The 144,179-nt window shown below is 41.3% G+C and overlaps 5 protein-coding genes across 11 annotated transcripts; 4 read left to right on the top strand and 1 right to left on the bottom strand.

The window, feature by feature from the left end:
* Positions 1–799: 799 nt before the first annotated feature.
* Positions 800–20,910, top strand: LOC123728053 (uncharacterized). Of its 3 annotated transcripts, none has more exons than XM_082964397.1 (4): positions 800–943; positions 1,753–1,991; positions 16,936–17,184; positions 17,807–20,910. In XM_082964397.1, the coding sequence occupies exons 2-4, from the start codon at positions 1,889–1,891 to the stop codon at positions 19,321–19,323; spliced, it is 1,869 nt and encodes a 622-aa protein (XP_082820523.1). In that variant the 5' UTR covers positions 800–943; positions 1,753–1,888; the 3' UTR covers positions 19,324–20,910. The 3 variants fall into 3 exon arrangements, 1 of the variants encoding a protein (XP_082820523.1); XR_014381277.1 differs by lacking the exons at positions 16,936–17,184; positions 17,807–20,910 and adding exons at positions 9,954–11,955; positions 12,790–13,624 and having other exon boundaries at positions 816–943; XR_006759927.2 differs by lacking the exons at positions 16,936–17,184; positions 17,807–20,910 and adding an exon at positions 9,954–13,624 and having other exon boundaries at positions 815–943.
* Positions 20,911–24,042: 3,132 nt separating this feature from the next.
* Positions 24,043–43,995, bottom strand: LOC106574985 (uncharacterized). 5 transcript variants are annotated; one of them, XM_082964407.1, is made up of 6 exons: positions 43,494–43,995; positions 37,404–37,650; positions 36,874–37,002; positions 32,634–36,758; positions 27,601–27,839; positions 24,043–26,903 (listed from the first exon to the last, which is right to left on the bottom strand). In XM_082964407.1, the coding sequence occupies exons 2-4, from the start codon at positions 37,504–37,506 to the stop codon at positions 35,428–35,430; spliced, it is 1,563 nt and encodes a 520-aa protein (XP_082820533.1). In that variant the 5' UTR covers positions 37,507–37,650; positions 43,494–43,995; the 3' UTR covers positions 24,043–26,903; positions 27,601–27,839; positions 32,634–35,427. The 5 variants fall into 5 exon arrangements, with proteins under 5 accessions (XP_082820533.1, XP_045554503.2, XP_082820535.1 ...); XM_045698547.2 differs by having other exon boundaries at positions 36,874–36,933; XM_082964409.1 differs by lacking the exon at positions 43,494–43,995 and adding an exon at positions 38,648–38,835.
* Positions 43,996–57,008: 13,013 nt separating this feature from the next.
* On the top strand, positions 57,009–74,402 carry LOC106575856 (uncharacterized). The gene is made up of 2 exons (XM_082963311.1): positions 57,009–57,123; positions 70,265–74,402. The coding sequence occupies exons 1-2, from the start codon at positions 57,009–57,011 to the stop codon at positions 71,506–71,508; spliced, it is 1,359 nt and encodes a 452-aa protein (XP_082819437.1). The 3' UTR covers positions 71,509–74,402.
* Positions 74,403–82,144: 7,742 nt separating this feature from the next.
* Positions 82,145–95,144, top strand: LOC106575958 (uncharacterized). The gene is made up of 3 exons (XM_082964386.1): positions 82,145–83,417; positions 90,858–91,106; positions 91,829–95,144. The coding sequence occupies exons 1-3, from the start codon at positions 82,919–82,921 to the stop codon at positions 93,313–93,315; spliced, it is 2,235 nt and encodes a 744-aa protein (XP_082820512.1). The 5' UTR covers positions 82,145–82,918; the 3' UTR covers positions 93,316–95,144.
* A 14,449-nt stretch (positions 95,145–109,593) lies between these two features.
* LOC145850178 (uncharacterized) lies at positions 109,594–127,809 on the top strand. Its single transcript, XM_045698554.2, has 3 exons — positions 109,594–109,949; positions 120,850–121,098; positions 125,241–127,809. The coding sequence occupies exons 2-3, from the start codon at positions 120,996–120,998 to the stop codon at positions 126,437–126,439; spliced, it is 1,302 nt and encodes a 433-aa protein (XP_045554510.2). The 5' UTR covers positions 109,594–109,949; positions 120,850–120,995; the 3' UTR covers positions 126,440–127,809.
* The last annotated feature ends 16,370 nt before the right edge of the window (positions 127,810–144,179 follow it).

Genomic DNA, 144,179 nt, shown 5'->3' with positions numbered 1-144,179 from the left:
ACTACTGCATCAATAAGTTTTGACCATGACAGTTTACAATCTAGGGTTACTCCAAGCAGTTTAGTCATCTCAACTTGCTCAATTTCCACATTATTTATTACAAGATTTAGTTGAGGTTTAGTGAGTGTTTTGTTCCAAATACAATGCTTTTAGTTTTAGAAATATTTAGGGCTAACTTATTCCTTGCCACTCACTCTGAAACTAACGGCGGCTCTTTGTTGAGTGTTGCAGTCATTTTAGTCGATTTAGTTGAATATCATGGGACAGACACATGCATTTGTGTCAAGAATTGGGACAGAAATATAATGGTGGCAAGAGGCCAAGGGGTGTTAATCATCTACATAGAGGGGAGTGACCATGTGTGTTATCTGAAAGTGGAAACCTATAAAGTCTGAGGTCTGTGGAAAGAGAATTTGGTTCTTCCATGGAAGTGCACAGCTTTGCTACTTTGTAATAAAGTCTAATTTGAATTCACAAGTTCCAGTAAAGGTGTAATATTTCTGAGTCAATATTCCACAAAACTATCAACCACACAATTTTTCTATTCCTCATCAATACAAGGGGATTTAACAGTTTTTACAGTCATTTCCTTAATAGGTGCGTGCTTATTAGTAACTGGAATAATCAATTTCATAAATGTGTCAAGTGCAGCGTCTGGTTGCTCCTCATTACACACCACAGACCAGAAAATGTTCTAGAAATAGCATTACACAATCAACATCTTGATCAACTCTATGCAAAGGAGATGTGTCCTGCAGGAGGCTACGACCCCCTTCTCATGTAATGGGGTTGGGCCATCCCAAGGATCCGGAATGCACGGACGGTGTTAGTGGGGGAACAGGAAGTTCCGGGCAGGCGCCCACCATTCTTCAGTATAGAGAAATCGCCAGAACGATGTGGTCTAGAAGATAATCTTCGTGTCCGTTTCTATTTATTACTACAGGTATGCAATAGCACGTTTAAACTTTCTAAATAATATATTTACTTGAGATTTCTGAATCCGTTTAGCAAGTTATTGGTTTTGTGTAAAATTCACGAGCTGGTAAAATGGCGGCACCGCTCGGTCTGCGTCAACGGATTTCTTAATTTTTTTATTGCAACAATAATAACAATATTACAGGTCAATGCAGGGACATTTATGTGAATACAATGGAACAAATTTAAAGTGCAGGCAGTGAGGGTGCAGCAGAGAGAGAGAGGGTCACACTACTGTTTTGAAGCTGAATGTAATGATTATCAGTTTTCTACATGTGTACTAACATTCAGACCAATTAAGTCGTTTCTATCTTTATCTATAAATGTTACTATGGTGTGAACAGACATACTATTGGTTTTGATTGAAATAATACAGTGAAGACAATGTTTTTTAGGAAAATAGTACATAGTGCTGCCTAAAACACTGTACTAAATGTTTTTTGTCATTTTTGCATTTGTGAATTCAGGAAATCGACTATAGATTAAGTGCACTTAAGTTGTGTAGCCTAATTTTAATGTGTATACTTTGTCTAATGTGAATCAGATCTATTGAAATGAGATCAGTGTTTGACTTGGACAGGAGCTCACCGGAGCTGAGAACCGGCACCTCAAATATCTACTGTTTGAGCTCATGTTCCTCTTATAGAATATTAGCTCAACAGTATTGTGGAACTCCTGCACCTAAATATAAACAGTATTTTTAGAAAATAAAGTGCCAGAACTGTCGAGACAATAACTTTTGTGTCCGTTTCTCTTTGTAACTACTGGCCGACTCAGATTAAGTCTGAGGCCGGTAACATCAACAGTGAGGACAAACCCAGCCTGCCTCTCTCCTTCCACACTGAGTCCAAACCTACAGTCACTGGGTACTGATTGTGACAGTGGAACCCAGTTTGCACTGCAGGATACAGAGATGGCATCAGTGAAGCTGGAAGACTGCAGTCAAACACTGGAGCTGAATGCCAACATTAAAGATGAAGAAGAGGAGGAGAAGATTGGGACATCTGTTTCTCCTGGTAAGAGCAGGTTCTATCTATCTAAGTTTGTTGTTTGTTCCAACTTCCCACGGTGCATGAAAAGTTACAGTAGAACTGTTTCATGATGATCTGTTTCAGTGAAAATGTAGCTGTTATTTCATGCTCTTGAAACTTGCATGGTTTGACACCAGTATTGCCAGCATTTGCTTTATTCACTGGGCTATCTGGAGTGATCACTAAATAAGTGAAGTAGACAAACTGCCAGTGTTTTAAAGATCTAGGAAACTAATCTGTGTAGTTACTAACCCTTGTGATAGTGAGTAGAGGATGACACGCCCTATCTTACCCACTTTTAGAACAGTTTTATTCCCACAGCCTTCCTAAATGAATACATACAGTGCATTCAGAAAGTATTCAGGCCCCTTGACCTTTTCCACATTTTGTTACATTACAGCCTTATTCTAAAATTGATTAAATAAAAAAATTATCGATGTTCCTCACAATACCTCATAATGACAAAGGAAACAAAGGTTTTTAGAAATGTTTGTACATGTATTAAAAATTCATAACAAAAATACCTTAATTACATAAGTATACAGGCCCTTTGCTATGAGACTTGACATTGAGCTCAGGTGTATCCTGTTTCCATTGATCATCCTTGAGATGTTTCTACAACTTGATTGAGAGTCCACCTGTGGTAAATTACATTTATTGGACTTGATTTAGAAAGGCACACACCTGTCTACAGTTGAAGTCTGAAGTTTACATACACTTAGGTTGGAGTCATTAAAACTCATTTTTCAACCACTCCACTAATTTCTTTTTAACAAACTATAGTTTTGGCAAGTCAGTTAGGACATCTACTTTGTGCATGACACAAGTCATTTTTCCAACAATTGTTTACAGACAGATTATTTCACTTCTAATTCACTGTATCACAATTCCATTGGGTCGGAAGTTTACATACACCTTAACCAGTCAACTTAGTCTATGTAAACTTCCGACTTTTATATAAGGTCCCACATTTGTCAGTGCATGTCAGAGTAAAAACCAAGCCACGAGGTCGACGGAATTGTCCGTAGAGCTCCATGAAATGATTATGTCGAGGCACAGATCTGGGGAAGGGTACCAAAACATGTCCAGTTAAAAAGTATAATATGCAGTCGCAGATAATGCAGATTACACTTCGACTATAGCCAATTATCACAGATTTTTTTTTAGAATATACAGATTTACAGTTCCAATGCTTCTACAATATCACCGGTTTGCAAAAACTCACCAAACAGATCCCAAATATTATGAAACTCTGGGGCTTTCTTTTTCACTATATAAGTATATTTCTCAAGAACCAGGTTTGGTGTTAATTAGTTTAACCAATGACCAAGTGAGGGGCAACTGACATACTTCCTGTGGAGAGCAATTGAACATCTAGCTTGTATTAGACAGAGGTCAAACATTTTATTTTCTCTCTTATGTAAAGAGATTCTCTGGGTAAAGATTTAGGAGGCATAGTTTAGGGATTTGTGGTATTGGGGCAGAGGTCATCTCAGAGATATAGCACAGTACTGAGCTCCAAAACGTTTGTATCTCAACACATTCCTCCAGGCAATGATACAAGGTGCCTAAATGCATGTTACATTTAACACACAGGTCTGGGGTATTAGGGTCAAATTTGTGGGGCTTAACAAGGGTGATATATGTACTCATTATCCAATTGTATTGCAACAACCTCAGGTGGGTGTTTATTGTCTGTATCTGAGCTCTTGAGTATATCATACCCCAGTCCTCTGCTGAAATATATATGATATATATATACCCCAATACACTGTACATATCCAAAAGTGGACCTAGAAGTTTGTCCTTAAATATCTTCTAAATATCTATTGGGAGCCCATCTGGACCTGCCTCTTTACCTCCCTTCATATTGAAAATAGCATCAGATATTTCAACACCATCCAATTCCTTTTCCAGATCCAATTTAGTGTCTTCTGAAATAGAGGGAAAATCAAGACCTCATTAGTTAAGTTCTCAGGAGATTCAAAGTTGTAAAACTTATAATTTGCCCCATAATACATGCTTTGAAAGCCTCCCATCTGGTACTCGCTGATGTTTGGTTAGTGTTCAATGTAAAATAAACATGTATATGCACTCCAACGTAATGTAAGAAGTCTGGGTCCTGTAACCATCTGGGATGCAAATGCCATCTAGAGGATCCTTTTACTAGTTTTGTCATTAACGTAGTATACCATGATACGTTTATAAACCAAAAAAAGTATCAAAGATCAGAAATGAACAGCCTACGTGAGAAAGGGATACCATTACCCAAAGGCGCTTTGCACATGGTGTTGCATGTGAGTGTCAATCCTTTTAGTCCAAGGATATGATCGAAAATCCTTCATCAAGAGCCTTGGTCAGGGAGGTGACCAAGAACCCAATGGTCACTCTGACAGAGTTCCTCTGTGGCGATGGGAGAACCTTCCAGATGTACAACAATCTCTGCAGCACTCTACCAATCAGGCCTATATGGTAGAGTGGCCAGATGGAAGCCACTCCTCAGTAAAAAGCATATGACAGCCGGCTTGGAGTTTTCCAAAAGGCACCTAAAGGACTCTCGGGCAATGAGAAACCAGATTGTTTTGGTTAGATGGAATGAAGATTTAACTCTCTGGCCTGAATGCCAAGTGTCACGTCTGGAGGAAACCTGGCACCATCACTACTGTGAAGCATGGTGATGGCAGCATCATGCTGTGGGGATTTTCTTCCACATTAGGGACTGGGAGACTAGTCAGGATCGAGGCAAATATGAACGTGGTTCAACAGAGCAAAGTATAGAGAGATCCGTGATGAAAACCTGCTCCAGTGTGCTCAGGACCTCATACTGGGGCGAAGGTTCACCTTCCAACAGGACAACGACCCTAAGCACACAGCCAAGACAATGCAGGAGTGGCTTCGGGACAAGTCTCTGAATGTCCTTGAGTGGCCCAGCCAGAGCTCAGACTTGAACCCGATCAAACATCTCTGGAGAGACCTGTAAATAGCTGTGTAGCGACACTCCCCATATAACCTGACAGAGCTTGAGAGGATCTGCAGAGAAGAATGGGAGAAACTCCCCAAATACAGGTATGCCAAGCTTGTAGCGTCACACCCAATAAGACTCGAGGCTATAATCACTGCCAAAGGTGCAGTTTATTTTTTATTTTAGAAAAATTGTCTCAACCTATATATGGTTCCAATCATTTTTCCGTTTAATTTATTTTTCCCATAGAGGATTTTTAGAAACACTGAAAATATGGGCTGTGGTTCATGTAGGTTTACCCTGTCATAATGTTATGATAACCATGTACAGATGAAGTGGGAAGTTTACATACACCTTAGCCAAATACATTTAAACGCAGTTTTTCACAATTCCTGACATTTAATCCTAGTAAAAATTCCCTGTCAGTTAGAATCACCACTTTATTTTAAGAATGTGAAGTGTCATAATAGTAGAGTGATTTATTTCAGCTTTTATTTCTGGGTCAGAGGTTTACATGCACTCAATTCGTATTTGGTAGCATTGCCTTTAAATTGTTTAACTTGGGTCAAATGTTTCGGGTAGCCTTCCACAAGCTTCCAACAATAAGTTGGGTGAAATTTGGCCCATTCCTCCTGACAGAGCTGGGGTAACTGAGTCAGGTTTGTAGGCCTCCTAGCTCACACACGCTTTTTCAGTTCTGCCCACAATTTTTCTATAGGTTTGAGGTCAGGGCTTTGTGATAGCCACTCCAATACCTTGACTTTGTTGTCCTTAAGCCATTTTGCCACAACTTTGTAAGTATGCTTGGGGTCATTGTCCATTTGGAAGACCCATTTGCGACCAAGCTTTAACTTCCTGACTGATGTCTTGAGATGTTGCTTCAATATATCCACATAATTTTCCTCCCTCATGATGGCATCTATTTTGTGAAGTGCAAAAGTCCCTCCTGCAGCAAAGCACCCACACAATAGGATGTTGCCACCCCCGTGCTTCACAGTTGGGATGTTTTTCTTCGGCTTGCAAGCCTCCCCCTTTTTCCTCCAAACATAACAATGGTCATTATGGCCAAACGGTTATATTTTTGTTTCATCAGACCAGAGGACATTTCTCCAAAAAGTACGATCTTTGTCCCCATGTGCAGTTGCAAAACGTAGTCTGACTTTTTTATTGCGGTTTTGGAGCAGTGGCTGCTTCCTTGCTGAGTGGCCTTTCAGGTTATGTTGATATAGGACTCGTTTTACTGTGGATATAGATACTTTTGTTCCTGTTTCCTCCAGCATCTTCACAAGGTCCTTTTCTGTTGTTCTGGGATTGATTTGCACTTTTCGCACCAGAGTACGTTCATCTCTAGGAAACAGAACGCATCTCATTCCTGAGCAGTGTGACAGCTGCGTGGTCCCATGGTGTTTACTTGCGTACTATTGTTTGTACAGATGAACGTGGTACTTTCAGGCATTTGTAAATTGCTCCCAAGGATGAACCAGACTTGTGGAGGTCTACAATTTCTTTTTCTGAGGTCTTGGCTGATTTCTTCAGATTTTTTTTCCATGATGTCAAGCAAAGAGGCACTGAGTTTGAAGGTATGCCTTGAAATACATCCACAGGTACACCTCCAATTGACTCAGATTATGTCAATTAGCCTATCAGAAGCTTCTAAAGCCATGACATAATTTTCTGGAATTTTCCAGGCTGTTTAAAGGCACAGTCAACTTAGTGTATGTAAACTTCTGACCCACTGGAATTGTGATACAGTGAATTTTAAGTGAAATAATCTGTCTGTAAACAATTGTTGTAAAAATTGCTTGTATCATGCACAAAGTAGATGTCCTAACCGACTTGCCAAAACTATAGTTTGTTAACAAGAAATGTGTGGAGTGGTTGAAAAATGAGTTTTAATGACTCCAACCTAAGTGTATGTAAACTTCCGACTTCAACTGTAAATCCCTCTCGGACAAGGTGACTTTTATCAATATTTGGCTCTATTTCCTCTCAGATTATATAATGCTAATCAGCATCAAAGTAGACATCATGCAAAACTTATCATTGCAAGCTCTTGCACGTAATCTCTAGCTGACACCTTTGCTAACAGGTATTGTGTCAATAAAATTTATGCACAAGACAGTTCACATAATTGTCTATTTAAATAAATGTAGCCTATTTATTCATTACTAAATTTAGCTAACATAGTTAACCCAGAGATCATAACCGTTGCCTCTATTCGGCAGTCTTGTCCAGATCATCATGGCATTTGTAGGTCTTTATGATAGCCACATTAGCAGCTAATTAAAATGTCATTTTTGTGGTTGGTAAATACAGGTGAATATATTGATAAGTCACCCTGTCCTAGAGAGATTTACACGGTTATCAAAACGTCACGCCAGGGTAAGCCTACACGAAACACAGCCCTAGTTTTAAGTGTTTCTAAAATTCTCTGGGAAAAATGAATGGTGGAAGAATGATTGGAACCAGTTCCCTGTTTGACTGCTAGGTTTTATGGGTATTATGATTTATACTGTGGTACTCTATTGGTATGCAGCTACCCGAAGCTAGTGGGGTGTGGATGAGCTGAGACACGTGGTAAGATGGCGGACCAGAAAAAAAAGTGGAATGGGGGATTGCACAAGCCTTCTGGAAGATCTGATGAAGGAGAAGATGGTGGACGAGAAAAAAAGGAGAGAAGTGGAATATGTTTTGAGTGAATATGGAATGGAGGATCACACAGAACTTTTAGAAGAGCTACAGGAGGAAAGTGAAGTGACGAGGATAAAATTAACTGCGATGGACAGTGCTATGATGACCCCTGAGAAGGAGCTGAGTGTAGAGGGAAGTTGAGTTGGTGAAGGTAACTCGGAGTGGACTCTCAATGATTTATTGTTTCTCCTCAATCCAGAGGAAGTGGGCGCTCCGGATTTCGCGATTGGGGACAAGAATTGTGACTCGAATTGCTCTCCGGAACAGGGTGGCATTGAAAGGAGTGATAATGGGGTTAGGTTTAAGTGTTAAGGAGGAGCAGTTGAAATGGAAGAGTCGTTTGGTGAGTCTTAGATCCGGTGTAGAGCGTGGGGAAACTGAAGACATCTGTCATGCTGAGTTTTGATGCAGAGTCTGCCAGAAAAGGTCAAGGAATGAAGTGTCAGTTATCCGTGAGCGCGTTTGTTCAGTAAATACTACAGTGTTTTAGGTGTCATTTATGGGCCTATTGCATCAGTGTGTAGGCGTGAGATGCTTAGAAGTGTGCAAAGGGCCGGAAGCTTTCCGGTAAATTTCCATGGGAAATTGAGCCATGGAATTTTGGAAATTTTGCTTAAATTCCAAAAAAAAAAAGTTAGCTTATAACAGTGAATTTTTTTCTGGGATGCACATAAGGCAATTCTAGGTCTTGTGGCATATTTTGGATCTTGCACACTAATGAGATGCTATTGAGCCCACACTACTACACTGTCTGAGCCAAGGACTACATGCTTTCTGGTAAGTTTTGATTACAATACTGGGTGAATATATTTTATGACATAATTTTTTGTTAACTAGTAAATAGTAGCCTACAGCAAAGTGTGTTTGCAAGTTAGTTTGCAAGCAAGTTAGTTGCAAGTGCCCATTTTAAACGGCCTCCTACTCAAACTCAGAAGCTAGGATATGCATATAATTAATACTTGTGGATAGAAAACACCCTAAAGTTTCTAAAACTGTTTGAATGGTGTCTGTGAGTATAACAGAACTCATATGGCAGTCAAAACCCCGAGACCGATCGTAACAGGAAGTGGAATTCTGAATTGCGGACTCAACTTCATCAGTTTGCCTGTAAATCACAGTGAGCAATGGTTCATTGAGCACTTCGTATTGCTTCCACTAGATGTCCCCAGTCTTTACAAAGTGATTTGAGCCTTCTACTGTGAAAACTGAATGAATGAGACGCAGTGGAACGTGGTCACACGGAGAGGGCCATCACCATTATGACGCCGGCGCCCCTGACTACCCTCCCCTTTCGAAACGTTTTGAAACACAATGCAATCGTCCCCCTTGAATCTTATTGGAGCTCTGGTTGAAAAAGGCCCTAAAGATTTATGTTATACAACGTTTGACATGTTTGAACGAACCTAAATAAAATTTTACAAAATGCATTTTTTCGAAAGTGGAGTCCCGCGCACGACGGAACTTTTGGTGCAGCCTTCAGAACGCGCTAACAAGAACAAGCTATTGGAACATAAAGGATTAACTTTTTCGAACGAAAATACATTTGTTGTGGACCTGGGATGCCTAGAAGTGCTTTCTGATGAAGATAATCAAAGGTAAGGGATTATTGACAATAGTATACAAGACTAGATTTGATATGCGATTGTTCCAAGATGGCGCTGACCTGTAACGGTAGCCTATTTTCTGAGTACCGCATCCCCTTTTATCGCAAAGTGTGATTACCCAGTAAAGTTATTTTAAATCTGGCATTACAGGTGCTTTCAAGAGATACTCATCTATAAATCTGAGAATGACAATATTACATTTTAAAAATGTTTTCGAATAGTAATTTAGTAAATTGTAGCGCTGTTTCACCGGATGCATTTGAGGGAAAATAGTTAGTCAACGTTACGCGCCGATGTAAAATGCTGTTTTTATATATAAATATGAACTTTATCGAACAAAAGAATGCATGTATTGTGTAACATGATGTCCTAGGGGTGTCATCTGATGAAGATTGTCAAAGGTTAGTGCTGCATTTAGCTGTTTTTTTGGTTATTTGTGATGCATGTGGTTGGTCGGAAAATGGCTATGTGGCTACTTTTACGATATACTCCTCTAACATAATCTAATGTTTTGCTTTTGCTGTAAAGCCTTTTTGAAATCGGACAACGTGGTTCGATTCAGGAGAGGTGTATCGATATAACATAGTCCTATATTTGAAAAAAGGGGTTAATCTAACTGCTTAACTATTTATCTGTACATGGAATTGTATTTGTTTTGTTTTTTACTCCTTTTTTTCCTAATCTTTACAGGAAAATGCCACGGGCACTATCTGATGTGTGGAGACATTTCACTGCAGCTAATGTAGAAGGAAAAGCTGTGTACATGTGCAAATACTGTGCCAAATCATATGTGAAGAATGCAGCAAAGATGCAGAATTATCTGGCCAAGTGCATAAAGTTCCCTCAGCGCTCACACAAGCAACCTCTGACAAAAGTCCCTCTACTTCTATTCGTGGTGAAAATTAGGAATCAGTCACCTTATCGATAGCAACAGCTCATGGTCCTCCTGGAATCAGATGTTTTTGTTGACTCATTGGAGGAACGTAGTCAGAGAAATGCTGATGAATGTCTTGCTCGAGCTGTGAATGCAACTGGTTCACCTCTGATGCTCACAGGCAATGTGTATTAGAATAGATTTCTGAATGTTCTTCACCCAGCATACACCCCTCCAACCAGACATGCTTTATCTACTAATTTGCTGAATACAGAGTTCAAGTGAAGGTCCAGCAAATCATATATTGCAATCATCTCTAATGGGTGGTCGAATGTTTGTGGGCAAGGAATAATTAACTACATCATCTCCATCCCTCAACCAGTATTCTACAAGAGCACAGACACAAGGGACAACAGACACACCAGTCTCTACATTGCAGATGAGCTGAAGGCAGTCATCAATGACCTTGGACCACAGAAGGTATTTCCACTGGTGACAGACAATGCTTCGAGCATAAAGGCTGCTTGATCTACCCTCACATCACACCCATTGGCTGTGCTGTTCATGCATTGAATCTGCACCTCAAGGACATCATGGCACTGAAAACAATGGATACACTCTACAAGAGAGCGAAGGAAATGGTTAGGTATGTGAAGGGTCATCAAGTTATTGCAGCAATCTACCTCACCAAGCAAAGTGAGAAGAAAAGCACCACATTGAAGCTGCCCAGCAACAACCTGTTGGGGTGGTGTTGTCATGTTTGACAGTCTCCTGGAGGGGAAGGAGTCTCTCCAAGAAATGGCCATATCACAGTCTGGCGGTATGGACAACGCCATCAAGAGGATCCTCCTGGATGATGTATTTTGGGAGAGAGTGTTAAGCAGCCTGAAACCTATAGCAGTAGCGATTGCACGGATTGAAGGAGACAATACCATCCTGTCTGATGTTCAGACTCTGTTTGCAGATGTAGGAGAAGAAATTTCTACTGCCCTGCCCACTTCACTGTTGCTCCAAGCAGAGGAAACTGCAGTTCTGAAATACATTAAAAAAAAAACATGAAGACTTTTGCCTGAAGCCCATATACGCCGCAGCGTACATGTTGTACCCCAAGTATGCTGGCAAGAGCATCCTATCTGGTGCAGAGATCAAGGCCTATGGTGTCATCACTACTGTGTCTCGCCACCTTGGCCTGGATGAGGGCAAGGTTCTTGGCAGTCTGGCGAAGTACACTTCCAAGCAAGGACTTTGGGATGGAAATGCAATATGGCAGTCGCGCCAACATATCTCATCAGCCTCCTGGTGGAATGGACTTTGTGGATCTGAGGCTCTTTCCCCATGTTGCCTCCAAATCCCACCAACATCAGCCTGCCTCAGAGCGCAACTGGTCCTTGTTTGAGAACACACACACCAAAGCACGCAACAGGCTGACCAATACAAGGGTTGAAAAATTGGTGGCCGTCCGGACAAATTTGAGGCTTTTTGAGCCTGACATCGAGCCATCCTCAACGAGGTTGGAAAGTGACAGTGAAGATGAGGCCTCAGAGTCCTATGTTCAAGAGGTGGACATTGAGGAGATCCAGGAAGAAGACATGGAAGCCTGAGAGGAAGACAACCAAAGCTTTAGTTTCTAGACTATCAGTTTACAGATGTATGTTGAAAACGTTTTTTGGGAGATGCGATGGATCATTCAATATTCCTTTTCTTTTGTTTTTCAGTGAAATCATCCCATGTGAAGAGTCAGTCAACTCATTTAATTTAAAGTTTTAAAAATTTCTATTGGAAGGATTTAATCATCTGCAATTGTCTACTTATGACAAGGTAAAATGTTTGTTTCTGTCTCCATATGATATCGTAAATATATCCAATGCAAAAAACAACTACATTTAAATGGTATTAATTTGCATCTATTCCCATATATTCCTGTTAATTCCCACAAAGTTTCCACCTCTGAATATTCCCCAAAATGTGCAACCCTAGGTGTGCAGGAGGGCAAAGATGAAGGAATGTGTGGTATCAGTGGAGATAGTTGTGTGGGTGCCAATGGGGCTAGAGATCTGAGGTGTTAGGTGAGAGAAAGGCAGATTGAGGTTGCCAGGATTACAGTACTACAGAAAGTGTAGTATGCCGAATTAGTGAAGAGAGTGGTAGAGGAAGATGGGTACAGGGTGAGGGATCTTGAGAGGATTCCTGTGAGAGTGGTGGCAATGTGCAAGGTGGGCTTTTTAGCATTTATAGCTATGGTTGTCAGTTGTACTGCAGAAATGGATAGAAGGTCACAGAAAATAGAGGTTGTGGTGGCAGCGGCAGAGAAGTACTTGGGATATTGAGGATTTACTGCAGAACAGCTGCAGGGGGTGTTGAGTGTAGTGGTCTAGCGTAGGACAAGATAGGGTGGAATGGGCTGGTGGGTTTTTATTGTGGAAAATCACCACAAAGGGACTCAGTCAAACTTAAATGAATCATTCTTTATTATCAGCAAGCTGGAGAGGTTCCAACAAACCTAAAGCACCAGAGTACACGTCGATCGGGAGCTCTGCTGGGGCAGACCTGTTAGTTCTCCTATATACTGCTTAGACATACAAGTTATATTTGCATGATTAAGCTTATTAATTTTTCATCATTAACGTTTGGTTCCTGCATGTGACCGACCAGTACTTCATGAGGCTTCTTCTCTCCAAGCTGAGACCTTGAAACTGAGCGATCCCTTTTGGTTCCCAACCAAATCCCAAAGAAGGACCCAAATTCACATCGCTTGAACCGTATGGAGAATGTGAAAAAGGAGCAAAGTTACTCTTCATTTAACATCAATAATAGAGATTATCTACCACCCTATGTAAAGCTGGGATATATGAGAGTTGTGTAAAACCCGATGCAACGCAAGAAATGTTAAAGGTTTGGCCACGTCAAGTGTTTGCAGACGGAAGGAATATGTTATTGAAGGGTATGTGAATGTAAAATGTTGCAACTGTGGTAGGGGTCATATTCCTAGAGTGCCCTGTTAGGGTGAAAGAGGTTGAGGTGTCAAGGATCAGGGCTGTACAGCAAATCTCTTATGTGGAGGTGGTGAAGAATTAAAGGGGCTAGAGGCCACAACCAGTTGCAAAAGTTGTACCTCAATCAAGTGATCTGGATACAAATATTGTGAAGGTGGATATTTTATTATTTATAACCACAGTTATTAATTGAATGCACAAGAAGTCCAAGAAGCTGGACAACATATCTGCAGCTGATAAGTTTTTGGGACTACAAGGACTACTGTCACCAGATAATGTTCCGCTCTTACAGTATCCTTCTCAGTCTGTGTAGGGAGCTGATTAGAACAGAAAGCAGGCTGATTTAGTTTATTTTACATTTCATTATTGATAGTTTGTGATTAAAAAAATAAATACTGTATACACTGAACAAACATATAAACAACATGTAAAGTGTTGGTCCCATGTTTCATGAGGTGAAATAAAAGATCCCAGAAATGTTCCAGACACACAAACTTATTTCTCTCAAAGTTTGTGCACACATTTGTTTACATCCCTGTTAGTGAGCATTTCTCCTGTGCCAACATAATCCATCCACCTCACAGGTGTGGCATATTAATAAGCTGATTAAATAGCATGATCATCATTACACAGGTGCACCTTGTGCTGGGGACAAGTGTAGGTGCTTGGCAGCAGCTAATGGTGATCCCTAATAAATACAAAATTGACACTCTAAAATGTTCTGTTTTGTCACACAACACAATGCCACAGATGTCTGAAGTTTTGAGGGAGCATGCAATTGGCAAGCTGACTGCAGGAATTTCCACCAGAACTGTTGCAAGATAATTCAATGTGAATTTCTCTACCTTAAGCCGCCTCCAACGTTGTTTTAGAGAATTTGGCAGTATGCCCAACCAGCCTCAACTGCAGACCACCGTGTATGGCGTTGTGTGGGCGTGTGGTTTGCTGATGTCAATGTTGTGAACAGAGTTCCCCATGGTGGGGTTATGGTATGGGCAGGCATAAGCTACAGACTACCAACACAATTGCATTTAACGATGGCAATTTGAATGCACAGAGATACCATGACAAGATCCTGAGGGCCATTGTCCTGCCATTCATCCGCCGCCATCACCTCATGTTTCAGCATGACAATGCACAGCCCCATGTGGCAATGATCTGTACTCAATTGAAAATGCTGAACATGTCCCAATTCTCCCGTGGCCTGCATACTCACCAGACATGTCACCCTTTGAGCATGTTTGGTATGGTCTGGATCGACGTGTATGACAGCTTGTTCCAATATCCAGGAATTTCACACAGCCTTTGAAGAGTGGGATAACATTCCAGATGCCACAATCAACAGCCTGATGAACTCTATGTAAAGAAGATGTGTCCTGGAGGAGGCAGCAGCAGCTACCCACTTCTCCAATGCTTACTGTGTAAATTGGGAGGTGCTGGAACCAAAAGTGAGCCTGAGAGGGTTGACCTGGGGGTCTCTGAGGTACCAGAACATATTAAATGAAATACCTTTATAATAAAGCATTGCATGCATTATCATGGCTTTAGTGTACTGGCATAGAGCAGTGGTGTGGAGCCGCATACAGAAGTTACACCATTTATTGTAGCCTGTAGTCCAGGAAAAATATGGCCTTTTATAAACAGATTTCATGCAATTCTTAATAATTTTAAATGACTGGAGACTTTTGAATAATCTTTTTTTAATACCTCACAAATGACCAAAATGACAGGCTACTTTGACACTGAGAATCTGAGGTCAATAAAAATGACCTTGTCTCTAATCCATCAATAGCATAGGCCAGGTGTGAGGAGAAACACATTGTACAATATGAGGAGGAAGTTATAGTCCTAAACAAGCTTTCCAGTTTCACTGACTCACTCATTGGCCAAAAGCTTCTCTGTTGCTTTACGTTGTGAAACATGCTGTTGCTCAATAGGCTTAGATGGTAGTTGATAACTTGGTAACATACAGACAGATTAGTATTTTATTTTCAGCAGGATCCATTTGCTTTACAACCTGTGATTTCCAGTGACTGTATTAGAAATATTGCTAAAGGCTTGTTTTGGCTGCATTCTGTTCACTGACAGATTTGCCACACGTTCCTGACTGTAGACATGCCTTGTGATTTGGCTACACACAATCCACAGCTAGGCTATTTTATTTAAATTAGCTATTGATCCTCTGTAGCTAAATACTCCTGGTGTAGTTTTGGGAATTATTTCATTTCTTTCTGAACAGACTGTAGAGTGCTGCAGAACCTCAACACACTTCCCGCAGCTATTATTCTATTAGGAAATAAATGAAGAGGTGCAATGCTGGAGAGATGAGTTGCTGGCTCATGTCTATAACAGCACAGAGAGGGAGAGAGATCATAGAAAGTGAATCTCATTTTAGTTCTGTGAGAGATACAGGCGTGCTTCTCTCTCACCATAGCAATGGCCACGCCTTGGTCTAAATAGGCTACAATGTTGCACAAACCATAAACCTGGGACGGCCCAACATGAATCAATTCTTAGAATATCAGGCACGTTTTCACATTACGTTTTTTTAGGGGGCATGACAATTACAGAGGAATCCAAATGTAATTACTCTGATTGCTTTTATGAGGACTTTTACATTGCAAACAGTGGAAATTATTTTTCATGCTACCTGATCCTGGCAAATGGGTTCCGGAACGAAAGACTACAAAACTGAGAGGTGCTGGAGGATTCGGCTCAATTAAGCACCTCCCTTCTCATATAATGGGGTAGGTCCATCCCAAGGATCCCTGAATCCACGGACAGTTGCACCAAATATTTTTTATAAGTAAACAAAGATAGACCACAACCGGTCGTTTCCAATAGGAACAGATGAGTCATAGTGGGCAGAGCCAAGCACGAGCTAACAAGATCCTATTGGCGCGTTCTAGCACACATATTTATGTTAGGGAACTACTCTGAAGTGCTCGTGTGCAACAACTCAATTCGCCTTTGCTTTCCTTCTAAACAATGCTATAAAAAAAGAAAAACTTTTGCGAAGAGTAAAATCTACAAAACGTAGTCCACTCTGTTCATAACAGATTTTAGTTTTGGGAACAGAAAACTGCATCAGATGTTTCATCGATTAGAACATTTGCAGAATGTCGGCCAAAATCCATATCGTTCCATCTTTGGTTTTGTGTAAAATTCACGAGCTGGTAAAATGGCGTTGCGTCAACCGACTTCAGTGCGCGTGCAGAGAGACAATTTCAGTGTTCTAATATTCAGACACATTCAGTTGTTTCTATCTTTATAAATGTTACTATCATGTAAACGGGAAATATTATTGGTTTTTGATGTGAAATAATACAGTGAAGACAATGTTATTCAGGAAAATATTACATACTGCTGCCTAAAACAAACTGTAACCTTGAACTAAATGTTTTTGTCATTTCTGCATTTATGTGAATTTGGGAAATCTACTTTTGATTAGTTCACTTACATTGTGTAGATTCATTTTAAAGCGTGTACTTGTCTAATTTGAATGATTTCAATGCTTAGATACCTGATCTGTTGAAATGACTTGGACAGGAGCTCACCGGAGCTGAGTACCGGCACCTCAAATGTCTACTGCTGAAGCTCATGTTCCTCTTATAGAATATTAGCTCAACAGTATTGTGGAGCTCCTGCATCCTAAATATAAACAGTACCGGTACCTATTTCAGTCCAAGTCAAGCACTGAATTAGATAATTGAACAAGAAGAAATATAATATATTTTTAGAGAATAAAGAAAGTGCCAGAACTGTCAAGACTCACTTTTGTGTCTGTTTGTCATTGTTACTACAGGACGACTAGAATTAAGTCCGAGTCCGGTAACATCAACAGTGAGGACAAACCCAGCCTGCCTCTCTCCTTCCACACTGAGTCCAAACCTACAGTCACTGGGTCCTGATTGTGACAGTGGAGCCCAGTTTGCACTGCAGGATCCAGAGATGGCATCAGTGCAGCTGGAAGACTGCAGTCAAACACTGGAGCTGAATGTCAATATTAAAGATGAAGAAGAGGAGGAGAAGATTGGGAAATCTGTTTCTCCTGGTAAGATCAGGTTGCGTTTTTCATTCCAACATCCCACTGTGCATGAAAAGTTGCAGTAGAACTGTTTCAATGAAAAGGTAGCTGTTATTTCATGCTACTGACACAGGTTTGACACCAGTATTGCCAGCATTTGTTTTATTCACTGGGCTATCTGGAGTGCTCAGAGAGTAGACTAAAGTGGTGAAGTAGACAAACTGCCAGCGTTTGTAAAGATCTATGAAATGAGTCTGTGTAGTTACTAACCTTTGTGATAGTGAGTAGAGGATGACACACCCCTTTTTAGCTTTCAACTCTTATCCACTTTTAGAATAGTTTTATTCCCTTTTGTGTTGTATAGCCTACTGATATGAATACATATGTCACCCGGTACAGCCAGAAGAGGACTGGCCACCCCTTTGAGCCTGGTTCCTCTCTACATTTCTTCCAAGGTTGCTGCTTTTTATGGAGTTTTTCCTGGCCACTGTGCTTCTACATCTGCATTGCTTGCTCTTTCGGGATTTTAGGCTGGCTTTCTGTAGAACACTTTGTGACAACTGCTGATGTAAAAAGGGCTTCATAATATACATTTGATTGACATGTGTATCACACCAACTGATTGGTTCTTCTGATGTTGTTCATACAGGAGACCGTGTTGAGACATTCTCTACATCCAGAGAGCAACAGCAGGAAGATCACAGAGCTAAGAGGTCTCACCACTGCCCACATTGTGAGGAGATTTTCCCAATTCTATCAAAGCTAAAAATACACCTACAAATACACACAGGAGAGAATCCGTATTCCTGTACTGACTGTGGGAAGAGATTCACAACATCAGGGAATCTGACAGTTCATCAGAGAGTGCACACTGGAGAGAAGCCTTACTCCTGCTCTGACTGTGGGGCGAGTTTCTCTCGACTGGGCCACTTAAAAACACATGAACGTATACATACAGGAGTGAAGCCTTACTCCTGCTCTGACTGTGTAAAATGCTTCACAACATCAGCTGAGCTAACAGTTCATCAGAGAACACACACAGGAGAGAAGCCTTTCTTCTGCTCTGACTGTGGAAATAGTTTCTCTCAACTTTCCCACTTAAAAACACATGAACGTATACATACAGGATTGAAGCCTTACTCCTGCTCTGACTGTGTAAAATGCTTCACAACATCAGCTGAGCTAAAAGTTCATCAGAGAACACACACAGGAGAGAAGCCTTTCTTCTGCTCTGACTGTGGAAAGAGTTACTCTGTGCTGTGCAACTTAAAAACACATGAACGTATACATACAGGAGTGAAGCCTTACTCCTGCTCTGACTGTGGAAAGAGTTTCTCTCGACTGGCCATCTTAAAAACACATGAACTTATACATACAGGAGTGAAGCCTTACTCCTGCTCTGACTGTGTAAAATGCTTCACAACAACAGCTGAGCTAAAAGTTCATCAGAGAACACACACAGGAGAGAAGCCTTACTCCTGCTCTGACTGTGGAAAGAGTTTCCCTCTACTGAGAACCTTAAAAACACATGAACGTATACATACAGTAGTGAAGCCTTATTCCTGCTCTAACTGTGGAAAGAGTTTTTCTCAACTGGGCCACTTAAAAACACATGAACGTATACATACAGGAGAGAAGCCTTACTCCTGCTGTGACTGTGTAAAATGCTTCAAAACATCAGCTGAGCTAAAAGTTCATCAGAGAACACACACATCAGAGAAGCCTTGCTCCTGCTCTGACTGTGGGAAGAGTTTTTCTCGACTGGACCTCTTAAAAACACATGAACGTAGACATACAGGAGTGAAGCCTTACTTCTGCTCTGACTGTGTCAAATGTTTCACAACATCAGCTGAGCTAAAAGTTCACCAGAGAACACACACAGGAGAGAAGCCTTACTCCTGCTCTGACTGTGGAAAGATTTTCTCTCAACTGGGCCACTTAAAAACACATGAACGTATACATACAGGCGTGAAGCCTTACTCCTGCTCTGACTGTGTAAAATGCTTCACAACATCAGCTGAGCTAAAAGTTCATCATAGAACACACACTGGAGAGAAGCCATACTCCTGCTCTGACTGTGGAAAGAGTTTCTCTCGACTGGACTACTTAAAAACACATGAACGTGTACACACAGGAGAGAAGCCTTACTCCTGCTCTGACTGTTGAAAGAGTTTCTCTTGAATGTGTCAGTTAAAAAGACACCAAGGTACACATAAAGGAGAGAAGTCTTACCACTGATCTGACTGTAGATTTTATTTTTAAAACAACAGCTGAGCTAAAAGGTCATCAGTGAACAGACACAGGAGAGAAGCCTTATTTCTGCTCTTAATGTGGCCAGAGTAACTCAAGTAAAAGTCACCAAGTAAATACTACTTGAGTTAAAGTCTAAGTATTTGGTTGTAAATAGACTTAAGTATCAAAAGTAAAAGTATGAATAATTTCACATTCCTTAAATTATCCTCTACTGCAGGGGTGGGCAATTCCAGTCCTCAAGGGCCTGATTGGTGTCACAGTTTTGCCCCAGCCCCAGCTAACACACCTGACTCCAATTATCACCTAATCACGATCTTCAGTTTAGAATGCAATTTGATTTATCTGTTGTGTTTGCTAGGGATGGAGAAAAAGTATGACACCAATCAGGCCCGAGGACTGGAGTTGCCCACCCCTGCTCAATGGGATGGGTGTCCCTAAACCGGGACGGTTTGTTGCTAACATGCGCTAATTTGACTAGAATGACGTTGTATACAACAGACAACTTTCTGGGACATAGACATGTCTTTATATCGGCAGAAAGCTAAAATTCTTGTTAATCTAACTGCAGTGTTCAATTAGCAGTAGCTATGACAGTGAAAAAATATAATTCTATTGTTTGAGGAGAGTGCACAACAACAAAAAATATCTAAACATCATTGCCAATCAGATGCATCCCTTCATGGCAGCACTGTATCCATCTGCAAATAGATTTTTCAGCAGGATTATGCCTTGTGCCACAAGGCTTGTCCAGGAATGGTTCCAAGAACATTACAGTGAATTCAGCTTACTTAATTCACTGTAATTGTGCATCTGTGGGAGGAGATGGAACAAGCTATGTGGGAGGAGATGGAACGAGCAATTCGGAGTAGATCCACTCCCAGCCAACTTGACACATTTGTAGGAAGCATTGGAGTCAACATCGGCCATCATCCCTCTGAAACGCACACAACACCTTGGACAATCCATGCCCCAATGATATTAAGGCTGTTCTGAGGACAAAGGGTGGTGCAACTCAATATTAGGAAGGTGTTCGTAATGTTTTATACTCAGTGTATATCAGATAAAGATGGTGTGATGATCAGTTTTTAGCATTAGTTTGGGTGGATTATTTTATATTACTAAACAACTTTTGTTTAATGATAAACAGGCTATGAATCGACTACTTGTGTTTATTAACTAAATCTAGATTCATTATTTTAGTCATTGATGATGAATGTATTTGAATAACTGTGTTGAAATTGATTGATTTGGCGGCAGGTAGCCTAGCGGTTAAGAGTGTTGGGCCAGTAACTGAAAGGTTGCTGGTTTGAATCCCAAGCTGACTAGGTGAAAAATCTTTCATTGTGCCCTTAAGCAAGGCAATTAACCCTTATTTGTCCTGTAAGTCGCTCTGGATAAGAGCATCTGCTAAATGACAATAATGTTATGAAAAATAATGATTGTACATACATTTTTTTTCTCTTGTGTATAATTAAATGAAATAAACTGTTTGAAGTGAAATACTGTATATACAATACACAACATTAAAACACTCTCCTGCAACCCGCCTCACCAATAAAAAAAAAAAAGAAGTATTATTTACCTCAAATCTGAAATCCACAACAGAAGCTGGCCAGAAGTTAGCTTGTTCACTAGCTAACGTTAGAATTCAGCTAACCACGGTTGGCGGTCATCAGCTATCCTTTAGCTCGAAAAGCTATCGGCAGTTTTGTACAACGCGATTCAGACCAGAGCATACCGGACCTATTTTCTCTCCAAATCCCCGGATTTCTACCGCAAGCTCTGGACATTTACACCTGGATCTTGCAGCTAGCTAGCTGCTATCCGAGTGACTTTTGGCTAACGTCGGTCCCGGAGCTAACATCAATTATTCCGGAGTTATCCAGCTGAAGAGTTCCATCAGCCACTCCTGGGCTACAATCACCTATCCGGACCCGTTTTACTGCCGATGCGGAGCCCCACCGGGCTTTCATGACTGGACTACCGACGTTATCTGCCCGAGGGAGTTATCCAACTGGCCCCTCCGTCGCGACGTAACCTGAACGCCCATCTGCGGCCAGCTAATCGTTAGCTGTCTTATCGGCTGCTATCTGAATAGGTCTATCGGGCAATTTTCTTGGGCCACTATAACTATAACTATTTTTGTCAATTGGATTGGTCCCCTCTACCACACGGAACCCCACTAATCTACCGACGGAAACGCACGAGGTGGCTAAAAACAGACCATCTTCTGCCAACTTGCTACCCATGGCCCGGCTAGCTGTCTGAACCGCCGTGACCGCAACCAACCTTAACACTCACTGGACATTTTTGATCACTTGGCTAAGCATGCCTCTCCTTAATGTAAATATGCCTTGTCCATTGCTGTTCTGTTTAGTGTTTATTGGCTTATTTCACTGTAGAGCCTCTAGCCCTGCTCATTATACCTTATCCAACCTCTCAGTTCCACCACCCACACATGTGATGACATCACCTGGTTTCAATTATGTTTCTGGAGACAATATCTCTCTCATCATCAATCAATGCCTAGGTTTACCTCCACTGTATTCACATCCTACCATACCTTTGTCTGTACATTATACCTTGAAGCTATTTTATCGCCCCCAGAAACCTACTCCTTTTACTCTCTGTTCCGGACGTCCTAGACGACCAATTCTCATAGCTTTTAGCTGTACCCTTATCCTACCCCTCTGTACCTCTGGCGATGTAGAGGTGAATCCAGGCCCTGCAGTTCCTAGCTCCACTCCTATTCCCCAGGCGCTCTCTTTTGATGACTTCTGTAACCGTAATAGCCTTGGTTTCATGCATGTTAACATTAGAAGCCTCCTCCCTAAGTTTGTTTTATTCACTGCTTTAGCACACTCTGCCAACTCGGATGTCCTAGCCGTGTCTGAATCCTGGCTTAGGAAGACCACCAAAAACTCTGAAATCTCCATCCCTAACTACAACATTTTCAGACAAGATAGAACGGCCAAAGGGGGCGGTGTTGCAATCTACTGCAGAGATAGGCTGCAGAGTTCTGTCCTACTATCCAGGTCTGTACCCAAACAATTAGAACTTTTACTTTAAAAATCCACCTCTCTAAAAACAAGTCTCTCACTGTTGCCGCCTGCTATAGACCACCCTCTGCCCCCAGCTGTGGTCTGGACACCATATGTGAACTGATTGCCCCCCATCTATCTTCAGAGCTCGTGCTACTAGGTGACCTAAACTGGGACATGCTTAAACTTCTTCTGGCTGGAATCCCGTTAGCGGGATCGATATGACAACAGCCAGTGAAAGTGCAGGGCGCCAAATTCAAAACAACAAATGAATATTTATTGCACATGCTTAGAGCAAATGCATCTCTAACTAAATGTAACTCCAAAGGAACTCTAATTAAAGGGATAGTTCAATCAAATTACAAATGTCCACCTTGGTTTCTTCACCCTGTATACAATCCCAATAATGTGCACGTCAGCAGGGAAGTTCTCAAGATGGAGGACTTTCAGTACAGCAGTGTTCCCCAACCGTGGTCCCAAAGGGATGCACATGTTTGTTTTTGCCCTAGCTCTCACATACCTTATTCAAATCAAATGTATTTATATAGCCCTTCTTACATCAGCTGATATCTCAAAGTGCTGTACATTCAATTCAAAGGCTTGAGTTGCTTAGTTGAATCTAGTGTGTGAGTGTTAGGGCAAAAACATAAAAAGCTCACCTCTTTGGATCCCCAGGACCAGGAATGGAAAACAATGAAGTGCATAACAAAAGGTGTGATGATGCAAATGATATGCAATTATCAAATTGCTCATTTGCATATAATTTGCATCATAACAAAAGGTGTGGTGATGCAAATGATATGCAATTATCATTTTGCTCATTTGCATATGATTTGCATAAGCAGACCACTTTTATCTCCATACTGAAAGTGCTCTATCTTGAAAACTTGATCGCTAACATGCAACCTTTTTGGCATTGTATTAACAGTGGACTAATGAACAAAATATGACAAGAATGTTTTTTTTGTAAAAACGTCCCTTTCATAGCATCTACCACTCCATTAAAGGAGTAGTTCACTATTTTGCTACTTGAAGTCCTGTATGTAAGATTACTTGGTTTGTATTCAGGGGACTAGGTGTGTATTCAAGATTTGTGGTGTGTACTCAGGAGATGAATCTCTGATCTTAGCAGTGACATTCTTACACCTTCACAGCCTTGCACTGTGGTTCTTCAATGTTTTCCTGCCCCTGTTCGAACAGATAAAACATTTGTGGATCTTTAGAAAATGTCTCCTGTTTCTGCTGTTTACATCACGTTGCAATGATTGTTTTCATATCAATGACTCACCCTCAAATGGACCATCAATACCAGAGTTCTACAAGACTATTTACATAATCAACTGTGCATTTCAACAGTCTGACCCTCAATATAGTCCTGGGTATATATTGAACTCTAACTAAGGGCCATGGAAAAGGTCTGTTGAAATGAATACTGTAGTGGTGTGAGAAAGGTAACACAAGCTTCCTCTCTGGATCCATTCCCCAATAGTAACTGGGTCATTATTGGATTGTGGTGGTAATGCTGTCCCTGGACTTTGGCACCATAAAAAAAGACTAATAATACATTACAATACTATGCTGACACATGGAATGATTTAAAGAATTGATTGTTTAGATAATTTATTTAGTATTTTAGGACTACATTAGGTATAAACAATATATTTAAAAATGATTTGATAAAATACTGAATTTGGCCTTTACTACTATATCCCATAGAAACACATTGAATGACACCGTCATTAAAATACTAATGGTGAAAACTGATCAACACGTCATCAATATATGATACATTTAGTACAATTTAGTATTTTATTAGGATGCACTGCGGCTACTCTTCCTGGGGTAAAACAGGAAACACGAAAAATGCATGATATACATACAAGCTCTACATTTATTATTAAACAAAAGTTGTTTAGTAATATAAAATAATCCACCCAAACTAATGCTAAAAACGGATCATCACACCATCTTTATCTGATATACACTGAGTGCACAAAACATTAGGAACACCTTCCTAATATTGAGTTGCACCCTCCTTTGTCCTCAGACCAGCCTCAAATCGTCACGGCTTGGACTGTCCAAGGCGTTGAGAGCGTTCCACAGGGATGCTGGTCCATGTTGACTCCAATGCTTCCTACAATTGTGTCAAGTTGGCTGGGAGTGGATCTACTCTGAATAGCTTGTTCCATCTCCTCCCACAGATGAACAATTGGATTGAGATCTGGTGACTCGGCAGGCCACTGCAGTAAGCTGAATTCACTGTCATGTTCTTGGAACACTTCCTGGACAAGCATTGTGGCAGATGGATACACTGCTGCCATGAAGGGATGCACCTGATTGGCAATGATTCTTTAGATATCCTGTAGCATTCAAACATTGTTCATCTTTTATCAAGGGGCCCAATGTGTGCCCTGAAAACACACCCCACGCCTTCACACCACCAGCCTGCAATGCTGACACACGCATGGATGCATACAGTGGTGTAAAGTACTGAAGTAAAAATTATTTAAACTACTTCAGTAGTTTTTGGGGGTATCTGTACTTTACTATTTATATTGTTGACAACTTTTACTTTTATTTCACAAATGATGTACTTTTTACTCCATACATTTTCCCTGACACCCAAAATACTAGTTACATTTTTTATGATTAGCAGGACAGAAAATGGTCCAATTCACACACTTATCAAGATGTCATCCCTACTGCCTCTGATCTGGCAGACTCACTAAACACAAATGCTTTGTTTGTAAATGGTGTTGGAGTGTGCCCCTGGCTCTACGTAATATAAAAAAACAACACAATTGTGCCGTCTGAAGCAAGGATATGTATATTCTTGATACCATTTGAAAGGAAACAATTTGAAGTTTGTGGAAATGTGAAATTAATGTCAGAGAATAACACATGAGATCTTGTAAAAGATGATACAAACAAAAAACTTTTTTTTCATCATCTTTGAAATGCAAGAGAAAGCCATACTTTCTGATTGGAGTCTAGGTGTAATTTAGATTTTGGCCACCAGATGGCAGCAGTGTGTTTGCAAAGTTTGACTGATCCAGTGAGGAATTACATTCCTGCACTGTATCAAGTCTGCCAGGAGTTTGCCCAAATGTGCCAAATTGGTCAATTGATACATTAAAGTACATAACTATAGAGAACATACAAAAATGCTATGGTAATAAAAAAATAAAGTTTACACACTCCCAGGAATGTCATATATGATGGACCATTAGCTTATACACTAACTTTCACACATCTAGATTGCCGGGTGGGTTTGGTTTGGAGCCAGAGACAGCAGGGGTTAAAAATGTAGAAAACAGTTCCTACATTTGAACATGAAAATGGATTTTATCAAACAAAACTACGCTACATTTTATCTCTGGGACCCTAAGGATGACAAATCAGAGCAAGATTACTGAATGTAAGTACATTATTTACCTTCAGAGGTGAATGTATCAAACCAGTTGCCGTGATAGAAATTGTTGTTGTGCACTCTCCTCAAACAATAGCATGGTATTTTTTTCACTGTAATAGCTATTGTTAATTGGACACGGCAGTTAGATTAACAAGAATTTAAGCTTTCTGCCCATATAAGACATGTCTATATCCCAGAAAGTTGGCTGTCGTATACAATGTCCTTCTAGTCACATTAGTGCACGTTAGCAACAACCGTCCCGGTTTAGGGACACCCATCCCGTAAAGGTTAATTTAAAGAATTTGAAATGATTCCTACTTTTACTTTTGATACTTAAGTACATTTACAACCAAATACTTTTACTCAAGTAGTATTTTAATGGGTGACTTTCACTTGAGTTACTCTTGCAACATTAAGAGCAGAAGTAAGGTTCACTCCTGTGTGTGTTCTCTACAGTCAGATCAGTAGCAAGGCTTCTCTCCTTTGTTTACCTTGGTGGCTTTTTAACTGGCCCATTTGAGAGAAACTCTTTCCACAGTCAGAGCAGGAGTAAGGCTTCTCTCCCGTGTGTGTTCTCTGATGAAATTTTAGCTCAGCTGATGTTGTGATGCATTTTATACAGTCAGAGCAGGAGTAAGGCTTCACACCTGTATGTATACGTTCATGTGTTTTTAAGTGGCCCAGTAGAGAGAAACTTGTCCCACAGTCAGAGCAGGAGTAAGGCTTCTCTCCTGTATGCATTCTCTGATGAACTTCTAGATGAGCTGATGTTGTGAAGCATTTTACACAGTCAGAGCAGGAGTAAGGTTTCCCTCCAGTGTGCACTCTCTGATGAACTGCCAAAGCTCCTGGTGTTGTGAATCTCTTCCCACAGTCAGTACAGGAATACGGATTCTCTCCAGTGTGTATTTTTAGGTGTGTTTTTAGCTTTGATAGAAATGGGAAAATCTCCTCACAATGTGAGCAGTGGTGAGACCTCTTAGCTCTGTGATCTTCCTGCTGTTGCTCTCTGGATGTAGAGAATGTCTCAACATGGTCTCCTGTGTGAACAACATCAGAAGAAACAGTCAGTTGGTGTGATATACATGTCAATCAAATGTATATTATGAAGCCCTTTTTATATCAGCAGTTGTCTGCTCTACAAGAAACCCAGCCAAAAATCCCCAAAGAGCAAGCAATGCAAATGTAGAACAACAGTGGCCAGGAACAACTCCCTAGAAAGCAGGAACCTAGGAAGAAACGTAGAGAGGAACCAGGCCCAAAGGGGTGGCCAGTCCTCTTCTGGCTGTACCGGGTAACATACGTATTCATATCAGTAATGCACAATACAAAAGGGGAATTAAAAGGGGTTTTAAAGTATTCTAAAAGTGGGTAAGCGTTGAAAGCTAAAAAGGGGCGTGTCATCCTCTACTCACTATCACAAGGGTTAGAAACTACAGACTCATTTCATATCATCCTCCACTCACTATCACAAGGGTTAGTAACTACAGACTCATTTCACTGGCAGTTTGTCATCTTCACTTCTTTAGTCTACCCTCTGATCACTCCAGATAACCCAGTGAATAAAACAAATGCTGGCAATACTGGTGTCAAAACATGCAAGTGTCAGCAGCATGAAAAAACATCTACCTTCTCATTGAAACAGTTCATCATGAAACAGTTATACTGCAACATTTCATGCACAGTGGGAAGTTGGAATGAATAACACAAACTTAGTTAGATAGAACCTGCTCTTACCATGAGAAACAGATGTCCCAATCTTCTCCTCCTCTTCTTCATCTTTAATGTTGACATTCAGCTCCAGTGTTTGACTGCAGTCTTCCAGCTTCACTGATGCCATCTCTGGATCCTGCAGTACAAACTGGGCTCCACTGTCACAATCAGGACCCAGTGACTGTAGGTTTGGACTCAGTGTGGAAGGAGAGAGGCAGGCTGGGTTTGTCCTCACTGTTGATGTTACCAGCCTCAGACTTAATCTGAGTCAGTCAGTAGTAATAAAGAGAAACGGACACAAAAGTTAGTGCCAGAACTGTCAAGACTTTCTTTATTCTCTAAAAATATGGTTTATATTTAGGTGCAGGAGCTCCACAATACTGTTGAGCTAATATTCTATATGACGAACATGAGCTCAAACAGTAGAAATTTGAGGTGACGGTTCTCAGCTCCGGTGAGCTCCTGTCCAAGTCAAGCACTGATCTCATTTCAATAAATCTGGTAGCTAAGCATTGACAACAAAACATTAATTAATTCACATTAGACAAAGTATACACATTAAATTAGGCTACAGAACTTAAATTCACTTAATCTAAAGTAGATTTCCTGAATTCACATAAATGCATAAATTACTCAAAAACCATTTAGTACAAGGTTGCTGTATGTTTTAGGCAGCACTATGTACTATTTTCCTGAATAACCTTGTCTTCACTGTATTATTCCAATCAAAAACCAATAGTATTTACGTTCACACCACAGTAACATTTATAGATGGACAGAAACAACTGAATGTCTGAATAGTAGTACACATGTAGAAAACTGATAATCATTACATTTAGCTCCAAAACAGTAGCGCAGCTGTAAAATTGTCTCTCTGCTGCACCCTCACTGCCTGCACTGAAGTACGTTGATGCAGACCGAGGGGGAACCGCCATTTTACCAGCTCATGAATTTTACACAAAACTAAAAACGACATGTAAAACGAACCCAGAAATCTCAGATAAATGTATCCTTTATGAAATTACCTTGACGAAATGATATACATCTGTCGTATGATCTAAAATAAGGAGCGGCGACAACGAGGTTCTAGCTCCAGCCTGTTTATTAACCTAACCCTCGCATGTCATACATACATAGGTACGGACACCCCCAAGGGACATCCTACTACATCTTCCCGTCTCCCATGAACAACAACTCAACATGCATAACCACTGAAGCATAACTGAAATGCAATTTGGAAACCAGTATTATTCTCTAACATGCTACTTCACATCCTGAAACAGTATGAAAGCATTAAAATCACACAGTATGAACATTAACTTTGGTACAGTCTCTTTTTGCTGGGTATGGTCCCCAACAGTATGTTTTCTCTTCACGTAACATAGTCTTTCAGCCTAGAGGCTTCACATCCCTTTTTGGGCGTACTTGTGGCTCTGTGAGCATTCTCTCTCCTTCACCCTTTTTTTGTGCATTTTCTGTGGCCTCAGTCTGTGTGGCTGGTAGAACTGGAAGAGCTCTGAGGTGCGTTTTGTTCCTTCGTACCTCTTCTGAGCCTGTGTCCACCACATAGGAGCGTGGGGCATCCGCTTTCCTCAGCACTATATCTGCTGTCTTTGAGTTTGTAATCCACACACGTTGACCTTCGGTCAGCTCTGGCCTCTCCTTAGCAAGGTGTCTCCGATTAAAGTCTCCAGTTTGCGTTTGTTTCAGCCGTTTGTCCCTCTCAGCGAAGGCCTTCCTGTTAGGCCATCGGGGTTTAAGCTGAGCCGGTGAGATAGGCAATGGGGAACACAGCCTCCTGCCCATCAGGAGCTCGGCAGGCGATGGCCCATGGATGCAGTGGTGTAACTCTGTAAGCTAACAGAGCCCTGTATGGATCCTTGTTCTTTTTCAGCAGTCCCTTGACTGTTTTCACAGCTCTCTCTGCCTCACCATTACTCTGTGCGTGGTAGGGGATACTGGTCACGTGTGAAGTCATATTCTGCGGCAAAAGCAGAAAAGGAGCTTGCAGTGAACTGGGGAGCGTTATCTGTAACCAGGACCTCAGCGACCCCTTGCCTGGAAAAAAAATTGACTTAAATCCATTGATAACACCAGCTGATGTGGTTATGGGTGTCTTTGCCATTCCAATGCATCTTGAGTAGTAATCTACCACTAGCAGATAAGTGTCATTTTTCCAATAGAACATATCTGCCCCTACTTTTTGCCATGGCCGTTTTGGCAGCTCCGTTACCATCATTGGCTCCGGATGACAAGGTTGACATTTTGTACAGACCTCACACTGGGCCACCAGCTTGGCAATCTGAGTACTCAGACCAAGCCACCACACTGACTGTTGAGCCCTCAGTCTGCATTTGGTTATCCGCATGTGTCCATCATGCACTCTGTCTAGCATTTCTGGTTGTAGAGTCTCTGGGATAACTATCCGTTGTCCTTTCATGAGGAGGTCTCCATTACAGTGGAAGTCACTTTGGTGTACCCAATAGGGCTTCAGCAAATGAGGCAGTTCCTCCTGCCTGGGCCATCCCCTTTTGCACTATCTGTCGGCAGATGTGGTCTCGTTGTTGCTCCTCTGCAATCTGCTGCAGTTTGGTCTGAGATGCAGGTAGGCTGTCTCTTACTGCATTAATGGACACCTGTACCTCACCCTCTAGACATTGCTCCTCCTCTGATAATGGACGTTTAATTGGGGCCCTGGAGAGTGCATCTGCTGTGATCAGTGCCTTCCCTGGCACATACACCATCTTGTAGGTGAACCTCAGTAATCTGAGGTGGAAGCGTAGAACTCTGGGAGGCAAGTCGTCCAGTGCTTTTGTCCCTAACAGAGCCAACAGCGGTTTGTGGTCAGTCTCTGCTGTAAACTGCAGGCCAATAAGGTATTGGCTGAGCCTTTCACATGCCCATGTGATAGCCAACGCCTCCTTCTCCACTTGAGCATACCTTTGCTCTGTGTCGGATAAGCTTTGGGAGATGTATGCTATTGGACGCCACTCCATGTTGTCCTGCATCTGTGTGAGGACCGCCCCTAGCCCGATGCATCTGCTGATACCTTTGTCTTAGTGTGGGGACGGTACTGGGCCAGCACTCTCTGAGGCCAGGTCTCCTTCGATTTTGTCAAACACTACCTGTTGCATGTGACCCCATGACCAGTCATTCTCTTTGGCTAGTACGTCTCTCAGAGGTTTGGTTGTATCTGAGAACTGTGGGAGGAACTTACCCACATATGTGGCCATGCCTACGAAGGTCCTGACTTCAGCCACATTCTGGGGTCTGGGCATATCTGTGATGGCGCTGATCTTCTCCTGGTCCGGCTCTATTCCAGCTGCACTGATTTTGTGTCCCAAGAACAAGACCTCTGACTGTGCAAAAGTGCATTTTTCATTGAGTGTCAGGCCAGTCTCCTGGAGTCGGGTCAGAACTGCTGTGAGCCTTACATCATGTTCTGCTCTGTCCCTTCCGCACACGAGCACTTATTACTGGGCACGTACAGTTTTTTGTTTGTAGAGAGCAAAGGGCCATCTCTGCTATAGCTATACAGCCTAGTTGGGATAGCTGTCACTGCTGCCCCAGTGTCTAGTTTAAATGACACAACCTCCCCATTGAGTTTAATGTCAGAATGCCAGCCAGCATTGTTTTCCTTTACTTCTCCCAGAAAGATGCTGTCCTGCTGTACCTCCTCTGAGACCTCATGCATTTGCTTTAAATCGACAGACAGCTGAAAAGTGTCCTCTCCTGTGACATCTCCTGCATTCCGCATCCTTTGCTGGGCAATCTTTCCATCTGAGGGAAGGGTATTTCCCACATTTACAACAAACACTTGAACTAGCTACTGGTGCTGTCTGTGATCTGTCTGTTCTGTGTTCCCCTCCGTTTTTTTTAGCTCGGTATGAAAATACATGCATTTCCTCACTCTCTTCGCTCTGCAAGGAGCTGCTGTCGCGCAGTATCGTCTGCTGTCTTTTTACTGTCTCACTCTGCCTAACCTGGTTTACAACTTTGGACAAGGTAAGCTGGGAATCCAACTGTAACTTTTCATAAAGTGATATATTTCTTATTCCCACTACAATCCGATCGCGGATCAGCTCTTCCCTGAGCGCGCCAAACTGACAATGTTCTGCTAGTTTGTCAACAGCTGTGATAAAACTGTTGGTGGTTTCACCCTGCTCCTGTTTGCGCATATTAAACCTAGCTCTCTCAAATATAATGTTGTGTCTCCCTACAAAATGCGTTTCAAAACAGTCTTTAACGGCACTGTAGTTAAATCTCTTCCTCAACGTTGAAGCATTTAATATATCCTCGGCTTCATCACCCATAGAGTAGATCAGTGTATTAACTTGAAATGCCTCATTTTTCACATTTAACCCTGATGCTACCCTGTACCTTTCAAAGCGCCTGATCCATTTCGTCCAGTTTTGAATGTCCATACAAACAACATTCTCCGGGGGACTAATGCGAAATCCGTCAGCACTAGCCACTGGCCTGTCCGTGTTTGCGCCAGAGCCCGTTGAACTTGGAGTCGCAAACCCTGAAATCCCGCCAGCTTCTTCCTCTTGCAACATGTTGCTTAGCAGTAACTTAGTCCTTGCTCGTTAGCTAGCAAAATAATGATATGCGCTGTTTTATCTCCAACACTGCCCTCCCTGCTTTGAAACAGCCTGAATGTATGATTTACTTGGTACGTCCTTCACGTTTATGTGAATTTTAAAACCTCTTCTGACACCATGTAGTATGATCTAAAATAAGGAGCGGCGACACCATGTAGCATGATCTAAAATAAGGACGCACGACGAGGTTCTAGCTCCAGCATGTTTACTAACCTAACCCACGCATGTCATACATAGGTACGGATACCGCCAAGGGACATCCTACTACAACATCCACTCAGACTAACCCACAGTCTAACTATGTGACTTGTAAAAAAGTGATCACGTTCACTCATGCGGTTTGACATAAAAATAACACATAAAACCTTTACCAAACGTGATAATACCTTGACGTATTTGTTACCTAGTATGTTATGACATGTTCTTTCGATATTAGAACGTGCTATTACATACCAGTAGTAATACATTTGAAACGGTCACAGAAGTTGTCGTCTCGACTGCACAATTCTGACGTATCCTTTATTCTGAAGAATGATGCGCGCATGCGCGGAACTTCCTGTTCTCCCCATTACCAGTTTCTAAACCCAGAGACGTAACAACGCGAGACTTCAGAGAACGCCTGTGAAGCAGACCGAGCCGTGGTTTGAGAAGTCAATGAGAGAAGTGAACAATTCTGATACTTTTGCAGCGGCTAATGGGGATCCTAATAAATACCTAAAAGATTCCGTCGTCACACACTTGAAACATGGACATTATTTTATCAATGTCATAACTGCAGTGGTTTATTCACAATACCTCACACTGCGTATCGTACATATCGCAGATTCACATGAGTAGCCAGACACTCTTCACTCTTCCAACGAAACTCCAGATATAACACATTTTATCAGTGCCCTGCTCCGAAAAACACAACGCTCTCTCCTTCTGCTCTTCTGAGACTGAGTGAAATCAAAGCAAAACCAATACTGGTCACTCTGACTGACTACCTTTCCTAATGCCTCCTTTACCATCTTCCTGACCTCAAATTATCTGCCAAAATACACAATTGTTGATGAATCGCGCTCCAAAAGAAACCAATGTTTGTTTACAACTTTTGGTCGGTTTGCTCCATTTTTCGTTGTCTCCGTCTTCCATTCATTCTTACCAACTTTACTCAACTGGGAGCCATAAGACTCGAACAGCACTTCCGCTTCGCCATATTTCCCATATTTCCCTTTACTCCTGAGGTTCTGACCCGTTGCACCCTCGACAACCACTGTGATTATTTGACCCTGCTGGTCATCCATGAACATTTGAACATCTTGGCCATGTTCTGTTATAATCTCCACCCAGCACAGCCAGTCCTCACCCCTCATAGCCTGGTTCCTCTCTAGGTTTCTTCCTACGTTCTGGCCTTTCTAGGGAGTTTTTCCTAGCGACCGTGCTTCTACACCTGCATTGCTTGCTGTTTGGGGTTTTAAGCTGGGTTTCTGTACAACACTTTGAGATATCAGCTGATGTAAGAAGGGCTTTATAAATAACTGGCCCAACACTCTTAACCGCTAGGCTACGTGCCACCAGATCAATTAACTTCAATACAGTTATTCAAATGCATTCATCATCAATGACTAAAATAATGAATCTAGTATTAAAATACAATTTAATAAACACAAGTAGCCTGTTTATCATTAAACAAAAGTTGTTTAGTAATATAAAATAATCCACCCAAACTAATGCTGAAAACTAATCATCACACCATCTTTATCTGATATAAAGTCAGTATACAAAACATTAGGAACACCTTCCTAATATTGAGTTGCAGCCCCCCCCCCCCCCCCCCTTGTCCTCAGAACAGCCTCAATTCATCGTGGATGGACTCTCCAAGGTGTTGAGAGCATTCCACAGGGATGCTGGTCCATGTTGACTCCAATGCTTCCCACAATTGTGTCAAGTTGGCTGGGAGTGGATCTCTACTACGAAAAGGTTGTTCCATCTCCTCCCACAGATGCAGATTGAGATCTGGTGACTCGGCAGGCCACTGCAGTAAGATGAATTCACTGTCATGTTCTTGGAACCATTCCTGGACAAGCCTTGTGGCATAATCCTGCCAAAAAAATCTATTTGCAGATGGATACACTGCTGCCATGAAGGGAGGCACCTGATTGGCAATGATGTTTACAAATCCTGTGGCATTCAAACGTTGCTCCACTTTTAACAAGGAACCCAATGTGTGGCATGAAAACACACTCCACACCATCACACCACCACCACCACCAGCCTGCAATGTTGTACTCGTGGTTTCCTCCATACCCTAGTCCTCCTATCAGTGTGAAACAGCAGGAACAGGGATTCATCAGACCAGGCAATATGTTCCCAATTTTCCAGTGTTTTCATTCCTTAGCCCACTGCAACTGCAGTCTCTTGTTTTCTGCTGAAAGCTAATGGGGATCCATAATAAATACACAACAACTACACTATTAAGGATCATAGCTTTTCACCTGGGTTCAGCTGGTCAGTCTACGTCATGGAAAGAAAGAGCAGGTCTCTATAATGTTTTGTACACTCAGAGTATGTTGTGTCGACCAGCTCATTCCCACAGAAAACTGCAGAGGGAATCAGTGCCACCCAGTCACCCATCAGACTCCATTGTGAGACGCCTCACAGAGGATATTCAACCGTAAGGTAATCTCAATGTCTTTACAGTAGAAACTAACAAAACACACCAATACTGATCAGTGTGCACCTTGTCAGTTAAGTAAAGCGAGGCTAACATTCTATAATGCTCCCTTTCGTCTGCACAGTTCTCTCAGTGAGAAACTATAGGATTACAATGGAGTGTTCTACGCTTACTTCTTTTGATCCAATTCAACGTTGCCAATTATTTAATGACATGAGAATGAAGTGGAGTGTCTAATCTTAGCTGGTCTGAGAGAACTGAAGAGGCTTCTCTCCTTTATGTATACATTGGTGTCTTTTTAAATGGCCCAATCTGTAGAATCTCTTCTCACAGTCAGTGCAGTGATAAGGCTTCTCTCAAGTCTGTATCCGTTGGTGTGTTTTTACTTTGCCCAATTGGGAAAAACTCTTGCCACATTGAGAGCAGAAGTAAGGCTTCTCTCCTGTGTCTTTTCTCTGATAAAAGAACAGCTGAGCTAAAAGGTTAACATATTCTATAGTCAGATCAGTGACAAGGCTCCTCTCTTATGTTTACCTTGGTGTCTTTTAAAATGGCACATTCGAGAGAAACACTTCCCAAGTCAGAGAAGGATTAAGGCTTCTCTCCTGTGTGTGTTCTCTGATGAACTGTTAGCTCAGTTGATGTTTTGAAGCATTTTACACAGTCAGACCAGTAGTAATGCTTGACTTCTGAATGTATACGTTCATGTGTTTTTAAGTGACCCAGTTGAGAGAAACTCTTTCCACAGTCAGAGCAGGGGTAAGGCTTCTCTCCTGTGTGTATATGTTCATGTTGTTTTAAGGTGTCCAGACAAGAGAAACTCGCCCCACAGTCAGAGCAGGAGTAAGGCTTCTCTCCTGTGTGTACACGTTCATGTTTTTTTAAGGTTCCCAGTCGAGAGAATATCGCCCCACAGTCAGAGCAGGAGTAAGGCTTCTCTCCTTTGTGTATACGTTCATGTTGTTTTAAGGTGCCCAGTTGAGAGAAACTCTTTCCACAGTCATAGCAGGAGTAAGGCTTCTCTCCTGTGTGTGTTCTCTGATGATCTTTCAGCTCAGTTGATGTTTTGAAACATTTTACACAGTCAGAGCAGTAGAAAGGCTTCACTTCTGAATGTATACGTTCATGTGTTTTTAAGTGGCCCAGTTGAGAGAAACTCTTTCCACAATCAGAGCAGGAGTAAGGCTTCTCTCCTGTGTGTATATGTTCATGTCGTTTTAAGGTGTCCGGACGAGAGAAACTCGCCCCACAGTCAGAGCAGGAGTAAGGCTTCTCTCCTGTGTGTATACGTTCATGTTTTTTTAAGGTGCCCAGTAGAGAGAAACTCGCCCCACAGTCAGAGCAGGAGTAAGGCTTCTCTCCTGTGTGTATACGTTCATGGATTTTTAAGGTGCCCAGTTGAGAGAAACTCTTTCCACAGTCAGAGCAGGAGTAAGGTTTCTCTCCTGTGTGTGTTCCATGATGAACTTTTAGCGCAGTTGACGTTTTGAAGCATTTTACACAGTCAGAGCAGTAGAAAGGCTTCACTTCTGAATGTATACGTTCATGTGTTTTTAAGTGGCCCAGTTGAGAGAAACTATTTCCACAGTCAGAGCAGGAGTAAGGTTTCTCTCTTGTGTGTATATGTTCATGTTGTTTTAAGGTGTCCGAACGAGAGAAACTCACCCCACAGTCAGAGCAGGAGTAAGGCTTCTCTCCTTTGTGTGTTCTCTGATGAACTTTTAGCTTAGTTGATGTTTTGAAGCATTTCCCACAGTCAGAGCAGGAGTAAGGCTTTTCTCCTGTGTGTATTTTTAGGTGTATTTTTAGCTTTGATAGAAATGGGAAAATCTCCTCACAATGTGGCCAGTGGTGAGACCTCTTCGCTCTGTGATCTTCCTGCTGATGCTCTCTGGATGTAGAGAAAGTCTCAACATGGTCTCCTGTGTGAACAACATCAGAAGAATCAGTCAGTTGGTGTGATATACATGTCAATCAAATGTATTTTATGAAGCCCTTTTTTTATAAGTTGTAACAAAGTGCTTTACAGAAACCCACCTGAAATCCCCAAAGAGCAAGCAATGCAGATGTAGAAGCACAGTGGCCATGAAAAACTCCCTAGAAAACAGAAACCTTGGTAGAAACAGAGAGTAACCAGGCTCAAGGGGATGGCCAGTCCTCTTCTGGCTGTACCGGGTGACATATGTACTCATATCAGTAGGCTGTACAACACCAAAGGGGAATAAAACGAGTCTAAAAGTGGGTAAGCGATTAAAGCTAAAAATAAGCAAAAGTCATAAATTATGAGCCATATCATCCTCCACTCACTATCACAAGGGTTAGTAACTACACAGACTCATTTCATAGAACTTTAAAACACTGTAAGATTGTTTACTTCACTTCTTTAGTCTACTCTCTGAGCACTCCAGATAACCCAGTGAATAAAACAAATGCTGGCAATACTGGTGTCAAACCATGCAAGTGTCAGTAGCATGAAATAACATCTACCTTCTCATTGTAACAACTTTTCATGCACAGTGGGAAGTTGGAATGAATAACAAACTTAGTTAGATAGAACCTGCTCTTACCATGAGAAACAGATGTCCCAATCTTCTCCTCCTCTTCTTCATCTTTAATGTTGACATTCAGCACCAGTGTTTGACTGCAGTCTTCCAGCTTCACTGATGCCATCTCTGGATCCTGCAGTACAAACTGGGCTCCACTGTCACAATCAGGACCCAGTGACTGTAGGTTTGGACTCAGTGTGGAAGGAGAGAGGCAGGCTGGGTTTGTCCTCACTGTTGATGTTACCGGCCTCAGACAATTCTAGTCATCCTGTAGTAACAATGAGAAACAGACACAAAAGTTATTGTCTTGACAGTTCTGGCACTTTCTTTATTCTCTAAAAATATTGTTTATATTTAGGTGCAGCAGCTCCACAATACTGTTGAGCTAATATTCTATAAGAGGAACATGAGCTCAAACAGTAGACATTTGAGGTGCCGGTTCTCAGCTCCAGTGAGCTCCTGTCCAAGTCAAGCACTGATCTCATTTCAATAAATCTGGTAGCTAAGCATTGACAACAAAACATTAATTCCTTCATATTAGACAAAGTACCTGCTTTAAATTAGTCTACACAACATAAGTGCACTTAAACTATAGTAGATTTCCCAAATTCACATAAATGCATAAATGGGAAAAAACATTTAGTACAAGTTTTGTTTGAACCTTGTCTTCACTGTATTATTTCAATCAAAAACCAATTGCATTTCCAGTTCATATGGTGTTGATTGACGGAGATCAAACTGGTTTCATACAAAATAGGCTGACACAGGACAATATAAGGAGAACACTACATGTCATGGACCACATTACTCAGAATAAGACAAGTACAATATTAATCAGTCTAGATGCAGAAAAAGCATTTGATTCAGTGGGATGGGATTACCTACTCCAAGTTATGGAAAGATTTGGTTTCAACAAAGAAGTGATACAGGGCATCAAAACACTGTATTCATGTCCAACCGCTAGAATAAAGATAAATGTACATTTGTCACAAACAATAAAATTAGGGCGAGGAGCAAGACAAGGCTGTAATCTTTCACCCACGCTCTTCTCCCCCTACCTCGACCCATTAGCACAGGACCCAACTTCAGAGGGAATAACAATAAGAGGCAGTGAACATAAGATATGCATGTATGCTGATGACGTTCTGTTATTCCTTAAAGACCCAGGCTGCACCTAGATTGATGGATGTTTTACAAACATTTGGAACATATTCAGGGTATGTGCTTAACGTACACAAGACCCAAGCTCTAGTATATAATTATACCCCAGAGGAAGAGCTGAAGAGTAGGTATAACTTCCACTGGACCTCTTCATCCATTAAATATATTGGATTATATCTACCAAAAGATACTGTTGAGGAAAATATTGAATCAAATACTTCTCAGATACCGGAGCTTCTGAGTTCAAATAGACTTTATTACAGAGAGTAGCAAAGCCGAGCAATTCCATGGAAGAACTGACTCTGCATTCTTAGTGCTTGGCTTTTATACAGTTTTACCCTTACATAACATTGTCACTCCACTTTATGAATCTTGTTGTCTTACTTAGTTTCCATTCTCTTATTGGCTCAGACATTGGGGCATAGATTCTATTTGTGGCGTGACATGCATACTCCTACTGGTGCCTATCACTGATTAGCTAATGTTCCTGTTCAAAGGTCTTCACAAGTTCAGGCTGATGTTGTCTATGTATGATTAACCCATATGCATGTCCAGTAGCCTTCACAAGATCAGATATGGCCCAGACCAGTCACGTCTGTGTTGATCTACCTTGCCTCATCCACACGGATTATGCTTATGTTCTGTTTTTTATATGTCTAATGGTTAACTCGATGTTGATCAGGCTCTGTACATTCACATGGGCTCAGCCTTCATTCTGCTTACACATGTCTAATATTTAACCTTATATCGATTATTCTTTCTGCTTCAAAGAGAACAGTATAGGTACTGAAAAAAAATCACCAGATGACTGGAAAACTGTCCCACAATACACCCAAACTTTATTGCATGAATTATGATCACATCAACAAGAAAATATATGATGACCTAGACAGGTGGAATTCACTTCCCTTAGATCTTAGAAGTAGAATTGAAACAATCAAAATGAACACCCTGCCGAGGTTACGGTATTTGTTCCAATCACTGCCCATAGAAATCCCACCTAAACAGTTTAGGGATAAACGGATATCAAGGTTTATCTGGAACAGTAGGAGACCAACAATTATATATACAACATTACAATTACCAAACAACTGTGGGGGTGTGGCCTTACCAAACCTAAAATATTATTTTGTGTCAGCCCAATTGAACCCTCTGGTGTGTTGGTGCAATTCAGAATCCGAATCCAAATGGAAAGACATTGAGGCTACTTTGACAGAGAGGACAAAATAAGGACATGGTAATAGAAATATACAATAGACAAAATCAGTGGAATGATTTCTCTCTGAAGACATGGTTTAGGGTAGTTAAGCAAAATAATTTAGACAGAGATCAAACTGCTGAGTTGGCCCGCATACGACCCCAGCTTCATCCCTGCAACTCAGGACAGCAGATTTAAACAATGGATGCAGAAAGGCATCACATCATTCAGTACAATTATAAGGAATGGGGACCTAGATAACTTCCAGGACCTAAGTAAAAAAACATGGCTTGGATAAACACGATTTTTACAGATACCTACAAGTTCGACACTATTTCTGAAGGGAGATAAGTGATTGACCCTCGAGCACCTCAAAAATTAATCCAAGTATTCACTAACGCATACAACTTGGGGAGTAACAAGAAAACTATTTCAAATCTCTACTTGGGTATTCACCCTCAAAGAAACATTCTACAAACTATATTAAAAATAAATGGAACTTAACATTGAAATAACTGATGAAACATGGTTGAACATATTAGAGACTCAACAAAACTCCATCTCAAGGTCATGGAGAAAATTCTGTTGGAAGAATGTTATACGTTTCTTCATAATACCTAAACTGAAATCAAAACAGACTGGCTCCCTACAACCTTGTTGGAGAGAATGCTGTCTTGAGGGTGGATCACTCTCATATCTTTTGAACCTGCACCGCAATCGAAACCTACTGGGGAGAAATAAGATCTAAAATTGGGAAAATAATGGGATTTGACATAGAACAAACATTAATTTCTTTGTACTTGGGTGAAATAATACCTGATAACTTACACAATAGAGAAAAGTACCTCTTGAAGGTCCTTCTGGCAGCCAGTAAAAAGGCTATCATTAGGAAATGGCTACAAAAAGACCCTCCCACAGTGACACAATGGATAGTCATTGTAAAATCAGTACACCACATGGAGCGTATGACCTTTGCATTAAGAACACAACAGGAGAGAGGTCAGGAATACTGGGGAAAAATAGGTTTTGTACTTGGAAAAGCTCTAATTCAAAGATGTCAATGTAACTAATATGATGAAGGTATGATGTGCACTGTAACTGCCAGATCTTTTTGTCGTTGTTTTATTTTACTGCATTGGTACTTTCTTTGTGTTCCTCAATAAAAACAAAGTATAAAAAAAAGCTCAGTATGAAGAACTTTCCACCTCAAAGGCTGCAAACAGCTTAACTAGGCTGAAACAGTCCAATGATCAAGGTGGAAAACCTGGTAAATTGCTGGCCTGGCGCATTAAGAAGTTCAATTCAGACTGAGCCATTAATGCAATTCATAATTAACAAGGACAATTATTAATGGATCCTGTAGAAATAAACCAAACATTTGCTTCCTACTACAACACATTTTACAACTCTGAATCTCCTGAGAACTAATCAGGTCTTGATGTTCCCTCTAGTTCAGAAGACACTAAATTGCATCTGGAAAAGGAATTGGATGGTGTTGAAATATCTGATGCTATTTTCAATATGAAGGGAGATAAAGAGGCAGGTCCAGATGGGCTCCCAATAGATATTTAAGGACAAACTTCTAGGTCCACTTCTGGATATGTACAGTGTATTGGGGTATATATATATCAAAAATATTTCAGCAGAGGACTGGGGTATGATATGCTGTAGAGCACAGATACAGACAATAAACACCCTCCTGAGATTGTTGCAATACAATTGGATAATGAGTACATATATCACCCTTGTTAAGCTCCACAAATGTGACCCCAATACCCCAGACCTGTGTGTTAAATGTAACATGCATTTAGGCACCTTGTATCATTGCCTGGAGGAATTTGTTGAGATACAAACGTTTTGGAGCTCAGTACTGTGCTATATCTCTGAGATGACCTCTGCCCCAATACCACTAATCCCTAAACTAGCGGCGCACAATTGGCCCAGTGTAGTCCGGGTTAAGCCGTCATTGTAAACAATTATTTGTTCTTAACCAATTTGCCTAGTTAAATAAAGGTTAAATAAAAAATAAAATAAACACTGCATTAATGTTTTGCCACCCTCCCCCAGATCTGTGCCTTGACATAATCCTTTCATGGAGCTCTACAGAGAATGGTGTCTGAATGTTATTACACATGTAGAAAACTGATAACCGATAAACAGTACTGCAACCATAAAAATTCTCTCTCTCTCTGCTGCACTGAAGTCGTTGACACAGACTGAGTGTGCACCGCCATTTTACCAGTTTGTGAATTAGTCCTTTCATGGAGATCTACGGACAATTCCGTCGACTTCATGGCTTCGTTTTTGCTCTGACATACACTGTCAAACATGGGACCTTATATAGACAGGTGTGTGCCTTTCCAAATCATGTCCAATCAATTGAATTTACCCCAGGTTGACAACAATCAAGTAGTAGAAATATCTCAAGGATGTTCAATGGAAACAGGATGCACCTGAGTCTCATAGCAAAGGGTCTGATTTACATAAGTATTAAGGTTTTTGTTAAAAAAAAATAATAATTTAAATGTGAAAACTTTTCTAAAAACTGCTGTTTGCTTTGACATTATGGGGTATGTGTGTAGATTGATGAGGAACATTTTTTTAATTTAATCCATTTTAGAATAAGGCTGTAATGTAACAAAACGTGGAAAAAGTCAAGTGGTCTAAATCATTTCCGAATGGGAAAGGGGGATACCTTGTCAGTTGTACAACAATGCATTCAACTGAAATGTGTCTTCCACATTTAACCCAACCTATGAATCAGCGAGGTGGGGGGGGGGAGGGGGGGGCTGCCATAATAGACATTCACGTCTTCGGCGCCCCGGGAACAGTGGGTTAACTGCCTTGCTCAGGGGCAGAATTACATATTTTTACCTTGTCAGCTCGGGGATTCAATCCAACAACCTTTCGGTTACTGGCCCAACACTAATGCAAAAGGGGAATAAAACTATTCTAAAAGTATCTCATAAGTCATGAAAATTATGACCTATATCATCCTCCACTCACTATCACAAGGGTTAGAAACTACACAGACTCATATCATATCATCCTCCACTCACTATCACAAGAGTTAGTAACTATACAGACTCATTTCATATCATCCTCCTCTCACTATCACAAGGGTTAGTAACTACACAGACTCATTTCATATCATCCTCCTCTCACTATCACAAGGGTTAGTAACTACACAGACTCATTTCATAGAACTTCAAAACACTGGCAGTTTGTCTACTTCACTTCTTCAGTCTACTCTCTGATCACTCCAGATAACCCAGTGAATAAAACAAATGCTGGCAATGCTGGTGTCAAACCATGCAAGTGTCAGTAGCAGTGATGCACCGATATGACATTTTTTGCCAATACTGATATCCGATATTTTCCTTGACAAAAAAAAAACAGATACCGATACAGAAAAATTTTGCGGCCTTTTATGCATTCTAGTACAGTTAAATAGTTAACACACACACACACACACACCTGTCTAAGGCACAGCATCTCAGTGCAAGAGGCGTCACTACAGTCCCTGGTTCGAATCCAGGCTGTATCACATCAGGCCGTGATTGGGCGGCGCACAACTGGCCCAGCGTCGTCCGGGTTTGCCCGGGTAGGCCATCATTGTAAATAAGAATTTGTTATTAACCGACTTGCCTAGTTAAATAAAGGTTACACACACGCACCAAAAGGTTACTGTTGCCATTTACGTATGTCCCCATTACCAGTGAAACATAATCAAAACATATTTCTTCACTTACTTGCTGTGCTGTTTCCTTGTTCAGTCGTTTCATTCTCAACAAGGATTTCTATGGAACGGCGTTTATGGAAGGCCGTTTGGGTCTTTGCTTGTCAAAAAAGATACAGTAGCACTGTCAATGTTGTACAAAAAGTATGCAAACAAGCAAACACTGGCCACGAACTATGTGTTTACAATACCGCGTTGGTAATAAAGCGTCATTTGTTCTACCGCAACTTCTTGGGTAGCTAGCTTTAGCTTGGTACCTAGCTGGCACCAATACAACCAGCCTGAAAACAATGACCAGTAGAAACTGCAGTCATTTTCATTATTCTTAGCAGTCCTTGTGAGTAAGTATTAGCTAGGTTGCCACTTGTTGTTCGCCTATTGAAATTGCACTTCAGTTCATGAACATAAACAGCTAGCCAGCTACTTAACTCTGTTGCCCAAAGCTTCCATTATAAGCAGCCAGCTAGCTTCATCTGGCTAGTGAGGCTCGACAGGACCGGGTTATGTGTTGTGAAGCTAGCCACAATAAGGATTAGGCACAAAAGTGGAATTTGCGGTTTGTTTTCAAAATAAAAGTTTGCCATTGATAGTGATGCAAATGAATACAAATAGTAGAATTATGCCCTACTTTTACTTTTTTTAATTTCACCTTTATTTAACCAGGTAGACAAGTTGAGAACAAGTTCTCATTTACAATTGCGACCTGGCCGAGATAAAGCAAAGCAGTGTGACACAGACAACAACACAGAGTTACACATGGAGTAAACAATAAACAAGCCAATAACACAATAAACAAGTCAATGATACAGTAGAAAAAAGAAAGTCTATATACAGTGTGTGCAAAAGGCATGAGGAGGTAGGCAATAAATAGGCCATAGGAGCGAATAACTACAATTTAGCAGATTAACACTGGAGTGATAAGTGAGCAGATGATGATGTGCATGTAGAGATACTGGTGTGCAAAAGAGCAGAAAAGTAAATAAAATAAAAACAGTAAGGGGATGAGGTAGGTAGATGGGGTGGGCAATGTACAGATGGGCTATGTACAGCTGCAGCGATCGGTTAGCTGCTCAGATAGCTGATGTTTAAAGTTGGTGAGGGAAATAAAAGTCTCTAACTTCAGCGATTTTTGCAATACGTTCCAGTCACTGGCAGCAGAGAACTGGAAGGAAAGGCGGCCAAATGGGGTGTTGGCTTTGGGGATGACCAGTGAGATATACCTGCTGGAACGTGTGCTACGGGTGAGTGTTGTTATCGTGACCAGTGAACTGAGATAAGGTGGAGCTTTACCAAGCATAGACTTATAGATGACCTGGAGCCAGTGGGTCTGGCGACGAATATGTAGCGAGGGCCAGCCGACTAGAGCATACAGGTCGCAGTGGTGGGTGGTATAAGGTGATTTGGTAACAAAACGGATGGCACTGTGATAGACTGCATCCAGTTTGCTGAGTAGAGTATTGGAAGCTATTTTGTAGATGACATCGCCGAAATCGAGGATTTGAAGGCTAACCGCAAATTCCACTGTTGTGGCTAATCCTTATTGTGGCTAGTATCACATAGATGGGTCCCGACCACCATTAATCAAATAAGAACTGTCTTATAAATTAGGGTTACTTTAGATGACACCTAGTGTAGGTGAAAATTCATGACAATGGTTGATTTTCCAGTATCTAGACTGTTCTCCCAGCAGTATTGAGACAGAAAACATAGGGTTAATTAATAGACATGTGTAAGCAAAATAAAGGCTGAGCTCAGGAGAATGTACAGACTGGGTCAGCATGGAGTTAATCACTACACATGCAAAAACAAGAACGTAAGCGGAAAATGTATGCCGTGCTGTTGTTATAGGCATGAGGAAGTAATTACCTGGTTCTATGACTTGCGTTGAGACATGTGATTGCATATGTATGTCTGTGCCATTATAGGCGTGGGGAGAGCCATTGTGTAGTCCCATGAGTATCATGAGTATCATGGGACAGACACATGCATTTGTGTATGAATCGGTAAACAAGCCAGAATTGAGACAGAAAGATAATGGTGGCAAGAGGTCAAGTGGTGTTAATCATCTACATAGAGGGGAGAGACCATGTGTGTTATCTGAAAGTGTGAACATATAAAGCCTGAGGTTTGTGGCAAGAGAAGTTGGTTCTTCCATGGAATTGCTCGGCTTTGTTACTTTTGTTATAAAGTCTAATTGAATTTACAAGTTCCAGTATCTGTGAAATATTTGATTCAATATTCCACAACACTAGCTATATAGCTAGCTAGCTAACTATATAGCTACCGAAACAAATTATGTCGGTTTGCGATGTTTTTGGGGAAGAACATTGTTTGCATCCATGAGTTAGCTAGCTTTTTTTTATGACCAGCACCATAGGTGCGCGAGACAACTTTACTAGCATCATAGCATACGTATTGATGAATCATTGTGACATACAGTAAGGGAAAAAAGTATTTGATCCCCTGCTGATTTTGTACGTTTGCCCACTGACAAAGAAATGATCAGTCTATAATTTTAATGGTAGGTTTATTTGAACAGTGAGAGACAGAATAACAACAACAAAAATCCAGAAAAACGCATGTCAAAAATGTTATAAATTGATTTGCATTTTAATGAGGGAAATAAGTATTTGACCCCTCTGCAAAACATGACTTAGTACTTGGTGGCAAAACCCTTGTTGGCAATCACAGAGGTCAGACGTTTCTTGTAGTTGGCCACCAGGTTTGCACACATCTCAGGAGGAATTTTGTCCCACTCCTCTTTGCAGATCTTCTCCAAGTCATTAAGGTTTCGAGGCTGACGTTTGACAACTCAAACCTTCAGCTCCCTCCACAGATTTTCTATGGGATTAAGGTCTGGAGACTGGCTAGATTGACAGTTCTTTTGTGTTTCTTCCATTTGCGAATAATCGCACCAACTGTTGTCACCTTCTCACCAAGCTGCTTGGCGATGGTCTTGTAGCCCATTCCAGCCTTGTGTAGGTCTACAATCTTGTCCATGACATCCTTGGAGGGCTCTTTGGTCTTGGCCATGGTGGAGAGTTTGGAATCTGATTGATTGATTGCTTCTGTGGACAGGTGTCTTTTATACAGGTAACAAACTGAGATTAGGAGCACTCCCTTTAAGAGTGTGCTCCTAATCTCAGCTCGTTACCTGTATAAAAGACACCTGGGAGCCAGAAATCTTTCTGATTGAGAGGGGGTCAAATACTTATTTCCCTCATTAAAATGCAAATCAATTTATAACATTTTTGACATGCGTTTTTCTGGATTTTTTTTGTTATTCTGTCTCTCACTGTTCAAATAAACCTACCATTAAAATTATAGACTGATCATTTCTTTGTCAGTGGGCAAACGTACAAAATCAGCAGGGGATCAAATACTTTTTTCTCTCACTGTATGTTAGTGTTTTCTAAGTGGCCATGTTGAGAGAAACTCTTCCAACAGTCAGAGCAGGAGTCAAGCTTCTCTCCTGTGTGTATACGTTGGAATGTTCTTAAATTGCTCTGCTGTGAGAAAATATTCCCACAGTCCGAACAGGAGTAGGGCTTCTCTCCAGTGATGAATTATGAACTGTCAGATCCCTTGATATTTTGCAGCTCTTCCCACAGTCAGAGCAGGGATACAGATTCCCTCCTGTGTGTATTTTTGGCTTTGATAGAATTGGGAAAATCTCCTCAATGCAGGCAGTGGTGAGACCTCTTAGCTCTGGGATCTTCCTGTTGTTGCTCTCTGGATGTAGAGAATGTCTCAGTATGGTCTCCTGTGTGAGCAACATCAGAAGAACAAGTCAGTTGGTGTGATACACATGTCAATCAAATGTATTTTATAAAGCCCTTTTTACATCTGCAGTTGTCACAAAGTGTTCTACAGATACCCTAACTTAACGTATCAGGCGTAGAAGAAACACCACAAGCTTACGGTTTTCAGGCTTTGGCTTCCTCTCTGCCTTTTCCCTGAAAAACGGATGTTTCCAGTGTTCGTTGACTCCGCTGAAGGTGCAGGTACCGAGACTAAAACCCCAAAGAGCAAGCAATGCAGAAGCACAGTGGCTAGTAAAAACTCCCTAGAAGGAAGGAACTTAGGAAGAAACCTTGACAGGAACCAGGCTCCGAGCAGTGGCCGGGCTCTGGCTGGGCCACTCAAGGACATTACGAGATTTGTCCAGAAGCCACTCCTGCGCTGTCTTGGCTGTGTGTTTAGGGTCGTTGTCCTGTTGGAAGGTGAACCTTCACCCCAGTCTGAAGTCCTGAGTGCGCTCTGGAGCAGGTTTTCATCAAGAATCTCTCTTGACATCTACTGTGGGTGCTGGTACTGTTTATATTTAGGTGCAGGAGCTCCACAATACTTTTGAGCTAATACTTAACCTGTAGTAGATAAATGCATAAATGACTCAAAAACCATTTAGTACAAGGTTCCAGTTAGTTTTAGGCAGCACCATGTGCTATTTTCCTTAATGACCTTCCTTGTATTCACTGTATTACTTCAAAAACACAACACAGTAATGCAACCGTAAAATTGTCTCCCTCTGAGGATGAAGTTTTTGATGCAGACCGAGTGGCGCCGCCATTTTACCAGCTTGTGAACATTTCCTTTCATGACGTTCTACGGACAATTCCTTTGACCTCATGGCTTGGTTTTTCCTTTGACATGCACTGTCAAATGTGGGACCTTATATAGACAGGTGTGTGCCTTTCCAAATCATGTCCAATCAATTGAATTTTCCACAGGTGGACTCCAATCAAGTTGTAGAAACATCTCAAGGATAATCAATGGAAACAAGATGCACCTGAGCTCAATTTCGAGTCTCATAGCAAAGGGTCTGAATACTTATGTAAATAAGGTATTTCTGTTTAAATTTGTGTTTTTTTACAAACATTTCTAAAAGCCTGTTTTCTTTGGTATTATGGAGTATTGTGTGTAGATTGCTGAGGAAAACGTTTTATTTAATACATTTTAGAATAAGGCTATAAAGTAACAAAATGTGGAAAAAGTCAAAGGGGTCTAAATATTTTCCAAAGCACTGTAGCTAATTAAGAAAAACGGGATTGTCTTTTTGTCCTCCTTTTTAATGTTACAAATAACAATGAAAATCAACAACTCTGTCTCTGTTGTCATATGTTTCTTTCTAGTAAGCCTTTTCCCATCCTGGAGTCTGAGACCTTGTGGAAATTTGTGGTAGAGAAGAATGTATGGCAATTTAGACACTACATTACCCTACAGTAGTTATCCTGTTGTCCATATTTTATTGTTAGCTGAATTTTATAGCCAGTGATGAGAAACAGATCCTTCCACTGTAAACTAGCTGATAAACTGTATGATTCAGTAACAACAATTTTCAAAGACAAAACCGTTACCTTGTAAAGGTTCATACCCTGCTTGCAATGCAGTGGAAAAGGAAGTTCCTTCAAACTGTGTAATCTGGTTGAAAGGAGTAGCTAGGGAAATTGGCTAATAAAATTAGCATATTAAAGAACGCATTAATTTAGCGTGTGTAAGTGTATATTTAGCAGCTGTAGGCGTTAATTCGACGTGTGCAGGACCGCTTGCAGCTGTTTATTTAGCACATTTGCACATGCTTATTTGACGTGTGAAGGCGTTCATTTGACGTGTGCAGGACCGCTTGCAGCTGTTTATTTAGCACATTTGCACGCGCTTATTTGACGTGTGTAGGCGTTAATTTAGCGGGTGAAGACGTTAATTTAGCGTCTGCACCTGCTTACTTTACACACGCAGCATTAACAATATCGCGTTTTGACCACGTGCTTTAAGACCCAAACGGCGTTCCATACGCAGCAGTCGCAGTGCAAACTGCATTGCTACAGATGCTAGTTCGATGCCAGTGCCGGCCGTGACCAGGAGACCCATGAGGCGACGCACGATTGGCTCAGCGTCGTCTGAGTTAGGGGAGGGTTTAGCCGGCCAGGATGTCCTTGTACCATACAGCGTTTCCTCTGACGTAATTTTTTTGGGGGGTGGATGGGTATAATTTGTATGCATAATAGTAATTTTGGGGTGGATGGGTATAATTTCTATGCATAATGTATAATAGTAATATTTAAAATTACTGTCGGGTAATTTTGTATACATTTATTTAAATTTGCATCGGGCCGCTTCTGGGGGGGATTCTGGTAAGAATCCAGCAGAGCTGGCTCAATTCCGGTAGATAGGAACAGCCTGATGTACTTGGGCCGATACTTGAAAGTCATTAATTTTGATTACGGGCCGAGTCCGACACCCGATTCCGGGCCGATTCAATCAGTTCCGGCCCCCCGGAAGAGGGCCGCTTCTGGGCCTATTCCTCATTGCGAAGTTGCTATATATTGTCAGGAACTGGAACAAGCTGTGTTACACGTCGATCCAGACCACCCCAATGCTGCTCTGGACTCAGGCAGGGCCATGACAATGCCAATTAGAAGAACAGACTTAGGTCCTCTTAGCAATAGAGACTAGTTGGAAGGTGTAAATATGTAATTGTGTGACTTGTATGTTATATTTTCAGCTGACGTATCCAGTAGGTTGAATACATCTGGTGTGTGCTTTTACTAGTTGTCCATCTGAGTTTCTACTCTGTTCGTTCATAACTTAACAATCATTTCATTAAAACCACACTTGGCGCACTTGATATTGCGGACCCAGCAGAGAGTCAGGGACGAGGGGCATCATGAGATATAATAAGCAACTCATTCTCAAACTCTGAGCAGTATGACATTTGATTGATTACGAATTACATGACCCCACCCTGAACTATATTTAAAAAAAATACTAAACCCTCCCCTTGACTGAAATATAAAAAGCATGACCCTCCCTCATTTTCCTCCGGGTAACAATTGTGTAAATTTCACCTCTCCCTAAGCAACTTTTGTTTAATGATATACATACTTTGAAACTACTACATATGTCTTTCACATTGTCTTTTAAAACTAGATGTATTATTTTCGTCCTTGATGATGAAGAATGTATTTGGATAACTGCATGGAACTTGATTGAAAATATTCTACATTCTACTGCTCAGCCTATGGGTTATCTATACAGAAAATGTGTTTGTTTAATTGATAGCATGCTAAATAATTTAAATGTCTATGTATCTACTCAATACATGTCACTACACCTCTACATGCCAATTAGCTAGCCCCCAGTATGTTCTACAATGCATACAAATAGATGTTTTGCAGTATAAAGGACATGTTTTCAAATTTAAATAAATGGGAAATAAAATAAATGTAATAATTTTAAAGTGTTTTCTATGGTGCCAAAGTCCAGGGACAAAATTACTACCACATTTCAAGTATGACCCACTTACTATTGGGGAATGGAACCAGAGAGGAAGCTTGCGTTACCCTTTCCATGCCCCATTGTTCAGAGTGGAAGAGCTGTGAACTCACCTGTGATGGTCCACATCTACTACAACCTTTCCTATTGTGTTAGTAACCAACACAGCATTTTAGGAAGCCATTGTTCAAAATGTTTTCATACGTAAGATTACAATGGGAGGGGGTGTGGCATGCACAGGGGAAGAAGTTGATCTCAGACTTCTATTTAGAACTGGGATCCTATTCAGAGTTGACAGATTAACAGTGAGGACAAACCCAGCCTGCCTCTCTCCTTCCACACTGAGTAGAAACCTACAGTCACTGGGTCCTGATTGTGACAGTGGAGCCCAGTTTGCACTGCAGGATCTAGAGATGGCATCAGTGAAACTGGAAGACTGCAGTCAAACACTGGAGCTGAATGTCAACATTAAAGATGAGGAAGAGGAGAAGATTAGGAACTCTGTTAATCATGGTAAGAGCAGGTTATATCTATAAATTATTTAAAAATGTAGACCTCCATAAATTATGACCCAGTCTATTGTTAGGTTGAATTCTGTAATTCTGACATCCAATTATCTTCAAAGCTTTTGATTGAGGAAAATGTGGAATTGGAATTTGGGTTACCTTGTGAATTGACTGGAATTGAAATGGAATTGACCCTGACAGTTGCTAACCCTTTTGATAGTGAGCGGGGGATGAGGGAAGTTGGTTTTGAAGTTTCTGTCCTATATCTGAGAGATTAAGAAAGATCAGTAAAACATATATATATTTACCCGTATTTAACCCATTTTTTCAATATATACTTCTCAAAAAAAATGTTTTTTACTTGTACCTGCTACCTTCAGACACTTGTGGGCGTCCTAAAGCAAAATGTACTTGTTCGTGAGTCTCACCTTGTAGACTACAGACAGAAGTTGGTGTCTCCTGGTCTGACAAACAACACCACAGCTCTGCCACCTTCCACTGCAGATGCAAAGGCTGACATCAGCGGATGTGGTGGATTGAGACACAGCACATGCAAAAATACATCTCTAGCTTAAACATTAGGCTTTTGATGGGGATTTTTATTATTAAGCTAATTTGATTTCGGCAGGGGTGCGGACATTGACTCTTGGGTTTTTAAAAGCACACCAGCGTATACATAAAGAAGAGATGCTGGTAACACTTCTTTTCATGGGGTCCTTATTACAGACTCTAATTAATAAATGCCAGCAATATACCCACCTGCATCCCACTGCTAGCTAGCCTCTGAAGCTAAGCAGGGTTGGTCCTGGTTGGTCTCTGGATGGGAGAACAGATGCTGCTGGAAGTGGTGTTGGAGGGCCAGCAGGAGGCAGTCTTTCCTCTGGTCTAAAATAAAATCACAATGCCCCAGGACAGTGATTGGAGACATTGCCCTGTGTGCCATCTTTTGGATGGGACCTTAAACGGGTGCCCTGACTCTCTGCGGTCACTATATTTCCCATGCCACTTTTCATAAGAGTAGGGGTGTTAACCCCAGTGTCCTGGCTAAATTCCCAATCTGGCCCTCATACCATCATGGCCACCTAATCATCCCTAGCTTCCAATTGGCTCATTCATCCCCCCTCCTCTCCACTGTAACTATTCCCCAGGTTGTTGCTGTAAATGAGAATGTGTTCTCAGTCAATTTACCTGGTAATATAAGGGTAACATTTTTTTTAAATATAAATAATTACTTATACCATCTGGGTTAACTTGGTTGAGCTCACGAAAACAGATCTAATACGAGTCTCATCCCAGATGAGGATTAAGACACTTTCAAAGCACATGTAATGTTTGCCTAAATACAATGTCATTTCTAGTTCGTACACAGGATTTAGCTTGTTAAAGTGAAGTGTATCTTTAGGGGTAATTAATGTGTACCTATACAGTACATTACCCACCCTGACAACCTGGCCCTCAATTTAAAGCTTGTGGAAATGACATCCAAGTGGGAGAACAAATACACTAGTACCACACAGAGTATATTTAATATCTGCACAAGTACAATGTAATTACTAGGTGTTACACAGGATTTGACCAGTTATAATGAAGTCTATCTTGTGGGGTACTACTTGTAATTACAGTGAACCAATAGCCACTGGTGGAAAAAGTACCCAGTTGTCATACTTCAGTAAAAGTAAAGATACCTTAATAGTAAAAGTGAAAGTCACACAGTAAAATACTTGAGTAAAAGTCAAAGTATAAGTTTAAAATATACTTAAGTATCAAAAGTAAAAAATATAAATAATTTTTACAAACAATATATGGTTCTTGGAGTCAATCAATTGAAAGTGACTACAATTAGAAATGATTTAAAACTGTGCCAGTAAAGATGTAAAAGTAATCTGCTCTTATGGTTCTATTTACATTTTTTCAGACACTTCAATCCGACAGTCTTGTTAATGTTTGACGTCAGGCCAAACGTCTTCAGCCACTGTAGGATGGAGAAGCATTTGGTTGGCATTTGACTGCAGTGTCTGTACCAGGAAAGGACGTTAAAAGTCAGGTCCCCATAATATCAAAGCTTCTTACCATCTCCACTGCAGCCCAGTCAATATCGATTTTTAAAAACTGGAACAATAGATGTCGTGTAGCACATAGAAGCAAAAATGGCACTGGACCAACTCCAGTTTGCCCCAACAAATGTCAATTATACATTTTTACATACGTTAGAGTGCATTTTCTTTTATAGGTCTGCTTTCAACACCATCCTGACCCACAAACTGGTTAGCAGACTCAGGGCTCTGGGTGTAAACCCTGTAATAACAAATTCGATTTTTTACATTATCACAAATGTGTATCCCCAGAATGGACCCGACACCTAAACATGCTGACGTCACTGCCATGGTACACCTGGTCACCAGTGATCATGAGTACATGAAGGAGCTCTGGGACCTGACGTAATGGTGATAGGACAACAGTCTCAGCGTAAGCAAAACAAAGTAGATGGTGGTACTTGACCATTCTCCCATCTACTGTACATTGACATGGAGATGATCAGCAGCTTCAAGTTCCTGGGCACCCTGATATCCTTTTCTGCCCACAGTCACTTCACTCAAAAAGTCCCACTAGTGCTTCCACTACCCTCATCAACTTGCTGCACCACGACCAATGTACCAACTACAGTGTCTGTTTCTATTGACATAACACATGTAAATGAAATGTCCATATTTACTGGAAGATGTATTTATTGTAACAGTCCCTTGACATCCATGACTTAACTACTTTGCATAATGCTCAGGTTACCCACTAAGAAATCATACATTTATTAAAGCTGCATTATGTATTACTGTGTCCAATTGATTCTGGTTGGTTGTAATGTTTTTGAAAACTTTCACTACACAACTTTTTTTTGCTGATGGACAATCCTGTCGGAAACTTTCATAATATCAATCCTTTTGGGACACATCACCAATTAACATTGGCTGCAGTATCCCAAAATTACTAGGTAGTCATGCAATAAACATTTTGGATAATTCCCTTTAAATCAAATTGTATTTGTCACATGCGCCGAATACAACAGGTGTAGACCTTACAGCGAAATGCTTACAAGCCCTTAACCAACAATGAGGTTAAACATTTTTTTTTTTAACTACGAAAAACAAATGAAAGTAACAAATAAAGAGCAGCAGTAAAATAACAATAGCGAGGCTATATACAGGGGATACCGGTACAGAGAATGTGCGGGGCACGGGTTAGTTCAGTAAATATATACATGTAGGTGGAGATATTAAAGTGACTATGCATAGATAGAGTAGCAGCAAATAGTCTGGGTAGCCATTTGATTAGATGTTCAGTAGTCTTATGGCTTGGGGGTAGAATCTGTTTAGAAGCCTCTTGGACCTAGACTTGGCGCTCCAGTACCGCTTACCGTGCGGTAGCAGAGAGAACTGTAGCTGTGGCTCCACTGGCAATCCCAGCCTAGGAATGCTGAAGCCCCTGAAGTGAAAATGAAAACCTTCTCCATGGTTAAAGGGTATGTGTTCCCCCCCCTGAAAAAGGGAAGGGGACATTAAAGTCCATAAGTAACACTTATTTGAGAACACAATACTCTAAGTGAAAATAGTTTGGGATTTAATTGATCTATTACGTTCTTAGGGGGCCCATGGAAGAATAAGGCTATAACATGCTGTCCCACAGTTGTGAGAGTGATTAGGTGATATATTTTACTGATGTGGGCCGTGTTACTTCAATGATCATGGTTTTGCATCTAACCTTCCACATCTAGCAGCCAGTCCCTCCAGAAACATATGACTCTTCTCTATTGCTCTTTAATTGGTACCAGGTGGGGAGCGCTCTGCTTTGAAGAGAGAAGCTATGTCTTTGGCCAAAAGAGGTTTCTCAGTGTAGATGAAAACCTCTGAAGAGGCTTGAGTGTCTATTCATGTAAGGCAGGAGACCAAGACACTCTAGACCCTCTTTGAATCTATAAAGTAAAAAATGTCAATGAATTTGCCCTGAAGAATTTAACTAAACTTGAGGTTCCATAGATATATGGAAACTCACTGCTCAAGAGCATCCCGTATCCTGCTTTCTAAGTAGAACTTTGTCCCTCTCCAATGTACGAATGTATCACACTGAACCCAACATGACCGCTTCCTGTGCCTCGTCAAGTTTGTGCGAGCTGGATCTTAGATTGTCCCAAAACACTGTTTATTGAACTAATTAGCAAAACAAACTGATTATCACTACCCTTAAAAAAGATTGACTGCCAACAAAAGGAAACTAAATCCATGTGGAAAAGTATTCAACTACAGCGCTAATATTTTTTCAAATTAACAGTAACATAACATCCATCACAGTATAAAGTTAGTTACCTTCTCCAATTTCTCTCTGAAGTCATATTCTGCAATTTCTTTCAGTTCTGGCACAGGAGGTTGTCACGTCCTGACCAGTAAAAGGGGTCATTTGTCATTGTAGTATGGTCAGGGCGTGGCAGGGGGTGTTGTTTTGGTGTGTTTTGGGGTTGGTTTGTTTCATGGGGATTTGTTCTAGTTTTCATTTTCTATGTTCATTTTCTATGTGTGGCCGAGTATGGTTTCCAATCAGAGGCAGGTGTCTTTTGTTGTCTCTGATTGGAAGCCATACTTAGGCAGCCTGTTTTTTCCTTTGGGTTTGTGGGTGGTTGTTTTTCGTATAGTCAATGTTACCTTACGGAACTGTCGTGTGTCATTTTGGGCACAGGAATAGGTGCTGCCACAAGTGTAGCCACGTTTGTAGAAGTAGTCTGTAAAAGGTCATTTAAAGGCTTATACATTTCAAAAACATGGAAAAAGCAATAAAGCTGTCAAACATGAGGTGATTGAGTTCTGAAAATGATTTACAGAAGAAAAAGAATGTAGCCGCATGCATCACTCACTATAGAATGTAATCAATGTGTAGGTCAAGAAGACATTTTAAGGATGCATGTAGCTCTATTTTTTAAATAATATTTTCAATATGTATTACATTCAACAAGCAGACAGCGTTGTTTTCTCCTCCATGGTCCGTCCTAACTCTGGAGGAAACGCCATATCTGGAGACAGCATTCATGAAGCAATCCATTACAGTACTGCTGCGATTGTTGCTGGAAGCACTGAGAAACAACAAGACGGCTGTACCCATCAATGCCACCATGTATTACTATCCTCCACCAAAATCAGAAAACACAGCACTGGTTGATACAAAAGCTGAATACATTAAATATACAAACATCACCATCCTCCTTTATCACTTAGATTCTGCCCTCTAAAGGCTACGACAAGGGTTTGTTCTAGACTGTTTCCTGCAGCAGAAGATGTGGGATTACAATATCTACTTCAATTGGAAAAATAACTGTTTTAAATCTTGATCAGTCAAGAGGACAGACTCTCCTGTTATTCACACTTAGGCACAAATACTTTGTTCCAACCGTTTTTGCCTCAGTATGTACTTAAATAAAATAAAAATATAAGCATGTTTGTTAATTTCATGATGCAGATATTCTATCAATCACAGAAGTAGCAGAAACACAATAAAACAATTATTATCCACATGAGTGACATATTGGCCATTGCTTGCTAAACTGAACTGTTAGTTGTTGATGAACAATTTGAGATGTACAACTTCTCACCAGTGATATAGATAATTGTATCTATCACAAAGATACAAACCTTATCAGTTTGTGGTTTCCATCAAGGTGCCATAATGAGTTTGGTCCAGCAACACGGTATGACCTATGCAGCCTCTGCGACATGGTTCTGAGGGCAGCCGCCTGCGGGTTAACACAAATCATGCTGTCCCTCACTCTGCGTCTCTGCACCCGGATTCCCAATGCCCTTAATTGTGCTCAAACAGCCTCTGGTCCAAGTTTGTCATTCCCAGCCACCAAGTTCTTAATCTTTTCATCCAGAGCCAAGTCTGACATCTCAGAATATAATGGTGCATGTGACAGATTGAAGTGTCTGGGAAAAAAATGTGTAACAATGGACAGGGATGAGGTAATGTATATCATCATAGTCATTTTAAAGTCCTGTCTTGATTGTAGTCATTCTAAATTGTTTGATTGGTAAGAAACTGGAAACCATGCATCTAAAGTCTGTAGTTTATAGCATTATGCCCAAGAACAACTGATCTTAGACGACGTTTGACTGTTGATCAGGACACGTAGAATATCTGCCATCTGAGACACACTGAAAGCACAGGACATCAGAAACCTCAGTTGCTCTTGAGTGATGGCATAACAAGGTGCACGTCTAGCTCCTCTCCATGTCCGAGGAGCCCGGTAACCGGAACTGGCTGTAACAATAATACACCGTGTTTAGGATACTTAATGTATTGTCAAATCCATTAAAAGTATTATCACGTTTGGTAAAGATTTGATGTGTTATTTTTGTGTCAAACCGGGTGAAGAACGTGGTGACGTTAAACTATTTTACAAGTCACGTAGCTAGATACTTTGGGTTTGTCTTAGTGATGTACATATTCTGCTCAGGTTAATTTTCATAAACAATACATTTATTTGAGATTTCTGAGCTGCATGTTATAGGTTTTGTGTAAAATTCACACGCTGGTAATATGGCGGCGCCGGCTCGGACTGGGTCAACGGCAGTGTGGGTGCAGGCAATTTTACGGTCGCACTACAGTTTTGAAGCTGAATGTAATGATTGTCAGTTATTTCTACATGTGTACTAATATTCAGACACATTCAGTTGTTTCTATCTTTATCTATCTTTATCTATATCTATCTATAACTATGGTGTCAACGGCAATACTACTGGTTTTTGATTGAAACAATGAAGACGCAGTTCTTAAGGAAAATAGTACATACTGCTGCCTGAAACAAGCTAACCTTGTAATTAATGTTTTTTTGAGTCATTTTATGTGAATTTAGGAAATCTATATATTAAGTGATCTTACGTTGTGTGTCCTTTGTGTATAATGTTTTGTTGTCAATGCTTACCTACCTGATCTATTGAAATGAGATCAGTGCTTGACTTGGACAAGAGCTCACCTCAAATTTCTATTGTTTGAGCACATGTTCCTGTTATAGAATATTAGCTCAACAGTATTGTGGATCTCCTGAACCTAAATACAAACAATATTTTTAGAGAATAAAGAAAGTGCCAGAACTGTCAAGAATAACTTTTGTGTCCGTGTCTCTTTATTACTCCTGGCCGACTCAGAGTGGACAGACCGAGCCCGCCTCTCTCCTTCCACACTGAGTCCAAACCTACAGTCACTGGGTCCTGACTGTGACAGGGGAGCCCAGTTTGCACTGCAGGATCCAGATATGCCTTCCCACTTCACTGATGCCTGCAGTCAAACACTGGAGCTGAATGTCAACATTAAAGATGAAGAAGAGGAGGAGAAGATTGGGACATCTGTTAATCATGGTAAGAGCATGTTCTATCTAAGTTTGTTGTTCGTTCCAACTTCCCACTGTGTATGAGAAGTTGTAGAACTGTTTCAACAAGAAGGTAGATGTTATTTCATGCTACTGAGACCTGCATGGTTTGACACCAGTAATGCCAGCATTTGTTTTATTCACTGGGCTATCTGGAGTGATCAGAGAGTAGACTAAAGAAGTGAAGTAGACAAACTGCCAGTGTTTTAAAGTTCTATGAAATGAGTCTGTGTAGTTACTAACCCTTGTGATAGTGAGTGGAGGATGATATAACTCACAATTTTCATGACATGAGAGTTTTTTATTTATTCCCCTTTCGTATTGCACAGCCTACTTGTCGTTATGCTCCTGAGCAAGGCAGTTAACCCACTGTTCCCCGGGCGCTGAAGACATGGATGTTTATTATGGCAGCCCCCCCGCATTCTCTGATTCAGAGGGGTTAGGTTAAATGTGGAAGACACATTTTCAGTTGAATGCATTCATTTGTACAACTGACCAGGTATCCCCCTTTCCCATTCGGAAAGTATTTAGACCCCTTGACTTTTTCCATGTTTTGTTACTTTACAGCCTTATTCTAAAATGGATTAAATAAATGTTCCTCATCAATCTACACACATACCCCATAATGTCAAAGCAAAAACAGGTTTTTAGAAATGTTTTCACATTTATTAAAAATTAAAAACAGAAATACTGTATTCAGACCCTTTGCTATGAAACTCGACATTGAGCTCAGGTGCATCCTGATTCCATTGATCATCCTTGAGATGTTTCTACAACTTGGATGTTGTCAACCCTTGGTAAATTCAATTGATTGGACATGATTTGGAAAGGCACACACCTGTCTAGATAAGGTCCCACATTTGACAGTGCATGTCAGAGCAAAAACCAAGCCATGAGGTCGAAGGAATTGTCCGTAGAACATGGTGGTGGTAGCATCATGCTGTGGGGATGTTTTTCAGCAGCAGGGACTGGGAGACTAGTCAGGATCGATGGAAAGATGAATGGAGCAAAGTACAGAGAGATCCTTGATGAAAACCTGCTCAGGACCTCAGACTGGGGTGAAAGTTCACCTTCCAACAGGACAACTACCCTAAGCACACAGCCAAGACAACGCAGGAGTGGCTTCGGGACAAGTCTCTGAATGTCCTTGAGAGACCAGAAAATAGCTTTGCAGCGACGCTCCACATCCAAGCTGACAGAGCTTGAGAGGATCTGCAGAGAGGAATGGAAGAAACTCCCCAAATACAGGTGTTGTGTCTTTGGCATCATTATAAGTGAAAACTGTTATTTTATCAAATCAATTCTCGAATTATTATTACGTGATTAAACTAATCATGTAAATGTAATTAACTAGGAAGTCGGGGCACCACGGAAAATCTTCAGATTAAAGTTATAATTTTTCTAATAGAACTCTTCAGATATTTTAATATCGAATCAATTAGTCTTCTATTAATGAATTATTCTTTACCTCACGTCAGTCTCATTCCAAATGTCGTAAATTGTTGGTTGTCTGCACGAACCCAGCCTTTACTATAAATCATCCATACACTAATTGGCTTAATAATTTATTTATTAACTAACTAAATAATCACAGAAATGCATAAACAAACAGTAGATATTGGTTACAATAATATGGAAGATTCCCTAGTGTGCTAAGATGATATGACTGCTTGGTGGACAAAGGGAAGTGGGTGTGGACTGAGAGAGGTTAAAACAAAAGGGATCACTTCACACAGTTGATAATTATATTAATTGAAATGCTAATCCTTTGCACATGAACGCTCACTCATTCGGGAATAATTGCAATCAATATATATATTTACGCCCATGTGTCATGATCTTCTCTGTTGGAATCCGGTCCGTCTGCTGGAGAGTTCATCCGAGTCTCTTTCTGTTTCCCTGAAGATCAGTCTTTTGTGGTTAGAATAGATACTTCAGAGTACCATTCAGAAATGTTCTCATAGAATAGATGTTTTGGTGGTTTTCGGTATTCGCGTCCCAGTTTGACATAATTTCTAGCTACAGACTAGTAATTAGTATCTAAGATTTGCTCTTATTTTGTAGGGATCGATAGTCTCAAAGTTGAACCATTTCCACCCGTGTAGCCAATGCTCCACGTGGTATGGTTAGGAATTCAATAACTATTCGCAATCATAGCTCACGCTGTGGGTTTGCTTAATCTAAATAGGATTTTCTTAGGAGGGGCTTTTATTCGTAACAGTGGAAGAGGCGGTTCTATGATGCCTGATCATGTCTGTGCTCACAGGGGCAGGCCAGTGACTTAGTTAAACTTTAAAGGGAATATGTCATAGGGACCTGATTAGAACAGAAAAGCAGGTTGATTTAGTTTTAATTTACATTTTGTTATTGATAGTTTGTGTTATATATTTTTTTTACTGTCACTGAACAAACATATATAACGCAACATGTAAAGTGTTGTTCCCATGTTTCATGAGGTGAAATAAAAGATCCCAGAAATGTTCCAGACATAAGCTTATTTCTCTAAAATTTTGTGCACAAATTTGTTTACATCCCTGTTAGTGAGCATTTCTCCTTTGCCAAGATAATCCATCCACCTGACAGGTGTTTCATATCAAGAAGCTGATTAACTAGAATGATCATCATTACACAGGTGCACCTTGTAGTTGAGTAGATTGTTAGATTCTGGGTGAACCTTGGAACATTGTTTCACCCAGAATCCTCATCAGGATAGTGTCCAACGTGATCGAGACTGGTTTTTACATCAGAAGTTAATGGTTATCTGTAGGAGTCAGATGGCTTTGGAATGTGTAGGGGAGACAGGTGGAGATCTTAGAAACTAACAATGCCACTGAGGGAGAAAATGTAAACGTTATACATCACGTTATACATGTCAGGATATGTTATTGTTAGCCATCAGGGATCCTCTGGGAGGAGAAGAGACACATTCTGGTATCAATAACCATGACCGCCTTGAGTTGGGGAGGAGTGAGCACTTTGGGGAAGAGATCAGGTTAGATGAGGTGTGGAACAACAGACATAACTAAGGTTCTGTCTAGCAACAGGGATGCATTGGCTGTTCAGTTGTGGAGCAGGAGACTCAGCCTAGGAGAAAGGGTTAAATATCAGTGTTTGTGTGAAATGTCGTTTGTCTGAATGCAGCTGTATCGACCCTTTGAGAAGAATTAAACTTGGTTTAAGCTTCTCTAGCGACCTTGAGTTATTTACTCTGAAAATCAAACCTAACAAGATGCTTGGCAGCAACTAATGGGGATCCCTAATAAATACCAAAATGCCACTCTAAAATGTGCTGTTTTGTGACACAATGCCACAGGTGTCTCAAGTTTTGTGGGAGTATACAATTGGCTAGCTGACTGCAGGAATTTCCAGCAGAGCTGTTGCCAGAGAATTTAATGTTAATTTCTCTACCGTAAGCCACCTCCAACAATGTTTTAGATAATTTGGCAGTATGGCCAACCAGCCTCACTAGTGCAGACCACTGTGTATGGCATTGTGTGTGGTTTGCTGATGTCAGTGTTGTGAACAGAGTGCTCCATGGTGGTATCAGGGTTATGGTATGGGCAGGCATAAGCTACAGACAACGAACACAATTGCATTTTATCTATGGCAATATGAATGCACAGAGATCCCCATGACAAGAACCTGAGGACCGTTGTCCTGCCATTCATCCGCTGCCATCACCTCATGTTTCAGCATGACAATACACAGCCCCATATCTCAAGGATCTGTACACAATTGAAAATGTCCCAATTCTTCCATGCCTGCATACTCACCATACATGTCACCCTTTGAGCATGTTTGGGATGGTCTGGATCGACACGTACAACCGCTTGTTCCTCGCCAATCGCTTCCCGCACCTGCCCGCCCGTCCAGCATCACTACTCTGGACAGTTCTGACTTAGAATATGTGGACAACTACAAATACCTAGGTGTCTGGTTAGACTGTAAACTCTCCTTCCAGACTCACATTAAACATCTCCAATCCAAAATTAAATCTAGAATCGGCTTCCTATTTCGCAACATGCATCCTTCACTCATGCTGCCAAACATACCCTCGTAAAACTGACCATCCTACCAATCCTCGACTTCGGCGATGTCATTTACAAAATAGCCTCCAACACTCTATGCAACAAATTGGATGCAGTGCCATCCGTTTTGTCACCAAAGCCCCATATACTACCCACCACTGCGACTTGTATGATCTCGTTGTCTGGCCCTCGCTTCATACTCGTCGCCAAACCCACTGGCTCCAGGTCATCTATAAGTCTCTGCTAGGTAAAGCCCGGCCTTATCTCAGCTCACTGGTCACCATAGCAGCACCCACCCATAGCACGCGCTCCAGCAGGGATATCTCACTGGTCACCCCTAAAGCCAATTCTTCCTTTGGCTCCTCTCCTTCCAGTTCTCTGCTGCCGATGACTGGAACAAACTGCAAAAATGTCTGAAGCTGGAGACTCTTACCTCCCTCACTAGCTTTAAGCACCAGCTGTCAGAGCAGCTCACAGATCACTGCACCTGTACATAGCTCATCTGTAAATAGCCCATCCAATCTACCTCATCCCCATAATGTATTTATTTATTTATTTATCTTGCTCCTTTGCACCCCAGTGTCTCAACTTGTGCATTCATCTTCTGCACATCCTACCATTCCAGTGTTTAATTGCTATATTGTAATTACTTTGCCACCATGGCCTATTTATTGCCTTACCTCTCTTATCCTACCTCATTTGCACATGCTGTATATAGATTTTCTACTGTATTATTGATTGTATGTTTGTTTATTCCATGTGTAACTCTGTGTTGTTGTATGTGTCAAACTGCTTTGCCTTATCTTGGCCAGGTCGCAGTTGTAAATGAGAACTTGTTCTCAACTAGCCTACCTGGTTAAATAAAGGTGAAATAAAAAAATATATATATATATTTTTTAACTAGGCCAGTCAGTTAAGAAAAAAATTCTTATTTACAATGACGGCCCAGTCGACGCTGGGCCAATTGTGCGCTGCCCAATGGGACTCCCAATCATGGCCGTATGTGATGCAGCCTGGATTCGAACCAGGGACTGTTGTGACGCCTCTTGCACTGAGATGCAGTGCCTTAGACCGCTGCGTCCATGTGTGTGTGAACTATTTAACTGTACTAGAATGCTTAAAATGCGGCATTTTTTTTTTTTTACATCGGTTATCTGGTATTGGGTTTTTTTGGCAAGGAAAATATCGGATATCAGTATGGGCAGAAATGTTATATCGGTGCATCACTATTTAATAGGCCTACCTGTTCTATTAAATATATGGTTGATGTGAAATGTTTTGGAAAATGAAACCTCTTGAAACTGCTTTTTATCTATCTGAATATCTTCTTCACTCTATCTGGAAAGAATATCAAATAGTGGCTGAGACCAAACTATTTAAGAATATAAATATTTTTATCGGTTTCTCCAAATACCTGAGGGGAAATGTCATTACCACCATGTCATAGAATTAGCTATTTTAGTTGAAAAGGAAATTACAGAAATTGTGCCTAAGGTGTTTTATATAACATTTCACATACAATTCTTTTTTATTTTTTTTACTATTTGGAAGTTTTCTTAATTATATGTATTCATCATTGTCATGTCTAAATGTCCATATATGCCTTTATTATACTCAGAAACATGTATTTACCACATCAAAATCTTAATTTATAAAGTAATGTAAAATATTATATTAAGAACAAGTATATAAGGTTCACATATGGGAAAAATAATTTATATCAGTTGTAATTTAATAACCTTTTCCACAGAAATATGTACCGTGATGGTAATGACTTAGCGTTGTGGTAATGACAGAGTGTGGTGGAAATGACATTTCATATAAAACAACTGATGAAAAATACCATTAAACATTTTACTGTCAGAGTAGTACATGTTTAGTTTGATTGAAGATATAGAACAGACCATTCGTTCCAATTCATCCCAAAGGTGTTCGATGGGGTAAGGGTCAGGGCTCTGTGCGGGCCGGTCAAGTTCTTCCACACCGATCTCAACTAACCATTTCTGGAAACAGGAAAGGGCCTTCCACAAAACTTTTGCCACAAAGTTGTAAGAACATAATCATCTACAATGTCATTGTATGCTGTAGTGTTAGGATTTCCCTTCACTGGAACTAAGGGGCCTAGCCCGAACCATGAAAAAACAGCCCCAGACCATTATTCCTCCTCCACCAAAATGTACAGTTGGCACTCTGCATTGGGGCAGGTAGCATTGTCTGGCATCTTCCAAACCCAGATTTGTCCGTCGGACTGTAGATGATGAACCCGTGATTCATCACTCCAGAGAACACATTTCCACTGCTCCACAGTCCAATGGCTAGCTTTACACCACTCCAGCTGACGATTGGCAATTGCGCATGATGATGCCAAGAGTGTACAAAGCTGTCATCAAGGCAAAGTGTGGCTACTTTGAAGAATATAAAATATTTTTTTTAAAGTTAAAATCTAACACTTTTTGGGTTACTACATGATTCCATGTGTGTTATTTCATAGTGTTGGTGTCTTAACTATTATTCTGCAATGTAGAAAATAGTACAAATAAAGTAAAACCCTTGAATGAGTAGGTGTGTCCAAACTTTTGACTGGTACTGTATGTGTATAAAACAATATAATTCAGCACACAATAACAAAATAAACATTTAATAAAAGCAATCCCATTCAACTACATAGAGGTCCTCAATCAATAATGTAAACTGCCTGAGTGGCACCAGCACATCTAGCTGCAGTGAACTCTGCAGATTGTTCCACAAATTAGGGGCAAAAAAACGAAACGCAGATTTTCCCAAATATGTGGAGACTGAAGGGGTCGCTAGTGTTATCCATTCTTGAGAACGGGTTTGGTAACTTATGATTCTTAACTTAATTAATGAAGTTACATTTGAAGGGAGTTTCTGTAAAATTGCTTTGTAAATAAATAAAAGAGAATGCAGCTCTCTTCTTACAGACAGAGAGATCCATCACACATTTTTATACAGACTACAATGATGAGTCCTAAAATTGTCCCCTGTGATAAAACGTATTGCGGAATGGTAGACTGCGTGCCAACGCAAATGGTCCAGGTGGACATTTGATTAATTGTTCAGCAAACTTATGGCTTGGGGGGTAGAAGCTGTTAAGGAGCCTTTTGGACCTAGACTTGGCACTCCGGTACCGCTTGCCGTGCGGTAGCAGTGAGACAATTACAAATAGTACATAGTGCTGCTTAAAACAAACTGCAACCATGTTCTATAGGTTTTGTCATTTCAGCATTTATGTGAATTTGGGAAATCTACTATAGGTTAAGTTTACTTATGTTGTGTAGCCTAATTTATAGTGTGAACGTTGTCTAATATGAATGAATGTTTTGTTGTCAATGCTTAGCTACCTGATCTATTGAAATTAGATAATTGAACAAGAAAAAAATATGATATATTTTTAGAGAATAAAGAAAGTGCCAGAACTGTCAAGACAAATGTTTGTGTCCGTTTCTCTTTATTACTACTGTCCGACTCAGAAGTCTGAGGCCTGTAGTGGAAAATTACATAATTAGTCGTGCTATCCCATGTTTTACTGCTTAAAGAATAGTCTCTTGTTATATGCTAGTGTTTTTTTCTAATCTGATACAAACTTGTCTTTGTGTGACTTTGTCACAAGACTGGGCACATCGCTATGATCCGTTAGGTGCGTCCGCAGCATGTGACATCCCGTGGGTTTACTATCTACAGGAAGTCACATGTATGGTAACTTGCAGAAAGGAGCACATTATAGTGTTTGCTGTTGGGAATACAGTTAGACGGTTGAGACCTCGGGCTATCAACCTCGTGCTATCTTCAATCTGCACAGACAACTAATTGCTAATTGCCTTTTACACACTATCTGCCACGTCTACTAAAAGGATGTACTTCTCTATAAAAGCGGAGACCCGTCACTGTTTGTTGGGCCTTGTTTCTCTGACAAGCCGGTAACATTGAGAGTGAGGACAAACCCAGCCTGCCTCTCTCCTTCCACACTGAGTCCAAACCTACAGTCACTGGGTCCTGATTGTGACAGTGGAGCCCAGTTTGCAATGCAGGATCGAGAGATGGCATCAGTGAAACTGGAAGACTGTAGTCAAACACTGGAGCTGAATGTCAACATTAAAGATGAAGAAGAGGAGGAGAAGATTGGAAAATCTGTTAGTCATGGTAAGAGCAGGTTCTATCTAACTAAGTTTGTGTTATTCATTCCAACTTCCCACTGTGCATGAAAAGTTGCAGTAGAACTGTTTCATGATGAACTGTTTCAATGAGAAGGTAGATGTTATTTCATGCTACTGATACTTGCATGGTTTGACACCAGTATTGCCAGCATTTGTTTTATTCACTGGGCTATCTGGAGTGATCAGAGAGTAGACTAAAGAAGTGAAGTCACGTGGTCACGTGTAGCCCAGTTGTGGGTTCGATTCCCACGGGGGATCGGTGCGAAAAAAAAGTATTAAAATGTATGCACTCACTACTGTTCTGCTAAATGACTAATGTCAATTTGCAATACGTTAGGAGATACAGAACATTGCATCTTAATTTCATCTGTCACATTATTATGTAGTTTACGGTAGTCCCCCAGTCACGTGGTGTTTGATGACAAACACACAACGAGAAGAGACCGGAGCCTTGTGAGTCAGTTACTGTTGTGCAGCATGCGCTTGGTGATCTAATTACAGTATGGAATTCACATCTAAATGTTTGCCAGCTAGATATCGTACAGCTGTTAAGTTAACAGTCTACAATGTGTTAAATGCTCTGCAGTTGTGCATTTGCTTTGCTAATTTAGTAGCTAGTTAGCTCAGTGGTTATCTTCTTCCAAAATCAAACATTCGTTAGGTAACAGCAGATAATCCCCTCCTGGATCAAGAGCCTTGCAGGCTAATATTCATTTTGTTCGTGCAACAAACTGTAAGTGGCGTTTTTGAATTACCTGTATCGTTTAAGGCCGGAAACTGTACAAAATGTTCGCAATGCGTTCATTAGCATTAGCTAGTACTCTCTTTGAGGATTCCTTAGTACTTGTTAGCATTCTGCTACTGACGTTTTTTGGGGATTGAATATTTGTAGTTTTTATATAAATACCTGTAGTCAACTTGTGCACTAGGTCATAGATAAAACACATCACGTTCATAATTTCGCCCGTTAGATATTTTTCATAATAAAGATTTTTCATTATGAAACTTACGGTTACTAGTTTCCCAAAACAACGGTTTGAGCCAGTCACGTGTGTTTGTTTACAATTAAGCACAATTACCAAAATGGGTGCTTCGTGAGGTGAGTCTCCTGCAGCTCAATTTAAGTGAGGTGACCAACTTGTATGAAATTCACTACTAATGTTTGGAAGAGTACTGGCCATCCCTCTGAGTCTACCTCCTCTCTTGGCTTCTTCCTAGTTTCTTGCCTTCTAGGGAGTTTTTCCTGGCCACTGTGCTTCTACATCTGCACCGATTGCTCTTTGAGGTTTTAGTCTGGGTTTCTGTAAAGCACTTTGTGACAACTGCTGATGTTAAAATGTCCTATTCGGCATGTACAGAGTGTGCAAAACAGTAAGAACACTTTCCTAATACTGAGTTAGTTCACAGTTCTGAAACACATCAGTGTGCTGTTGAATTAGCGCCTTTTCCTAGACAATGTTGCTATGTGTATAATAGCAAAGTTAACCAGCATATTGGTGTTAAGAACAATGCGGCGGAGGCAGCAGGATGAGGAGATGAGAAAACAGCACTTGCCTTACTGTCTAATAGAAGTGAGAGAGGAAACCCCAACTTAAATTGCTATTATAAGCATAACTGTTAATTGTGCCAGCATAACTGTTAATTGTGCCTGGATTTATATATCATCCATATAAATCTGCAGAAATCAGACAGATCCTGCTTGTGTTGCCTGTTTGTTAAATAGCCTACTGATTCCGTGAGCACCAAGCCACACGCAACCGTCGGATAAACAATTTAACAAATTCTTCTATTTTTAATCTTTGCTATGCTGTATTAATTACTCAATGTTTTCATTAAACCAGCCTCTGGTATTATTTCTTATTAATTTAATGTTCTATACACTGTTCCAAATGGTCAGAATATTACTACCCCTCCTTTTTCTGGATCTCCATCTTGTTCTAATTATTATTATGATCATCATTCTAATAATAGGTAGTAGGCTTAGTATAGCAGCTTTGTATAACCACCATCCAGCTTTAGGCCTAAGAGCTCATCCTGTTTAGTCTTAATACCGTAACTTACTGAGGCCTACATTTCAGTACTTATATAGGCTACTGTATCAATCAGTCATTCGTCCATGTCATCACACACCATACCAGTCATTCATGAATTAAAATGCAATCAAGCATTTTAGTTTTTAAAATAAATTTAAGTGAGCCTTGAATAATTAGCGTAAACAATAAATAAGCCGTTCTGTTTTTGAAAATTGCAATCACGAATGAATGTGATAGTTTTTAGTCTTTGCTGTAAAACAGATGCTCTGGTGCGCTTATAATTAGTGTTTACATTGTTCAAAACAGAAAAGTTTTGTAATCTACCTGTTTAATATGCACTCAGTGTTTGCTCCTTACCTTATTTTTCTTGATCTACAGTATTTTCCACAACTAGTCACATTTATACCACATATCTAACTTCCCCTTTATCTCCTGAGCAACCAGTAAACATTCTCCCGTTTCGAGTTTGTCACGTCCTCTGCAACCATTTTGCTGTTACAGTGTTCTGAGTTTGTTATAACCAATTTATTGATGTGATTATGATATGCTATAGGTCCTGCCCTATTGGTCACGTGCATGCAATGCATACATGTCTCACAAAGAAAGGCGAAAGTTGAGGGAATAGAGAATGTTTTTCCCAAACAAATGAGGGATTTCAGCAACAGAACTTTTCAGTCAGAAATGGCTGTAATTATGTTGCAACTTCAGTACAATGGACAGCGTGATGAACACTGATGTTCTGTGGTGGTCGCTGCAGCAGGGAAGAGAGAGAGAGACAACAGGTGCTAGTCGTTTTGTAAGTCTGAGCACAATCACATCAAATGCACATTTAAAAATGTAAGCCAATCGATTGGTGGGAAGAACAGATTACTCTTGGTGTCAGGGACAGCCCTAATGGACTCTACAAGGTGTTGAAAGTGTTCCACAGGGAGGCTGGCCCATGTGGACTCAAATGCTTTCCACAGTTGTGTCAAGTTGGCTGGATGTCCTTTAGGTGGTGGACCATTCTTGATACATAAGGGAAACTGTTCAGTGTGAAAAACCCAGCAGCATTGCAGTTCTTAACACAAACCGGTGGGCCTGGCACCTATTACCACACCCCGTTCAAAGACACTTCAATCTTTTGTCTTGCCGATTCACCCTCTAAATGGCACATATACACAATCCATGTCTAAATTATCTCAAGATTTAAAAATCCTTCTTTAACCTGTCTCCACCCCTTCATCTACAGTGCTTTGACAAGTGACATCCAATAAGGGATCATAGCTTTCACCTGGTCAGTCTATGTCATGGAAGTAGCAGGTGTTCATAATATTTTGTATAATCACTGTTTATCAGACTGACTTATTTCTGATGCTGTTCACACAGGTCACATTGAGACATTCTCTACATCCAGAGAGCAACAACAGGAAGATCACAGACCTAAGAGGTCTCACCAATGCCCACATTGTCAGAAGATTTTCCCAATTCTTTCAAAGCTAAAAATACACCTAAAAATACACACAGGAGAGAAGCCATACTCCTGCTCTTACTGTGGGTGGAGATTCTCTCAACGAAGCCACTTAAAATCACACCAACGCATACACACAGGAGAGAAGCCTTACTCTTGCTCTGACTGTGGAAAATGCTTCACAACATCATCTGACCTAACAGTTCACCAGAGAACACACACAGGAGGGAAGCCTTTTTCCTGCTCTTACTGTGGGGGGAGATTCTCTCGACGGAGCAGTTTAAAAATACACCAACATATACACACAGGAGAGAAGCCTTACTTCTGCTCTGACTGTGGGAAAAGTTTCTCCCTATTGGATACCTTAAAAGCACATGAACGTGTACATACAGGAGAAAAGCCTTTTCCCTGCTCTGACTGTGGGAAGAGTTTTTCTCAACGGAGCAACTTAAAAATACATCAACGTTTACATACAGGTGAAAAGCCTTACTCCTGCTTGGACTGTGGAAAATGTTTCACCCAATTTGATACATTAAAATGTCACCAGCGTATACATACAGGAGAGAAGCCTTACTCCTGCTCTGAATGTGGGAAGAGCTTCTCTCTACAGAGCAGCGTAAAATCACACCAACATATACACACAGGAGAGAAGCCTTACTCTTGCTCTGACTGTGGTAAATACTTCCCAACATCAGCTGCGCTAAATGTTCATCAGAGAACACACACCGGAGAGAGGCTTTCCTTCTGTTCTGAATGTGGAAAGAGTTTCTCTCAACACAGCAGCTTAAAGGAACACCAACGTATACACACAGGAGAGAAGCCTTACTCCTGCTCTGACTGTGGGAAGAAGTTCACTCGACACAGCAGCTTAAATAATCACCAACGTATACACACAGGAGAGAAGCCTTACCCCTGCTCTGAATGTGGGAAGATTTTCACAACATCAAGTGCTCTGACAGTTCATCAGAGAGTGCACACAGGAGAAAAGCCTTACTCCTGCTCTGACTGTGGGGGGAGTTACTCTCGACTGGGAAACTTAAAAACACACCATCGTATACATTCGGGAGAGAAGCCTTACTCCTGTTCTGACTGTGGGAAATGCTTCACAACATCAAGTGCTCTGAAAGTTCATCAGAGAGTGCACACAGGAGAGAATCTGTAATCATTCTCTGACTGTGGGGCGAGATTCTCTCAACAGAGCAATTTAAGCACACCAACGGATACAAACGAGCGAAGCTTTTTGCAGATTAAAAACATTTTTTGCTGGATTGACAATGGACCCCTGTTTAAAGTAACCTCCCTTTTTGGTAACAAAGGGAGAGAAGCTTCATCAGTTCTCTCAAACCAGCTAAGATTAATGTCACTCCATCACTTAATTCTCATCTCATAAAATAAGTGGTAATAGTGAATTGGATCAAATTAAGAAAGTGTAGAACACTCTACTGTTGTCCTATTGTTTCTCACTGTGATTGAACTGTGCAGAGGAAATGGAGCATTATAGAATGTTAGCCTCTTTACTTTACTGATCAGTGTGCACCTTGTCAGTTTTGGTGTGTTTTGTTTTGTTAGCTTCTACTGCAAAAAATATTGAGATGACCTTGGGTTTGCCCTTAGCGTTGAATATCCTCTGAGGCTGGTTGACTGGGTGGTACTGCTTCCGTCTGAAGTTGTCTGTGGGATTGAGATGGTAGACACAACATGTATCAGATAGAGATGGTGTGATCAGTTTTCTCCATTCGTTTGGGTGGATTCTTTTTTTACAACTAAGAGACTGTACATTATTTATAATGAGGGATACCTGGAGAAAATTGTATCTCTGAAATAAAAATGTATGCCCCTCCCTTCACTAAAATATATTTTTACCCGACCCTCCCTGAACGCTTGGGAAAAACAAGTGACTCTCCCCTATACCCAAAATAATAATTAAAACATCAAGTGGATAGCAGAGAACATGCCTATAGTTTACCCTCACTCCTAGAACAGACCAGAGCCTTAGATATGCAGTTTTAGAAACAGTTCTTCATTTTGTAAGCGTCACATGTCAAAGGTTGTGGATTCCCAGAAAACCGTGTACAAGGGTAGGGGTGAAAATATATCCATTATAATTTAAGCACTGCATGAATCTCATCTTATTTCCATAAAAAAATTGCCTTTTATAAACTAATTTCATGCAATTCTACATCATTTTACATGACTGGAGACAATCCAATTTTTTTTTTTTATACCAGAACTGTGCATGACAATGAATGAGGCATACTGCAGCACCAAAGACCTTTTGATTTCTATACAAGCTATTGTTCAAAAATATTCTACAACGGGTTGGTCTAAAGAAGCTTTGATTGGTTGAGACGTGTTCTAAGCCATTCTAAAAACACTGTTTAGCACAGATAAGCCTATGATGCAAAAATGGGAATCTTGTTTTCTGTTCCGTCTGACAGATCCCTGCTCATCCACTGGCCCATCAGCCCAGCCTGCCAATTCATTAACTTGATCTCCACTGTAAAAGGCATCTAGACATTATTTCCCCTTGCTTCTAGCCTTACATTTTTATTTGCATCAACGGGGGGTTGTACAAATCTTGCTGTCTGTCTCTCAACATTTGCAACATCATTTCAATATTGAAATTCAATATGCACTATATTATTGAGAATTAACGTGTCAGGACAAGACTGACATCTTGTCTCAGCCAGTCGAAATCATGAATCCGCATAATCTTTATGGATATATACAAAGAAATGTCAATTTAAAACCAGGTCAAACAAAATTAAAGGCAGTTACTTTGCTGTTATTCTAGCTGCATGGTTTGATGTGACTGTTAATTGTAGTTGGCTAGCTAGCAAGCAAGGGATAAGCCAGCATGGCCAACCAGAATGGTGTCATGACGTTGCCCTCTTTGGGTACAGCGAGCACCATCCCCCTCTCTATACCCCTTTCACCAGGCTCTGTAAGAGAGGTCGTAAATTCCTAGAGAAGATCCTGCCTCATGGCCAGACAGTATAGAGAGAGTGAGTTTCATAGAGAGAACAAAGGAATTTCTTCCAACTCACAGAACTGGAGAACCGAACGACATTTATGTTCTGGAGAAGGTATAAAAGATTGGTGAAGAATCCAGTTACGAACTGGTCCGTTTGGTACAATTTTGTGAAACTCATGGGAGACAATACGGCCACATTACCATCACGCTGTTTATACAATAGCCTCAGCTATGAGGCGTACATCTAATTGTTGTATAAAGTGAATGAGTGGGGATGGAACTGTTTGTGAAATTGTGTAATGTGATTTTGGACTGTTTAATGAAGGAAACTCCAATTCCCTTTGGAGTTTAACTATATCAGAGGACCGCCCATGAGCACAGTTATGGTCTGGCGTCATGGGACAGGCCCTTTTCTGCTCTTCCAAATAAAACCCCCACCTAGGTTTTCTATCACCAGACCAGCTTACCTCGATAATGAGAGGGCCAAGGTTTGAGAGGAGACCAAGCTTACCTCAATTACGAGATGACTAAAGGTTGCAGACCATGCATTTCTCTTGCTGAACTTTTAACCATACCACGTGGTTAAACTCTTAGACTATCGATACCGACAGAATAAGAACAAGTCTTTGATATTAATTACTAGTCTGCAGCTAGGAATTCGGTATCATTGAATGCGAAGACCGACAACCGCCGAAACACCTATTCTATAACGACATGAATGAATGTTACTCTGAACTATCCAATCTAACCACGACAGAGAGAGAGAGGGCGGACAGACTCTCCAACAGAAACAAACTTTTCAACAGAGATCCCGACGACACACTGAGCGTAAATATATATATATTGATTGCAATTGTTCCCGAATGAGTGAGCGTTCATGTGCAAAGGGTTAGCATTTCAATTGTTATAATATTCAACTCTGTAGTGTCTCCTCGGTTGACCCCCCCACTCCCCTTTTGTCTAACAAGCCGGTTTAGCCCACTAGGGCACATTCTCCTATCATTTCTTTGTAACCATATCTACTTTGACTGTTTGTTATGCATTTCTGTGAATTACTTAGTAAATAAATGATTTTAAGACAATTGATGTATAGATGACTCATAGTGAAGACTGGGTTCGTGCAGATTACGACGTTTGGAGTGAGGTAAATAATAATTAATTAAATTGAAGACTGATCAGATATTAAAACATCTGAAAGTTATATTAGGAAAATTATATTTTTCTTGGTGCCCCGACTTCCTAGTTAATTACAGTTATATGATTAATCAGTTTGATCACGTAATAATAATTACAGAGTTATTTGATAAATAAGTCTTCAGTTTTAATGAAGACAAAGACACGACAATGGCAACTGAACATTTAGAACTGATGGATTCTATTAAAATGTAACATGTTTCAAGTTAAACTGTAGTTAGTTGGGAGCACGTGATGCCGCAGAGCTGAGCAGACATTGACAAACCGAGCTCTTCAAAGTTATTCTATTATTACCTAAATAACAACGTTGAAACAATATTCTAACATCGGCTGATAAATTGTCAAGTACTTACCTTCCCAAAGAGCCATGGACCTCCGACTGAGAGGCAAGAAGGACGACCAAAACGTTGTTGATTCCCAAGATAACGATAACGCCACAGCTAGCAAGATTAGCATTAGCCCTCATAACTTAGACGACAGTTCCAGACTGTTGCTCTTGGCAGCCTCTTGCGAGCCTGCCAACATGCTGGCTACTCTCCTCCGGAAAATTCAGGATGGTAACAAAGGTCTCCTCAAAAATGCCAATACAAAAACAAAGTAGACCAGATGGAGAACCAGAGCAGACGTAGTAATATCCGTGTGGTGGGATTGAAAGAGGACAGCGAGGGCCGTGACCCGGTCCGTTTCTTCACTCAATGGATCCCGGATGTCCTAGGCATAATCAACTTCACCAAGCCGCTGGGAATCGAACGAGCCCACAGAACATCAGCGCCGAAACCCCGGCCAGATGAGCCCCCACGGGCCGTCCTGGTCAGGTTCCTCCCTTTCCAAGACAGAGAGAAGATACTGCAACTCGCAAGAGCCAAAGGGGACATCACCATCGATGGCAAGAGGGTCAGCCTTTTCCCGGATATGAGTGCCGATCTCGCCAGACGTCGCAAGCAGTTCAGACCTGCCGCCAAAGCACTGAAGGAGAAGAACATCACCGGCGACCTCATCCACCCTGCGCGGATGAAAGTTCAATACAAAGGCCGAAGCCATATCTTCAACACACCGGGAGAAGTGTTCACTTTTCTCAAAGAACTGAACCGCGTCTGAAAAACGGTCTCTCTGGGGGATAAGATCCAGTTTGTTTGGTTTCTCTTATCTGGACTGAACTGCTGATATCTTCTTGGAATTTGGATCCGTTTACCCCGATATCCGGTCGCTATTATTGATTTGTACATTTTCAACTAACCGTTTTTCCCCCGGGGTGAGTTCTATTACATTTACAGGAGACTATATTTTGGTTTAGTCAATATCCACTGGGAGAAGCAAATAAGTGGGCTTATGCCCACTGCTTTCCCCCCATTTATGTTTCTCCTCTCCCGAAAAGAGACTCAAGCAGCCAATACCGTGGCCAGTAAATATTCAGCCATAAATGTCTATTGACAACGTTTGTTTTCAATTTAGAGAGCTTGTAGGTTTTAGTTTACGCCAAGGTTTAGCTAGTAAGAGCAAGATGGAAAGCGAGCAGCAACATATCTCTACAAGTGTATTCATGTTTGATTGTTGGGATTGTTGTTTTAGTCTGACAATCGGGGTGGGTGGGATTTTTTTTCCTTCTTTTTCCATGTTTATCGTGGTTTCCTTCCTAAAGAGACACACAGGTCACTTCTGCGTTCAAGCCAAGGTTGAAACATTTCCTGACTATTTACATATGAGAGATTTCCATTCGGTTACATATTTGAAACCCAACCTATGCTTAATCCACTAAAATATGTCACATTCAACGTAAAAGGTCTTAACAGCCCGATTTAAAAGGAAAAGAGTCTATACATACCTTAAGAAATTAAAGGCTGACATTGTGTTTCTACAAGACACACATCTTACAGCCAGCGAACACAAGAAATTGAAGAGGGAATGGGTAGGACAAGTTTTCACGTCCTCTTTTAACTCCAAAGCAAGAGGAACTGCAATTTTGATAAGTAGACACATCCCCTTCTGCGTCAACAACACCATCTCTGATCCCTCGGGCAGGTTTGTTTTGGTGCAGGGGCATATGTTTTCAGAGTCTTGGACCCTGTTGAATACTTATGCTCCTAACTTCGATGATCATATGTTTATACAGAATGTCTTCCTTCAGGTTGCTCAAGCACCACCAGGATGGCTACTGGTTGGAGGAGATTTTAATTTTTGTTTAGATACAGTTCTTGATAAGTCCTCTGATAAACCTCACTTCTTACCAAAGCCGGCAAGCTCACCATGTCATTCATGAAAGATCTTAATTTACTAGACATCTGGAGACAGTTGCACCCACAGGATAGGGACTACTCTTTTTATTCACACCCACACAAGACACACACACGCATAGATAACTTTTTACTATTGACCCAACTGTTTCATAGAGTGTTAGATATGGAGTATCTCCCCAGATTGCTTAGTGACCATTCTCCTCTGGTATTATCAATCTCCATTCCTACCAAGGTAAATGGAGCATATAGATGGAGACTAAATTCTACACTCCTAAAGCAACCTGAATTTTGTGCATTTATCAAAGCGCAGATCAATATTTTTACTTTGACAAACAAACCCTCCGCTCCTGACAGTTTCATTCTTTGGGACACATTGAAAGCCTATCTGAGGGGACAGATCATTTCCTATACTAAAGTGTTGAAGAGAAAACACGGTGCGGAACTGAATATCCTTGAATCTGAAATCTCCGAGCTAGAGAAAACCTACCAAAGAGGCCTGACTAAAGATCTATACAGGCTTTTGGTAAATAAAAAACTGAAATATAATATTCTGAACACGTATCAAGCTGAGAGGGCCATCACGAAATCAAAGCAGCGTTACTACGAGCTTGGAGAGAAAGCTCACAAAGTATTGGCATGGCAACTCAAGGCAGAGGAAAGTAAGAGGACAATTAATGCTATAGAAACTCTTACTAATGAAAAATCTTTCGACCCTCCTGAAATTAATGATACTTTTAAGAAATACTATGAAGACCTCTACACTTCCCAATCAAGCGATGATCTATCAGAGATCGACTCCTTTCTCTCCACTCTCAACCTCCCATGCCTGTCAGAGGAAGACAGAGAGCGCCTGAGTGAACACTTCTCAGTTCCTCAATTGTTGGAAGCCGTTAAATCCTTACCTTCTAATAAATCTCCTGGGGAGGATGGCTTCCCTCCAGAGTTCTATAAAGAATTTAGGGAGCTGTTGGTCCCCTACCTTATGGAGATACTTAAAAAAGCCGAGGAAGACAACTGCTTTCCGGAGTCTTTCTCTCAAGCAGTGATTACTGTAATCCACAAGAAAGGGAAAACCCGCTAAAGTGCGCCTCCTATAGACCAATCTCTCTCCTTAACACAGATTGTAAACTGGTCATCAAGATGCTATCTAAGAGACTGGAGTCATGTCTTCCCCTGTTGGTCAACCCAGATCAGACTGGCTTCATAATTAATAGATTGTCCTCCAATAATCTCAGAAGGTTCTTTGATATAATTCACCTTGCTAACAAAAACAAAATACCTGGTTTCGCAGTCTCCCTCGACGCTGAAAAGGCCTTTGATAGGGTTGAATGGCCATACCTTTTTCGCGTCTTGGAAAAGTTTGGTTTAGGTACCGTGTTTGTAAATTTGATAAAATCACTCTACAAATCTCCTAAAGCTAGGATTGCTACCAATGGGATTACTTCCTCCTCTTTCCCTCTCTATAGGGGGAACAGACAAGGTTGCCCAATTAGCCCCCACCTCTTTGCCCTCGCCATCGAACCGTTGGCTGAGGCTATTAGAACGTGCCCTGACATACATGGTTTTGAGGTGGGCCCTCATACCCACAAGTTATCACTCTTTGCGGACGACCTTATCTTATTTCTAACAAACCCAGAACACTCCCTCTCTCACTTGCAGATCCTACTACAGTGTTATAGTTCTTTCTCTGGTTATAAGGTTAATTTTGATAAAAGCGAAATCTTACCGTTGTCTGTCTTTGACCATCATTCCATCAAGCACAAGTTTCCTTTTAGATGGTCGCCTCTGGGCTTCACATATTTGGGCATAATGGTGTATGGTAACCTGAACAACCTCTATAAACTCAATCTGGCCAGCTTGTTGCAAAAGGTGGAGGGTGACCTGTGTAAGTGGATGGACTTGCCCCTCACTCTACTGGGTAGAATCAATGTGATTAAAATGAATGTCCTGCCCAGATTTCTATATTTGTTTCAATCTCTCCTTATCCCTGTGCCCGCAGCATTCTTTTCCTCTCTCGACAAGCTGACCAGACGGTTTATCTGGCATGGCAAAACCCCGAGGGTTAGCCTGGACAAACTGACCCTTGATTACGGTCAAGGGGACTTAAACCTCCCCAATTTTAGAATGTACTACTGGGCTGCACAGTCTAGGTTTCTGGCTCAGAGGTTTGACAATGGTCCCTCTCCCTCATGGTTGAACATTGAAAAGCTTGAGGTAAATGATGACACAGGGGCAGAATTGTTTTACAAATGGGACAGAAAATCTATAAAAACCATCACAGACAACCCTTTAATCATACATTCTGTCCTGGCATGGTGCAAACTGCATGAGCTGTTCAGACGAGAGGGATTTCTTTCCCCTAAAACCCCTTTATGGAACAACAGACTGATCCCTATGTTTTTCCAGAATAGTAACTTTAGACCATGGTCTGATAAGGGGATCACTCTTCTGGAACATTGTTATGAGGAGGGAGTTCTTATGTCTTTTGATCAGCTGAAACAGAAATACCACTTGTCTAACAGGGACTTCTTTAGCTACCTACAACTACGAAACTTTATTAGGGTGACTCTCAAGGGACAATGGAACCTACCTAAGATGTCACATATTGAACAACTCTGCCATGCAGACCAACCACTATTCAAGACCATTTCCCGTGTTTACGATGCTCTTATGTCAGGACTAACGCTGCCTGAGCTAGATAAACCTCGACTTAGATGGGAAAAAGATCTGGGTATTGATCTTGATGAGGGTCTATGGAGTGACCTATGCAGGGATGGTGTTACATCCACATTGAACTCCAGATACAGACTGATCCAGTTTAATTTCCTCCATCAGCTCTATATCACCCCATCTAGACTGCACAAGTTCAACCCTGATATCTCCTCCCTATGTTTTAGATGTGGCTCAGATGAAGGAACATTCCTCCATTCCACTTGGCAGTGTTCAAAACTACACGGTTTCTGGCAGGGGGTATGCGATACCATATCCTCAATCCACGGGGTTGCATTCCCTTTAGACCCGGAGGTCTGTCTACTGGGTAACTTTACTAACACCAATCTTAGGCAAAGCCATACTATAAAGCTAACAGAAATATTGCTAGCGATTGCCAAGAAATGTATTGCCTTGAAATGGAAATCGGATTCCTCCCTGCCAGTTGCAATGTGGCTATCGGAAGTTAATAGTTGTATCCCAATGGAGAAAATCACTTACTGCTTGAGGAATAAGTTAAAGACATTTTACAGAAATTGGCAACCTTTAATTGACTATATGGAGAATCTCCCCCCACATCACACTGATTGAATCTCTAGATAATCCTTATATAATGTTTCACACGTAATGTATAATATGTAGCTTACGGCAGGTGACCATATGATCCAATATCTCATTATTATTTTATTTTTTTATTTTACTCTTTATTATGACTTATGTCTTATGTGTGTTTGTATATATAATTATTTTTTTTGTTACGCTCGTCTGTTACCGTCACATTGTCCTATTGTTGTCTAATATCTTTTCACTTTTGTTTTGAATGTTCTTAATTGGAAAATGCAAAAATAAAATATAAAAATAAAATAAAAAAAACTGTAGTTAGTTTGTATCCTGTTTAGTGAATGATTACTGTGAGTATTAATGGAGTTTAGGACATAAAACTGGGAGGATGCTCATTTAGAAATGTTGACCTAATCAGAGAAGAGGAAATTGCCTCGGATCAGAGAGCAGGGTCAGGCCCAGAACAGAAGATGGACGGGTTGTGATTCTGACATCTGGCTAAACAAAGAGGACCATGGACATTCCACAGGGGGAAAGAGGGAAACTCATTGGGGCCATAAAATGTATAGCTGGGGAGGTGATGCCAATAAGGGAAGAGTATAAAATGTGTTGTGAGCTTTCTGAATGCATGCACTCAGCTGACTGTATCCATGGTATTAAACACTCTCTTAAACTTCTCTTGAGCTTTAGGTCTCAATTCCTTATTGCAAAGAGGTTGCAATTGCATTTTTCTTTTTAACACTATCAAAGCTAAAAATACACCTAAAAATACACTCAGGAGAGAATCTGTATCTCTGCTCTGTCTGTGGGAAGAGCTGCAAAATATCAAGAGATCTGACAGTTCATCAGTCAACACTGGAGAGAAGACTGTTCTGACTGGCAATATTTTCATTCAGCAGAGCAACTTAAAAGGACACCAACATATATAAATGTGAGAATCCTCATCTGTTCTGTGACTAGCTAAGATTAAAATCATTCCATCACTTAATTCTCAATAAATCGTATTCTTTCTCACTGTGAGAGAACTGTGCAGAGGAAAGGGAGTGTTATAGAATGTTAGCCTCTCTTTACTTTACTGATCAGTGTGCACCTTGTCAGTTTTGGTGTGTTTTGTTAGCTTCTACTGTAAAGATATTGAGATTACCTTGGATTTGCCCTTAGGGTTGAATATCCTCTGTGAGGCTGGGTGGTAGTGCTTCCCTCTGCAGTTTTCTGTGGTAATGAGCTGGCAGACACTGCATGTATCAGATAGAGATGGTGTGATTATCAGTTTTCACCATTAGTTTGGGGGGAGACATTTTTTACTACATAGCCTGTACATCAATAAACAAAAGTATATGTGTTTATTACATTTTATTTTAAAACTAGATTAGTTATTTTAGTCATTGATGATGAATATGTTTGGACAGCTCCATTGAAGCCAGCTTAATTGATCTTCCAATGAAAAAGAAAGTTTGTACATGAATTTGTACTGGTCAAACTCTAATTCTCTTGTATAATGAATTACAACAAAAAAAACATATCTTAAGTGAAATATTTAGTGCTTAGACAGGAAGTTGAAATGAGCATCACAAAGCTAAATCTGACCTATTCTCTAACATGTTTTGTCAGCATAAGCAGCTGTGAGACCTTTAATTTAACCTTTATTTAACTAGGCAAGTCAGTTAAGAACAAATTATTATTTACAATGACAGCCTACTAAGGAACAGTGGGTTAACTGCCTTGTTCAGGGGCAGAATGACAGATTTTTACCTTGTCAGATCGGGGATTCGAGCCAACCTTTCGGCTACTAGCTCAACGCTCTAACCACTAGGCTAACTTTGATGCTAGGATATATGATACGCAGTGACAACTATTGCGAATAAGCCACTGCAATTATGAAATTGATTTAAAAAAAAATGGCCATGTTTCAAGTGTGTGCCGACGGAATCTATCTTTTAGGTATTTATTAGGATCCCCATTAGCCGCTGCAAAAGTATCAGAATTGTTCACTTCTCTCATTGACTTCTCAAACCACGGCTTGGTCTGCTTCAAGGCGTTCTCTGAAGTCTCGCGTTGTTACGTCTCTGGGTTTAGAAACTGGTAGTGGGGGAACAGGAAGTTCCGCGCAGGCGCGCATCATTCTTCAGAATAAAGGATACGCCTGAATTGTGCAGTCGACACGTCAACTTCTGTGTCTGTTTCAAATGTATTACTACTGGTATGTAATAGCACGTTCTAATACCGAAAGAACATGTCATAACATGCTAGGTAACAAATACGTCAAGTTAATATCACGTTTGATAAAGGTTTTATGTGCTAATTTTGTGTCAAACCGCGTGAGTGAACGTGATCACTTTTTTCAAGTCACATAGTTATAGATTTTTTGGTTAGTCTGAGTGGATGTATATAATTTCGTCAAGGTAATTTCATTAAGGATCAATTTCTTTTAGATTTCTGGGTTCGTTTTACATGTCGTTTTTGGTTGTGTGTAAAATTCACGAGATGGTAAAATGGCGGTTCCCCCTCGGTCTGCATCAACGTACTTCAGTGCAGGCAGTGAGGGTGCAGCAGAGAGACAATTTTACGGCTGCACTATTTTGGAGCTAAATGTAATGATTATCAGTTTTCTACATGTGTACTAATATTCAGAGACATTCAGTTATTTCTGTCTATCTATAAATGTTACTATAGTGTGAACGGAAATACTATTGGTTTTTGATTGGAATAATACAGTGAAGACAAGGTTATTCAGGAAAATAGTACATAGTGCTTCATAAAACATACTGAAACCTTGTACTAAATGTTTTTTGAGTCATTTATGCATTTATGTGAAATCAGGAAATGTACTATAGATTAAGTGCATTTCGAGTTGTGTAGCCTAATTTAAAGTGCATACTTTGTCTAATGTGAATGAATTAATGTTTTGTTGTCAATGCTTAGCTACCAGATCTATTGAAATGAGATCAGTGCTTGACTTGGACAGGAGCTCACTGGAGCTGAGAACCATCACCTCAAATGTCTACTGTTTGAGCTCATGTTCCTCTTATAGAATATTAGCTCAACAGTATTGTGGAGCTCCTGCACCTAAATATAAACCATATTTTTTGAGAATTAAGAAAGTGCGAGAACTGTCAAGACTAACTTTTGTGTCCGTTTCGCTTTATTACTACTGGCCGACTCAAAGTCTGAGGCCGGTAACATCAACAGTGAGGACAAACCCAGCCTGCCTCTCTCCTTCCACACTGAGTCCAAACCTACAGTCACTGGGTCCTGATTGTGACAGTGGAGCCCAGTTTGCACAGCAGGATCCAGAAATGGCATCAGTGAAGCTGGAAGACTGCAGTCAAACACTGGAGCTGAATGTCAACATTAAAGATGAAGAAGTGGAGGAGAAGATTGGGACATCTGTTTCTCATGGTAAGAGCAGGTTCTATCTATCCAAGTTTGTGTTTCTCATTCCAACTTCCCACTGTGCATGAAAAGTTGCTGTAGAACTGTTTCATGATGAACTGTTTCAATGAGAAGGTAGATGTTATTTCATGCTACTGATACTTACATGGTTGGACACCAGTATTGCCAGCATTTGTTTTATTGACTGGGATATCTGGAGTGATTAGAGAGTAGACTAAAGAAGTGAAGTACCGTAAATTCCGGACTATAAGCCGCAACTTTTTTCCCACGCTTTGAACATCGCGGCTTAAACAATGACACGGCTAATATATTGATTTTTCCCACTTTCAATTTTTTTTCTCCAAAAAAACATTCTGTGAAGTGCTCAGTTTTTTGGCAGCATGAAGCTTTCATTAGACCAATGAAATTGCCGAACGGGTTAAGGTCAAACAACTGTTTTGTTTACTGTTTAGATTAAATCGAGCGCTCTCAAACTTCCCATCATTCTGATTACGGTAGTCATTTTGTCACCCTCATCATGGCAAAGACACAGAGAAATGCATATGATGCAGCTTTCAAGTTGAAGGCGATTGATCTGGCTGTTGGAAAAGGAAATAGCTGCTGCACGGGAGCTTGGTCTTAATGAGTCGATGATAAGACGTTGGAAACAGCAGCATGAGGAATTGACTCAGTGCAAAAAGACAACTAAAGCTTACTGCAAACATTTTTGTTGTTGTTACAAGCCGTGTTTCGTTAAAGCCTATTTATTTTTGTTACAAGCCGTGTTTCGTTAAAGCCTATTTATTTTTGTTACAAGCCGTGTTTCGTTAAAGCCTATTTATTTTTGTTACAAGCCGTGTTTCGTTAAAGCCTGTGTAAAGTTCATTTGTTTCAATGTACCGGTAGGCACCTGCGGCTTATAGACATGTGCGGCTTATTTATGTTCAAAATAATATTTTTTTTTAAATTCAGTGGGTGCGGCTTATATTCAGGTGCGCTTAATAGTCCGGAAATTACGGTAGACAAACTGCCAGTGTTTTTAAAGTTCTATGAAATGGGTCTGTGTAGTTTCTAACCCTTGTGATAGTGAGAGGAGGATGATATGAAATGAGTCTGTAGTTACTAACTCTTGTGATAGTGAGAGGAGGATGATATAAATTATTTTCTTGACTTATGAGATACTTTTAGAATAGTTGTATTCCCCTTTTGTATTGCACAGCCTACTTATATGAATACGTACAGGTAGCCTAGTGGTTAGAGCGTTGGGCAAGTAACCGAAAGGTTGCTGGATCGAATCCCTGAGCTGACAAGATGGCTCCGACAGAGATGGTTGCCTCGCTTCAGGTCCTTAGGAAACTTTGCAGTTCTGAAGAAGATATGGAGGTGGATGCACCTCAACCAGTTGTGAATGTTATACATCAATCAAGTGATCTGGATGCATTTATTGTGAAGAAGGTGGATATTTTAGTATTTATAGCCACAGTTATTAATTGTACTGCACAAGAAGTCCAAGAAGCTGGACATCATTATATCTGCAGCTAAGAAGTTTTTAGGCCTCCAAGACTACAAGGACTACTGTCACCAGATAATGTTCCGCTCTTACAGGATCCTTCTCAGTCTGTGTAGGGACCTGATTAGAACAGAAAAGCAGGCTGATTTAGTTGAATAGTTTTATGGTTTTTAAAAAATCCCTGAAATGTTCCAGACACAAACTTATTTCTCAATTTTGTCCACAAATTTGTTTATATTCCTATTAGTGAGTATTTCTCTTTTGCCAAGATAATCCATCCACCTGGCAGGTGTGGCATATCAGGATCATCATTACACAGGTGCACCTTGTGCCAGGGACAAGAGTAACTGAGTAGGTGCTTGGCAGCAGCTAATGGGGATCCCTAATAAATACAAAAATGCCACTTCAAAATGTAAAGTTTTGTCACACAACCCAATGCCACAGTCTCAAGTTTTGAGGGAGCATGCCGCAGGAATTTCCACCAGAGCTGTTGCCAGAGAATTGTATCTTAATTTTTCTATGTTGTTAGAGAATTTGGCACACTGCAGACCACCATGTATGGCATTGTGTGGGCGTGTGGTTTGCTGATGTCAATGTTGTGAACAGAGTGCCCCATGGTGGTATCAGGGTTATGATATGGGCAGGCATAAGCTACAGACAATGAACACCATTGCATTTTATCAATGGCAATTTGAATGCACAGAGAAACCATGACAAGATCCTGAGGCCCATTGTACTGCCATTCTTCTGCCGCCATCACCTCATGTTTCAGCATGACAACGCACAGCCCGATGTCGCAAGGATCTGTACACAATTGAAAATGCTGAAAATTCTTCCACTCAGACATGTCACCCTTTGAGCATGTTTGGGATTGACGTGTACGACAGCTTGTTCCAGTTCCCTCCAATATCCAGGAATTTCACACAGCCTTTGAAGAGTGGGACAACATTCCAGATTCCACAATCAACAGCCTGATGAACTCTATGTAAAGAAGATGTGTCCCGGAGGAGGCAGCAGCAGCTACCCACTTCTCCAGTGCTTACTGTGTAAATTGGGAGGTGTTGGAACCAAAAGTGAACCTGAGAGGGGGGTGACCTGGGGGGTTCTGAGGTGCCAGAACACACAAAATACCTTTATAATAAAGCATTGCATGCATTATCATGGCTTTAGCGTACTGGCATAGAGCAGTGGTGTGGAGACGCTTGCAGAAGTTGGCCTTTTATAAACAGATTTCATGCAGTTCTACATAATTTTAGTTCACTGGAGACTTTCGCACAATCTTTTTTAATACCTCACAAATTACCAAAATGACATGCTACTTTGACACTGAGACTCTGAGTTCTCTAATCCATCAATAGCCTAGGCCAGGTGTTAGGAAAAAACATATTGTACAATATGTGGAGGAAGTTATAGTCCTAAACAATCTTTCCAGTTTCACTGACTCACCCAATGATGTGCAGCTCACTCACTGGCCAAAAGCTTCTTTCTCTTGCTTTACTTTGTAAAACAGTGCTGATCACTCAATAGGCCTATTTGGAAGTTGATAACTTGGTAACATACAGATTAGCATTTTATTTTCAGCAGGATGCATTTGCTTTACAACCAGTTTTCCAGCGATTTGTATTAAAAATATTGTGAAAGGCCTGTTAGGAGAGATGAGAGTCGCAGGCTCATGTCTATAACAGTACAGAGAGGGAGAGAAATCATAGAAAGTGAATCTCATTTTAGTTCTGTGAGAGATACAGGCGTGCTTCTCTCTCACCACAGCAATGGCCACCCTTGGTCTAAATAAGCTACAATGTTGCATAAACCAGGGACGGCCCAACATGAATCAATTCATAGAATATCAGGCACGTTTTCACATTACGTTTTTTATGGGGCATGACAATTACAGAGGAATCCAAATGTAATTACTCTGATTGCTTTTATGGGGATGTTTTGCATTGCAAACAGTGGAAATTATTTTTCATGCCACAAGGTAAGGCTACCTGATCCTGGCAAATGGGTTCCGGAACGAAAGACTACAAAACTGAGAGGTGCTGGAGGATCCGGCTCAAATTAAGCGGCACCCTTCTTATATAATGGGGTAGGTCCATCCCAAGGATCCCTGAATGCACGGACGATTGCACTTTTTATAACTAAACCAAGGTAGACCACAGCTGGTCGTTTCCAATGGGAACAGATGAGTCATAGTGGGCCGAGCCAAGCACGAGTCAGTGAGATCCTATTGGTGCGTTCTAGCAAACATCTGCATATTTCTGTTAGGGAACTCCTCTGTGAAGCACTCGTGTGCAATAACTCAATTCACCTTTACGTTCCTTCTAAATAACGCAAATATTTTTTTTTGCAAAGGGTAAAGTCTACAAAACTTGGTCCTCTGTTCATAACAGATTTTCGTTTTGGGAACAGAACTGTATTAAGATCAGATGTTTCATAGGTTAGAACATTTGCAGAATGTCGGCCAAAATCCATCTCGTTCCATCTTCTCCCACTGCCGGCCAGTGGGCTTCCTCTCTCTACCATATTCAAATCAAATTTTATTGGTCACATACACATAGCTAGCAAATGTTAATGCGAGTGTAGCAAAATACTTGTGCTTATTGTTCCAACTATGCAGTAATATCTAACAAGTAATCAAACAAATTCACAACTACCTTATACACACACACGTAAAGGCATGAATAGAATATGTACATATAAATATATGGATGAGCGATGGCATACGGCATAGGCAAGATGCAGTAGATGGTATAGAATACAGTATATGCATATGAGATGAGTAATGTAGGATATGTAAACATTATTAAAGTGATGTTATTTAAAGTGACTAATAAATGGACTTAATAAAAGGTATCACTAAAGTGGCCATAGATTTGAGTCTGTATGTTGGCAGCAGCCTCTCTATGTTAGTGATGGCTGTTTAACAGTCTGATGGCCTTGAGATAGAAGCTGTTTTTCAGTCTCTCGGTCCCTGCTTTGATGCACCTGTACTAACCTCGCCTTCTGGATGATAGCGGGGTGAATAGGCAGTGGCTCAGGTGGTTGTTGTCCTTGATGATCTTTTTGGCCTACCTGTGACATCGGGTGGTGTAGGTGTCCTGGGGGGCAGGTAGTTTGCCCCCGGTGATGCGTTGTGCAGACCGCACTACCCTCTGGAGAGCCTTGCGGTTGAGGGCGGTGCAATTGCTGTACCAGGCGTTGATACAGCCTGACAGGATGCTCTCGATTGTGCATCTGTAAAAGTTTGAGTGTTTTTAGATGACAAGCCAAATTTCTTCAGCCTCCTGAGGTTGAAGAGGTGCTGTTGCACCTTCACCATGCTGTCTGTGTGGGTGGAGCATTTCAGTTTGTCCGTGATGTGTATGCCGAGGAACTTATCTTTCCACCTTCTCCACTACTGTTCCATTGATGTGGATGGGGGGGTGCTCCCTCTGCTGTTTCCTGTAGTCCACGATCATCTCTTTTGTTTTGTTGACGTTGAGTGAGAGGTTATTTTCCTGACACCACACTCCGAGGGCCCTCACCTCCTCCCTGTAGGCCGTCTCGTCGTTGTTGGTAATCAGGCCTTCCACTGTAGTGTCGTCTGCAAACTTTATGATTGAGTTGGAAGCGTGCATGGCCACGCAGTCATGGGTGAACAGGGAGTACAGGAGAGGGCTGAGAACGCACCCTTGTGGGGCCCCAGTGTTGAGGATCAGCGGGGTGGAGATGTTGTTTCCTACCTTCACCACCTGGTGGCGGCCCGTCAGAAAGTCCAGGACCCAGTTGCACAGGGCGGGGTTGAGACCCAGGGTCTCGAGCTTAATAACGAGTTTGGAGGGTACTATGGTGTTAAATGCTGAGCTGTAGTCAATGAACAGCATTCTTACATAGGTATTCCTCTTGTCCAGATGGGATAGAGCAGTCGGTGTGCAGTGTGATTGCAATTGCATCGTCAGTGGACCTATTGGGGCGCTAAGCAAATTAGATTGGGTCTAGGGTATCAGGTAGGGTGGAGGTGATATGATCCTTGACTAGTCTCTCAAAGCACTTCATGATGACAGAAGTGAGTGCATTTAGGTAAGTTACCTTAGCTTTCTTGGGAACAGGAACAATGGTGGCCATCTTGAAGCATGTGGGGACAACAGACTGGGATATGGATTGGTTGAAAATGTCCGTTAACACACCAGCCAGCTGGTCTGCGCGTGCTCTGAGGGATGCCGTCTGGACCGGCAGCCTTGCAGGGGTTAACACGTTTAAATGTTTTACTCACGTCGCCACGGAGAAGGAGAGCCCACAGGCTTTGGTAGCGGGCCGTGTCAGTGGCACTGTATTGTCCTCAAAGCGAGCAAAGAAGTTGTTTAGTTTGTCTGGGAGCAAGATGTTGATGTCCGCGACGGGGCTGGTTTTCTTTTTGTAATCCGTGATTGACTGTAGACCCTGCCACATACGTCTTGTGTTTGAATTGTGACTCGACTTTCTCTATACTGACGCTTTTGTTGTTTGATTGCCTTGTGGAGGGAATAGCTGCACTGTTTGTATTCGGTCATGTTTCCAGTCACCTTGCCATGATTAAAAGAGGTGGTTCGCGCTTTCAGTTTTGCGCTAATGCTGCCATTAATCCACGGTTTCTGGTTGGGGAAGGTTTTAATCGTCACAGTGGGTACGACATCTCCGATGCACTTGCTAATAAACTCGCTCACCGAGTCAGCGTATACATCAATGTTATTGTCTGAGGCTATCCGGAACATATCCCAGTCCACGTGATTGAAGCAATCCGATTGGTCAGACCAGCGTTGTATTGACCTGAGCACGGACGTTTCCTGTTTTAGTGTCTATAGGCTGGGAACAAAAAAATGGATTCATGGTCAGATTTTCCGAAGGCAGGGCGCGGGAGGGCTTTGTATGCATCGCCGAAGTTCGAGTAGCAATGATCCTGAATATTCAGAATAAAGAAAGCGCCAGAACTGTGATGTTAAAAAGATAACCTTTTGTCCATTTCTATTTATTACTACAGGTATGTAATAGTTTAAACGTGCTATCTAATATCAAAGAACATGTCATTCCGTGCTAGGTAACATCCGTTAAAGTCTTTTCACTTTTGGTAAAGGTTTGTTATTTTTTTGTGTCAAACCAAGTGAACGTGATAAACTATTTTAAAAGTCACACAGCTAGAATCTTTGGGTTTGTCTGAATGGATGTACATAATTTCTTCATGGTAATTTTAATTAAACATCTATTTATTTGAGATTTCTGAGTTTGTTTGGCATGTTATTGGTTTTGTGTGAAATTCACGAGCTGGTAACATGGCAGGCCCACTCTGTCTGCGTCAACAGACTTCAGTGCGGGTGCAAAGAGACAATTTCACGGTCGCATTACAGTTTTGAAGCTGAATGTAATTATAATCAGTTTTCTACATGTGTACTAATATTCAGAGACATTCTATATTTATCTATAAATGTTACTATGGTGTGAATGGAAATACTATTGGTTTTTAATGTGAAATACAGCGAAGACAAGGTTATTCAGGAAAATAGTACATAGTGCTGCTTAAAAGAAACTGTTACCTTGTACTAAATGTTTTTGTCATTTATGCATTTGTGAGTTTGGGACATCTACTTTTGACTAAGTTCACTTACGTTGTGTAGCCTAATTTTAAAGCGTGTACTTTGTCTAATTTGAATGCATTCATGTTTTGTTGTCAGTGCTTACCTACCTCATCTATTTAAATGAGATGGACAGGAGCTCACTGGAGCTGAGAACCATCACCTCAAATTTCTACTGTTTGAGCTCATGTTCCTCTTATAGAATATTAGCTCAACAGTATTGTGGAGCTCCTACACCTAAATATAAACAGTATAAACAGTCCAAGTCAAGTACTGAATTAGATAATTGAACAAGAAGAAATAATAATATATATTTTTGTGCCAGAACTGTCAAGATTAACTTTTTTTGTCTGTTTTTCATTGTTACTACAGGACGACTAGAATTAAGTCTGAAGCCGGTAACATCAACAGTGAGGACAAACCCAGCCTGCCTCTCTCCTTCCACACTGAGTCCAAACCTACATTCACTGGGTCCTGATTGTGACAGTGGAGCCCAGTTTGCACTGCAGGATCCAGAGATGGCATCAGTGAAGCTGGAAGACTGTAGTCAAACACTGGAGCTGAATGTCAACATTAAAGATGAAGAAGAGGAGGAGAAGATTGGGAAATCTGTTTCTCATGGTAAGAGCAGGTTCTAAGTGTGTTGTTCGTGCCAACTTCCCACTGTGCGTGAAAAGTTGCAGTAGAACTGTTTCATGATGAACTGTTTCAATGAGAAGGTAGATGTTATTTCATGCCACTGACACTTGCATGGTTTGACACCAGTATTGCCAGCATTTGTTTTATTCACTGGGTTATCTGGAGTGATCAGAGAGTAGACTAAAGAAGTGAAGTAGACAAACTGCCAGTGTTTTAAAGCTCTATGAAATGAGTCGGTGTAGTTACTAACCCTTTTGATAGTAAGTGGAGGATGACAAGTCCCTTTTTAGCTTTCAACTCTTACCCACTTTTAGAATAGTTTTATTCCCCTTTTGTATTGTACAGCCTACTGATATGAATACATATTATTTATGTCACCTTTATTTAACCAGGTAAGCTAGTTGAGAACAAGTTCTCATTTACAGAATTTACAGAACTTGTTCTGTCACCCGGTACAGCCAGAACAGGACAGGCCACTCATTTGGGCCTGGTTCCTCTAACTTTCTTCCAAGGTTCCTGCTTTCTAGGGAGTTTTTTGTGGCCGCTGTGCTTCTACATCTGCATTGCTTGCTCTTTGGGGATTTTAGGCTGGGTTTCTGTTAAGCACTTTGTGACAACTGCTGATGTAAAAAAGGCTTCATAATATAAATTTGATTGACGTATATCACTCCTACTGATTGGTTCTTCTGATGTTGTTCACACAGGAGACCATGTTGAGACATTCTCTACATCCAGAGAGCAACAGCAGGAAGATCACAGAGCTAAGAGGTCTCACCACTGCCCACATTGTGAGGAGATTTTCCCATTTCTATCAAAGCTAAAAATACACCTAAAAATACACACAGGAGAGAATCCGTATTCCTGTACTGACTGTGGGAAGAGATTCACAACATCAAGGAATCTGACAGTTCATCAGAGTGTGCACACTGGAGTGAAGCCTTACTCCTGCTCTGACTGTGGGAAGAGTTTTTCTCGAATGAACTTCTTAAAAACACATCAACGTAGACATACAGGACTGAAGCCTTACTCCTGCTCTGAATGTGTAAAATTATTCACAACATCAGCTGAGCTAAAAGTTCATCAGAGAACACACACAGGAGAGAAGCCTTACTCCTGCTCTGACTGTGGAAAGATTTTCTCTCAACTTGGCCCCTTAAAAAGACATGAACGTATACATACAGGAGTGAAGCCTTACTCCTGCTCTGACTGTTTAAAATGCTTCACAACATCAGCTGAGCTAAAAGTTCATCGGAGAAAACACACAGGAGAGAAGCCTTACTCCTGCTCTGACTGTGGAAAGACTTTCTCTCAACTGGGCCCCTTAAAAAGACATGAACATATACATACAGGAGTGAAGCCTTACTCCTGCTCTGACTGTGGGAAATGCTTCACAACATCAGGTCAGCTAGACGTTCATCAGAGAACACACACTGGAGAGAAACCTTACTCTTGCTCTGACTGTGGAAATAGTTTCTCTCTACTGTTCAACTTAAAAACACATGAACGTATACATACAGGAGTGAAGCCTTACTCCTGCTCTGACTGTGTAAAATGCTTCACAACATCATCTGACCTAAAAGTTCACCAGAGAACACACACAGGAGAGAAGCCTTACTCCTGCTCTGACTGTGGGGCGAGTTTCTCTCAACTGGGCACCTTAAAACAACATGAACGTATACACACAGGAGAGAAGCCTTACTCCTGCTCTGACTGTGGAAAGATGTTCTCTCAACTGGGCCCCTTAAAAAGCCATGAACTTATACATTCAGGAGTGAAGCCTTACTCCTGCTCTGACTGTTTAAAATGCTTCACAACATCAGCTGAGCTAAAAGTTCATCAGAGAACACACACAGGAGAAAAGCCTTACTCCTGCTCTGACTGTGGAAAGAGTTTCTCTCAACTGGTTCTCTTAAAAAGACATGCACGTATACATACAGGAGTGAAGCCTTACTCCTGCTCTGACTGTGTAAAATGCTTCACAACATCAGGTCAGCTAAAAGTTCATCAGAGAACACACACAGGAGAGAAGCCTTACTCCTGCTCTGACTGTGGAAAGAGTTTCTCTCTACTGTGCAACTTAAAAACACATGAACGTATACATACAGGAGTGAAGCCTTACTCATGCTCTGACTGTGGAAAGAGTTTCTCTCTACTGTGTAACTTAAAAACACATGAACGTTTACATACATGAGTGAAGCCTCACCGCTGATCTGACTCTAGAAACTTTTTTAAAACAACAGCTGAGCTAAAAGGTAATCAGAGAACAGACACAGGAGAGAAGCCTTACTTCTGCTCTTAATGTGGCAAGAGTAACTCAAGTAAAACTGAAAGTCACCAAGTAGAATACCACTTGAGTAAAAGTATTTCGTTTTAAATATATGTAAGTATCAAAAATAAAAGTATGAATCATTTCAACATAAATTAAATGTATCAATTGATCAATTGACCAATTCAGGTCATTTGGGCAAACTCCTGGCAGACTTGATACAGTGCAGTAATGTAATTCTTCACTGGATCAGTCAAACTTTTCACACACACTAATCTAAATTAAATCTAAATTACACCTAGACTCCTGTCTGAAAGTATGGTCTTTCTTGCATTTCAAAGTTAATGAAAAATAAAAACACAGGGTTTTTTTGTTTGTATGATTTTACCAGATCTAATGTATTATTCTCCTACATTAATTTCACATTTCCACAAACTTCAAATTGTTTCCTTTCAGAAGATATCAAGAATATGCATGTCTTTGCTTCAGGTGCTGAGCTACAGGCAGTAAGATTTGGGTACGTCATTTTAGGTTAAAATGTTTTTAAAAAAGGGTACAATCCTTAAGAGGTTTTTAAGCAAACCAGTGAGTCTACCAGATCAGAGGCAGTAGGGATGACCAGGGATGTTATCTTGATAAGTGTGGGAATTGGACCATTTTCTGTCCTTTTAATCATATGAAATGTAACTAGTACTTTTGGGTGCCGGGGAAAATATATGGAGTAAATAATTTTTTTTTGTGGGGGGGGGGGGGATTTAGTGAAATAAAAGAAAAAATTGTCAAAAATATAAGTAGTAAAATAGTAAATAAAATAGTAAAAAAACTATAGTAAAAATGATTTACAGAACTGCTTAAGTACTTTACACCACTGTATGCATCCATGCCGTGTGTCAGCATTGCAGGCTGGTGGTGTGAAGACGTTGGGGTGTGATTTCCGGGCACACATTGGGCCCCTTGATAAAAGATGAACAATGTTTGAATGCCACAGTATATATCTAAACATCATTGTCAATCAGGTGCATCCCTTCATGGTGGGAGTGTATCCATCTGCAAAATTATTTTTTTCAGCAGGATTATGCCGCATGCCACAAGGCTTGTCCAGGAATGATTCCAAGAACATTACAAACATTAATTGTGCATGTGTGGGAGGAGATGGAACGAGCTATTCAGAGTAGATCCACTCCCAGCCAACTTGACACAATTGTAGGAAGCATTGGAGTCAATATAGGCAAGCATCCCTGTGTTCTGAAGACAAAGGGTGCAACTCAATATTAGGACAGTATTCCTAATGTTTTGAACTCAGTGTATATCAGATAAAGATGGTGTGATCGGTTTTTAGCATTAGTTTGGCTGGATTATTTTATATTACTAAACTTTAGTTTAATGATAAACAGGCTATGAATCGACTACTTGTTTATTAAATTGTATTTTAATATTAGATTCATTATTTTAGTCATTGATGAATGTATTTGAATAACTGTATTGAAGTTAATTGATCTGGTGGCAGGTAGCCTAGCGGTTAAGAGTGTTGGGCCAGTAACTGAAAGGTTGCTGGTTTGAATCCCAAGCCGACTAGGTGAAAAATCTGTCATTGTGCCCTTCAGCAAGCCAATTAACTCTTATTTGTGCTGTAAGTTGCTCTGGATAAGAGCATCTGCTAAATGACAAGATTGTAATGAATAATGTTTGTACATGAATTTATGCTGGGCAACCACTTTTTTTCTCTTAAATGAAATAAACTGTTTGAAATGAAATACTGTACGGTATATACAATACACAACATTACCGCTTTGTTTACCCTGGTCAGAGGTACAGGGCTATAGTAGGCTAGACTATGTAGCTGCTGTTGTTGGTACAATACAGCATCTCAGATCGCTAATTATTAGGTGTACAGGCTACTACATTTAGTTTTTGCTTGTGGTCGGGTGTGATGTGTTATTAGTAGAGGTCGACCGATTAATCTGTATTTTAGGATGCCGTTTAAAAAAATATATATATTATTATTATTATTTTTTTTTGACCATTATTTAACTAGGCAAGTCAGTTAAGAACACATTCTTATTTTCAATGACGGCCTAGGAATGGTGGGTTAACTGCCTTGTTCAGGGGCAGAACGACAGATTTTTACCTTGTCAGCTCAGGGATTCAATCTTGCAACCTTATGGTTAACTAGTCCAACGCTCTAACCACCTGCTTTACATTGCACTCCACGAGGAGCCTGCCTGTTATGCGAATGCAGTAAGAAGCCAAGGTAAGTTGCTAGCTAGCATTAAACTTATCTTATAAAAAACAATCAATCATAATCACTAGTTAACTACACATGGTTGATGATATTACTAGTTTATCTAGCCTGTCCTACGTTGCATATAATCGCTTAGGTACACGTTGCTCCAACCATAAACATCAATGCCTTTCTTAAAATCAATACACAAGTATATATTTTTAAACCTGCATATTTAGTTAATATTGCCTGCTAACATGAATTTCTTTTAACTAGGGAAAATGTGTCACTTCTCTTGCAAATAGAGTCAGGGTATATGCAGCAGTTTGGGCCGCCTGGCTTGTTGCGAACTGTGAAGACTATTTCTTTCTAACAAAGACAGCCGACTTCGCCAAACGGGGGATGATTTAACAAAAGCGAATTTGCGAAAAAAGCACAATCGTTGCATGACTGTACCTAACCATAAACATCAATGCCTTTCTTAAAATCAATACACAGAAGTATATATTTTTAAACCTGCATATTTAGCTAAAAGAAATCCAGGTTAGCAGGCAATATTAACCAGGTGAAATTGTGTCATTTTTGCGTTCATTGCACGCAGTCAGGGTATATGCAACAGTTTGGGCCGCCTGGCTCGTTGCGAACTAATTTGCCAGAATTTTACGTAATTGACATAACATTGAAGGTTGTGTAATGTAACAGGAATAACATTTTGTTTTCGAGATGATAGTTTCCGGATTCGACCATATTAATGACTTAAGGCTCGTATTTCTGTGTGTTATTATGTTATAATTAAGTCTATGATTTGATAGAGCAGTCTGACTGAGCGGTGGTAGGCAGCAGCAGGCTCGTAAGCATTCATTCAAAATAGCACTTTCATGCGTTTTGCCAACAGCCCTTCGCAATGCATTGCGCTGTTTATGACTTCAAGCCTGTCAACTCCCAAGATTAGGCTGGTGTAACCGATATGAAATGGCTAGCTAGTTAGCCGGGTGTGCGCTAATAGCGTTTCAAACGTCACTCGCTCTGAGACTTGGAGTAGTTGTTTCCCCTTGCTCTACATGGGTAACGCTGCTTCGAGAGTGGCTGTTGTCGATGTGTTCCTGGTTCAAGCCCAGGTAGGAGCGAGGAGAGGGACGGAAGCTATACTGTTACACTGGCAATACTAAAGTGCCTATAAGAACATCCAATAGTCAAAGGTATGTGAAATACAAATCGTATAGAGAGAAATAGTCCTATAATTCCTATAATAACTACAACCTAAAACATCTTACCTGGGAATATTGAAGACTCGTTAAAAGGAACCACCAGCTTTCATATGTTCTCGTGTTCTGAGCAAGAAACTTAAACGTTAGCTTTTTTACATGGCACATATTGCACTTTTACTTTCTTCTCCAACACTTTGTTTTTGCATTATTTAAACCAAATTGAACATGTTTAATTATTTATTTGAGGCTAAATTCATTTTATTGATGTATTATATTAAGTTAAAATAAGTGTTCATTCAGTATTGTTGTAATTGTCATTATTACAAAGACATTTAAAAAAATCGTCCGATTAATCGGGATCGGGTTTTTGGTCCTCCAATAATCGGTATCGGTATCGGCGTTGAAAAATAATAATCGGTCAACCTCTAGTTATTAGGCTAAATAACTACCAGAGGGAAGTGGAAAGCGCGCCTTGAGCTTTGTGGGTTGTGCCCGGCCCGCCCGACATGGTCAAGAGAGGCAAAGGGCATGCATCAGCACTTCATTGTGAAGAACTGTACAAAAATGTATGATTGTAGTACAATGAAAAAACATAGCATGGTATTTTCGTGGAATGGTAGTGACCAAAAACTATATATGTTTTTCATTGTACTAGGCCTAGGAACATAGAAGAAACTGCCAGATGCGTCATAATAGCCCGGAACTAAAGCTGCACTGGGAGACACATTTGAAATGGAATACATGCAGCAAGGTGGAAATAATCACAGTAAGACACGATTTTAAATATTGTTTCGGAAGGGCTGTGGTCTCCATTCATGTAATACAATCAATATATACATCAGATGGTATTGGGGTGCTATTTTATAGGGTTTCAATCTTACACCAACCAATCCTATGCGTGGTGGGACTGTTATGGTCAGAGCAGACCATCTGATGTGCCCCTAAATATTGTAATATGTAACCTGGAATTAAAATGTAAGAGGACCAGTGCTTCTACAGTGAATCACATCTGTGCTGTTTGAGAGCGATGTTGTTAGACTACATTGTATCGTTGTTTCCTCTTCTGAATGCACTGGTGGGTGTCGTGTCTTTGGCATCATTAAATTGAAGACTGTTATTTTATCAAATCAATTCTCTGTAATTATTATTACGTGATTAAGCTAATCATGTAAATGTGATTAACCAGGAAGTCGGGGCACCAAGGAAAATCTTCAGATTACAAAGTTATAATTTTCCTAATATAACTTGATCAATTAGTCTTCTAATTAATTAATTATTCTTTACCTCACGTTAGTCTCATTTTAAACGTCGTAAATTGTTGGTTATCTGCACGAACCCAGCCTTTACTATGAATCATCCATACATCAATTGTCTTAGTAAATAAATGATTAACTAACTAAATCATCACAGAAATGCATAAACCATCAAACAGTAGACATGGTTACAAGGAAATTATAGGGGAGGTTCCCTAGTAGGCTAAGCCGATATGACGGCTTGCTGGACAAAGGGAAGTGGGTGTGGACTGAGAGAGGGAAAAACAAAAGGACTGAGAAGGGCGAGAATTACAAAATAGTCACTACACAGTTGATAATTATATTAATTGAAATGATAAACCTTTGCACATGAACGCTCATTCATTCGGGAATAATTGCAACCAATATATATTTACGCTCAGTGTGTCGTCAGGATCTCTGTTGGAATCGTCCATCTTTCTGTTGGAAAGTTCATCCGCGTGTCTCTGTCTGCTTCCCTGATGTCTTTTGTGGTTAGAATGGATATTTCAGAGTACCATCCAGAAATGTTCTTATAGATGTTTCGGCGGTTGTCGGTCTTCGTATCCCATGGTACATAATTTCTAGCTGCAGACTAGTTATTAGTATTTAAGATTTGCTCTTATTCTGTTGGGATTGATAGTCTCAGAGTTGAACCATTTCCCGCCGTGTAGCCAAGGCTCCATGTGTTATGGTTAGGAATTCAATAACCATTACAACTTTAGCTTATACTGAGGTTTTTGTGGTCTCTACTCAAACCTTCGCCCCCTCGGTGATAGAGGTACGCATGGGGTTTTTATTTGTAACAGTAGAAAAGGGCTGTCCAATGACGCCAGATCATGTCTGTGCTCATGGGGGCGGGCCAATGACTTAGTTAAACTTTAAAAGGGATACAATTCTCTCATATTAACATCATTACATCATTTCACAAATAGTTTCATCTTTACTCATTCATTTTATACAATAATTAGACGCAAATATAATGGAGGCACCTGTATAAAGAGAGTTTTGGTAATGTGGCTGTATTGTCTTTCATGAGGTCACAAACATGAAACAAAATGGACGTAGCTGGCTTCTCCACCGATCGTTTACACATTCTCCAAAACATGGATATTGTTCGGTTCTCAAGTTCTGTGATAGAGAGAACAAAGGAACTTCTTCTACATGTGTCTCTTTCTGCATGGCCAGGTGGAGAGAGTCTTCTCCAGGAATTTATGACCTGAGATAACAGAACCTGGGTGTAGGAGAGGAGAGAAAGCACTCGCTATACCCAAAGAGGGCCATGTCATAACATGGGGAACAACATAATTTCAATTCACAGAGACAATGAGTCTAAGTTTAGCACTATATCCACATGTTTGATGATGATGATGGTGAAGGGGGAGATTGAATTGACAATATACAACAGTGGTTGGAAACTAGGTTTGGCCTTCAGTCAATTTCTTGCCTAACTTGTTATCAAGTTTCAGGTAAGACCCAAGTGCAGACTGTGTAGAAGTAACAATGTTTATTGTAACAACAAGGGCAGGCAAACGACAGGTCAAGGCAGGCAGGGGTTGATAATCCAGAGTAGTGGGGCCAAGGTACAGGATGGCAGGCCCAAGGTCAGGTCAGGCAGAGGTCGGTAATCCAGAGTAAAGCCAAAGGTACAGGACAGCAGGCAGGCCCAGGGTCAGATCAGGCAGAGGTCGATAATCCAGAGTAGGGCCAAAGGTACAGGACAGCAGGCAGAATGGTCAGGCAGGCGGGCTCAGAGTCAGGACAGGCGGGGGTCAAAACCAGGAGGGTGAGAAAAGAAAGACTGGAAAAAGCAGGAGCTGAGACACAAAACACTGTTAGGCTTGAACTAACAAGACAAACTGGCACAGACAGACACAAAACACAGGTATAAAAACCCTGGGGATAAGTGGGGAAGATGGGCGACACCTGGAGGAGGGTGGAGACAAGCACAGGGACAGGTGAAACAGATCAGGGTGCGACACTTGTTGCTAGTCTGGGGGCCAGAACATAATTATCCTATTAACAAATAGCCTATAGCTGCCCAATTCATAGTCCTACACAGTGTGGGCTACACTACACATTTAACACATGGTTAGTGGGCTAATCAATTCAATGACCATAACATAATAATGTTGATCTGATTACAGTGGTAAAATCACCCATGTCTATATTAATAGTCAACCTGTTCTTTTAAAATATATGGTTGATTTTACAAATACAGGCATGTTAAATGTTTTGGAAAATAAAATCTCTTGAAACTGCTTTTTCTCTGAATATCTTCTTCACTCTGTCTGGAAACAAGATCTAATAGTGGCTGACACCAAACTATTTAACAATTACAGATTTTTAGCGGTTTCTCCGAATACCTGAGGGGAAATGTCATTACCACTACGCCATAAAATTAGCTATTTTAGTTGAAAAGGGAATTACAGAAATTGCGCCTAAGGTGTTTTATATAACATGTCAGAGGTAGGCCCTAAAAATTGACAAAGACTCCAGCCACCCTAGTCATAGACTGTTCTCTCTGCTACCACACGGCAAGCAGTACCGGAGTGCCAAGTCAAGGTCCAAGAGGCTTCTAAACAGCTTCTACCCCCAAGCCATAAGACTCCTGAACAGCTAATCAAATGGCTACCCAGACTATTTGCATTGCCCCCCCCCCCCCTTTAGGCTGATGCTTCTCTGTTATTTTCTATGCATAGTCACTTTAACTCTACTTACATGTACATGTTACCTCAATTACCTTGACTAACCGGTGCCCCCGCACATTGACTCTGTACCAGTACCCCCTGCATATAGCCTCGCTATTGTTGTTTTACTGCTGCTCTTTAATAATTTGTTACTTTTATTTTTATTAATTTTTATTCTTAAAACTGCATTGTTGGTTAAGGGCTTGTAAGTAAGCATTTCACTGTAAGATCTACACCTGTTGTATTCGGCACATGTGACATAAAATTGGATTTGATCACCCATATTCATCGTACTTCTCCAATTTCAAACCAGTGTGTCTTGTTTGTAACGAGACTGTCGCTGTTTGCAAAGAGTTCAATCTGAGATGTCATTATGAATCTAAGCATGGTACTTTCAGAAGTAGATGTTCCACCCCAGAAGTCCGACACAGAAAGGAAGGTGGGCCTAAGGAGTAAACACCCTATGTGCTTTACAGTGGTGATTTTAGCATGTACATATTTTATTGTTATTTAACCTTAATTTAACTAGGCAAGTCAGTTAAGAACATTTACATTTAACATTTACATTTACAAATTCTTATTTTCAATGACTGCCTTGTTCAGGGGCAGAACGACAGATTTTTACCTTGTCAGCTCGGGGATATGATCTAGCAACCTTTCGGTTACTACTAATGATCGAACCACTAGGCTACCTGCCGCCCCCACAATTCTGGGATTCATTGTGCAAATACTCTCCAAAGCGTTGTTTCTGTCATTGTTGTAAGCAACAGTTGTGATATATATTTGATTTTGCATCAGAAAAACAAAATGTAACTCAAAAACGACTGGGTCCCACCCGCTGGTCATCTAGATATGAGTCCCTTGCCACCCTGAGATACAGATATGTGGACGTAATGAAGGCCCTCACCAAGATTGTGCTTAAGTGACAAGAAGGACGAGATGGATGATGCAGCAGCACTTACATTTTAGTCGTTCTGCAGACTTAAGGTTTTAGAAACTTAACATGTGTAAATATTTGTATGAACATAACAAGATTCAACAACTGAGACATAAACTGAACAAGTCCCACAGACATGTGACTAACAGAAAAAGTAACAGTCAGTATCTGGTGTGGCCACCAGCTGCATTAAGTACTGCACTGCATCTCCTCCTCATGGACTGCACCAGATTTGCCAGTTCTTGCTATGTGATGTTATCCCACTCTTCCACCAAGGCACCTGCACGTTCCCGGACATTTCTGGGGGGAATGGCCCTAGCCCACACCCTCCGATCCAACAGGTCCCAGATGTGCTCAATGGGATTGAGATCCGGGCTCTTCGCTGGCCATGGCAGAACACTGACTACCTGTCTTGCAGGAAATCACGCACAGAACAAGCAGTATGGCTGGTGGCATTGTCATGCTGGAGGGTCATGTCAGGATGAGCCTGCAGGAAGGGTACCACATGAGGGCGGAGGATGTCTTTCCTATAATGCACAGCATTGAGATTGGCTGCAATGACAACCAGCTAGGTCCGATGATGCTGTGACACACCGCCCCAGACCATGACGGACCCTCCACCTCCAAATCAATCCCGCTCCAGAGTACAGGCCTCGGTGTAACGCTCATTCCTTCGACGATAAACGCGAATCCGACCATCACCCCTGGTGAGACAAAACCGCGACTCGTCAGTGAAGAGCACTTTTTGCTAGTCCTGTCTGGTCCAGCGATGGTGGGTTTGTGCCCATAGGCGACGTTGGTACCGGTGATGTCTGGTGAGGACCTGCCTTACAACAGGCCTATAAGCCCTCAGTCCAGCCTCTCTCAACCTATTGCGGACAGTCTGAGCACTGATGGAGGGATTGTGCATTCCTGGTGTAACTCGGGCAGTTGTTGTTGCCATCCTGTACCTGTCCCGCAGGTGTGATGTTCAGATGTACCGATCCTGTGCAGGTGTTGTTACACGTGGTCTGCCACTGCGAGGACGATCAGCTGTCCATCCTGTCTCCCTGTAGTACTGTCTTAGGCAGCTCACAGTACGGACATTGCAATTTATTGCCCTGGCCACATCTGCAGTCCTCATTCTTCCTTGAAGCATGCCTAAGGCACGTTCACACAGATGAGCAGGGACCCTGGGCATCTTTCTTTTGGTGTTTTTCAGAGTCAGTAGAAAGGCCTCTTTAGTGTCCTAAGCTTTCATAACTGTGACCTTAATTGCCTAACGTCTGTAAGCTGTTAGTGTCTTAGCTACCGTTCCACAGGTGCATGTTCATTAATTGTTTATGATTCATTGAACAAGCATGGGAAACAGTGTTTAAACCCTTTACAATGAAGATCTGTGAAGTTATTTGGATTTTTACAAATTATCTTTGAAAGACAGTGTCACAGTTGTCGTTGTGTAGAAGGGAGGACAATACGCAGCGGGAATGTCGATGCTCATCTTTATATTTATTAAATAAAGAGACCACGAAAAAAACAACAAAACAGTTAGAATGACGAAGGACAGTTTCACAGGCTAAATGAATACTAGCAGTGCAAAATACAACTACCCACAAAATACAAACCAAACACACACCTAATTATAGGACTCCCAATTAGAGGCAACTAGAAACACCTGGCGGGCGGCTCTGGCGACTCCTGACTGGTGGGCGGCTCTGGCGACTCCTGACTGGCGGGCAGCTCTGGCGACTCCTGACTGGCGGGCAGCTCTGGCAGCTCCTGACTGGCGAGCGGCTCTGGCAGCTCCTGACTGGCGAGGCTGGGCTGACGCACTAGATGCCTGATGCGTGAGGCTGGTACTGGACGTGCCAGCCTGGAGACACGCACCTCAAGGCTAGTGCGTGTAGCGGGAAACACTGGACCGTAGAGGCGCACTGGCGGTCTCGAGCACAGGGTTGGCATCACCCCTTCAGGCTGGATGCCCACTCTCCCCTGGCACATGCGGGGCACTGGTACTGCGCGTACCGGCCTAAAAATACCAGGCCTCACCACAGCACCTACCCCAAAGCACGGGACCTGTCCAGTCTGTTTCTGTCCAAAAAGGGTACGGGGAGCTGGCCTGGGTCTCCAACCTCGCCCCGCCAAACAGCCCTTGTGCCTACTTTTTCTTCCATACAATTTCCCTGACACCCAAAAGTACTTGTTACATTTCGAATGCTCAGGCAGGAGAGCAATATGGTCCAATAAACACGTTGTCATCCCTACTGCCTCTGATCTCTCAGACTAACTAAACGCAAATATTGCGTTTGTGTCACGGCTGTCGTATAGAGGGGACCAAAGCGGAGCGTGGTTGTAGTTCCACATTTTATTAAATCTGTGAAACTTAGCAAAACATAAATAACTGAACTGACAAAAACAACAAACCGTGACACAGAGAGAAACAAACACTACTCAAAATATAATAACCTACAAAAACCCAGGGAGAAAAACCCCTACTTAAATATGATCTCCAATCAGAGACAACGAGGACCAGCTACCTCCAATTGGAGATCAACCCCAAAAAAAAACATAGAACATATACATAGAAATACAAAACATAGAAAAACACAAAACACCCCCTGTCACGCCCTGACCTACTCTACTATAGAAAATGACATCTTACTAGGGTCAGGACGTGACAGTACCCCCCCAAAGGTGCAGACTCCGAATGCAACATAAAACAACAAAAGAAACCACAAAACAAAAGGGAGGGTAGGGAGGGTGATAATTGTCTATGGCGGCTCAAATGCAGTCCACATAACCTCCAGTAGAGGAGGCGGCTCCAGTTCGGGGCGTAATCCCGCTCCACCCGCTGATCCCTCTGCTTTAGTACCACCGGACCGTGGATCGTCGTCGTCGGAACCGGACTGTAGATAATCTCTGGAGGTTCTGGGCTGCAGGCCGGCGCTGGAGGTTCTGGGCTGCAGGCCGCCGCTGGAGACTCTGGGCTGCAGGCCGCCGCTGGAGTCTCTGGGCTGTAGGCCGTCGCTGGAGACTCTGGGCTGCAGGCAGTCGCTGGAGACTCTGGGCTGCAGGCCGTCGCTGGAGTCTCTGGACTGGGGAACTTCTCAGGAGGTTCTGGACTGTAGGCCGTCTCAGAAGGTTCCGGACTGTTGACCGTCTCAGGAGGTTCTGGACTGTATGCCATCTCAGGAGGTTCCGGACTGTGGACGCTCTCCGAAGGTTCCGGACTGTAGGCCGTCTCAGGAGGTTCTGGACGAGAGGCCGTCTCAGGAGGTTCCGGACTGTAGGCCGTCTCAGGAGGTTCCGAACTGTGGACCGTCACTGCAGGCTCCGTGCCATGGATCATCACTACAGGTTCCGGGCCATTGATCATCCCTAAAGGCTTCTTGCCATGGATTATCCCTACAGGCTCCGGGCCATGGATCATCCCTACAGGCTTCTTGCTATGGATCATCTCTTTAGGCTTCGGACCATAGATCATCACTTGAGGCTTCATTCGTGGAGCTAGAATAGGTCTCACCGGACTAGGGAACGTCGCTGGGAGTTCTGGACTAGGGAACGTCTCTGGGAGTTCTGGACTAGGGAACGCCGCTGGAGGCTTCCTTCGTGGAGCTGGAATAGGTCTCACCGGACTAGGGAACGTCGCTGGGAGTTCTGGACTAGGGAACGTTGCTGGAGGCTTCCTTTGTGGAGCTGGAATAGATCTCACCGGACTAGGGAACGTCGCTGGGAGTTCTGGACTAGGGAAGGTCGCTGGAGGCTCCGGACTGGAGAGCGTCGCCGGAGGCCAGGTGCACAGAGCAGGCACAGGGTATACTGGGTTGTGGAGGCACACTGGAGATCTGGAGCTTATGGCTGGCACAACCCGTCCTGGCTGGATAACCTCCGTAGCCCGACAAGCGCGAGGCGTTGTGTCAGGTCGCACAGGTTTGTGTTGGCGAACTGGCGGTACCGTGCATAGAGCTGGCGCAGGATAACCTGGGCTGAGAAGACGCACTGGAGACCAGGAGCGCTGAGCAGGCATACTCCTTCCTGGCTGAATGCCAACTCTAGCACGGCACCTGTGAGGAGCTTGCACCGAGCGCACCGGGCTGTGGCTGCGCACTGGCGACACAGTGCGTATCTCAGCATAACATGGTGCTTGCTCAGTCACTCGCCCCCCACAGTAAGCACGGGGAGTTGGCACAGGTCTCCAACCTGATTCTGCCAATCTCCCCATGTGCCCCCCCCAAAAAAAATTGGGGGCTGCCTCTCGCACTTGCCTCGCCGTTGGTATCGTGCCTCCACCTGCTTCCCCGGCAGGCTGTTGTATCTCTCCAATACCTGCTCCCAAGTCCAGTCTATCCTTTCCTCCAACTCCTCCAGCGACCAGGATGCCATCTCCTCCCGGGCACGCTGCTTAATCCAGTCCTCCTGCCCACGCTGCTTGGTCCTTTGATGGTGGGTTATTCTGTCACAGCTGTCGTATAGAGGGGACCAAAGCGCAGCGTGGTTGTAGTTCCACATTTTATTAAATCCGTGAAACTTTGCAAAACATAAATAACTGAATTGACAAAAACAACAAACCATGACGCAGAGAGAAACAAACACTACTCAAAATATAATAACCCACAAAAACCCAGGAAGAAAAACCCCTACTTAAATATGATCTCCAATCAGAGACAACGAGGACCAGCTGCCTCCAATTGGAGATCAACCCAAAAAAACAACATAGAAATAGAAACTTAGAACATAAACATAGAAATACAAAACATAGAAAAACACAAAACACCCCCTGTCACACCCTGACCTACTCTACTATAGAAAATTACATCTTACTAGGGTCAGGATGTGACAGTTTGTAAATGATGCCTGAGTGTTGGAGTGTGCCCCTGGCCATCCATAAATAAATAAAAACAGTCTGGTTTGCTTAAAGATGCGTTATGCAGAAATCCCTCCTCCATTTCCTGGTTGCATGAATTTGAATAAAACTGATAATTTCAGTTTGTGACAAAACCAGCGGTGTGGAGAATCATTGTACCATCTAAACTGCTGTGAAATAACTTTTCCATAACCACAAATATTGTACAGTGCATTTTGAAAGTATTCAGACCCCTTGACTTTTTCCACATTTTATTACGTTACAGCCTTATTCTAAAATGGATTAAATAGTTTTTTTCCCCTCATCAATCTACACACAATACTCCATAATGACAAAGTAAAAACTTAAATACAACATTTACATAAGTATTCAGACCCTTTACTCAGTACTTTGTTGAAGCTAAAAATGAAAAAAATAATTTAAAAAAGCACCTTTGGGAGCAATTACAGCCTTGATTCTTCTTGGGTATGACGCTACAAGCTTGGCAGACCTGTATTTGGGGAGTTTCTCCCATCTCCACAGAGAAACTCTGGAGCTCTGTCAGAGTGAATACTTATGTAAAATGTTAGTTTTTTGTTTGTTTTTAAAACATTTGCAAAAATGTCTAAACCTGTTTTTGCTTTTTAATTATTGGGTTTTGTGTGTAGATTGATGAGGAAAACATTTTATTTAATCAATTTTAGAATAAGGCTGTAACGTAACAAAATGTGGAAAAAGTCAAGGGGTCTGAATACTTTCCGAATGAGCGGTAGTTATCCTCTATTTAGGTGTACAAAACCAAAAGACAAGACAAGAACTAAACTTAGGAAGGGAAAGCATAGAAATATCACACACAGAACAGATCTACCGCTTCTTAGACTTGCTTTCAATGAGACTGACAGATCTATAACTCACATTTCTATGTGCATTTGGTCAGGTTGCCCAAAAATATACATATTGTAGCTTTATTAATATACGGAATTTGATCTATAGCAGTTTCTTTTAACTTTCACTCAAATATAAGAATTTAGTACTTTTTTCCACCACTGACCATTGGTTGTGTGTGAAATAATACAGCGAAGACAAGGTTATTCAGGAAAATAGTACATAGTGCTGCCTAAAACATACTGCAACCTCGTACTAAATGATTTTTGAGTCATTTATATGAATTTAGGAACTCTACCACAGGTTAAGTGCAACTTACGTTGTCTAATTTAAAGTATTTGTGTCTAATGTGAATTCATGTTTTGTTGACAACGTTTAGCTACCTAATCTACTGAAATTAGATAATTGAACAAGAAAAAATATAATATATTTTTAGAGAATAAAGAAATGCGCAAGTGTAACCGATGTGAAATGGCTAGTTAGTTAGCGGTGGTACGCGCTAATAGCGTTTCAATGAGTGACGTCACTCGCTCTGAGACCTGAAGTGGTTGTTTCCCCTTGTGTTGCAAGAGCCGAGGCTTTTGTGGCGCGATGGGTAACGATGCTTCGTGGGTGTCAGTTGTTGATGTGTGCAAGGGTCCCTGGTTCGAGCCCAGGTTGGGGCGAAGAGAGGGACGGAACCAACACTGTTACACCAGAGCTGTGAAGACAATGACTTTTGTGTCCGTTATTCTTTATTACTACAGAGATTAAGTCTGAGGCCGGTAACATCAACAGTGAGGACAAACCCAGCCTGCCTCTCTCCTTCCACACTGAGTCCAAACCTACAGTCACTGGGTCCTGATTGTGACAGTGGAGCCCAGTTTGCACTGCAGGATCCAGAGATGGCATCAGTGAAGCTGGAAGACTGTAGTCAAACACTGGAGCTGAATGTCAACATTAAAGATGAAGAAGAGGAGGAGAAGATTAGGAAATCTGATAGTTTGTCATGGTAAGAGCAGGTTCTAACTAAGTTTGTTGTTCGTTCCAACTTTCTACTGTGTATGAAAAGTTTTGTGATGAACAGTTTCAATGAGAAAGTAGATGTTATTTCATGCTACTGACACTTGCATGGTTTGATACCAGTATTGCCAGCATTTAAAAAAAATGCAATTCCAGTTAATTGAACACTGAAATTACAGTTATCATCAATCCTTTGAAAAGAGGAACATTTGGAATTGGAATTTGGTTTGCTTTCTGAATTAACTCCAATAGTAATGGAATTGACTCGAATAGAAATGGAATTGATGGTTACTAACTTGTGATAGTGAGTGGAGGATGATATGGCTCCTAATTTTCACTACTTTTGCCCCTTTTTGCCTTCAACTTTTATCCACTTTTAGAATAGTTTGTTCAGAAAAATAGTACATAGTGCTGCCTAAAACATACTGCAAACTTGTAATAAATGTTTTTTGAGTCATTTATGTGAATTCAGAAATCTACTATAGATTAAGTTCTGTAGCCTAATTTAAAATGTATACTTTGTCTAATGTGAACTAATTCATGTTTTGTTGTCTATGCTTAGTTACCAGATTTATTGAAATGAGATCAGTGCTTGACTTGGACAGGAGCTCACCGGAGCTGAGAACCGTCACCTCAAATGTCTACCGTTTGAGCTCATGTTCCTCTTATAGAATATTAGCTCAACAGTATTGTGGAGCTCCTGCCCCTAAATATAAACAATATTTTTAGAGAGTAAAGAAAGTGCCAGAACTGTCAAGACTAACTTTTGTGTCCGTTTCTCTTTATTACTACAGACCGACTCAGATTAAGTCTGAGGCCAGTAACATCAACAGTGAGGACAGACTCAGACTGCCTCTTATTGGGAATTTTCCAGTAAATGTGTGCACATTATACATCTTAGAGTAGTCAGCAGAATAAGTGCACTCTATATGTGTGTCTAGGTCATTAGGCACCATTAAACATGCACCTGTCTTGGGAGTGGGCATGTCTGTTTATTATTGTACCATTGCTATAGCCTAATATGTACTGTTGCTATGGTTATGCCACAAATGGAATCTATGCCCTACATGCACCTGTCTTGGGAGTGGGCGTGTCTGTTTATTTTTGTACCATTGCTATGGCCTAATATTTACTGTTGCTATGGTTACTCCACAAATGGAATCTATGCCCTAATGTGAAACCAAGCTAAAGTTAGTGCAAGGCAATAAGATAAGGGTGGCTAAATGCCAGAGGGGATGAAACATTAACATAAAGAGGAGTTACTATGTGTGTGACGTAAGGAGGAAAACTGTATAAAAAAGTCTGGAAAGACATTGACTGAATATTTCCACTACACTCTCCTTCCGCACTGAGTCCAAACCTACAGTCACTGGGTCCTGATTGTGACAGTAGAGCCCAGTTTGCACTGCAGGATACAGAGATGGCATCAGTGAAGCTGGAAGACTGTAGTCAAACACTGGAGCTGAATGCCAACATTAAAGATGAAGAAGAAGAGGAGAAGATTGGGACATCTGTTTCTCATGGTAAGAGCAGGTTCTAAGTTTGTGTTTTTCATTCCAACTTCCCACTGTGCATGAAAAGTTGCTGTAGAACTGTTTCAGGATGAACTGTTTCAATGAGAAGGTAGATGTTATTTCAAACCGATGTCAAAGCTGACGTGCATACCTTAAATAACATATACCGGACCTAATGAACTCACGTGAAATTTTGCACTACACATGCAACACAGCATTCCTATCCTAGCCCTCCATGTCTGCTGTGTGGATCGACCAGTCATTTGAAAGAGTAAGAACATTTCAGTGAAACAAAGGCGAAATCCATTAAAGCCAAGATAATGCAATTCATTGCCCTTGACAATCAACCGTTCTCTGTCGTGGGTGATGTTGGCTTTCACCGACTGGTCGAGCACTGGTACACACAACCAAGTGCTCTATTTTTCCGATGTTGCCCTACCGGAGTTACACAGTAATAGCGTCACTGCTATTAGCTTCACGACATACAGGCTATGGAACGCCGTTTGGGTCATTGTGTGTCAAAAAAGATACAGTTGCACTGTCAAAGCTGTACAAAAGAAGTCTGCAAACAAGCAAACCGGCCACGAACTATGTGTTTACAATACCGCGTTGGTAATAAAGCACACTTTGTTCGAACGCAACTTTTGCGGTAGCTAGCTGTAGCCTGGTACCTTAGCTAGCACCAATACAACTAGCCAATGACCAGTAGAAACTGCAGTCATTTTCATTATTCTTAGCAATGATTTAGGAATCCTTGTGAGTAAGTATTAGCTAGGTTGCCACTTGTTGTTCGCCTATTGAAAATGAACTTCAGTTCATGAAAATAAACAGCTAGCCAGCTACTTAACCCTGTTGCCCAAAGCTTCCGTTATAAGCAGCCAGCTAGCTTCATCTGGCTAGTGACGCTCGACAGGACCGGGTTATGTGTTGTGAAGCTAGCTACAATAAGGATTAGGCAGAATAGTGGAATTTGTCTTCAAAATAAAAAGTGTCATTGACAGTGATGCAAATTAATACAAATAGTAGAATTATGCCATACTTGTATTTTGAAGGCTAACTGCAAAATCCACTATTGTGGCTAATCCTTATTGTGGCTAGCAACTGAAACAGATTATGTCGGTTTGCTATGTTTTTGGGGAAGAACATTGTTTGCATCCAATCGTTGACATATGAAATACGAGTGATTGTGTAATCAATGTGTAATAACTACGTAAAAAATGTATGAACTCATAAAATTATTATGTGACGGGCAGTCGTATTCAGGTCCTGATTGGTCAACAAGCTTATTTGACATGTCAAATAGTGTTATTTGACATGTATCTTTTTTGACACGCAAAGACCCACGGCGTTCCATAGAAATCCTGGTTGAGAATGAAACTACTGAACAAACGAACAAGGAAACAGCACAGCAAGTAAGTGAAAGAAATAGGTTTTACATTTACGTCATTTAGCAGACGCTCTTATCCAGAGCGACTTGATTATGTTTTACTGGTAATGGGGACATATGTAAATGCTAACAAAATAACTTTTTGGTGTGTGTGAAACCTTTATTTAACTAGACAAGTCAGTTAATAACACTCGGTCTGCGTCAACAGACTTCAGTGCAGGCAGTGCGGTGATTATCAGTTTTCTACATGTGTAATAATATTCAGACACAATTGTCCATAGAGCTAAATGAAAGGATTATGTTGAGGCACAGATCTGGGTGAGGGTACCAAAACAGGTTTAAGTGTTAAGGAGGAGCAGTTGAAATGGAATATTCCAGGTGTCTGTGATGCCCATCTTTTGGTGAGACGTTGATCCGGTGTAGAGCGCAGGGAAACAGAGAAGACATTGTCTGTCATGTGGAGTTTTGATGCAGAGTCTCTGCCAGATAAGGTCAAGGTAGGAAGTGTCAGTTATCCCGTGAGCGCTTTTGTTCCGTAAATACTAGTGTTTTAGGTGTCAGGTTTATGGGCCTGTTGCAGCAGTGTGTAGGAGTGAGATGCCTAGATGTGAGAAGTGTGCAGGAGGGCATGAGATGAAGGAATGTGTGGTATCGGTGGATAAAGTTCTGTGTGTTAGTTGTGGGGGTGCCAATGGGGCTGGAGATCTGAGGTGTCAGGTGAGAGAAAGGCAGATTGAAGTTGCCAGGGTTACAGTTGTACAGAAAGTGTTGTATGCCGATGCAGTGAAGAGAGTGGTAGAGGAAGATGGGTACAGGGTGAGTGATCTTGAGAGGATTCCTGTGAGAAGGCAGAGACCAAGAAAGAGTGATGGGAAGAATATGTGCTTCAGTAAGGTGTGCTTTTTAGCGTTTATAGCCGTGATTGTCAATTATAATGCAGAAATGGATAGAAAGTCACAGATAGAGGTTGTGGTAGCTGCGGCAGAGAAGTACTTGGGATTGCAAGGATTTACTGCAGAACAACTGCAGGGGGTGTTGAGTGGTAGTGGTCTGGCATAGGACTAGATAGGGTTAAATAGTGGAATGGGGTGGTGGGGGTTTTATTGTGGAAAATCACCACAAAGGGACTCAGTCGAACTTAAATGAATCATTCTTTATTATCAGCAAGCTAGAGAGGTTCTAACAAACTTAAAGCACCATAGTACACGTCAGTCAGGAGCTCTGCCAGGGCAGTCCCGTTAGTTCTCCTATATACTGCTTAGACAGACAAGTTATATTTGCATGATTTAGCTTATTCATTATTCACCAGTACAGTAGGAGTATGCAGCTAAAAGTTTGATGCGATCCGCCAACCAAATCCCAAAGAAGAAGAAGGACGCACGTGCACGTCGCTTGACCCGTATGTAGAATGTGAAAAAGGAGCAAAGTTCATATCTATTATTGATGTTTGATGAAGAGTATCTACCACCCTATCTGAAGCTGGGATATAAAAGATACCCCATAAGAGAGTTTGTGTAAAACCCGACGCAATGCAAGAAATGTAAAAAGTTTGGCCACATGTCAAGTGTTTGCAGACGGAAATGTATGCAACTGTGGTGGGGGTCATATTCCTGAATTCCCAGAGTGCCCTGTTAGGGTGAAAGAGGTTGAGGTGTCAAGGATCAGTACTGTACAGCAAATCTCCTATGTGGAGGTGGTGAAGAGCGTTATAGGGGCAAGAGGCCACAGTTCTGAAGAAGATATGGCAGTGGATGCACCACAACCAGTTGCAAATGTTTTACGTCAATCAAGTGATCTGGATACACTTACTGTGAAGAAGATGGATTTTTTAGCATTTATAGCCACAGTTATGAATTGTACTGCACAAGAAGTCCAAGTAGCTGGACATCATTATATCTGCAGCTGGGACGTTTTTGGGCCTCCAAGACTGCAAGGACTACTGTCACCAGAAACTTTTCTGCTCTTACAGGATCCTTCTCAGCCTGTGTAGGGACCTGATTAGAACAGAAAAGCATGCTGATTTAGTTTAATTAAAATGTTGTTATTGATAGTTTGTATGATTTTGAAAATACTGTATACACTGAACAAACATACAGTGCCTTGCAAAAGTATTCACCCCCTTGGCGTTTTTCCTATTTTGTTCCATTACAACCTGTAATTTAAATGGATTTATATTTCAATTTCATGAAATGGACATACACAAAATAGTTGAAATTGGTGAAGTGAAATGAAAAAAATAACTTGTTTCAAATATTTCACATTTTTTTCTCTCAAAAAAACTGAAAAGTGGTGCATGCATATGTATTCACCCCCTTTGCTATGAAGCCCCGAGATAAGATCTGGTGCAACCAATTACCTTCAGAAGTCACATAATTAGTTAAATAAAATCCACCTGTGTGCAATCTTAAGTGTCACATGATCTCAGTATATCTACACCTGTTCTGAAAGGCTCCAGAGTCTGCAACACCACTAAGCAAGGGGCACCAACAAGCAAGCGGCGCTATGAAGACCAAGGAGCGCTCCAAACAGGTCAGGGACAAAGTTGTGGAGAAGTACAGATCGAGTTGAGTTATAAAAAAATATCAGAAACTTTGAACATCCCACGGAGCACCATTATCTCCATTATTAAAAAATAGAAAAAATATGGCACCACAACAAACCAGCCAAGAGAGGGCCGCCCACCAAAACTCACGGACCAGGCAAAGAGGGCATTAATCAGAGAGGCAACAAAGAGACCAAAGATAACCCTGAAGGAGCTGTAAAGCTCCACAGCGGAGATTGGAGTATCTTTCCATAGGACCACTATAAGCCGTGCACTCCACAGAGCTGGGCTTCACGGAAGCAAAAATGTTTGGCATTCGCCAAAAGGCATGTGGGAGACTCCCCAAACATATGGAAGAAGGTATTCTGGTCAGATGAGTCTAACATTGAGCTTTTTGGCCATCAAGGAAAGTGCTATGTCTGGCGCAAACCCAACACCTCTCATTCCCCTGAGAATACCATCCCCACAGTGAAGCATGGAGGTGGCAGCATCATGCTGTGGGGATGTTTTTCATCGGCAGGGATTGGGAAACTGGTCATCCAACTTGAAGGAGCTGGAGCAGTTTTGCCTTGAAGAATGGGCAAAAATCCCAGTGGCTAGATGTGCCAAGCTTATAGATACATACCCCAAGAGACTTGCAGCTGTAATTGCTGCAAAAGGTGGCTCTACAAAGTATTGAATAGTTATGCACGCTCAAGTTTTCTGTTTTTATTTGGTCTTATTTCTTGTTTGTTTCACAATAAAAAATATTTTGCATCTTCAAAGTGGTAGGCATGTTGTGTAAATCAAATGATACAACCCCCCCCCCAAAAAATCTATTTTAATTCCAGTTTGTAAGGCAACAAAATATGAAAAATGCAAAGGGGGGTGATTACTTTCGCAAGCCAGTGTAAACGCATCATGTAAGGTGTTGGACCCATGTTTCGTGAGGTGAAAAAAAAGATCCCAGAAATGTTCCTGGCACACACTTATTTCTCGCAAATGTTGTGCACAAATCCGTTTACATCCCTGTTAGTGAGCATTTCTCCTTTGCTAAGATAATCCATCCACCTGACAGGTGAGGCATATCAAGAAGCTGATTAAATAGCATGATCATCATTAAACAGGTGCACCTTGTGCTGGGGACAAGAGTATCTGAGTAGGTACCTTGCCAGCAGCTAATGGGGATCCCTGATGTCAACGTTTTGAACAGAGCGCCCCATGGTGGCGGTGGGGTTATGGTATGGACAGGCATAAGCTACAGACAACTGCATTTTATCAAAGGCAATTTGAATGCACAGAGATACCATGACACGATCCTGAGGCCCATTGTCCTGCCATTCATCCGCCGCCATCATCTCATGTTTCAGCATGACAATGCACAGCCCCATGTCGCAAGACATTGTACACAATTGAAAATGCTGAAATTTTCCCAATTCCATGGCCTGCATACTCACCAGACATGTCACCCTTTTGAGCATGTTCGGGATAGTCCGGATCAACGTGTACGACAGCTTGTTCCAGTTCCCTACTATATCCAGGAATTTCACACAGCCTTTGAAGAGCAGTGGGAAAACATTCCAGATGCCACAATTAACAGCCCGATGAACTCTATGCAAAGGAGATGGGTCCCGGAGGAGGCAGCGGCAGCTATCCACTTCTCCGGTGCTTCATTTGTAAATTGGGAGGTGCCGGAACAAAAAGGGAGCCCGAGAGGGGGGTGACCTGGGGTTCTCTGAGGTACCAGAACACATAAAAAATAAAAATCACCTTTATAATAAAGCATTGCATTTATTTTCATGGCTTTAGCATACTGACATATTCTTTTTTGATTTTATTTATTTTATCCTTATTTAACTAGGCAAGTCAGATAAGAACAAATTCTTATTTACAATTATGTCCTACCCGGCCAAACCGGGACAATGCTGGGCCAATTGTGCACTGCTCTATGGGACTCCCAATCACGTCCGGATGTGATACAGACTGGATTCGAACCAGGGACTGTCGTGATGCCTCTTGCATGGAGATGCAGTGCCTTAAACCGCTGCGCCACTCGGGAGCAGTGGTGTTGAGACGCTTACAGAAGTGACACACATGGAGTACATTTTTTGTAGCCTAGAGTCCGGGAAAAATGTGGCCTTTTTATAAAAGGATTTCATGCAGTTCTACATCATTTTAGATGACTGGAGACTTTCGCAGAATCTTTTTAGTACGTCACAAATGACCAAAATGACAGGCTACTTTGACTCTGACAAACTGAGAATCTGAGGTCAATAAAAATGACCTTGTCTTTAATCCATCAATAGCCTAGGTCTGCGGAGAAGCACATTGTACAATATGAGGAGGAAATTATAGTCCTAAAAAAGCTTTCCAGTTTCACTGACTCACCCAATTATGTGCAGCTCACTCACCGGCCAAAAGCTTCTCTCTCTTGCTTTACTTTGTAAAACATTGCTGTTCGCTCATATTTGGAAGTTGATAACTTGGTAACATACAGATAGATTAGTATTTTATTTTCAGCAGGATCCATTTGCTTTACAACCTGTGATTTCCAGTGACTGTATTAGAAATATTGCTAAAGGCTTGTTTTGGCTGCATGCTGTTCACTGACAGATTTGCCACATGTTCCTGACTGTAGACATGCCTTGCGATTTGGCTACACACAATCCACAGCTAGGCAATTTTTTTGAAATTAGCTGTTGATCCTCTGTAGCTAAATTCTAGGCTTACTCCTGGTGTAGTATTGGGAATTATTTAATTTATTTCTGAACAGATTGCAGCTATTATTCTATTAGGAAATAAATTAAGTGCAATGCTGGAGAGATAATAGTTGTCGGCTCATATCTAAACTTAACAAAAAAAGAAACGTCCTCTCACTGTCAGCTGCGTTTATTTTCAGCAAACTTAACATGTGTAAATATTTGTATGAACATAACAAGATTCAACCACTGAGACATAAACTGAACAAGTTCCACAGACATGTGACTAACAGAAATGGAAAAATGTGTCCCTGAACAAAAGGGGGTCAACATCAAAAGTAACAGTCAGTATCTGGTGTGGCCACCAGCTGCATTAAGTACTGCACTGCATATCCTCCTCATGGACTGCACCAGATTTGCCAGTTCTTGCTGTGAGATGTTACCCCACTCTTCCACCAAGGCACCTGCAAGTTCCCAGATATTTCTGGTGGGGAACGGCCCTAGCCCTCACCCTCCGATCCAACAGGTCCCAGACGTGCTCAATGGGATTGAGATCCGGGCTCTTCACTGGCCATGGCAAAACACTGACATTCCTCTCTTTCATGAAATCGCACACAGAACGAGCAATATGGCTGGTGGCATTGTCATGCTGGAGGGTCATGACAGGATGAGCCTGCAGGAAGGGTACCACATGAGGGAGAAGGATGTCTTCCCTGTAACGCACAGTGTTGAGATTGCCTGCAATGACAACAAGCTCAGTCCGATGATGCTGTGACACACCGCCCCAGACCATGACGGACCCTCCACCTCCAAATCGATCCCGCTCCAGAGTACAGGCCTCGGTGTAACGCTCATTCCTTTAACGATAAACAAGAATCTGACCATAACCCCTGGTGAGACAAAACCACAACTCGTCAGTGAAGGGCACTTTTTGCCAGTCCTGTCTGGTCCAGTGACGGTGGGTTTGTGCCCATAGGTGACGTTGTTGCCGGTGATGTCTGGTGAGGACCTGCCTTACAACAGGCCTACAAGCTGTTAGAGATTCACCTAGGGGTCATGATAGGGCTGTACTAAATGTTTGATGTATTATAATAATTGATTATGCTTATGTTGTATTAATAGAAGGGGGGGGGGGGGGGTTATAAGACCCCTCCCTCCTCACATTTATAGGGTCCTAGACTACAGATGAACAAAATATATACGTTATTAGGTTTAATATTGTTCCACAGTACTTTTCTAGTCTCTGCCTCTTATAAAGAAACTGTCTGAGAAATGTGTGAGAGATAAGAGTCTAATCAAACATTTCACAATAAATCAACTTTGGGGAGTGAACATTTAGTGCCTAGCTTTTAGATAACACTGAAACTCTATGTTTGTGTAGTTGTGGATGCATGGGCTTGGTCTGATGAGCCAATGATTTGCAAGGGACATGGAATGAACGAACCCCAACAAAGCCCTCAGTCCAGCCTCTCTCAGCCTATTGCGGACAGTCTGAGCGCTGATGGAGGGACTGTGCGTTCCTGGTGTAACTCGGGCAGTTGTAGTTGCCATCCTGTACCTGTCCCGCAGGTGTGATGTTCAGATGTACCGATCCTGTGCAGGTGTTGTTACACGTGGTCTGCCACTGCGTGGACGACCAGCTGTCCGTCCTGTCTCCCTGTAGCGCTGTCTTAGGCGTCTCACAGTACGGACATTGCAATTTATTGCCCTAGCCACATTTGCAGTCCTCATGCTTCCTTGCATTCTTGCAGCATGCCTAAGGCACGTTCACGCAGATGAGCAGGGACCCTGGGCATCTTTCTTTTGGTGTTTTTCAGAGTCAGTAGAAAGGCCTCTTTAGTGTCCTAAGTTTTCATAACTGTGACCTTAAATTACTACCGTCTGTAAGCTGTTAGTGTCTTAATGACTGTTCCACAGGTGCATGTTCATTAATTGTTTATGGTTCATTGAACACGCATGGGAAACAGTGTTTAAACCATTTACAATGAAGATCTGTGAAGTTATTTTGATATTTAAGAATGATCTATTAAATACTGGGTCCTGAAATAGGGACGTTTCTTTTTTTTCCTGAGTTTATAACAGCACAGATAGGGGGAAAAATCATAGAAAGTGAATCTCATTTTGGTTTTGTGAGAGATACAGGCGTGCTTCTCTCTCACCACAGCAATGGCCACGCCTTGGTCTAAATAGGCTACAATGTTGCACAAAGCATAAACCTGGGACGGCCCAACATTAATACATTCTTAGAATATCAGGCACGTTTTCACATTACGTTTTTAGGGGACATGACAATTCCAGAGGAATCCAAATGTAATTACTCTGATTGTTACAATCCAAACAGTGGAAATTACTTTTCATGCCACAAAATGTAGGCTACCTGATCCTGGCAAATGGGTTCCGGAACGAAAGACTACAAAACTCAGAGGTGCCGGAGGATCCAACAACAAGCACTGCGCTTCTCATATAACGGGGTAGGGCCATCCCAATAATTCCTGAATGCATGGACGATTGCACCAAAGATCTTTATAACTAAATCAAGATAGACCACAGCTGGTTGTTTCCAATGGGATCAGATGAGTCATAGTGGGCAGTGCCAAGCACGATCTAGCGAGATCCTATTGGCGCGTTCTAGCAAACATCTGCATATTTCTGTTAGGAAATGCCTCCTCTGTGGAGCGCTCGTGTGCAATAACTCAATTCGCCTTTTCGTTCCTTGTAAACAACGTGATTTAAAAAAAACTTGTGCAAAGGGTGAAGTCTACAAAACTTAGTCCACTCTGTTCATAACAGATTTTAGTTTTGGAAACAAAACTGTATTAAGCTCAGATGTTTCATCGATTAGAACATTTGCAGAATGTCGGCCAAAATCCATCTCGTCCCATTTTCTCCCACTGCCGGCCAGTGGGCATATTTGATAGTGAACGGAAACGCTAAGCAGATTCTTCACATTTATACATCCAGTGAAATATCTGTCTTGTTGTTCTGTCTGTGGCTGCACTGTTGTAGTGGGAGAACAGTAAGTTTCAGGCAGGCATGCACCATTCTTCACAATAAAGAAAGCGCCAGAACTGTGACGTCAAGAACCTTTGTGTCGGTTTCTATGTATTACCACAGGTATGTAATAGCACGTTTAAACTTTCTAATATCAAAAGAACATGTTATACCATGCTAGGTAACACATGTGTTAATGTATTATCACGTTTGATAAAGGGTTGATTTGTTATTTTTGTGTCAAACCAAGTGAAGAACGTGATAACTATTTTATGAGCCACATAGCTAGAGACTTTGGGTTTGTCTGAGTGGGTGTACATCATTTTATCAAGGTAACTTAATTTGATAAATAATCAATTTATTTGAGATTTCTGAGTTCGTTTTGCATGTTATTGGTATTTTGTCAAATTCACAAGCTGGGAAAATGGCGGCGCCCACTCTGTCTGCGTCAAAGAGAGACAATTTCACGGGTGCACTACTGTTTTGAAGCTGAATGTAATGATTATCAGTTTCCTACATGTGTATTTGTCGTAGACGGCGTAAGGATTGGACCAAGGCGCAGCGGGTAAAGTGCTCATCTTCTTATTTATTTAAAGAAAACACTTAAACAAAATAAACAAATGACAAAAACAGTTCCATAAGGCTCCCAGGCTATACAGAAAATAACCACCCACAAAACACAAGTGAAGCAAACACAACTAAATATGGCCTCCAATTAGAGACAACGACAACCAGCTGCCTCTAATTGGAGGTCATTGCCAAAAACCCAACATAGAAATAGAAAACTAGATATAAACATAGAACCTAAACCAAAAACACCGAAACACACAAAATAAACACCCCGCCACGCCCTGAGCAAACTACAATGACAAATAACCCCTTTTACTGGTCAGGACGTGACAGTACTAATATTCAGACACATTCAGTTTCTATTTTTGTCTATAAATGTTAATATGGTGTGACGGGAAATACAATTGGTTTTTGATTCAAATAATACATTGAAGACAAAATGATTCAGGAAAATAGTACGTAGGGATGCTTACCTACCAGAGCTGAGTACCGGCACCTCAATTTTCTACTGCTTGAGCTCGTGTTCCTCTTATAGAATATAAGTATTGTGGAGCTCCTGTATCTAAATAATAACAGTACTGGCAACCACAATGAGTACTTACACCTATTTCAGTCCATGTCAAGCACTGAATTAGATAATTGAACAAGAAGAAATAGAATATATTTTAATTGAGAATAAAGAAAGTGCCAGAACTGTCAAGACAATTACATTTTTGTGTCTTTTTCTCATTGTTACTACAGGGTGACTAGAATTAAGTCTGAGGCCGGTAACATTAAAAGTGAGCACAAACCCAGCCTGCCTCTCTCATTCCACACTATGTCCAAGCCTACATTCACTGGGTCCTGATTGTGACAGTGGAGCCCAGTTTGCACTGCAGGATCCAGAGATGGCATCAGTGAAGCTGGAAGACTGCAGTCAAACACTGGACCTGAATGTCAACATTAAAGATGAAGAAGAGGAGGAGACGATTGGGAAATCTGTTTCTCATGGTAAGATCAGGTTCTATCTAAGTTTGTTATTCATTCCAACTTCCCACTGTGCATGAAATTTGCAGTAGAACTGTTTCATGATGAACTGTTTCAATGAGAAGGTAGATGTTATTTCATGCTATTGATACTTGCATGGTTTGACACCAGTATTGTCAGCATTTGTTTTATTAATCTGGGACATCTGGGACGCTAGCGTCCCACCCGCGGTACACACTATCAACAGCCAGTGAAATATCAGGGTGGCAAATTCAAAACTACAAAATCTCATAATTCTAATTTCTCAAACATACAACTATTTTACATCATTTTAAAGATACACTTCTCCTTAATCCAACCACATTGTCCGATTTCAAAAAGGCTATACGGCGAAAGCATAAAGTTAGATTATGTTAGGACAGAGCCTAAACAAGAAAAACCACACAGCCATTTTCCAAGCAGGAGAGGTGTCACAAAAAAACAGAAATACAGCTAAGATTAAGCACTAACCTCTGACGATCTTCATCAGATGACACTCCTAGGACTCAATGTTACACAATACATGTATGTTTTGCTCGATAAAGTTCATATTTATATCCAAAAAACCCATTTTACATCGGCGCGTGATGTTCAGAAAATATTTTGCCTCCAAAACTTCCAGTGAATGAGCACAAAAATTTACAAACATACTCATCATAAACGTTGATAAAATATTAAACTGTCATTCAAAGAATTATAGATAAGCATCTCCTTAATGCAACCGCTGTGACAGATTTCATAAAAGCGTCACGTGGAAAGTACACTTTGCAATAATCTGAGTACAGCGCTCAGAAAACAACAGCAGGCAATACAGATACCCGCCATTTTGGAGTCATCTAAAATCATAAATAGCATTATAAATATTCACTTACCTTTGATGATCTTCATCAGAATGCACTCTCAGGAATCCCAGGTCCACAATAAATGTACATTTTTTTTTACATTTAAGTCATTTAGCAGACGCTCTTATCCAGAGCGACTTACAAATTGGTGCATTCACCTTATGATATCCAGTGGAACAACCACTTTACAACAGTGCATCTAAATCTTTTAAGGGGGGGGGGGGGGTAGAAGGATTACTTTATCCTATCCTAGGTATTCCTTAAAGAGGTGGGGTTTCAGGTGTCTCCGAAAGGTGGTGATTGACTCCGCTGTCCTGGCGTCGTGAGGGAGCTTGTTCCACCATTGGGGTGTCAGAGCAGCGAACAGTTTTGACTGGGCTGAGCGGGAACTGTGCTACCTCAGAGGTAGGGGGGCCAGCAGGCCAGAGGTGGATGAACGCAGTGCCCTTGTTTGGGTGTAGGGCCTGATCAGAGCCTGAAGGTATGGAGGTGCCGTTCCCTTCACAGCTCCATAGGCAATCACCATGGTCTTGTAGCGGATGCGAGCTTCAACTGGAAGCCAGTGGAGAGAGCGGAGGAGCGGGGTGACGTGAGAGAACTTGGGAAGGTTGAACACCAGACGGGCTGCGGCGTTCTGGATGAGTTGTAGGGGTTTAATGGCACAGGCAGGGAGCCCAGCCAACAGCGAGTTGCAGTAATCCAGACGGGAGATGACAAGTGCCTGGATTAGGACCTGCGCCGCTTCCTGTGTGAGGCAGGGTCGTACTCTGCGAATGTTGTAGAGCATGAACCTACAGGATCGGGTCACCGCCTTGATGTTAGTGGAGAACGACAGGGTGTTGTCCAGGATCACGCCAAGGTTCTTAGCACTCTGGGAGGAGGACACAAGGGAGTTGTCAACCGTGATGGCGAGATCATGGAACGGGCAGTCCTTCCCCGGGAGGAAGAGCAGCTCCGTCTTGCCGAGGTTCAGCTTGAGGTGGTGATCCGTCATCCACACTGATATGTCTGACAGACATGCAGAGATGCGATTCGCCGCCTTGTTATCAGAAGGGGGAAAGGAGAAGATGAATTGTGTGTCGTCTGCATAGCAATGATAGGAGAGACCATGTGAGGATATGACAGAGCCAAGTGACTTGGTGTATAGCGAGAATAGGAGAGGGCCTAGAACAGAGCCCTGGGGGACACCAGTGGTGAGAGCGCATGGTGCGGAGACAGATTCTCGCCACGCCACCTGGTAGGAGCGACCTGTCAGGTAGGACGCAATCCAAGCGTGGGCCGCGCCGGAGATGCCCAACTCGGAGAAGGTGGAGAGGAGGATCTGATGGTTCACAGTATCAAAGGCAGCAGATAGGTCTAGAAGGATGAGAGCAGAGGAGAGAGAGTTAGATTTAGCAGTGCGGAGAGCCTCCGTGACACAGAGAAGAGCAGTCTCAGTTGAATGCCCAGTCTTGAAACCTGACTGATTAGGATCAAGAAGGTCATTCTGAGAGAGATAGCAGGAGAGCTGGCCAAGGACGGCACGTTCAAGAGTTTTGGAGAGAAAAGAAAGAAGGGATACTGGTCTGTAGTTGTTGACATCGGAGGGATCGAGTGTAGGTTTTTTCAGAAGGGGTGCAACTCTCGCTCTCTTGAAGACGGAAGGGACGTAGCCAGCGGTCAAGGATGAGTTGATGAGCGAGGTGAGGAAGGGGAGAAGGTCTCCGGAAATGGTCTGGAGAAGAGAGGAGGGGATAGGGTCAAGTGGGCAGGTTGTTGGGCGGCCGGCCGTCACAAGACGCGAGATTTCATCTGGAGAGAGAGGGGAGAAAGAGGTCAAAGCACAGGGTAGGGCAGTGTGAGCAGGACCAGCAGTGTCGTTTGACTTAGCAAACGAGGATCGGATATCGTCAACCTTCTTTTCAAAATGGTTGACGAAGTCATCCGCAGAGAGGGAGGAGGGGGGGGAGGGGGAGGAGGATTCAGGAGGGAGGAGAAGGTAGCAAAGAGCTTCCTAGGGTTAGAGGCAGATGCTTGGAATTTAGAGTGGTAGAAAGTGGCTTTAGCAGCAGAGACAGAAGAGGAGAATGTAGAGAGGAGGGAGGGAAAGGATGCCAGGTCCGCAGGGAGGCGAGTTTTCCTCCATTTCCGCTCGGCTGCCCGGAGCCCTGTTCTGTGAGCTCGTAGTGAGTCGTCGAGCCACGGAGCAGGAGGGGAGGACCGAGCCGGCCTGGAGGATAGGGGAATAAATAAATGTTGTTTTGTTCGATAAAGTCCATCATTTATGTCCAAATACCTCCTTGTTGTTAGCGCGTTCAGTAAGCTACTCCAAATGTAGGAAGCGCGTCGAACATTTCACGACGAAAAGGGAAAAAAGTTATATTTACGTTCGTAGAAACATGTCAAACGATGTATAGCATCAATCTTTAGGGCCTTTTTAACAGAAATCTTCCATAATATTCCAACCGGACGATTCCAAAGTCTTCAAAAACGTTATGGAACACAGCTACCTCTCACGTGAATGCGCGCAACTGAACTCATGTCATTTTCTGAGTCACCAACTTCAAGGCCTTCTTGTTCGCTCTCTGTTCACTGCAAAAGCCTGAAACAAGGTTCTAAAGACTGTTGACATCTAGTGGAAGCCTTAGGAAGTTAAAAATGAACCATAAGTCACTGTGTGTTAGATAGGCAATGACTTGAAAAGACTACAAGCATCAGATTTCTCACTTCCTGGTTGGATTTTTCTCAGGTTCTTGCCTGCCATATTAGTTCTGTTATACTCACAGACATCATTCAAACAGTTTTAGAAACTTCAGAGTGTTTTCTATCCAAATCTACTAATAATATGCATATCCTACCTTCTGGGACAGAGTAGCAGGCAGTTTAATTTGGGCACGTCATTCATCCCGAATTTCCAAATACTGCCCCCTATCACTAAAAAGTTAACTGGGCTATCTGGAGTGCTCAGAGAGTAGACTAAAGAAGTGAAGTAGACAAACTGCCAGGGTTTTAAAGTATAATGAAATTAGTTTTTTAACCTTTATTTAACTAGTCAAGTCAGTTAAGAACAAAATATTATTTACATTGACGGCCTACCCCCTGCCAAATCCTAGGTTCCTGCTTGCTAGGGAGTTTTTCGTGGCCACTTTGCTTCTACATCTGCATTGCTTGCTCTTTGGGGATTGAGGCTGGGTTTCTGTAAAGCACTTTGTGACAACTTCTAATGTAATAAGGGCTACATAAAATACATGTGATTGACATGTATATCACACCAACTGTATGTTTCTTCTGATGTTGTTCACACAGGACACCGTGTTGAGACATTCTCTACATCCAGAGATCAACAGCAGGAAGATCACAGAGCGAAGAGGTTTCACCACTGCCCACATTGTGAGGAGATTTTCCCATTTCTAGCAAAGCTAAAAATACACCTAAAAATACACACAATAGAGAATCGGTATTCCTGTTCTGACGGTGGGAAGAATTTCACAACATCAAAGGCTCTGACAGTTCATCAGAGAGTGCATACAGGAGAGAAGTCTTACTCCTGCTCTGACTGTGTAAAATGCTTCACAACATCAACTGAGCTAAAAGTTCATCAGAGAATACACACAGGAGAGAAGCCTTACTCCTGCTCTGATTGTGGAAAGAGTTTCTCTCAACTGGGCACCTTAAAACACCATGAACGTATACACACAGGAGAGAAGCCTTACTCCTGCTCTGACTGTGGAAATAATTTCTCTGTACTGGAACACTTAAAAGCACATGAACGTATACATACGGGCGAGAAGCCTTACTCCTGCTCTGAATGTGTTAAATGCTTCACAACATCAACTGGGCTAAAAGTTCATCAGAGAACACATACAGGAGAGAAGCCTTACTCCTGCTCTGATTGTGTAAAATGCTTCACAACATCATGTAGGCTAAAAGTTCATCGGAGAACCCATACAGGAGAGAAGCCTTACTTCTGCTCTGACTGTGCGGTGAGTTTCTCTCTACTGAGCCACTTAAAACGACATGCACATATACACACAGGAGAGAAGCCTTACTCCTGCTCTGACTGTGGAACGAGTTTCTCTTTACTGTGCCACTTAAAACGACATGAACGTATACACACAGGAGAGAAGCCTTACTCCTGCTCTGACTGTGGAAAGAGTTTCTCTGTTCTGGGCCACTTAAAAAGACACCAACAAATACATAAGGGAGAGAAGCCTTACTCCTGCTCTGACTGTGTAAAATGCTTCACAACATCAACTGAGCTAAAAGTTCATCGAAGAACACACACAGGAGAGAAGCCTTACTCTTGCTCTGATTGTGAAAAATGCTTCACAACATCAACTTGGCTAAAAGTTCATCAGAGAACACACACAGGAGAGAAGCCTTACTCCTGCTCTGACTGTGGAAAGCGTCTCTCTCGAATGGGCCAGTTAAGAAGACACCAAGGAAGAAGACACCTTAATTCTGCTCTCAATGTGGCAAGAGTTTCTCCCGATTGGGCAATGTAAAAACACACCAACGGATACACACTTAAGAGAAGCCTTATCACTGCACTAACTGTGAGAAGCGATTCAGATTGGGCCATTTAAAAAGACACCAATGTATACATAAAGGAGAGAAGCCTCATCAGTTCTCTCAGACCAGCTAAGATTAGTCACTCCACTTAATTCCCATCTCATAAAGTAATTGGCAACGTTGAGTTGGCTCAAATGAAGAAAGCGTAGAGCACTCTATTGTAATCCTATTGTTTCTCACTGTGAGAGAACTGTGCAGAGGAAAGGGAGTGTTATAGAATGTTAGCCTCTCATTACTTTACTGATCAGTGGGCACCTTGTCAGTTTTGGTGTGTTTTGTTAGCTTCTACTGCAAAGATATTGAGATGATCTTGGATTTGCCCTTAAGGTTTAATATCCTCTGTGAGGCGTCTCACTATGGATTCTGATGGTTGACTGGGTGGTACTGCTTCCCTCTGCAGTTTTCTGTGGGAATGAGCTGGTAGACACAACATACACTGAGTGTACAAAACCTGTTCTTTCCATGAGTAGACTGACCAGGTGAATCCAGGTGAAAGCTATCATCCTTAATGATGTAGTTGTTGTGTATTTATTATGGATCCTCATTAGCTTTCAGCAAAAAACAAGAAACTGCGGTTGCAGTGGCATGAAAACACTGGAAAATTGGGAACATATTGCCTGGTCTGATGAATCCTGGTTCCTGCTATTTCACGCTGATAGGAGGACTAGAGTATAGAGGAAACTACGAGTACATGCATCCAGTGGTGGAAAAAGTACCTAACTGTCATACTTGAGTTGTAAACGATACATTATTTTCTTTAGGAATGTAGTGAAATAAAAGTAAAAGTTGTCAACAATATAAATAGTAAAGTACAGATACCCCTTAAAATTATTTTTACTTAAGAACTTTACACCTCTGTATGCATCCATGCCATGTGTCAGCATTGCAAGGTGGTGGTGTGACGAGTGGGGTGTGTTTTCAGGGCACACATTGGGCCCCTTGATAAAAGTTGAACAATGTTTGAATGCCACAGGATATCTAAATAATCCTTGCCAATCAGGTGCATCCCTTCATGGCAGCAGTGTGCAAATAGATCCATCTGCAAATATATATTTTTTGTAGGATTTTGCCCCATGCCACAATGCTTGTCCAGGAATGGTTCCAAGAACATGACAGTGAATTCAGCTTACTGCAGTGGCCTGCCGAGTCACCAGATCTCAATCCAATTTTGCATCTGTGGGAGGAGATAGAACGAGTTATTTTGAGTACAGTGGGGGAAAAAAGTATTTGATCCCCTGCCGATTTTCTACGTTTGCCCACTGATAAAGAAAGGATCAGTCTATAATTTTAATGGTAGGTTTATTTGAACAGTGAGAGACAGAATAACAACAAAAATATTGAGAAAAACGCATGTCAAAAATGTTATAAATTGATTTGCATTTTAATGAGGGAAATAAGTATTTGACCCCCTCTCAATCAGAAAGATTTCTGGCTCCTAGGTGTCTTTTATACAGGTAACGAGCTGAGATTAGGAGCACACTCTTAAAGGGAGTGCTCCTAATCTCAGTTTGTTACCTGTATAAAAGACACCTGTCCACAGAAGCAATCAATCAATCAGATTCCAAACTCTCCACCATGGCCAAGACCAAAGAGCTCTCCAAGGATGTCAGGGACAAGACTGTAGACCTACACAAGGCTGGAATGGGCTACAAGACCATCGCCAAACAGCTTGGTGAGAAGGTGACAACAGTTGGTGTGATTATTCACAAATGGAAGAAACACAAAAGAACTGTCAATATCCCTCGGCCTGGGGCTCCATGCAAGATCTCACCTCGTGGGGTTGCAATGATCATGAGAACGGTGAGGAATCAGCCCAGAACTACACGGGAGGATCTTGTCAATGATCTCAAGGCAGCTGGGACCATAGTCACCAAGAAAACAATTGGTAACACACTACGCCGTGAAGGACTGAAATCCTGCAGCGCCCGCAAGGTCCCCCTGCTCAAGAATACATATACACGCCCGTCTGAAGTTTGCCAATGAACATCTGAATGATTCAGAGGACAATTGGTGAAAGTGTTGTGGTCAGATGAGACCAAAATGGAGCTCTTTGGCATCAACTCAACTCGCCGTGTTTGGAGGAGGAGGAATGCTGCCTATGACCCCAAGAACACCATCTCCACCGTCAAACATGGAGGTGGAAACATTATGCTTTGGGGGGGGTTTTCTGCTGAGGGGACAGGACAACTTCACCGCATCATTTGACGGGGCCATGTACTGTCAAATCTTGGGTGAGAACCTCCTTCCCTCAGCCAGGGCATTGAGAATGGGTCGTGGATGGGTATTCCAGCATGACAATGACCCAAAACACACGGCCAAGGCAACGAAGGAGTGGCTCAAGAAGAAGCACATTAAGGTCCTGGAGTGGCCTAGCTAGTCTCCAGACCTTAATCCCATAGAAAATCTGTTGAGGGAGCTCAAGGTTCGAGTTGCCAAACGTCAGCCTCGAAACCTTAATGATTTGGAGAAGATCTGCAAAGAGGAGTGGGACAAATCCCTCCTGAGATGTGTGCAAACCTGGTGGCCAACTACAAGAAACGTCTGACCTCTGTGATTGCTAACAAGGGTTTTGCCACCAAGTACTAAGTCATGTTTTGCAGAGGGGTCAAATACTTATTTCTCTCATCAAAATGCAAATCATTTTATAACATTTTTGACATGCGTTTTTCTGGATTTTTTTGTTATTCTGTCTCTCACTGTTCAAATAAACCTACCATTACAATTATAGACTGATCATTTCTTTGTAAGTGGGCAAATGTACAAAATCAGCAGGGGATCAAATACTTTTTCCCCCCACTGTAGATATCAATTCCCAGCCAACTTGACACAATTGTGGGAAGCATTGGAGTCAACATGGGTCAGCATCCCTGTGGAACACTCTCAACACCTTGGACAGTCCATGCCCGACAAATTGAGGCTGTTCTGAGGACGAAAGGAGTTGCAACTCAATATTAGGAAGGTGTTTGTAATGTTTTGTACACTCAGTGTAAATCAGATAAAGAGGTTTTGATCAGTTTTTAACATTAGTTTGGGTGGATTATTTTATGTTAGTAAACAATTTTGTTTAATGATAAACAGGCTATGAATCGACTACTTGTGTTTATTAAATTGTATTTTAATATTAGATTCATTATTTTAGTCATTGATGATGAATGTATTTGAATAACTGTATTGAAGTTAATTGATCTGTCAGCAGGTAGCCTAGTGGTTAAGAGTGTTGGGCCAGTAACTGAAAGGTTGCTGGTTTGAATCCCGAGCCGACTAGGTGAAAAATCTGTCATTGTGCCCTTGAGCAAGGCAATTAAGCCTTATTTTTCCTGTAAGTTGCTCTGGATAAGAACATCTGCTATATGACAAGAATGTAATGAAAAATGTTTGTACATGAATTTATGCTGGGCAACCACTTTTTTCTCTTGTGTATAATTATATGAAATAAACAGTTTTTAGTGAAATACTGTATATACAATACACAACATTGCTGCTTTGTTTACCCTGGCCAGAGGGACAGGGCCATAGTAAGCTAGACTATGTAGCTGCTGTTGTTAGTAGCTGTCACGTCCTGACCAGCAGAGGGAGCAATTGTATTAGTTTTGGTCAGGACGTGGCAGAGATTTTTGTGTTATGTGTGAGTTGGTTGTTGGACTCCCAATTGAAGGCAGGTGTGTTGAGTTGCCTTTGATTGGGAGTCCTATATAGTAGTGTGTGTTTTTCCTTGTGGTTGTGGGTAGTTGTTTTTGCACTGCGTTTTGTGTGCCTGCAAAACTGTTCCTGTCGTGTTTATTGTTTTTTTTCCTGTGGATGCTTTACTCGTGTTTATTAAAAATATGAGTATCCACATTCCCGCTGCGCCTTGGTCCATTCCTGACGACAGACCTTACAGTAGCCTACAGTTTCCATGCAATACAGCATGTCAGATCACTAATGATTAGGTGTATAGGCTGCTACATTTATACAAGAGTTTTTGCTTGTGTCTATCAGGAGTGATGTGTTATCAGGCTTGTTAAATAACTACTGGAGGGAAGTGGAGAGCGCGCATTGACCTTTGTGCCCGGCCCACCCGACATGGTCAAGAGAGACAATGGACATGCAGCAGCACTCCAATGTGAAGAACTGTTCAAAATGTACAGTTGTACTAGAATGAAAAAAATATAGCATGATATTTTGGTGGAATGGTAGTGACCAAAAAACAATATATGGTTTCCATTGTACTAAACCTAGGAACATAGACGAAACTGCCAGATGCGTTATAATAGCCCGGAATTAGAGCCACATTTGAAATTGAATGCATGCAGCACGGTGGAAAAAAATCACATTTAAAACATGATTTAAATGTAAATGTATTTTCGGAAGGGCTGTGGTCACCATTCATGTAATACATTAAATATATACATCAGACGGTATTGGGGAGCTATTTCATAGGGTTTTCACGGGTACATTATTTACCCTTTATATCAACCAACCTTATGCTTGGTGTGACTGTTATGGGCAGAGCAGACCATCAGATATGCCCTTATATTTTGTAATATGCAACCTGGAATTAAAATGTAAGAGGACCAGTGCTTCTACAGTGAAACACATCTCACATCTGTGCTGTTTGAGAGCGATGTTGTTAGACTACATTGTATCGTTGTTTCCTCTTCTGGGTGCACTTGTGGGGAACAACATTTCAATTCACAGAGACAATGAGTCCTTCAAGTTTAGCACTATATCCACACGTTTGAATTATCTGAATGATGATGGTGAAGGGGGAGATTGATTTTACAATATACAACGGGGGCAACTAGGCTTTTAGCTAGTCTGGGGTCCAGAACATAATTATCCTATTAACAAATAGCCTATAGCTGCCCAATTCATAGTCCTACACAGTGTAGGCTACACTACACTTTTAACATGTGGTAAGTGGGCTAATCAATTCAATGACCATAACATAATAATGTTGATCTGATTACAGTGGTAAAATCACCAATGTCTATATTAATAGTCCTACCTGTTCTGTTACAATATATTCATCGTATTTCTCCAATGCCAAACCAATGTGTCTTGTTTGCATCGACACTGTCACTGTTTGCAAAGAATTCAATCTGAGATGTCATTATGAATCTAAGCATGGTACTTTCAGAAGTAGATTTCCCACCTCAGACATGAGGCTGAAGTCTGACGCAGAAAGGAAGGTGGGCCTAAGGAGTGAACACCCTGTGTGTTTTACAGTGGAGATTTTAGCATTTAGATATTGTATTATTATTATTTAACCTTTAATTAACAAGGCAAGTTGTGAAACATGCTGACGCCTTAAAGGCTAAGAGAAAGTCTGTCTAACAATGGTTTCAGTGGTCCTACATTGTCACAAGGTATAGGTTGTACACCTATTTAGACCTGAAGTAGCAGACAGTCTAAATCCAGATTAGTGACAATGTCGGACTACTAAAACCATTTGTAACATTATTTAAATTAGTCCAGCATAAAGTTTGAGCTTTCCTTTCAGCACCATGGAGTGAATCCTTACCACCGCTACACCTGGCTATCAAGCCTTATCTGGCAGCGAAACAGTTAATTCAGCCTCATTTACTGCCTTTAAAAAAAACTGCTGATATGGCTGACTTGCTTAACCAATATGGTTTCTACTGACTCCTTGTGGATTTCTGTAAGTCGATAAGAACCGCCTAGTTAAATAAAGGTTAAACAAAAACAGCCGAAACAGTTCGGAAGAGTTTGTGCATATGTTATGACGACATGTTGTGACGTTTTCGTTTTGGACATTGTGTAAGGGGTTTTTTGGCTATTCCGTGCACACACTTTTTTCCTGGAGGCAGGCCGAAGTCAGTAGCTGAAGTCTAAGCCCCTTCATTGGGGATTGGTCAACATTAATGACAGATTTATTGAGTTATCTGACTATTTTGAGGAAGTAGCTATAGACCCTTTTCCAGTACTGGACACACTGACGTCACTCACAGATGTGTGAGACTCTTGGCGACAGTAGCCTAGATTTGCGTTTTTATTGCTTCTAAACAAAATATATTTTTGCAGTTTATATACGCTTTCAATGTTGTTTTGAATCTTGCTTGAACAGTTGCTAAGATTACAGAATGCTAATGCTCATTGATATAGGCTATAGCAAATGCTAGCCAAAGAACCATTTTACTGGTTGAAGTGTTTTTTTAAAGTATAATGCAGCTGATTTGTGATGATGACACAAACATTATATGAAGCAGGACATTCATACAAATCATAAAATCCATTTATAATCCAAAAGTAGTGTGAAATGCACTAATAAGCAACATGTAAATAGAGGCTTTTTTTTGCTGGCGTTCTATAAGAACTTGTTCTGCCACCAACTTGCGCGCCTCACCCTCTTGCAGCAAATTTGTAAACACAGAAAGGGTTCTATGGCATCTCAAAATGGACAAACAGCACTACTGCCGCTTTTTATTCAAGCAAAGGTCTTTAAAGGGAGTATGCAAGCACACTCGTTAGGTTCACCTAGCCTTCTTAATTAAAAGATGACTGTGGCGGATGAATCAGAATTAGTTGGGTAACATAGATAATTAAGATGTTTTATTTGCATAATATGCATATGTGAGATACTTGTCATTAGAATGTATCCCTTTGGACTCTGGTGTTGGCAGTGGCACTTTTCCCTTAGCTAGGGCTTAGTCACTTGGGGCCCAGAGAGGGGAGAGGTCAGGATTGTCTTTCACATATCCCTGGTGCTATGCAGAATATCAGAAAGGGAAGAGGACAGAATGGAACATTGTCTTCATATGTGAATGTGTCTTTACCTATTCTTAAACCATGTGAAGGGATGGCGTGATTAATGGGGAACCAATTACTTGTCTCCACAATGTCTGTGCGCAAGTCACTCCCTCCTTTGGCATTGGGGGAAGGTGTATGGCAGTGTCTGGAACCATTATATGTCCCCTCTGATGTTGCACTTATCTTGGGATAGTGTATGACCTAGAGAGTCACTCCCCTCAGTGTGCTTGTCCAGGAGTGGGATTAAGAGGGGGTTTACTTGAGATGGGAGTATCTAGAGTTGTCAGTTGATTTATGCCATTGGATGAGATGGTGTTTTTGTGCTATGAAGTACCAGGAACGAGATTAGAACCTCATCTTAGGGACCAAACTGAACGATAATTTATAGTGAATGTTATCTGGCTAAGGGATACTCCTTTCTCAAATATAAAGTCCCTTTGTGAACTGTTTCTAAGATCTGTGGTTCGTCATGTAGGTTGAGAGGGTGTACCTTGGCTATAAAAGAACTTTGTACTTTTGTGTTGACACTTTCAATGGTTCATTAGAGATGGCGCATCATTGAAAGTCAAGTGCTTTTGCAAAGCTCTTAATTATTAAAGATGTAGTTTAAGTATAACTCTGACTGGTGTGTGAAGTTTGTAACTCTCCTCATTTGGTAATGCAGAAATTAGACACTACATGACAAAAGCAGTTTTCTTTATAAAATAAATGTATGTTTATTTATAGCACATGCTTAGAGCAAATGCACCTCTAACTAAATTAACTCCAAAGGAACTCTAATTAAAGGGATAGTTCAATGAAATTATAAATGTCCATCTTGGTTTCCTCATCCTGTATACAATACCAATAATGTGCACGTCAGCAGTGAAGTTCTCAAAATGGAGGACTTTCAGTACAGCAGTGTTCCCCTACTCTTGTCCCAAAGGGGTGTACATGTATGTTTTTGCCCTAGCACTCACATACCTTAATCAATTCAAAGGCTTGCGTTGCTTAGTTGAATCCAGTGTGTGAGTGTTAGGGCAAAAACAAAAAAAACACACCCATATGGGTCCCCTGGACCACGATTGGGAAACATTGTAGTACATAGCAAAAAGTGTGATGGTGCAAAATGTATGCAATTATCATTTTGGTCATTTGCATATCATTTGCATAATCTTCACACTTTTTGCTTTGTACTGAAAGTTCTTGAAAATGTGATTACAGTGTACTAATGAACAAAATACTACAACGTTTTTTGGGGTGAAACATCCCTTTCATAGAGCCTACCACTCCATTAAAGGAGTAGTTCACTATTTTACAACTTGAAGTCTTGTATGTAAGATTACTTGGTTTGTATTCAGGGGACTAGGTACAGTATGTACTCAGGAGATGAATCTCTGATCTTAGCACCGCCATTCTTACACCTCCACGTCATTGCACTGTGGTTCTTCAATGTTTTCCTGATTGTTTATTTTTTTATTTTTTTATAAACCTGGGTCAATGGAAACCTGTCTACTGATGAACAATGGCTTCCTAAAATGCTGTGGTGCTTACTAACACCAAAGGAAAAGTTCTGGTAGACGTGGGCCATCACAGGTGAGTTCACAGCTCTTTCACTCTGAGAATTCATATCAATGACTCACCGTCATATGGACCATCAGTACCACAGTTCTACAAGACTATTTACATAATCAACCGCATTTCAACAGCTTGATCCTCAATATAGTCCTGGGGAGACAGTATATTAAGCTCTAACAATGGGAAGTTGGAAGGCCACCTCAATTCAATTAGCTCTTCCCCAGCAGTTCCAACCTAGCTAGCTTGCTAGCTCATCCAACAGGCTTAAGCTACAGTGAAACAAAGACCAGACAACCTGACCACGATCCTATTGTGTTTAAGCTACCTAGCTACCTAATGGATTTTTAAATTATTTTTATAGATAATATAAATATATTTGTTTCCCCCTCAGAGCTTCCTAATATAGCAAGCCAGTTGATAATACAGTAGCTAGGATGAATGCAATGTATGACATTAGTAACTATATAAAATACTTTGATTTGTAGCTTATTGTTCTGTGGCTATATGGCCAGGCGACATTAGATCTGAGTGATATTAAATCAGAAGGAATGTCTGATCGCATCAGAAAAAGGACACCTATACAGGAATTACTGAGTCTAATGTTACAGGTATCCACTGGGAAATCTTTACATAAATTACATCATCAAAAAGGTGCACCAGAGAGACGATTAAATGGTTGCGCTTACTATAGATTAAGTGCACTACTTACGTTGTGTAGCCTAATTTAAAGTGTGTACTTTGTGTCTAATATGAATGAATTCATGTATTGTTGTCAATACTTACCTACCTGATCTATTGAAATGAGATCAGTGCTTGACTTGGACAGGAGCTCACCTCAAATGTCTACTGCTTGAGCTCATGTTCCTCTTATAGAATATTAGCTCAACAGTATTGTGGAGCTCCTGCACCTAAATATAAACTGTACCGGCACCTAAACTCAGCAACAACAAAAAAAGAAACGTCCTCTCACTTTCAACTGCGTTCATTTTCAGCAAACTTAACATGTGTAAATATTTGTATGAACATAACAAGATTCAACACCTGAGACATAAACTGAAGAAGTTCCACAGACATGTGACTAACAGAAATGGAATAATGTGTCCCTGAACAAAGGGGGGTCCAAAAGTAACAGTCAGTATCTGGTGTGGCCACCAGCTGCATTCAGTACTACAGTGCATCACCTCCTCATGGACTGCACCAGATTTGCCAGTTCTTGCTGTGAGATGTTACCCCACTCTTCCACCAAGGCACCTGCAAGTTCCCGGACATTTCTGGGGGGAACGGCCCTAGCCCTCACCCTCCGATCCAACAGGTCCCAGACGTGCTCAATGGGATTGAGATCAGTGCTCTTCGCTGGCCATGGCAGAACACTGACATTCCTGTCTTGCAGGAAATCACGCACAGAACGAGCAGTATAGCTGGTGGCATTGTCATGCTGGAGGGTCATGTCAGGATGAGCCTACAGGAAGGGTACCACATGAGGGAGGAGGATGTCTTCCCTGTAACGCACAGCGTTGAGATTGCCTGCAATGACAACAAGCTCAGTCCGATGATGCTGTGACACACCGCCCCAGACCATGATAGACCCTCCACCTCCAAATCGATCCCGCTCCAGATTACAGGCCTCGGTGTAACGCTCATTCCTTCGATGATAAACGCGAATCCAACCATCACCCTTGGTGAGACAAAACTGCGACTCGTCAGTGAAGAGCACTTTTTGACAGTCCTGTCTGGTCCAGCGCCCATTGGCGACGTTGTTGCCGGTGATGTCTGGTGAGGACCTGCCTTACAACAGCCCTACAAGCCCTCAGTTCAGCCTCTCTCAGCCTATTGCGGACAGTCTGAGCACTGATGGAGGGATTGTGCGTTCCTGGTGTAACTCGGGCAGTTGTTGTTGCCATCCTGTACCTGTCCCGCAGGTGTGATGTTCGGATGTACCGATCCTGTGCAATTGCTGTTACACGTGCTCTGCCACTGCGAGGATGATCAGCTGTCCGTCCTGTCTCCATGTAGCGCTGTCTTAGGCGTCTCACAGTACTGACATTGCAATTTATTGCCCTGTCCACATCTGCAGTCCTCATGCCTCCTTGCAGCATGGCTAAGGCACGTTCACGCAGATGAGCAGGGACCCTGGACATCTTTCTTTTGGTGTTTTTCAGAGTCTGTAGAAAGGCCTCTTTAGTGTCCTAAGTTTTCATAACTGTGACCTTAATTGCCTACCGTCTGTACGCTGTTGGTGTCTTAACGACCGTTTCACAGGTGCATGTTCATTAATTGTTTATGGTTCATTGAACAAGCATGGGAAACAGTGTTTAAACCCTTTACAATGAAGATCTGTGAAGTTATTTGGATTTTTACGAATTATCTTTGAAAGACAGGGTCCTGAAAAAGGGACGTTTCTTTTTGTTGATGAGTGACCGCTGATCCAATAACCAAAAGTTATTTTCAGCTGTATGTAATAATGCAAGAAACGTTCTGAACAAATAATGCAAGAAATAACCCCTCCCCGAAAAAATAAATACTACAAAGTTGCTTAGGAGCTGTTCTGAGGGCAAAGGGGGTCTACGAGAATTAAGGTGTTTCTAATGTTTTGTACACTCAGTGTCTATTGAGACACATTACAGACAGTAGCCAACAAGTAGCAAAACAGAACTCACTTGACTGACAATTAAATGTATTTCAACATTGAAATTGGCCTATAGGCTACTGTTTATACACTACATTACCAAAAGTATGTGGACACCCCTTCAAATTTGTGGATTTGGCTATTTTAGCCACACCCGTTTCTGACAGGTATTTAAAATTGAGGCACACAACCACGATCTCCATAGACCAACATTGGCAGTAGAATGGCCTTACTGAAGAGCTCAGTGACGTTCAACATGGCACCGTCATTGGATGTCACCTTTCCAGAAAGATAATTCCAATAGACGCCCCCATAGAGAAGGCAATTTTCAAAATTCCAAAAAAGACAGTTTCGTTATCACCTTTGTGCCAAACATATCAATGGAATTTGTCCATGAATTGTCTTAAAGACCGATCCCCCCCCCCCCCCCCCCCCCCCCCCCCCCCACAAATCACAGCTAAAGTTAATGTTGTATATTCATGCTATTACATGGGAGCTTGTGCCACACGCAGAAGGAAAAACAATAGAAATCACTCACGTGCTCTCGTCCAGGACCTGCTCATTCAATGTGATGGATTCCTGACATTGGAAGATGAGACAGACTGACTGAAGTGAATGGATAGTCCAGGATCTGCTGTTTGTATGTGGCTGCTTTGAAAGTGAACTGTGTTTGTGTGTGATCAGGGGTGTATTCATTCTGCCGATTCTGTTGAAAAACTTTCCTTAAATGGAAGCAAACTAAATGAAGATAAACATACCGGAATGTGTCCAATAGAAACTCTTGTTTGCAACTGTTGGTCTAATGATTACACCCCAGATCAGACAGATACAGGCAAGAGTGTGCAAGGCGGTATTGAATGTGTCAATGTCACCTTGATTACTCAAATTTCTCTTGACCTGTGCACCTATGTTGTAAACCTTCATTCATAGGCTAGGTTGTAGCAACCTCTTGATGGGTATAGGGATAATTAGAGTATCATGTAGTAGCCTAAACCTATCGATGTTACATTGAGCTGGGTGAATGGCATATGAATGAGTCAACCAATATGCTGTTATAGAAATAAGGCCATACTCATTAAAAAAAAGAACTGTCCTCCCTTGTCTTAAACGGCACAGACCGACACTGGCATTTACTAATGGGCTCCTGAAACCGCAGCAAGATGTCAGCCTCCTTGAATAGGCGTATCTGACCGTGAGTAGATTACGTTCAAAACAACGGTCGGCCATCTTGGAGGCTGTCTCTCGTTCTTATTATAACTCAATGCATTGCTGGCTTCCACCATTTTAATGTAGTCAACTGGGTGGTACTTCCAACTACATTGGCTGATCCCTCCTGACCCCGTTGGAGTCATCTCCAGCTGGCTCATCAGTAGGAAATATGCTGATCCACAGGGCACAGGTCTACGGCCCGTGATGTAAACGGTGAACAGGCAAATGTGGCAAGGGATTTAGCGCCCTTCTCAAATAGCAACAGTAATCTGCGCCTTTCGGTCATTTTGTCAACAAGGCAGCATGGTGCATCATCCAGAAACATCTCTTTTCCATAAAATATTTGTTCAATTTTTTTTAAACCAGGTTTCATTGGGAAAGCAGATAAAGCTTTTTATCAAAAGCAATAACTTTTTCATTTGAAAACACAGATTCTTACTCATTACTCCAAATGCCTAATTACATCACTTTTGTTTGGAGCAGACATTGCTGTGTGCTTTGAATGTGGTACCTGGCCAAAAACAAAACGAATGCCATCAACTTTCACCCCGCCCAAAACACGCCTATCCGGGAGCCCAGGCGAGATTAATCGAATCCCCTCAATGCCGCTGCGCATTCTGTCACAGACGCAATAATGACACAGATACAAAGATGAGTCCTCTATCTATCTTTATGGCCGAGCACCATTGTTCAGAATCTGTGCTGTGAAGACGATGCTTTTTGTCTCCGCTTCTATTCATTACTATAGGTAGGTAATAGCACTTTAAACTATCTAAAATCGACAGAACATGTCATAACATGATAGATTACAAATCCGTCAAGGGATTGCCAGGTTTCTTATGTTAAATTTGTGTCGTGACGAGAACGATTTTACAAGTCAAATAGCTTGAGATTTTGGGTTCGTCTGACTTAATGTACACAATTTCGTCAAGGTAATTTAAAAATATTACATTTATTTGAGATTTCTGAGTTCGTTTAATGTTATTGGTTTTGTGTATTTAAAAAAAAGTATCACGAGCTGGTAAAATGGCAGCGCCCGCTGTCTGCGTTTTAAAGTCCAAATAGAAGACAATGGACCGATCATATATTTATGTAGTTGGTGCAGTATATTAAAACCTCTTACATCTAGACGTTCCGCTAGCGGAACACCTGCTCCAATATCCAATGATGGGCGTGGCGCGAAATACAAACTCCTCGTAAATCCGAAAACTTCAATTTTTCTAACATATGACTATTTTACACCATTTTAAAGACAAGACTCTCCTTTATCTAACCACACTGTCCGATTTCAAAAAGGCTTTACAGCGAAAAGCAAAACATTAGATTATGTCAGCAGAGTACCCAGCCAGAAATAATCAGACACCCATTTTTCAAGCTAGCATATAATGTCACAAAAAACAAAACCACAGCTAAATGCAGCACTAACCTTTGATGATCTTCATCAGATGACACTCCTAGGACATTATGTTATACAATACATGCATGTTTTGTTCAATCGAGTTCATATTTATATCAAAAAACAGCTTTTTACATTCGCATGTGACGTTCAGAACTAGCATTCCCACCGAACACTTCCGGTGAATTTACTAAATTACTCACGATAAACGTTCACAAAAAACATAACAATTATTTTAAGAATTATAGATGCAGAACTCCTTTATGCAATCGCGGTGTCCGTTTTTAAAATAGCCTTTCGGTGAAAGCACATTTTGCAATATTCTGAGTAGATAGCCCGGCCATCATGGCTAGCTATTTTGACACCCACCAAATTTGGTACTCACCAAACTCAGATTTACTATAAGAAAAATTGGATTACCTTTGCTGTTCTTCATCAGAATGCACTCCCAGGACTTCTACTTCATCACCCAATGTTGTTTTGGTTCCAAATAATCCATAGTTATATCCAAATAGCGCGTTTTGTTCGTGCGTTCAAGACACTATCCGAAGGGTGACGCGCGTATCGTGACAAAAAAAAATCTAAATATTCCATTACCGTACTTCGAAGCATGTCAAACGCTGTTTAAAATCAATTTTTATGCTATTTTTCTCGTAAAAAAGCGATAATATTCCGACCGGGAGTCGTTGTTTTCGTTCAAAGACTGAAAATGTACACATGGAGTCGTCTCGTGCACGCGCGCCCCCGTCTCATTGTTCTCAGATCGACCACTTACCAAATGCGCTACTGTTTTTCAGCCAGAGACAGCAGAGTCATCATTCAACGTTCTGCCGCCTTCTGAGAGCCTATGGGAGCCGTAGAAAATGTCACGTTACAGCAGAGATCCCCTGTTTTGGATAGAGATGGCAAAGAAGGCCAAGAAATGGTCAGACAGGGTACTTCCTGTACAGAATCTTCTCAGGTTTTGGCCTGCCATTTGAGTTCTGTTATACTCACAGACACCATTCAAACAGTTTTAGAAACTTTGGAGTGTTTTCTATCCAAAGCTAATAATTATATGCATATTCTAGTTTCTGGGCAGGAGTAATAACCAGATTAAATCGGGTACGTTTTTTATCCGGCCGTGAAAATACTGCCCCCTATCCATAACAAGTTTTAACTAATATACATGGATTCTAACTTGAACCATTATTTATTCGTTTACAATTGTACAATTTATGCTCCCCGCATATATAAACCACTAACACAAGATCGTTATTTTGATGACACCTGGGGAGTTTACTGCCTACTGTACACAGTAAAATGGTGCGCACCAAATTGTAGTTCACATTTTGGTGTGGAAAACGGTTGTGAGGATTTTTCTTCAATATTCATCAAATATGAACACAATTACAATCTTTATAGAATAGAAATCTCATGTAATCAATTGCATGTGGAAAAACGTTATCAAGCCAGCAGCAGATGAAACAACCTGAAATTATCTCCTCTCCCTGGTTTTAGCTTGCTGCTATCACTGTCTAGGTTTAGGATATTTAGCCTATACCAGTGACAAACTAGCTCACTTATTTTTCCAGCTAGAAAGAAACAGACACACATTTATTCTGAATCGGAGCAAGCTGCCCACCCAGCAAACTGTCTTGAAAAAGACGACTATGCCCGTTCGGTTTTCGGTTTTGGTTGAAAGTGACAGTTGAATAGACATATTTTTCATGTCGTTGAAAAGACGCCTATAAAAAGACGTCCATCTAGGCCCGTTTTGGTTGAAAGTTGAAAATAAGTGTTTTTCAGGTCGTTCTTTTAACGACTTGCAAAGAACATAATTTAAATGTACTTGTAGCCTATACACATGGACGCAGTAACCCAAAAATTGTCAATCACACTACTCATTACATTACTCCACTATTTGCACATAACATTCAGTCAAAGAATACTATCTAGTACAGTGATAAGACAAAATACAGTTAAGTTCAAATGAATATAATTAATTATATCCATCAAAATTATAGATATATTTCGCTGCGTTAGCAACGACCCTATGTGATGGTGACGTGGAAACCATCACCTCAGGCTCTACCAGGAGCATGCTTGAGGTGGTCTGCCACAGCTCTCCGAACATCATGGTCAGTGGCCTTGCTGTTCCATTTCTTCACTGTAGCTGTAACACCAAAATAAACACAGTAAGTTATAGAAAAGACTAATAGATATGGAGCATCTTACAGGTTCCCCACGGCACCTAAATCAGCATTCAGAGCTCAAACCACCGGTTTATCACTATTTTCTGTTGTGCAGTAATAATGGTAATTTTACATTTATTCAGAATATTTTAGAAATCGATTAATGTGTTTGCTTCTCCGTGTCTATCAAAGACAAAATGCAATTTACAAGATAAGTTGTCCTTCTCAGGGGCTGACAATTGATTAGGGCCGGGCTCAAACTTGCACGCAGTGTAGAAAAGACGAGGGCCTGTTTGAATGGCGCAAGTTGTCTCTTTCACTCCTCCCTAATAGACTATTATAATCACATTCATTGGTAAACTGAACACTGTAGCCTAATATATTTGTCAGTATGCGGAGATCGCAAGTAAAAAAAAAATAATTATCAATTTGAAAATGGGGGAATGTTTCGCTGACTGGTTGCTCAGGAGATAAAGGCAATGTCAGACGTATGGAAGACATTTGACTTGAACTCATAGAAAGAGGAAGGAGACAGCACTGCATGTGCCAAACAAGTGCTGTAGGCTACTGTATATTTTTTTTCTGATTGCTTGGTACAGTGTAAACAACACAAAATAAAATTATAGCTGTTCCAGAGAGTTGATCTGTACTAATGAAAAAAAAATGATAAAGCCTTTATTATTATTATTTAGGCCATTGTATACTGTAGGCTAATTATTCAAGAGAATGCTTGACTGCATTTAAATGAAGGACCAGTAGGCTGTGTGATGAAATGAAGTAATAATAAGGACTAATTGATAACATGCCAGAAAGCTGAACAAAACCAGCATAATGACATTCTAGAGAGTCGAATGAAGAAAAAAACATGGCAAAGCATTTATTAGGGCTAAAGCATAGCATAAATAAATAAAAACATAGCATAAATAAAAACATAGCATAAATAAATAAAAACTGAATTTGAGAATCTCACGCTGGACCATTATACATGTTTAAGCATTTAGGGCTACAGCATAGCAAAATACATTTTTTTTTTTAAAGAATTCGAGAAAATGTCAACTTGAGCGGACCGTCATACATTTTTAGAGCTTGCCATTAAGGTCACCTCATTCAAAATTGCCAAGCTCCTAAAACCATTCTTCTCAAAAAGGGACCACACACATTACCACCATTCAAATGAATAATTGGTTTAGAAGACAAAATAAGAATCTAGCCTATTAAAACAGACAGAGCAGGTCATTTTGATTGTGTGACCTTAGTGACCCTTTAAGCAATGGGAGGGTGTAGTAAAGGCCTTTCTTATGCACAACGCAACTCAGCGTGCCTGGATACAGACTAACCATGTATTGTGTGGTTACAGTACCACAAAAACCAGAGGACTTTGCTTTTACGGCTATGACACTTACAGCCATGATAAAAATGTCATAACACATGGGCTCATGTATTATTGCTTAAATATACCATGGCTGTTAGCCAATCAGCTTTCAGGGCTCAAACCACCCAGTTATTAATACAAAATATACTACAGAATAATGACATGTTTGTAGGTACCGTTGACAACAGAGTACACAGTTGTGTTTCCTTAGTCCCTGCTTTGCGTGATGGCCGTTGAAGTTGAACAAGGACATCAGGCCGTTGGTAAAGAGCCTAAAAGTCAAGCACACATAGGATGTTCTTTGTGAATTGAACACTTTCAAACTGCTGAGGAGATAAGGCTCTTGGATTTACTGTCTTTGTTGCAGGCAGTTTGCATCACTAACGATACCTTTAAAATTACTTTCTTATTGGATCCATTCTAAAGATATGACATACCTGTCCATGACCTTGTTGGCACAGTCCTTTGTGTCCTTACCACCAATTTTGCTTAACCTTCCAATCTGTGTCAAGAGACTGTTTGAAACCCTGGAAGTTATGCAGTAACCGCTGTCTCAGTAGGACTAATTAAAAAATAAAAATAAATATAT

The sequence above is a fragment of the Salmo salar genome, chromosome 17, assembly GCF_965601325.2.
Source record: "Salmo salar chromosome 17, fSalSal1, whole genome shotgun sequence".
NCBI classification, from domain to species: domain Eukaryota; kingdom Metazoa; phylum Chordata; class Actinopteri; order Salmoniformes; family Salmonidae; genus Salmo; species Salmo salar.
The sequence above is the reverse complement of the archived record's forward strand: the minus strand, read 5'-3'. Positions and strand labels throughout refer to the sequence as shown.

What these genes read in the sequence shown, in the direction of transcription:
- LOC106574985 (XM_082964407.1), bottom strand. Translation starts at nt 37,506, where the DNA reads ATGGCATCAGTGAAGCTGGAAGACTGCAGTCAAACACTGGTGCTGAAT. An exon ending in TGGGACATCTGTTTCTCATG is followed by an intron (nt 37,003 to 37,403) that starts GTAAGAGCAGGT and finishes CACCCGGTACAG; the next exon opens with CCAGAAGAGGACTGGCCATC. An exon ending in TTGCTCTTTGGGGATTTCAG is followed by an intron (nt 36,759 to 36,873) that starts GTGGGTTTCTGT and finishes TTGTTCACACAG; the next exon opens with GAGACCATGTTGAGACTTTC.
- LOC106575958 (XM_082964386.1), top strand. Translation starts at nt 82,919, where the DNA reads ATGTTTTGTTGTCAATGCTTAGCTACCAGATCTATTGAAATGAGATCA. An exon ending in TGGGACATCTGTTTCTCATG is followed by an intron (nt 83,418 to 90,857) that starts GTAAGAGCAGGT and finishes TTGTTACTACAG; the next exon opens with GACGACTAGAATTAAGTCTG. An exon ending in TGGGAAATCTGTTTCTCATG is followed by an intron (nt 91,107 to 91,828) that starts GTAAGAGCAGGT and finishes TTGTTCACACAG; the next exon opens with GAGACCATGTTGAGACATTC.
- LOC123728053 (XM_082964397.1), top strand. Translation starts at nt 1,889, where the DNA reads ATGGCATCAGTGAAGCTGGAAGACTGCAGTCAAACACTGGAGCTGAAT. An exon ending in TGGGACATCTGTTTCTCCTG is followed by an intron (nt 1,992 to 16,935) that starts GTAAGAGCAGGT and finishes TTGTTACTACAG; the next exon opens with GACGACTAGAATTAAGTCCG. An exon ending in TGGGAAATCTGTTTCTCCTG is followed by an intron (nt 17,185 to 17,806) that starts GTAAGATCAGGT and finishes TTGTTCATACAG; the next exon opens with GAGACCGTGTTGAGACATTC.
- LOC106575856 (XM_082963311.1), top strand. Translation starts at nt 57,009, where the DNA reads ATGGTTCTGAGGGCAGCCGCCTGCGGGTTAACACAAATCATGCTGTCC. An exon ending in TCAAACAGCCTCTGGTCCAA is followed by an intron (nt 57,124 to 70,264) that starts GTTTGTCATTCC and finishes CTGTTCACACAG; the next exon opens with GTCACATTGAGACATTCTCT.
- LOC145850178 (XM_045698554.2), top strand. Translation starts at nt 120,996, where the DNA reads ATGGCATCAGTGAAGCTGGAAGACTGCAGTCAAACACTGGACCTGAAT. An exon ending in TGGGAAATCTGTTTCTCATG is followed by an intron (nt 121,099 to 125,240) that starts GTAAGATCAGGT and finishes TTGTTCACACAG; the next exon opens with GACACCGTGTTGAGACATTC.